The sequence below is a fragment of the Strongylocentrotus purpuratus genome, unplaced genomic scaffold (genome assembly GCF_000002235.5).
Source record: "Strongylocentrotus purpuratus isolate Spur 01 unplaced genomic scaffold, Spur_5.0 spur5_scaffold_11, whole genome shotgun sequence".
NCBI lineage: Eukaryota > Metazoa > Echinodermata > Echinoidea > Camarodonta > Strongylocentrotidae > Strongylocentrotus > Strongylocentrotus purpuratus.
This window is the reverse complement of record NW_022145596.1, coordinates 107708-240490: the sequence shown is the minus strand read 5'-3', so window position 1 is coordinate 240490 and position 132783 is coordinate 107708. Positions and strand designations below refer to the sequence as shown.

The 132783-nt window shown below is 37.8% G+C and overlaps 5 protein-coding genes and 1 long non-coding RNA gene across 10 annotated transcripts in view; 3 read left to right on the top strand and 3 right to left on the bottom strand.

The window, feature by feature from the left end:
• Positions 1-12504: 12504 nt before the first annotated feature.
• LOC587840 (alpha-N-acetylgalactosaminidase) lies at positions 12505-36209 on the bottom strand. 5 transcript variants are annotated; one of them, XM_030980246.1, is made up of 8 exons: positions 36106-36209; positions 31125-31282; positions 30338-30512; positions 28412-28586; positions 27393-27487; positions 26689-26850; positions 25134-25331; positions 12505-12961 (listed from the first exon to the last, which is right to left on the bottom strand). In XM_030980246.1, exons 2-8 carry the CDS (start codon positions 31274-31276, stop codon positions 12698-12700), a joined length of 1221 nt encoding a protein of 406 aa, XP_030836106.1. In that variant the 5' UTR covers positions 31277-31282; positions 36106-36209; the 3' UTR covers positions 12505-12697. The 5 variants fall into 5 exon arrangements, with proteins under 5 accessions (XP_030836106.1, XP_030836105.1, XP_030836107.1 ...); XM_030980245.1 differs by lacking the exon at positions 12505-12961 and adding an exon at positions 13560-15108; XM_030980247.1 differs by lacking the exon at positions 12505-12961 and adding an exon at positions 15115-16676.
• Positions 36210-39761: 3552 nt separating this feature from the next.
• Positions 39762-49151, top strand: LOC115922137 (integrin alpha-5-like). Its single transcript, XM_030980243.1, has 8 exons — positions 39762-40105; positions 42178-42542; positions 43082-43176; positions 45104-45239; positions 46408-46466; positions 46850-46892; positions 48598-48684; positions 48973-49151. Exons 1-8 carry the CDS (start codon positions 39891-39893, stop codon positions 49104-49106), a joined length of 1134 nt encoding a protein of 377 aa, XP_030836103.1. The 5' UTR covers positions 39762-39890; the 3' UTR covers positions 49107-49151.
• A 5656-nt stretch (positions 49152-54807) lies between these two features.
• LOC100891086 (integrin alpha-V) lies at positions 54808-73186 on the top strand. The gene is made up of 22 exons (XM_030980242.1): positions 54808-54825; positions 55637-55743; positions 56304-56409; positions 56996-57098; positions 57482-57582; positions 58120-58210; positions 58555-58600; positions 59059-59166; positions 59696-59751; positions 60578-60723; positions 63466-63597; positions 64180-64244; positions 64816-64963; positions 65258-65344; positions 66279-66358; positions 67526-67609; positions 68368-68467; positions 68819-68965; positions 69908-70285; positions 70476-70580; positions 71008-71172; positions 72641-73186. The coding sequence occupies exons 3-22, from the start codon at positions 56332-56334 to the stop codon at positions 72746-72748; spliced, it is 2328 nt and encodes a 775-aa protein (XP_030836102.1). The 5' UTR covers positions 54808-54825; positions 55637-55743; positions 56304-56331; the 3' UTR covers positions 72749-73186.
• Positions 73187-79094: 5908 nt separating this feature from the next.
• LOC100891154 lies at positions 79095-97173 on the top strand. The gene is made up of 10 exons (XM_003724851.3): positions 79095-79282; positions 81846-82137; positions 86975-87181; positions 87530-87827; positions 88666-88695; positions 90384-90449; positions 90948-91135; positions 93247-93421; positions 94136-94228; positions 94933-97173. The coding sequence occupies exons 2-10, from the start codon at positions 81913-81915 to the stop codon at positions 95148-95150; spliced, it is 1500 nt and encodes a 499-aa protein (XP_003724899.2). The 5' UTR covers positions 79095-79282; positions 81846-81912; the 3' UTR covers positions 95151-97173.
• A 27482-nt stretch (positions 97174-124655) lies between these two features.
• LOC115922341 lies at positions 124656-125541 on the bottom strand. The gene is made up of 2 exons (XM_030981222.1): positions 125248-125541; positions 124656-124960 (listed from the first exon to the last, which is right to left on the bottom strand). Exons 1-2 carry the CDS (start codon positions 125351-125353, stop codon positions 124656-124658), a joined length of 411 nt encoding a protein of 136 aa, XP_030837082.1. The 5' UTR covers positions 125354-125541.
• Positions 125542-131909: 6368 nt separating this feature from the next.
• LOC115922136 overlaps positions 131910-132783 on the bottom strand; it is an 882-nt gene continuing 8 nt past the window's right edge. The window contains exons 1-2 of the long non-coding RNA XR_004063328.1: positions 132590-132783; positions 131910-132000 (exon numbers count right to left, since the gene is read on the bottom strand). The exon at positions 132590-132783 is cut by the window's right edge and continues 8 nt beyond it. This is a non-coding gene — a long non-coding RNA (uncharacterized LOC115922136). The remainder of the gene's footprint in view (positions 132001-132589) is intronic.

Here is a 132783-nt window from a genome sequence, read left to right as displayed (position 1 = left end):
TGAGAATAAATTATATTTCTCGTAATACTTTATTCAATTTATTTCCCCCTTTTCTTTCAAATAAAAGGAAGAAAACACAATACAAATATAAATATAACGTGATAGTAAGACAATATACATATATATATCTTTTATGATTACCAAAATTAGATCATCCCGACAGCTCGACCCAATTCCTATACCAAACTCGTGGGAGACAGTGAACATGGGAATAAATAATGCCTTTTGCAGTTACTTCATTACATCGCAATTAATAATAATAGATAGTAAATGCATGCACTTGACCACAACATCCGATAACTGTCTCGCATCTCATACACGAGATAACCGAATACGTATTTCAGTTGTACATTGATGATGAACAATATTTGTGAAAGCATCATTTCTTTTTTGCTCGCTAGCTTAATTTGTAAACTGGAAAGTGTATATTTGAGCAAGAGGCATATACCCCTAGTCCTGTGTCATCAAAAATAAGAACAACGACAGACTTACCGTTTCTTGCTCCTCAGGCAGGATGATTCTCATGGAAAGCATAAAAACAAAGAAATTGGATAGGCGCCTCGATGCGTCTAATATCAGCAACGGTTGGAGACGGTAGTGATAGTAACGGAACAGCAATAAGTATACTGCAACGACTTAATGATAAAAACTAGCTGATAATGCGATTAAATATTTAGCTTTAATTATTTACAGGTTGGGGCAGCGTGCACTTTTTGGAGTTGGTCTATATTATTATATAGTTTGCAGGTACATGTATATATCTGCCCATGTCAGTAGTTTTGTGTATTAAACAGCATATGCGCCGTAAGACCGTACTATGCTGATCGACTGCATACTGTACTTGAAAGGGGAAGTCCACCATAATATTAAGCTGGTTGTAACAGAAAAAATAAAAATGAGAGAAACAGATCAGTAAAAATGTAGGCAAAATCCGATTAAAAATAAGATTGCATGGAATTTTTGAAGTTGCGATCATCCAAACACAAATTGGAAACTCTGCGACGTATCTCGCAAGATTCTTTCCTATTCGCTTTGTACTAACACATCAAAAATGTCTGTTTTCCCTTAAACAAAATCTTCAATAATACGTGCTCCCAAAATATAATAAAAATACGATAAAAATCAGGCCACTATAAAAGGGGTATAAGTCACTATAAAAAGAGAAATAAATCATCCATGTACAAGACATAGTGATCTACAGTTCGGTTTTTAAGAGGGACTTTCTACAACTATATGAGTACGATGGTGAAAGAGACTATTTCATATTTTGTTCATGGTAAGAGCAATGTTTATGGTCTTGTTTTAGATGCTAGTAAAGCCTTTGATAGAGTGAATTCCGTAAATTTTTTCGAAATAATGTGTTCCATTTACAACCGGCAACAAATTCTGTAGAACTTTACAGGAATTATGAATATGTCACATAATGTCTTATCTGTGAATTGTAAACGTTAGCAGCGTCCTAGTATTCAATTTATGCAAGGAAATCCGTTTACTTTCTAGACTTCACTGTCAAACACTATTGAGTGACTGGCTGGCTTCATTTTTCCTTTGGTAATAACATATATAAAATGAGCTGTAAATGGTACATGAGCATTTGTCTACATCAATAACACACTTCTTGTAATGTCCAAAATTAAACCGATTGAATCTTTATGCAGCACAAAACGTAAACCATTCGGTACAAGGGTCTAAAAATCAGACAATTTACTAAAAAGATTGCATTCCCTAAAGTCGATTCGACAACTAACGGTCATTTTTCCCACAAAAAGACATTTTCAAGCCCTTTCATTTTGAGGGAAGCTCTATATTCGTATTGTCCTTCAAATGCCGGTGGAATTTAACCTTTTCATTTGTTGGGCCTGCAAATGGGACTTAAAGTACAATCATAAAGTACAATGATGGTCTCCTTCACCAATTGAAGGCACTTGGAAAAGGATGTTTAATGGGTAAAACCTTTGCAGGTGCTTTTTCATATGATGATTTCATAACTGTTTCATCCTTTAATGGTAATACAAAGTTTTGGGAACTTTCGAAAATTGGGTGCATGGTGATTCTTAACAATTTTGATATATTTGGATGCCCCTGTGGATGTATTATGAGAACAAGAAAATTTAGCCCCTAAAACACTTCTGTTTTCGATAAAAATCTTTGTCTGCCTTAGATTGGCAGATATGGAATATTGTCAGGGAGAGGGTAATTAAAATATATAATTGTTAGGGAGTGCTACTTTTTATGGTTTCTGTTTTTCTAAATAGTTAAGATTTAATTTACTTTCGTATAGACAGTTCAGGGGATATAGGTGTCAGTTACCAGTGCCACAGCGCATAGCCATTTATGAGTATAATGAAATGTGTTTATGTGGGCTTTTGTGCGCATGCGAACTTGTATCTGTACATGTGTGTGTGTGCGTGTGTATGTGCGTGTGTGCGTGCGTGCGTGTTGTGTGTGTGTGTCTGTGTGTGGGTGTGTGGGTGTTCTTGTAATGGGTGTAAATCGGGGACAATTGTGCGTAAGACACCTTCCAATCGGGGATTAGCCCGATTTCCAAATCGTTGGAAATGCTTTAGAAACGCTTAAAAATCATTAAAAAATATCCCCATCTCTTGTTCTGGTCTTTTTGAGAAATTCCCCCATTTCTATTTCTGAAACGCATTGTCATTACATTTTTCTGTAAGGGGGTACCTTTGCTAAAAAATAACACATATATTTGATATCCCGATTAAGTGGTAAAGTTCTCGCACATGTTTGATATCCCCGATTTCACGGTAAAGTTCTCGCACATAATATTGATATCCCCATTTCCACCGTAAAATCTTCGCACAATATTTTGATATCCCCTATTGTACGAGGAAATACTCGGTAATTTAAGGTTCATGTTGCATCACCAGGGTGGCACTACAGGGTAGGGGAGTGTAGGGCGCGACCGCCCCTTATATAAGAAAATAATGCTTACAAAAAAGGAAGTTTGCTTCATTTGATCACGGTTATAATAAATTGTTCCCCATGCCAATTATCTGTCATCAATGGTACTAAAAACAAGAGCATTTTTTATCTGCCGGTAGGTTAGAAATTATACACGGTAATGGAAGGGTTATCATGTATGGCTTACGGGCACATTTTGGCCTTTTGCGCGAAAAGCAACTTTTCATTTTTTTTAATTTGACCGAGCGAAGCATTTAAAAAAAAATACTATTAATATCAAGAAACACTACTTTTAGTGTAATTCAACTCTGGAGCGTTTAGCCCAATTGAAGAAATTTAATAGTTAATGGAATTTTGCTTGGGGGAAGTTATAGCATAAGACTAACTTATCCATTATAATAATGAAAATTGGTATATGCAATGGCCTTGCGAGGGGCGAGAACAAAACGAAGATTCTCTATTCCCTTTACAGTTGAAACTCCAAGCCCACTGGTATTTTATTGAAATGGTTTCCTCTTTTGCAGACTAAAGCACCTGCTCCGTCACATCGCGCTTTTTAAAGTCTATAAGAAGCGTTTTTGTAGCGAAATAAAATGTGGAAGCCTGAATGTACTTTGTAGCAAAGTTGCACAAATCTAGTTGGTCCCCTCAATGAGGCTCCCTTGTAAGACAATAAGAATTATTGTTTTATTTAAAATGACGACCCTTCCTTTGCTATAAAGAACATTCTGTATAAAGTACCCAGCCTCCCCGCCCCCTTCCAGCCTCTATGGACCCACCTGTAAAGAGATGGATGATTAGCTTGGCCTAATTAGTTTAACTTTTTGTAAAGAGAATAGATATCAAACACTACAGAGAAAAAAAATGTCATTAGTTCCTTAAATTCAAGAATTTTATTGCTATTTGTATCAACACAGTGTATTCTATTTCGATAATTACCAACAGTTTTGAAACGAGTTCAAGTGTTTCATTTTTTTCTTCACTTAATTTAAATGCAAAGAGATTGTTTTCATTTACGAAATTATAGCGTCTGTTAATTGGAGTACTATGGCGATGAAAATACGATAATGAAGAGGCTAACTTTGCTGTATTCTCATTGTGTACAGATAAATATAGTCTTGTGTTAATTACGTTACTGTTTTCAGAAATGTTGTTGACAATTATTGAAATATATGTTAATTTGCTACAATTTCAAAGATTTTAATAATATTGAATTGTTATCATATCACATATTAACGAAAGCTGCATCACATGCCTAAGTTTAACTATTGTTTATGCCCAACAAAGGAGAGCCATTATTGTCAAATTCAATCCAGGATGAATGTATACAAAGGCAGAACTCCTTTTGTTTTGATATCTTTGTGTCAGAAACTATATGTACAACATTCCTAGGTAATTTAAAAGGAAACAGAATGCATGTAAAAACAATACTTTGAGTACGGATTTGAATTCTGGAACAAGTTACAATAAAAAAATTAAGGTCAATTTTAGCTGATTGTTGTTAGACAACTGATTTAAACAGGTTAAACCAGGGAGCTTTTGAAAATAAGCCCATGGTGTTTTGTTCATTAAATTGATTACCGTTGTACATATTGGGGTTGTCTTCCAAGAGAGAAGAATTGTTTCAATGTCAGTCTTAAGTTAGGATTATTTCAGAAAAAAAGATAGTTGTTTTTCTTGAGAGATAGATAAACACGTATCTCTGTCATTGACTTTAAGGACATCAATTATGTATTGAATGTTTCATATTATTGACTATGCACCTTACTCTGTTACTATGAACTTGAAATGAACAAACCATCCAATGTTAAACCATTCTTTGTATAAAAAAAAAAAACTTTAAACAGAGAAGTTTGCAATACAGAGGAGCAAAACAATGGAATGAATTACCGAATGATGTAAAAGCTTTGAGCTTTTACAGATTCAAATTAGACAGTAGAGTGAGTGGGTATTTGCCCTTTTTCTCCATCTCTCTCCTTCCCCCTCTCTCTCTTCTTTTCTCTCTCCCTCACATCTCTCTCTCTCTCTCTTTATCTCTGTTATGCCTCTTGTTCGCAAACTGCAATATGCTGTGCAATCACACCAGCTGCCTATTCAATCTAGTTATAATCAATGTTTGCCAGTTTGCTAATGCGCATGTTTTTCTCGATCTATTGCATCATGAGGTATATTCTTTTTAATATTTCAATTTCTTAATTGTTTAATTTTCAATTTCTGATTTTAAATAAACATTTACTTTATTTCATCTCATATTTATATTCATCAATAATCATATTATGTTATTTATCACGCTCGTTATATTTATTTGCATTGTTTAATTTGTATTGCGTCTTGTTCTGTATTGCTTATATTTTGTATGGGATTTTATGTATGTACGGACTTGCAGAAGAACAGCCTTTGGCTAAAGCAAGTGATCCGTGAAATGAAATGAAATGAAATGACTATGCTTATCATTTCATGGGCCTGTCTGTTAACGAAAGCTGCCTCACAAATAGTTTAAACCATTATTTACATGTAAGCAGTCAAACTACGGATATCCATTAAATTGTAAACATACATCTCAGGATGAGTGCGATGCAAAGGCTAAACTCTTGTGGTTTGATATATTTTTGTAAGAAACTGCATGTACATAATTCCTAGGCAATATAAAAGGAAACAGAATGCATGTAAAAACAATACTTTAAGTACGGATTTGAGTTATGGAACAAGTTACAGGCAAAAGTATAAGGTTTATGAAAAATAGCTGTTTCTTGTTAGACAACTGTAAAGCAAGGAGCTTTCGAGAATAAGCCCATGGCGTTTTGTGCATCAAATTGTTACTTGTTGTACATATTGTAGTTGTCTTCCCAGGGAGAAGAATTGTTCAATGCTAATGTTAAAGGTAAAGACCAGTTTTGGAAACGCCCCCTCTCAAAAAATGCAATGGAGACTCATTCACACATTAACTTTTGCTGCAGCAGTATTTTGAAGTGATTTACCAGTACTTCAAGCTTATCTCTAGCGACAATCGCCCCGAGCTTTATTTCATGGTAAGAGTGCCATCTTGTATCTTGGATGTTTAATATTTTGGTATTGAGATGAGGAGCAGGAAAGGTAGCGACCCCTTACGAACTGCGAATCTGCTTTATATCTGCTTTTCTACGCCTTTTTAACGCTTTTCAAGTCATTTCGTGTATCACTATAATGTAGCTTGTGACCAGCTCCTTCAACTCACCGGAAATCGTGCCTCATATCTTATCGGAAATGTAGACGTTTGTATCGGGATATCTTCATGTTTCTAGGATTCATTCTGTGTCTACTAGGATAGTCCCACTTCATCATTTTCCTGCTGTGTTTACCCGTCGAACGCTGTCGCTACGAGCTTGACCAAAAATTTGTGAGTGCCGGCCCATCCCATTTTTCTATTGTTATATTACGTAATCATTCTCAACATGTCAAAGCCAAACCTAAGATCGAGGGGCCGCTTGCACTCAGCTGATCCGAGTACCCCACCCTCTGCTCCATCGTTGGCTAAGTCGACACAAAGCCCAGTGTACCTAGATCGCATTGATACTGTCGTACAAAGAGCGGTTGCCGTGGCAATGGAACGCGAAAGACAAAAACTCAATAATGACATGGAGAAGCGTGAAAATAAATTGTGTGAATTACTTGATGAAAAGCTCGCTAGTCTCCAGAATTTGGAAATTTCTATTGATAGCAAACTGCAGAAACTTCGTGACATCGAGAAATCAGTTTCTGATAATAAAACTGAAGTCAATGCTTTGTCAAATAGGCTTGACCACATCGAACAATACTCCCGCCGAAACAATATTCGCATTCTGGGAGTAAAGACTACTCCAGATGAAGACACAAACGAGATTGTTTGCAACGTAGCCCAACAGATTGGTATTACTCTCACCCCTTGTGACATCGATAGATCACATCGTCTTCGCAGACCAAACACCAACCCTCACGATGTCCAATCTCAAGGATCGTACGCCGGCGCAGCTCGAAACGTCAAGTTATCAACCCCGCCTATCATAGTAAAGTTCACTTCTTACGGGCCTAAACTAAAGATGATGAAAAATCGAAGAAAATTGAAAGGCACAAACTTCTTATAATTTTGATGGTTCCAGAACCTTGCAGGACACACCAATTCTGATATGCTAGATGATCAACCTTTTCTGGTCGATTACACAACGTTTCTTTCACAATACAATCGCATGACCAGAACTGGACTTTACCTTTAAGTTAGAAGTGTTACAGAAAAAATAGTTGTTTTCTTGAGAAAGAGATATATCTCTTTCATTAACTTTAGGGATTTCAGTTATTTTTGTTTTTAATATGCCTTCAGATTTTCTTCAGACTGTCCGTCCTTCCATACCTTCGTCCATCTGTCTAACAACTGACCTGTAACACGCTATCTTACAAACTGATGGAAGAATTCCATTAAACCTCCCTGAATAAATATATTAGCTTACAAGTCATGTAGATGTAGTATGTAGAGTCATGCATGTATATCTAGAATATATGTATATGTATATCTACAAAAAAAAAATATTCTGTGTACCCATGCCTTGAGCCATACATGGCCGTACAGAGGATTTGTTTATGTTGGGGACCGGGGTAAAATGCAATGAATTGCTGATAATTTATTGCATTTTCTTTGTTTTTTTATTTGTGGGAACTGCCCCTACCCTAGCCCCCGCTGTGTACAGTCATGGGCCAGTGGCAAAGCAGTGGCCTCGTAACTGTGAGGCCCAGGATCAAAACCGTGTCGATGTGCTATACTAGTGCCCTTTAGTGCATTAATCCTCATGACTGTCATTTATGACTTAAGGGCGTAGGTCCTCTAGTTGATAAGCATAGTACCATACACATGCTTTAGCAGTCAAGCAAAATAAACACTGGCAAATTAATATTCAATAAAATCTGATAATGTATACTATCATCTAGATCTATTAGGAATAAATCATTGTCAAAATAATCCCGTAAATTGGGGTAAAAATATTCCAACTTTTTATGCAACAGTGTAGAAAGTTTGCAGAAGTAAATGCAATAATCTTTCGTCCTTGGGGGGGGGGGGGGATGTTCAAGACTGAAGGGTTACTTTGTAATAGTTTGTCTCCTTATCAGACCATGGTAGCACCAGGAAAAGTGGTGAACTGGTCAGCTGAGTTCAAATGATATGTTTAATGAGTTGAAATGTGAAATTCTCTCCTAATCCATATATCATTTCCTAAAACGTTCACATGACTGACGCACCTGTGTATTCCCCAGTTGGTATAGTCTCTCCCAGTCCAAAATTTTTCTTTATTTAATCATAGGGACTTTTAGATTCGCACGAAGACAATGTGGATTGCTACGGTCGACGTCTCTTTAATGCACTGCCTTGAATGGACGTCACACGTATCAGTCCACGCAAATATAAAAGTCCCTAATAAAACGATAACGCAACCAACATGCTATGCCCAGGGGTTTAAACTCTCATCTCCTTGCTATGCCTGCGTATTTATGTGATCCCCAGTTCGAATGTGAAATTGTCTCCTAGTCCATGCATACACATTTCCTCTATTTATCAATGAAACGTTCACACGACCGACACACCTGCGTATTCTTTTGGGCCTCAATTGGAATGTGAAGTACTCTCTTCGAAATAAATCTCTTTATCAAACTTTCGGTTCACTTTATGAATTGAGGCAATAAATGAAAAATAAATAAAAACGACTAAACATTGTCAGGGCGTTTATTATAATGTTCCCACGTTACGGTATAAAAAACCTGTCCCCGATTCCACCCAATGTAAGTATGTGTGTGTGTGTGTGTGTGTGTGTATGTGTTTGAAGTAGTTTTCATTTGAATTTGAGTCAATTTTAGTTTTGAAATCTCAATTCTCAATGATTCTCCACATGGGTGCCTTCCTTGCATTCTTTGTCACAAGCCAAATGCATTCTAATTCAGCATTGCTTTGTATATGCATTTACCTCCATACGGTGTTCACGTTCTCTACAGGACGATTCGAGTTTGTCCTTGGCTAAAGCTAGCTTCCTTATCCAGACGTGAACTAAAGATGATACCGGTGGGGAAATCTCTTGGAAGTTGGAGACCATGATCATTATGCTTCAGTTATGCAGAAGTTGAGTGGTCCGAATTGTAGAGCGCTTTGTTCGGGAAACCATTTGGCCATCGAATACCAATTAGTTGCTGTTATTGCTTTCGATGAAAAATTCCAGTTCGTCAAGTTGTTTTGGGCCGAGACACAATCTTGTTGAGCCTATCAAATGGAGTTCTTTACTAATGTATTTATGATTCAGGCACAGGGTCCTCATCTGATGAAACACTACTTGCTATTTAATTCCAGCCCTTTTCATTTGAAAATACAATTGAAATCCAGCTTAGCTGGCTGACATTTTGAACTTGACCAAAATGGCGGCCTTAGTGGGTGCCCTTCTGGGCGCCCGTAAAAAAGTATGGTATGGTCGACATTTGGGCAAAACTTGATGCTTTTAATATAATCTGAACCAAAATATACCACACATCCCCCTTTGATATAGGCAGCCTCTAGAATTGTGTTCCTTATGTGATCTCAAAGTACAGGGTGGTGAATTGCATTATGTCCTCGTGGCCAGCCTTTGATTTTTTAATTCAAATTGTATTTAAAAAGTCTTGATTTGTAACTGTTATTACGTACACATGTAGGTAATGAGAGACCTTTGGTGATGGCGTCATTAACCATTGTTATCTCATTAATCAGTTACATCATGACCACAATTTTGTTACCAAATAAAGAGAAGAAGTTACTGAACAGAATACAAATCTTTCTGTATGTGTAACATTTTTCATGTTTATGTAAATTATGCAAAAGTGCTTAAGGGTCTCCAATTCCCCACACCAACCCCAACATCTTGTATAGAGTTTCACTTATTTTTTCTTTTTAAATCTTGCCTCCAATTTACTGTGTGTTGTTTACTGCCAAAGGGCCTTTCTTTTGTAGGATATTCTTATGTTACTGTCTTTTTTATAAAGTATCTTTGTAACATCTGTATCCCTTCCTTCCATGTCCCAGGTGGGGCCATTTAAGTAATGAAACAAACCTTTCAAACTTTAAAGAAGAAAACAAAAGGAAAAAAGTCGTAAACCACTCGAGAGCGGGGCCTAGTTCGGGACCGGGTCCTGCATTGCCTGGAACCCAGTTAAAGGTATAGACCAGTTCTTGTCAAACGATAGCATTGTGAAAGAAACGTTGAGGAATCCATCAGAAAAGGTTGATCATCTAGCACAAGTATTGGTGTGTACTGCAAGGTTCTGGAATCATCAAAATGATAAGAAATATGGCCCAGTCTTGGTAAAGTAACAAGCACTGTACACAGAAAGATGTATATGGGACTAATCTATATCTATCTAGGACGGATAGAAATGATAATTTACCAAATATATCAATTAGTAGGAAGTTTCCCGGCATAATTTTTATCATCATGTATTAGTCAAAACATATATTTTTCACATGATTGGTAATAAGAGCTTCCATTTCATTTTTTTGAGAGGGGAGCGTTTCCAAAACTGGTCTATACCTTTACCGCACGGAAGTTTTTTTTACGTCGTCAGGCTATCTACGTTTTCATTCCAGAATTCTTTTCAATGTTCAATAAAAGTTCAGTCAATATATCAATACATTAATGATTGATTAATCTATTTGTTGAAATATCAATTTATTCCTTCATTTATACTTTCCATCTGGTTACCCTTTTTTTTTTTGTTCTAGGACATTTACACCCAGGACAATCAACCCCGGCCAATTACCAGCTGGACAATTACCCCCCAGAAAATTAACCTCCGGAAAATTACTCCCTGAGGACAATTACTCCCCGGAAAATTACCCGCCCCGAAAAAAGTTCTGTTTTAATTAAAACCAACTTATTTTCAGTGTGGACTTCCCCTTTAATAAACAGGGGGTAATTTCCGGGGGGAGGGGTTATTGTCCTAGGGAGTAATTTTCCTGGGTGGGGGGAAATTGTCCAAGGGGGTATTTTTCCTGGGGTGAATGAACTCGGGGGGACGGGGGGGGGGGGGGGAGGGGTGGTTGTCCTCGGGGGGGGGGGGGGGGGGAGCGGTACTTTCCTTATACGCCTTTTTTGTTTTTCTCTCAATAAAGGATACCATGCGAACATACAGAAGATTCCAGCGCAGCGCTGCGATAAAGCCGAAAGTCGAGTGGTAAGAGAAGTCAGAGACGCAGAATCTACTACGGAGGTACAATTAAACAATGCCAAATTCCACCAAAGTCCTCAAGATAATTTGAGATGCCTTGAACAAGGATACTAAAGACAGCATTTGGTTACAGCATATCAAAATAAGACCAACATGTATCTCTTCTGCACTTTCATGAAAGATTCCCCCCATGATAAAAGATTTTATGAAAGTAATAACTCATAAACACGCTTTTCACTATCAGTTAATTAAATTCGCTTCATTTATTATTCCTTTTGTCATAACGGCGAACGGAAAAAGAATACATAGAAAAAAGAATGTACACTGTTTTGTGACTGCATTTCAGAAAAGGAAATAGAAGTAGAAACCTGTGGTTATACTAACAACAAGAAATTCATTTTCTGATAAATCTTAACTAAAACGGATTCAATAGGTTACGATAAGTGCCATGGGAATAATGCATTACAAGTACCGCGTGCTATAAGGTAAAAAAAGAGAAAAGAATGGCAGGAACATTTTTTTATTTTTCGGAAATGGGTAAAGAAATTAAACTGGATATTAAATTTACGTTTAAAGTTTTTTTAATGAACATGAAGAAATGTATTAGCCAAAAAGCATTTCTCCTTGGTCATGTGATAAGTTTTTATGAGGAATGGTAAACACCCCATCCATCAATATATGCATATAACGAATCTATGGCAATTACCCCTAAAGAATTACCCCCGTGGACAATGAAAGTACAGTTAAACCTGAATCTACCGACGCAACCGAAACAGAAATGACTCCCTCCCCCGGCCAGTTACCAGCGGGACAGTTACCCCCTGAAGAATTACCCCCGTGGACAATTACTCCCTCCCCCGGCCAGTTACCAGCGGGACAGTTACCCCCTGAAGAATTACCCCCGTGGACAATTACTCCCTCCCCCGGCCAGTTACCAGCGGGACAGTTACCCCCTGAAGAATTACCCCCGTGGACAATCACTCCCTCCCCCGGACAGTTACCAGCGGGACAGTTACCCCCTAGGAGAATTCCCCCCGTGGACAATTACTCCCTCCCCTCGCCAGTTACTAGCGGGACAGTTACCCCCTAGGAGAATTACCCTCGTGGACAATTATTGCCTCCAAAAAACTGTTTTTATTAAAACCGACTTATTATCGACGTGCACTTCCCCTTTAATGAACGGGGGGGGGGTTCAGGGTGTGTGTGTGTTTGTGTGTTTGTGTGTGTGTTTGTGTGTGTGTGTGTGGGGGGGGGGGGTGATTGTCCAGGGTTTATAGTCCTGATACGACATGTAGCCCATCAGATGGCCCTGTATGCAATGTACTTGATTCTTTTAAATGTAAGGGAAATTCGTATGGACAATGTTATCAATGATCCGATGATGGTAACGGAACCTCCCCTTTGAAAACCAAACCTATTTCCTCTGTTATACAAAACGTTTTATCATGGCTTCCAAAGCGAGACAAAAATCCAAAGGAAGTACAAAATATCATGACCCCCTTCAAGTGATACCCTTTTTTGAAGAATTGTCTATTAATTTCCCTAATGAGTTTGAATCTATCTACACCCATAATTAGGTTACGCTTATTTATTCTGCTTGACCAATCCTAACGAGTACAACCCCTGTGGGTGGTACACTATAGGTGTATGAAGAGTCTGGAGTCAAGTAGCCTGAGTATGCACCAGTAAACAGGTCAAACACGTCAAAACCTTCTACACCATGAACAGGTAATCCTAGAGACTTGAATGAGACTGTGATGTTTACTGCGTTACCATGGTCACCACGATTGAGGAAAGCGGCTACCCAACAGGTGTCCATGTTCCTTACATAAGCTTCAATGTTTGACTCCACCTACAGATCAAATAAGCATTTAATGCAACTTCATTATCATCCATGCTTGTAAAATTCAATTATGAAATTCATGTGTTTTCTTTCGATGGGGAAGTTTTGAGGATGAAAATGACAGGCGATATAAATAAAATAGCATTATGTGTCATTTCTAACCATCATTATATATTCCATTTTTTTAATGGAATGTATTAAGTTGATCGATATTTGACAAATGGAAGGAAGAGAGAGAGAGATTGTGTGGATATGTGTGCGTGTGTGTGTGTGTGTGAGAGAGAGAGAGAGAGAAGAGAGAGAGAGAGAGAGAGAGAGAGAGAGAGAGAGAGAATTGGCGTGTGGGCATGTTTGTGAGAAAGAGAGAGAAAGAGAGAGAGAGAGATTGCGTGGATATTTTGTGTGTGTTTGAGAGAGAGAGAGAGAGAGAGAGAGAGAGAGAAAGAGTGTGTGGGTGTGTGTGTGGGTATGAGAGAGAGAGAGATAGAGGGGGAGGGGAGAGAAAGAGTGAGAGAGAGAGAGAGATTGCGTGCATGATACACAGACTCGATGATGTATGTATGGACAATATCATACAATGTTTAACAGAGGAACAGGCACGGGGAAGTACACAAATATATCCATGAAATTTTTAATGTATGAATAACAATTGAAAAATTGAGAAAATATAACAAACCGACAATAATAAAAATTAAACCAACATTGTCATCATCATCACCATCATCATCGTCGTCGATATCATCACCATAACAGCTACAGAATATAGGCAGAAATTTACAAGACAATAGACGACTTGTATTGAATTACGCTATTCATTATAAACCGTCACTCCATTCGATTCATTCAACAATAAAGGATATAAATTCAATACAATATTTTAACAATTTTGATACTATTGACAAATTTAGCTAAACAACAAAAATGTGACAACTGGTTTTCAAAAGATTTCAGTCTCTATATTTAGAAAATTTACAGAAACAACGGCGCTTGCTGATACTTTTTGAAATACGAAATTATATTCTTCGTATAAAAAATAAAGGATAGAAGTATTAGAATGGCATAAACATTTACATGAAATTGTATTTTCTTTGAATGAACAACAGGTTTTGAGTTGTATTGGTGATGTACTTTTTAGGAGATTTTGAACATAATTATGGCGGTGTTCCTTCCTAATGAGAATGGGGGACATTATATTTAATAGAGTTGCGATTGAATCACACGTGAAGCCATTATACAGACTTAAAACAAATATCAATTTTCTAAGAAAAAAGATGAAATTATGGCATTTTATACGTGCCAAGAAATATTGTGGTGAGGGCGAAATAGTGCACGATTTGCAGCATACTCATGAAAAGTTAAAAACACTTTTGGAGCCACATGTCGTTAATTCGACAGACTGACGAGGCAGTCATAAAAACATGCAATTCACATATCAGTGGAAAATATGTAAAAAAAATAATGATTTTTTTGTTTGTTCGTTGTTTTGTTTGAGTTTGAGTTGGAGTTTGAGTTACGTCAATGAAGTCTAAAAAAAAACAATTCGTCCTTGTTTTCACGAAGTGACGGTAGTGAGGAAAATCGTCACGCAAAGTGAATGCAATTTTTTTTTCTCACTACCGTCACTTCGTGAAAACGGCGACGAATTCTAGTTGTGATCTACATCAATTTGGAATTTCCTATATCCATATATCACACTGTAATCATACTGCCAGGACTGGCGCTGGGAAAATGACTAAAATAAATGGGATTATTTCCAAAATATCGATCATAATGCATTTTCTGATTTTATTTCTTTTTAAACAACATTGATAAGCTAAAATGTAGAAGAGCTGAGAGATGTGAACCATGCCAAGGCATATCATTTAACTGCGGTATCTCGATTATGGCTCTTATTCTGCGGTTCCTATTTTGACAAAGGTAACCCCCGATGGTGGTACACGGTAACTATATGAAGCATCGGGAGGTAGGTATCCAGAGTATGCCCCTGTAAACAGGTCAAGAACATCGAAGCCCTGGACATTGTGCACAGGGAGACCAAGATCCGAGAAAGAAACGGTTATATTGACCGGATATCCTCCTGCACCGCGGTTGAGAAAAACAGTTGGCCAAGTGAAACCGTCCATCTCACGAACATAGGCATCAATACTTGACGTCACCTATACAGCGTGCACAATTAATGCAAAAATCGCATGAATGTTATAATTGAATAGTAATTGTCATGTGAAGGGCAAAACAAAAATATTTTAAAATAACCCTTATACTTTCAAAGTACTCACACCTAAGACGATCGTTTTACCCATTTACTGACTTAGATTTCGCCTCGTTTCGGATTCTGTCATTTAGAAATGTTAAGTAGGCAGATTTTAGTTGAAAAGAAGTATATACAAAACTGTAAGTTTAATTGAAAGCTTGATGGACGGTTTAATTAATGAATGCTTGCATTCAGAGGAAAAGACATTCAAGGCGATCTCAAAGACTCATAGAATTAAAAAAAAAGCAACTTTAGATCAATTTCCATACCCTTTCATTTAACCTGAAGAAATTTTGTTTCCTTTTATATGGAATGTGTCATTGTCATGTTTACATACAATGTATTTCAAAAAGTTACACACACGGCTTGAAATGGTCTTAGATTGATCTCTTGATAGTGTTTGCGATCCTGCAAGTCATAACAATAATAATCTGAATCTGAATAATTTGCAAGAGCAGATGACAGTTATCTATTTGCTTTTTGTATTTTCGAGTGGCAGAAAGTGAACAAGTTAACATGGTTAGCGCTATGTTATTATATTACATTTTTGCAGAAGCAGTGATTTTTGTTAAAAACATTCACTTAGGTATTTACAAGTCTGAGATTAAGATGAACAAAACAAAAGCATACTTTGTCATCGTATGTTTTTGGTCTATTAGTCCATTTTGCATAGTGATCGATAACATTAATTTAAAACAGAGACCACCGCGAGAATGTATTCAAATTAAAGTTCACAACTTTATCGTTGATAAAAAAAACATAATCGGAGTAAACCTGTCATCATGCAAAGCGGCTGCATTTCGGCAAGCACTATGATTAATTAGAAATGAGTCGTTAAGCATAATATCATGACTTACAAGAAATGAAATGAGTAGTAGAGGTAAGTGAGTTAGGAGGAAATTCAGACATGTCAGAAGAAAAAACAAAACACGGAAGATATTAGAACTTTTATTTGTACAGTTCATGATAACAAAAGGAAAACCAGATTTTTAGTAAAATTATCGTGGTGAATCTAATTAATATCGGATGCGGGTTCACATGTTCTTATTTGAAAGATTAAAAATCAATCTCCAGGGGAATGCACGTAGAATTAAATGTTCTACAAATAAAGCATTTGTTTTAAACCTCATAACATTCGAAAGAATAATACATAATCAAAGCAACATACGCATAATGTTTACTAATGCGTATTACTTTCTAGACGTAGCATTTATTTTATCATTCACTTGGATATGCGTAGGTTAGCAAAACTCCTTTTGCAGGTACTTGGTAGTCATATGGAAATAATATCTCTCGATGACCGATATCCCGATGGTTAAAGACATCATGAAGCATGTATCCAAGCATATACGTAAAACCAATTTGATCCAGTTGGAGAGAAACGGTCTTGTTATATGGACTTGGGTTGAAGAATAGAACGCTGTACTCATCCCAGTTTGTTAGATTCTTTCTCCAGATATCAACTCCATTGATCTAAAAGAAGATCGATAAGATGAAGGGTGACGGAGGTGGTGGTGGCAGAGGTGGGATAGGAGGGACCCGTTTATTAATTGAAGTGATCTAAAACGAGTGTACTACCCAAAACGTGGGAACGTCTAAGGTCTAGTTTGAAAGAATTCAACTACTTTAATGGTTCCTCAACTTGAGAAAGTTATTTGAATGTCGGGTGGCACATGAATGAAGCTTAGAGGAGCATAGGATTATTGATTAGTCTTGATGAAATAAGCTGAAACTGAAGACAGACAAAATGTAATTATGTTCCCCTAAGAGTTTTAATGTGCTACCGCATGTGTGACACCTCTTTACAACCAAATACACGTAAAAACTCCGACAAAGTGAAAGTTGTACAGCATTATGCGTGATATTTTATAGTAAAATACACGGATGAAAAATGAATTTATTTTAAAATTGTCTTAATACATGCAACATACAATGGATCAATCATGTACATGTATTTCGTAATCGTTCAAATGCCACCATTGCACACATTTTAAAGTTTTTGAAAAGTAATATTTTTTGTGAGTTGAATGGTTATTAATGCACATAATGAGCAAGAATAGGTGATCTTGAAATATGAGAAGTTGGTATGATCGAGTGTCCATTTTATTCAATCGAGAAGTAAGAAATGAAATTTCTTGCTCAGGAAAAACACATTCGAGCGTTTATTTGTACATTACATTTATTGCATTTTGGTTTCCATAGGGAATATTTGGAAAACGATATTTGATGACAGACGTTTCTGGTTGGTTATGAACATGGATACGAGTACAACAGTACGGCACTTGAAGGATTAACCAAAACGGAAAACTCCATATCGCTGTCGAACTGGCCAACTCTCTTATCTTCAAATACATCTACAACCATGTAGATCCAAGTGTGGAAGCCTAGCTTCGCGCCTGTAGTAGTAACATTTCTTGGAGAACCATCGGTGCCTCGATTCAAGATGACGGTCGCGTATGATCCTAAGGTAATGTTCCGAGTCCATGCTTCAATATTACCGTCCTGCAAGGATATGGCCGAATGAATTATGGATGTCAATAGACATATGAAGCGAAACAAGGAAAGATTGATCATAGGAAAGGTTTCATGAATAAAAGCTCAATAAAGATAAGAATACAGAAACGGGACCTGGAAATGTAAGGACCAATCTCATTGATAGCTTGTATTGGGCAAGAGAATACAATACAATGAACACTGAACATTTATCAACAAGCAATAAGCATAAGGGCAAAATGTCGGCTGGAAACTGACGTAATTTTTTTCATTTGCATTACCGCCAATTTTTCATTTGAAGAACGCAAGATGTAAAAATTGACTAAAATACCACATCACTCTTCATTGGTCAACTTTGAATTACGGGGGGGGGGGGGGGGGGAGGAGTCTCGCACAGAAAGAGGGCTTCACATACGATATGAGGATACACTGACCAAAGTACTCGCAATGAAATTAATCACATTAAAAATGAATTATTTCCAGATAAAAAAGAAAGAAACGAAATCATCGGCTTCCCGCAAGAAGGTTTTTTGCCAATGGCAGTAACGTCCTTGCGGGAAGCCGAATGTATAGAATATATAGAGCAGGTCCTTAGGGCAAGATAATAGGAAATTAGTGTTCTGGTAAATGTGCTAATAGATAAAGAGGGAAGGGGTATTGGGGCGATAAGAGACAGGTACGAGGTTTTAGATGACTTATAATGCGAAAATATTATGATCACGCCAGCACGAAACACCTGAATGAAAATATTCAATGCCCTCTAAATTGTGATTAAAATAATTCATCTCCATCTAGATCGTCCATTGTTTCTCGCCGACTCCAACTAATTGAGGTGCGATCGGTTAGCTTCATGCATGATCGAGATCGATTTTGGAGTGGCATGTTGGTTCATCATTCTGTCTCCGATAAGAGCATAATTATTAAAATCAATCTTTAACTGATGTCTTCTGCTAGGTCTATCATGTGAGACTCGCTAGGAATGGCGTTCAGCAGTACAGCACCAGACGGATTGACTATGATAGAAAAATCCATGTCCGTATCAAAATCCCCGTAATCATCTCCTGTTATCAAGTTCTCAATGTCGTAGATACCGGGAGAGTAGCCAAAGTTCTTCACACTAGTCGTGTAGTTCCTCGGAATACTTGTATCACGATTGAGTATGACCGTTGCGTATTCACCTACGAAACTCAGGTTTCGAGTCCATATTTCTATTTTTCCTTCCTGATTTTACCAGGGAATGTGTTCACATCGGAAAGATTAATACATTCGTGACAAGTGAAAGGGGAGAAAAGGAGGAGAAAGGAGGAAAAAGAGAGAATGCAAAATATATTGAAATTTACATGACTTTGTACATCTATATTCAAATTCTAATAAGGTCATTCTGGGATTCTTGCATGCTCATACATATTTCGTCCACGTTTGGTTTGAATTGCATCAATGTTTTTTTTATCATGCTTGTTATCACAGTAACTATATTTTGTGTGGTATTTTTTAACACTTTTATGACTCTTTGGCATTTCAACTTCGACCTCTTTCACCAAAAATGTAATCATTTTCATGCTCATACAAACATCATCCAACGGTAAAGAGGTATTTTCAGGTAGTATTTAAAGGTATAGACCACTTCTGGTCATGGCGATTGCATTATGAAAGAAACGTTGTGGAATCGATCAGAAAAGGTTGATCATCTAGCATATAAGTATTTTTGTGTACTGCAAGGTTCTGGAATCATCAAAATGATAAGAAATTTGGCCCAGTCTTGGTAAAGTTACAAGCACTGTACACAGAAAGATGTATATGGGAAAGATATAATAATGTACCAAATATATCAATTAGTAGGCAGTTTCCCGGCAAAATTGGTATCATCACGTATTAGTCGAAACATATTATTTCGCATGATTGGTAATAAGAGCTTCCATTTCATTTTTTGAGAGGGGGGGGGGGGCGTTTCCAAAACTGGTCTATATCTTTAACACTTATAAATAAGACTATGAAACCTTTGACCTCTTACACCCAAAACCGAATCAGTTCACCCCTGCATGCTCACACATACTTAAAATACTTTAAATCCGGGACAGACGAATGGACGGACAGCCCGAAAAACATCATATCTCCAGCATCACCTTCGGTGGCGGAGGCATAAAAATAAGATTGCCAACAGAATTAGGAAGAGAGAAGAAAAAAGCGAAAAGAAAAGAAACGAGGTTGAGATATCGGAGTTCATAATGGGAACCAAGAGTACAAAGAAGAAAATAAAAAGAAAGTTGGAAAGTTTGACATTTCTTGAATGTCAACACTACAAGTTTTACTTTTCTACAATAAATAGTGATAATAATCAAGATTTATAATGTATATAGCGCTTGATACAGAATACCGTCTCGAAGCGCTTCACAGATATTATTAGCCCGGTCATCGTATTCATTCACGCATAATGTGCCACATCTCCACTCCCATTATTCCTGCCATATGGTCATCGTGACTGCATAGACAATTACTAACACAAATGCTCTCGTAATCCTACCCGGTCCCAATGTCTCTCTCGGTAATTGAGTGTCAAATGTAGATTAAAGCCTTGCCAAAGGAAATTAATGCTGTATTGGGGATCAAACACACGACCCTTGAATTACAAGTTTAGTGCTTAACCCACTCGACCTCGACACTTCTATTTTCAAATATGATTCATGTTTGCTAACCCCCCATCTTCATTTCCATGCTTATTACCATCATCACCATCATTATCAATATCACCATCATAATCACCAATGACATCATCTTTATGAATGATCACTAAACAAGCTCTTTCAATAAACACAATCCCTTCTCGTACTTGTACGCATAATCAAATGAATGTATTTAATGTAGTTTAAACTGTATCTAAAAAATCCAATAGGAAAAACAAATTGGAATGAAAGAGACACATGATTAAATGACGAGACAAAATAGAATGTAACATTACTCACATGAATTGAAAATGTATTGCTTATATGGTATGGAGATGATTTGAATTCGAAAGAGCTCCTTTTCAGGTTTTTTGCAGATTTGATCAGGGGATTTTTTTTTTCAAGAGAGATCTTTTTGAGAAACTGATTAATTTTTGTTCAAGGTTAAGTAAAAAGAGACCACTTTTTCTCAACATGGTGCAAAGAATATACCAAATATAATAAACCTTGAGTTCAGGTAATGAAATTGATGTTGACAGAAAATGAGTGTTTGGACCCGTAAAATGTAAAGAAACTAAGACAAGTGAATGAAAAACATGGTCTTGCAGTGCATGATGTATGACTGGGAAAACTAGCTCAACTTTCTTTATTTCTATCAAATTTGTTTGGCAGATAAAATTCATTTGTAAAAGTAATCATTATTTCAACAATAAAAAAATTTAGTCTGAATGATACCTACTACTACTACTACTACTACTTCTACTACTACTACTACTACTACTACTACTACTACTACTACTACTACTACTACTACTACTACTACTACTACTACTACTACTACTACTAGTCATACTACTATACAACTACTACTAAAACTCATAAAAATGAAATAAACAAAAAGACAATCAGTAGATAATAACCAAATCTTGTCAAGCACCCTTGAAATGAGGTCTTAATATTGGCTAAACATGTAAGCTTCAGGAAAAGAAAAATGTTACTAACAAAGTTTTGAATTGGCTAACAAAATCAGCTTGGCTTATAATTGTATATAATTGCTGGTGTTGCAGTTTAAAAATGTTTTTATAACTGTTTGCTTTCACTTTAGTTATAATTCAAATATCATTTGTACTAACCTCAAACTTCTCAAAGATTAGTGCTAAATAGAAAACATTTAATTGATTAAGTATATGTATATTTCTTTAAATCTGAAAACTTTTTAGACTTGCCCAATATATTAAATCATACTCATTTTTTAAATGCAACTTTTACTTCTTCACATTACACAAACAAAATACATTATTTTCATGGTCTCTTAACTACTAAGATTTCTATCTTTCTACAAAATACTTTCAATGAACAAATAAAAAACACATTTAATAATTTTACTGTACTTCTTTGATTTTTTTCATTGCAGGATATCCAATATTCTTAATAAAAATACATACAATTTTGTGCTTGGCACACGATTTTCATGAATACATACTGTACATACATTTTTTCTGATGAAGCTAGATATTTATATTTTATTCTTCATTCCATGTTTCCAAGTTCCAACTGGTATAGGTTAAAAAAGAAAGCCTCTTTATAAAGACAAGGAAAAATGTCAGCAGATATTTCACTAGTATTTCCTTTCCTTTGACTATTTCAATAATAACATTGCACATTAATGCTAAAATAATTTGACAAAGTTCTCTCCGTAAGAACGTCAAAACTACAAGGCACTCAGGTATTGAAGTAATTAGGCCCACAAATCAAATGTATCGATGAAATAAATGTTACTCTTAACATAAGCCTTTTGACACTTTCATAATAATGATTAAAATTTGCAATGCAGTTAAATAACAACATATACATATATATCAGTAATAAGACCACATCTTTCTATAATAGATATGTCTTTTATTTTACTATACACAATGACTGAATAAAAATATACATTTCTTCAATGTCTGATCATATATTTAAACAAATCCAAAGACTGTTATTATGACTGATAGCAAGAAAACACATTTGAGTTTTGTTCATTTACCATGATGCTATGCTTTCCCAATCCTTATTCAATGTACTAATAAACATCTTCCAATAAACTAGAGTGATTGAATTGTCCATTTTGAATGTAAACAAATCCTTTTGGGCATATGCCTGTATATACCTGTAAATTATTCTTTATTTTTTAGACAGAAAATTTTCATATGGTGCTTGCTATTTGTGTTTATCCTTAGTTCAAGACACTATGGATTTCTTTTTCATCATATGCCTTCGACTGTTGAATATCATCTCTCCTATACTACCAAGGCACAATTGATCTACTTGGCTATGGAAATGGAATGGCCTTCATAACAGCTACTCCACTCGGATTAACTTTCTGTTGAAGTCTATCTTTCATCTGTAAATGCTGCATGATATTACTTCCTAAAGCCCTTATACCACTAACAATATATCCAGTATCCCTGGTAGGTAGTTGAAGATCAGCTAGAGTGGTGTTCACATTGAGTGGTAGTTTGATGTATCGGCTCATGATGGCTATCAGATACTCATCATTCTGTAGCTGTCTCGTCCAAATCTCAACGTCAATCTTTGGGTCCTGGATGGGGGTTGTTTGGTTGAACATAGCACTAAGTAACTCTCATTCATAATATTCCCTTAAAGTGATGTATATTCATTAATTATTTTTCTTACACCATTGGACATCATATCATGTAAGTGCATGAAAATACTTGCATTCCTTACTTACATGTATAAATACAATATTTACAAAGCTCTTGAATATTGCATCCTGAAAATAGTATTATTCTATATTTGTTAAAATTTGTTCCAGGAGATTAATATTCCTTAAAAGTGATACATGTAATTACATATAAAATACAAATAACAGATTAACTTCAGTACAACTCTTGTTTTAAGAAGAAGAACAACAACAAAAATTGACATTATATTGAACCAAGTGTAGCAGTGTCAGTTTATTTAGTTAAAATGCCTCTAAGTTACTTATTTTATAACAAGATTAATTTCCCATTAAAAAACCCGTCTTTATCACCTAGCAGCAGTATGTTAATAGAGTACTCAATACTAGCTTTAAAAAGATCACCTTGATTGTTCTGACACAAAAAGCCAATGTGCAAAGCTATAGGAAATTTATCTATTATAAATATGTGCAACAGTAAATAGGTTTTAGATACAAAATATGTGCAAGCGCAGATTGAATCAGAACACATAACAAAGATAAACACCAATCTACCGGTATCTTTATATATTGTACTCTGATCGTGTTTACTAGGACCTTGAGTAATTAGGGTTTTATCAAAGCTTGGTTTTGAATTTAAAATCATCCTTTGCCAAGGATTGATTTTTTAAATTGTAATGCTGAATTTGCATACATAGAGACACAGAGCACGATCCATGAGTGAAATTGTGAGAGGAAAAATATGTCATAGGTCATACTGGCCTCTTTGTGAACTCAGTGTAAAATGGATTAAATATTGAGCAGAAGAACACTAAGTGTGCATGATCATATAGTGAACATGAGCCAGACAGGTGAAGCGTGAGTATTACAGGCAACATAACAAGGAGCTTGCTATATATGGTACGGGATGTGTACAGTGTAGGGCAGATTAGAAGGCAACCTTATGCTAGGAAATGAGAACTTTAGAGATTATGGTTGCTAATTCTTAATGAGCATGAAGCGACAATCTTTTAGTTCCTCTTGAATCATTGATGATATTTTTTAATGACAGCAAGATGAATGTCTACCCCTGATTAGGAATCTAGATGACATAAGATATACTACTTAGTCTCTAAGTGATTTGTAGTTCTCATCATAACATAATTTATTTATTTCCTTTTCATATCTAAAACCATTTATCATTAATGATGTAGGAATTACAAAAAAAAATCTAGTGCAGGTAAAATGATAAAATTGTGTGAAAAAGGGGAAAGTTTCTAATATATTATTTTTGCTTTGTATAAACTGTTCCTATTTTAACCCTTTCCCCTTCCTATTTAGTATATGTGCAAATAAGAAAAAATGTCATTACCATAAATTCAATAATTGCGTAATGTATAATAGGTTAATATATGTAATCTAAATGCTGTTCTTTTTGCTTTGCTTGCTGCTTTTACACTTTGGAATTATCTGTGCAACATTCAAAAGTTCTTTGTACTCTTGATTAATATTTTCAAATGTATGCATTACATAGGGCTGTACAACAATTGCTCATGTGACGATCGCCTCCAAGTAATTTCCTCCAACCCTGGACCCAACAATAAACCTAATCCTAACCTTAAACTTAAAGGTAAAGACCAGTATTGGAAACACCCCAATTTCAAAAAATGAAATGGAAGCTCTCATTACCAATCATGTGAAAGAATATGTTTTGACTAATACATGATGATAAAAAATTTGCCGGGAAACCGCCTACTAATTCATATATTTGGTAAATTTGTTTCTCTCATGGTCTGTGAGAGATATAGGGTAGTCCCATATACATCTTTCTGTGTATAGTGCTTGTAACTTTACGAAGAATGGGCCAAATTTCTTATCATTTTGATGATTCCAGAACCTTGCAGATGCTAGATGCTAGATGATCAACCTTTTCTGATCGATTCCACAACGTTTCTTTCACAATGCAATCGCGTGACCATAACTGGTCTTTACCTTTAACCCCAAATCAAGTACCGACCCGATACCACACCTATACTTTTAACAAAATAAAGCCCGGAGCAATTGTCACTGGAGCAAATGTTGTAGCACATAGAGTTTGAATAATCAAAGACTGACCTGTAAGACACGCTTGCCAAAGTGTCCTGATGGGTCTTGGTTGATAGCAATAACTTCTTTGTTAAGAAGAAGCTCTCTGAACTCTGGTCTGATAGTTCGTAGATCATTAGACATCAACATAGGAGCAGCAAAGATGGTCCACATAGCAATCTGAGCCTTGGCCTGCTCATAGCTTAGTCCAAAGTCTCCCACAATGATCTGAAAGTATTGTAAAAGGTATAGTAGAGTACAAGGAGAAAAATATTTTTCAAATACCATCATTTAAAATGTGAAATATTGGAATCAAGTTTGCTTGATATGGATCAGAGATAGTTTTTTGATCTGGTGGTAAACAAGAAATTGAACAAATCTTGTTAAATATACCATGATAATTGAAGTTTGAAGTTTTTAAAGTTTTATTCATTCCACATTTTACATAGAAAAACAGTTTATATTCTTTTCTTTTTATACAGGTGTATATTATTATAAGAATAGATTTCACACAAGAAAAAAAAAAGAAAAAATTAGAGATTTCAAATCAAATATAATGTACGGAAAATAAGTACGAAATTTTGAAATATGTATATATCACAGGCTGGGTAGAACAATGAAAATGTGGGGAGCCTAAATAAAAAGCATAGCTTGTATGTGAATAGGCTCCCGTACTGAGTAACACAATATAGTAGGTCTGGATTTAATAGGTATTAAAGGAGGCGAAAATGGAGTAGTATAGTATGAGATTCTAGAGACGTACAAGGAGAGTGAATTTGAGAAGAAACGAAAAATAGAAATAAAGAGTAAAGAGAATAATATAATAGTGATAAGTAGGAGAAGGTGAAGAAGGGAAGAAAGAGGAAGAAGAGGAAGATGAAAAAGAAGTGGAAGAAGAAGAAGAATATTACTCTCCTCATTGACAAAAATACATGTGCCATCATTTCTAGTGAACTTTTAGTGCAAGTGTAAACATAAGTAGGGCACATCAAATCAAGGCTACCATACATCCACTGAATGTTAAGAAGTGCAGGGCACACTTCCCAGAAAATGATGGATAATTTATCCCATTTTTACATCTGGCTATTGCATGGGAAAGTTTCATGCTGGGTAAGAGTCGGATGTAAATTATTTTACAACTCTTATTTGTTTAGTATTTCACATGAGGAGATAAAAATCACAAGATCTCAGGATTGCTAGCTGCTTATGAACTATTAGATTAAGGGAATCAGAAAATGTCCTGACATCGTTTAACTGGAATTTCATTTTCAATCATTGCTTTGATTTGGAGTTTAATATAAAAAAAAAAGTGAATAAGATTTCGCTAGATGCAAGAAGATAGAAAATACATATACAGAATAAGAGAAAGAGAGAGTTAGAAAGGAGGAAAAGCGAGAGACGAGAGAGAGAGAGAGAGAGAGAGAGAAGGAGGGAAAGAGAGACAGAAAGAAAGAGACAGAGAAAAAGAGAGAAAAAGAGAGAGAAAAAGAGATAGAGAGAGAGATAGAGAGAGAGATAGAGAGAGAGAGAGAGAGAGAGAGAGAGAGAGGTAATATGATAGAATGTGATGTACTAGATTTCATACCATGTCTGGATCATTGAAGCTTCCTGGTCCTTGTACTGGGGCTAGTGTATCTTGTTCCTTAGCATAGTAATCAATGATTCCTAGTACACTATCCCAAGAATCCTGAATGTCATCATAGTTACGCCACATGTTACAATTCTCTGCAATAAGTTTGTAATTAACCTGCACATGATAAACATAGATCATAGAATTACCACAGCTGTCCCTGAAATGGAGAAATGTTGTAATGCAATACAAATCCCCTGTAACAAAAACCAAAAACTCAATTTGAAAAAAGGTACTCTTCCTCATTTTATTTGCCATAATTTCCAGGTTTAAAAATATGCATACCAGTAATGGAAATTAGAATTACACAACTAGTCATACCTTGACGAAATTCACACAAGCTTTTAACTGCTCAAAAATATTCTATAGCAATTGATTATTTTTCTCCTTTATAATAACGATGGCAGCCATCATAACTGTATAAGACAGAGACTTCTCCATGAATCTTAATTCTTCATGGGTTTTGATTCCATGAGATTCTCACACATAAAGCCCACAGACAAAGTATTGATTTGTTCCCAATATTTATTGGATGAGTGGTTATTTAGAGAAACATGTGTTGGTTTGGGGGCACTGGGGTAACTATTTCATGATAATTGTTGAATGTTTAGTTGTCTGGATGCCATTTCAATGGAATGTTGTTGTATCTTAATTCTTACGTCTATGCCGCTTGCACGTTGATAATCTGGCCAGCTACATGAGAAGAGGATTGGTCTACCGGTCTGATTGAGGTATTTTGTCATCTGGGGGTAACCTGCAAGGGAAACAGTTGTCATGAAAGGAGAGTTAAGCCTTCATTAAAAGTTGGTCTGAGTGCAAGTAAATAGATCATGAAAACAAATTGGTGCAAGTTTGAGAAAAATCCAATAAAAAATGAAGATGACTGTTACGAAACTCAGAGACATTATTGTAGTATTGAGTGCTTTATAAACCCATGATATTATTATCATTATTGAGAAATAAGTAAATCTTTGAAAGTAGAGATCATTAATGAATGACAATTCTGTTATGGTATATGTATATGATGTCACATAGCAATAATTCTTAAAGGTACTATGTCCCTTTTGCAGCCAACCTCAAATTCTGTAGAACTTTGCAGGAATTATGAATATGTCATATACTGTATGTCCTATCAGTGAAATTTAAACGTTAGCAGTGTCCTCATATTCAAATTATGCAAGGAAACCCGTTTACTTGCTAGACTTCACTGTCAGACACTATTGAGTGACTGACTGGCTTTTTTTCTTCTTTGGTAATAACATACATGAAAAGAGTTGTAAAGGGTACATGAGCATTTGTCTACATCAATAACCCACTTCTTGTGATGGCCAAGATTAAACTGATTGAATCTTTGCGCAGCATAAAACGTATGACCATTCGGTACAATTGTCTGATAATCAAGACTATTACTTTTGGGCTCTATAGCCCTAAAGTCAATTTGACAACTAATAGTCGTTATTTTCCCACTTGAAGACATTTTCAAGCCCCACCTTTTTTAGGGAAGTTCTAAATTAGTATTATCTTTCAAAGGCAGTTGGAATTTAACTTTTTCATTTTTTGGGCCTGCAAATGGGACATAGTACCCTTAAAACATCCCTTTCCGTATTATTCAATAATTGAACCCCAAAAAAGAAGCTCAAGATAATAATTGTATAGCCCTTAATAACAGTATGTATACCTTTGTCCATGGTTTTAGGATCAGCATAACATCCATCCATCTTGAACATGTCAATACCCCAATCAGCAAAGGTCTGTGCATCAATTTCAAGATGACCTAAGCTTCCAGGGTAACCACCGCAGGTCAGGTTGCCATAGTCACCATATGTACCTAGCTTCAGACCTCTCTTGTGAACCTGTTATGAACACAACAAGTATAAGCTAAGAAAGATAACCAACAGTCCTTTTCAGGACTACAAACCCTCAAGAAAGATTACCGAGAGTCCTTTTCAGGACTCCTCAATCCTCCCTCTCTCTCTCACATGGTGCACCCGCAAGCCTACTGTATAACAAGTATTGAGTATAGCATTTATTATCCATATAAAAGTACATTAATTTAGAATTGCTAAAATAAAAATCTCAACATAGCAATTATTTATTACAATGTACCTTACAAATGGGAACCAGTCCAGGGCATCGTTGCACCGATATCCCATTGAAATGCGTGTTAAACTTAACCCTGTAACCGATAATCGGATCAGGGGCTGATTGTAGCCCAATTTACATAATCGGATGACAAATTCCTATCGCCGATCAATGAAAAATTATAGGAAGAAGAAAAAAAGAGAACAAAAAAGGGGCTGAAATGTTCAAGTTTTGGGCAATCAAATACTAAAAAAACATGCAGAGCTGGGATTATTTTGTCATTTGGAGTTGAAATTAATAAAATGGCTGCTTGCACGTATTCCCTCTTCTTTAAGACTAATCTTTATTAATTTTAAAGTGATGAAAAGGCACTTACTGCAATATCCACGGACATGGTCTACAACAACTCCAAATTACAAAACAATCTCAGCTGTGCCTATTCATGTTTTTTTAGTATTTGATAGCTCTCAACTTGAAGAAAAAAATTAGCCCTATTTTTTTCTTCCAATCCTTTTTCAATTCGACTTTAACGGCATGAAAATAGCTTTAAACATGGACTAAAAAACTTAAAATGAGAGGATTATCCAAGGTATGAGTGATTTTAGGTCTTAAAGTGCTTACAATTGTCAAATTTTTGCAATTTTTTGGAGGTAGTTGCTAAACAAATATTGATCAGATGTCCCTCCCGATTCTGCTGATATCGGGAGCCAAAACACCGATTCAATCATGTGATTCGACATAGTACTAACTTACAGGGTTAGTCAAACTTAATACCAATGTTTTTATGGGATGTCGGTGAACTTGTACATATGACAGTTTCATGAAACGCTGCCAAGACCACATTGTGTTATATTGTTCACTTTATCTCAAAGCTCAAGTTCCAACTTGTAATCTATTTGTTATGTACAAAAAAGACTGATCAGCTGATTACTGTTATAACGCAATTAGGAAGGGGGAGTTGCCCAAGTAATAATCCAAACAATAAATAGTGAGAAATGTCTCAAACTGATACAAACAAGTTAGAGAAAATTTGGGTCATATACATTGTATATGGAGCAGTGCTAAAAGGTAAAGACAGTGATAAAGCCAATGCATCAAAGCATTTTTTTCTTCTTTTGTCTTGTTTTGCAGATAATTTGTTTTTGAAAAATGTCACATGATGTTCAATGTTCATGTTGACTAACCTGCAAGACAGGAATAATTTGTTCTCTTTAAAAAGACTATGAAGTGCACTTAAGCTGCTAAATCGATTCATCTATCACAAATTTTTAGGACAGCTGAGTGTCAGAGCTGCTAGCAATATGCATTTAAAAACACACAAACAATCAACAAATCAGAAAAAACACCTTGGCCCCGTCTTAAAAAGAGTTGATATTAATCGCAACTCAGTTGCGATTGATATTAACTGCAATTATGTACATAAGAGATATAAGACTGCAAACTTGTGATTGATTTGGATCAATCAAAACTCCTTTTAAGACGTGGCCCAGATATATATGATTATTGTCAGAGTATTACTCACATAGTCAGCAAGTGCTTTGATCCCATTGGGGAATCTATCCGGATCAGCTTGAAGTCTACCCTGAGCATCACGTTGCTTAGAACTCCAACAGTCATCTATGTTAACGTATTCATATCCAGCGTCACGGTAACCGTCTTCCACCATTCGGTCTGCCATATCCATGAACAGCTGCTCACTTTAATACAGTAGGATAAATTAAATAAATATAGATGTAAATACATTATCCTTCATGCAATTAGGCTGTTAGGCCTAACAAAAAAAGATGATGAATTGCCCATTAGGTAGCAAAACAGGGGTCGGTCAGTCGGAAATCTTTTTTTTTAAATAACTTTTTTCCCTTTTTTTCTACCCCTCTTTGGGCTGATATTTCTCAGTTTGGAATGCTTTGATATTTTTTCTCTCTAAAAAACGGTAAAAAAAAAAAAAAAAATTGTAAAAAGTTGACCGTAGATTTCAAGATTTGAGGGTCGGTCGCAAAGGGCAATACAACATCTTTTTTACTAAGGCCTTATGTTGACTCTTAAAGTATTGACAGCAATTTTGTGGAACCTTACGACCGAGCTAAGCTGCGTAGTGATGTGATTGCAGGACTCTGAGGGATAACAGTGTGAGACTTCACTGACTATTAATCTATGATACCTAACATTCAAACAGATCTCAATACTGTGACAGTTGAAGTTGGGATATTGAATGGAACTTTCAATGATGTTGATACATTTTTAACCATAGACGTCCATGCTGTAATTTATTATCCCATTAAAGAATTACCGTCATTATTGTTATTTACCTGATGCAGTTTTTTGGATCATTTTTGCAGTCAATGTTACATCTGAATCTCTCCCAGGCCATCCATCCCATCGGTGGGGTTCTAGCTAACCCATTATCCAGAGCATAGATGCATCCACATAGGGCACCAAATATCAATATCACTCTCAACATTATCACCTGGATAGAAAGAAGAAAAAAAACTTCATATGTAAATTATTTGAGGAAGATTAGGCTTGTGCTAAATGAGGTATCCTACAGAAACAATAATAATAACAATGATAATAATAATTATAAAGTATTTTAATGTGCACTTTTTGATAAGGTACTACTCAAGGGGCTACAATGTCATATTATTATAATAATAATAATAATAGTGGCTACTTGTATAGCGCACAGTTCTACCTTTCGGTGCTCATGGCGCTTAGAGAAAAGTACATGTACATTTAACAGACATAAGAAAGAAAAAACAGTAAACCAAAAAACAAAATTTGCAATTCTCCTAGACATAGTAAATCAAAATATTGCAATAATTACAACGAAATAAGTTTTCAGTTGTAATTTGAATGTTTCTGTTGACAACAGTACAGTCCATACCAGAGAGATAGCATTACCTGGAGGGGCAAATAAGTTTATCTTTACGCTTCAACATCAAAGTAAGTAAAGTACTTGTAGAGGGGGCTTATTCCAGAGTTTTGGACCCATGGCTGAGAAAGCCTGTTCGCCCCAAACATGTTCACTAAAAAACATCAACAACAATTTCTGACATGAGTGAGAAAAACTTAAATTGGTACACAATGTGTGTAGTCCTTACAAGGACTGGGTATTCTTTCTTAGAGAAATGTGTTAGTTCATAAAAGAACTGTCGTGTAATTCTTTCCTGGATATAATTCATAATTCTCACAAGATCTTTCAAAGAAAGAGATGGTCTTGACGTTTTGGACAGTGTGCTTCAATTGTAGTCAGGAGAATGGACTGAGTTCTTGTCAAATTTCTAAAGGAAGCCCTGAAAGATGCTAAAGACATAGCCTGTCTTTGTTCTGTTTTGAGCTTGTTCCTTTACCAGGGAAGTCCCAGCTCCATGTGCGGGCATATGCACACTCAACTAATTACTATTTTTGTATATTCGGCAACAAATTGGCAAAGCCAAATCAGCCATTCTCGTGTACTCCGCAGTTACCGGCAGAACCAACATAGAAACACTCTCATGAGCGGTCAGCGTTTTTGTCAAACCTGTCAAAATCTACTTAACGACCTATAGAAAGCCATTTATGTAACTTCGGCAGACTTACAGTGCCGACGATCTCCGACCTGAGCGGAGGAAGGATACCAGAGAGAGAGAGAGTGAGAGAGAGAGAGATAACGTAAAATATGATATTGACATCACCAAGCCTTAACTGGCGCCCATAGACCTGTGCGGAGAGGCAGGTAAACAAACTCTAAAATGCGTCCGAAATTACCCCTTCCCACACACTTCCAACCCAAGTACTAAGTAGCTGGCTTTAACGTTTGCTATATACCGCTCCTTCTCCCAATGATGCACTACAATTAAAAATCAGAGGTAAAAACAACCTAAAATTAGCATTAGCGTCACCAACACATGTCAGAGGTAAATATTGGAATGCAGATCGTAAAGTCATCTGTTACATGTGGAAAGGAAGCAAGGTGTATTGCTCTAGATCTAGTAAAATATTTGCAAATTTTAGGTTATTTTTACCACTAATTTTCAATTGTAGTGCATCAATATCTTATAACATTGAGCGATTGGCAGCTAGCCATAGCAAATAAGAAGGGCCCTTGTAGGCCCCAATTTCGGAAAATGGGGCTGCAATTACTAATTAGCCGAGAGATTGGATGAACATTATATTATGAGCATGCGCTAAAAGTAAATGTAAGCTGAATTTCTACGTACATGTACATGTAGCCCTGGCCTTAACTGGTGTGGGTAAACTTGTTCAAAATGTCCGCGCTCATGGAATGCTGATTCTGAATGCACTGTGTATACTGCAGTGTATTGTAACGAACATACTCGATCGGGCCTATCAGGGTACCTGGCGCACAGGCCAGGGTGCTTAATTTTTTTCCCACTTGAGCTCAGGACCCCCAGTATGAATTCATTTGCATACAGCCAATTAGAGCTCACCTTGTCATTAACAAGCATTACGCATGCTAAAGATGCGCGGCAAAATTCAAAACTGTGCAAAGCTCTAGGCTTCACACACGTACACACAGCGCCTTACCTATATCAGCATGCATGGTGTGCGTGCATAGGCATAGGCTTGCAAATGTTTCATTTCAGCTCTAACATCTCTACCTTTAGCAAATTTATCTACAAATATCAGCTTATCAAATTGCTGTGAAAAACTGTTATTTAGCACTAAGTTACAATTATTCTATCAATCAAGGATAGGCCTTTCTCGTCATCGAAGCCACTATATTCACACAGCGCCTTGCCTATATCAGCATGCATAGGCCTGCAAATTTTTATTTCAGCTCTAACATCTCTACCTTTAGCAAATTTATCTACAAATATCAGCATATCAAATTGATGTGAAAAACTGTTATTTAGCACTAAGTTACAATTACTCTATCAACCAAGGATAGGCCTTTCTCGTCATCGAAGCCACTATATACACACAGCGCCTTGCCTATATCAGCATGCATGGTGTGTGTGCATAGGCATAGGCTTGCAAATGTTTCATTTTGGCTCTAACAACTCTACCTTTAGCAAATTTATCTACAAATATCAGTAGGGTGTCTGATCGCGCACCCGATATTGTGTGCTAAAATGCTCCCCATAGAGATTGCACGCATCCCTATGTGGTCTACGTGCATTGCGCGACCATGCAAAATTGGTCAATGATTTTATGAAAATATTTGAAATTCAAACCTCTATGCCTCGTGATCGTGAAGGTGAAACTCAATAAATGAGGTGTCATATGAAAGAGCAGGTTTTTCTCCATATTCCCCATAGGGGGCCACCCCCGGAATTCTAAAAATATCTTGGTGAAAACAGTGATTGAAATGTTGTTTGGATCCTAGCTCCAAAATTTGCCACTTTCCTAAGCCGCGCCCCAAGCCGCGCCCCCGCGGCTTAAGTGGGGCTAGACGTAAGGATAATATCCAGGTGCTTTTTTTTCGCTAGACCCAAGGGATCATTTGGCACAACGGTTTGAAAATACCCTTCCCACATATTTTGAATCAGCTAATTAGGGAGGCGTGAGCTCCACTCAGTCCAAACCATGGTTACATCGCGTAACATTTGCGCGTATTGTGAATGAAAGAATGGATAGCCGTTCGCACAAAAGTACCCGGAAGTGATTGCCCGCTAGTATAGTCAACGTGTACGTTGTCTCCGCGATTTTGCCATTGACTATAACGTGTAATCACTTCCGGGTACTATTGTGCGAACGGCTAGCCATACTAGTCAATGGCAAATATCGCTGAGACAACGTGGCTCAAGCTGCAAGTTGCGCATAACATGCGTACGCTATGCATACGTTTGCATATTGCGTGATACAGCTGTTTGGCTAAATTTAGCAAACAACATAACTCTGCGTGTACGTCTTTTTCGTCGATTCTGATCAAAATGCTACAAATATATCAGCGTTTCGAAGGGCTGAATCTTTTGATAGAAACATCGGTGAGACTTGAAATTTAAAAAGTATTATTCTGATTACATTTTTAATTCAAATATCAAACAAAAATGGTGAAAAACGATCCCAAATTGAAAATTGAAAAATCGTTCAGAATCCCTCTATAGAATAGATCTAGATCTAGACCTATCAGCTTATCAAATTGCTGAAGCCCAGAGCTTCGCACAGTTTTGAATTTCGCCGCGCATCTTTAGCATGCATAAAGCTAGACAGCAATAACCATCTGATTTGGGTCATTTCTTTAATAAAACTGACATTTGTTGTCATTCCCCAATACAGATGGCAACCCAGAGATCTCGTACCGTGGGGGTAGCTATAGCCAACAATGGCAGCTTTTTATGTCAAAACATTTTCTCCCCGATTTTCTTTATTTAGATCTAATTTTCTGATTTCTAAATCAGATGTAAATTAGGTCGGTATGTCATTTGTCCTAATTACAGTTATCAAAATTTGATAACTTAATATTAAATGTATAATTTACGGACTTACTTATATGAATTATCCAATTTGTATTTCCGAACTGTGAAACGGTACGTTCATGCATTCGAAATATTACCCGGCGGCCGATATATTTCCGGGTCCACCTACCAAAACATAGCCAAATGGCCAATCAGAGCACTCGTTTCTTGGGAGTTCGTTGGTCAAGCTGGGCCGACTCGTACGTAGCTACGGTAGCTATTGGACGTTCGAAAAGAAAAAATTAATATTCATCAACTAAAACCAAGACGGATAATGTTGACGACGAGACTTTCTCGGATTAATCATTAATTTAGGATCTAAATGAGCAAGCTATCGTAAGTCAAATAAGCTATATATATGTTATTTTTAATTTTTATTATAATTGCAGCAGTTATGAGGATGTAAAGAGTGAAAATTTCGTTGCATATCTCATTCATCGCGGTCCGGTCGAACCGAACCATTTGTTCTGTACAGTCCCTCACAGTAAGAGGTCCCCATCCTTCAGTCTCTAGACCTATAATCGGAGGTCTAGTGGAGCCAGACGTAGTCTCAGTGGAACAACCGACGATTAGAGAGACTGAAGCTTTCGGTCTAGCATAAAGCTTGTTATTGACAAGATGAGGTCTGATTGGCTCTATGCAAATGAGTTCATACTGGGGCTTAAGTGGGAAAAAAAATTACGCGGCCCGGGTCTGGCCTGATGAGTCGGCGAGCGCGAGCTCTGCCTCAGCCCCAGGTTCAGAGTAGCCGAGTAGTACGGCCGACTACACCTCCCCAAAAAGGCCAAGCTTGCACACTAGCAGTGCAGTAGCAGCCACGACATATTATGCATACACCCACAATAATCAACATATAGAATGAATAACAGTTAAAATTAACAATACATACTCTCGTGGTGAAGTTGCAAATTCTTTGTAAAATATATAGAACAAATGACGGCCAGACGTATAATCAGACAAGCTCAACAGTCAACTTGTACTGTACTGATCACTGCATTGCATATTTGGACCTTTTGCCTGCAAACATAGTATATGAAGCGCGCAAGATTGAATTATTATTAATTTCCTTGAATATTAAACGAACAAAGTTATTTCTTGATGATACAAAAGAATAAATGCAATAATTAATTACTAAGTTTTTCATAAATTTTATGGTAAAATATTGTAGATTATTGTTTTTTTGAAGGCTTATTTCAAGAAATTTTGAACGAGTATTCATATTGACTATTGGTGTGTCATACTTTATCAAGTCATATGACTAGAGTCACATGACCCATGTCTGACCAGGTACCGCCTGACCACGCCTCTCGAGATCCACTGGCACACTAACATGCCTCTTCAAGTATTAGTTGTCCTATCTACCGGCAATATACGAGCTAGAAACCACCATTATCCTCATCAATTGAAAATAGAAGTAAATGTATATCATTTCCTATTTAGCATGACTTAGCCAACATGACTTATTAGCAGTCATTTCTAAATAATGAATGAATTAACGTCTTGAAAGCAGAATGGTACAAATTCAATATTGTAATAGAATATAATATTGAATAGAAATGGTTCATTAAAAAGATCATCGCAGCCAATTGCTGAATTGCGATCCATTTGACAAAGATACAATACAATTGCAATTCAAATTCAAATAACACAAAATATAACATAAATACAAAATCAAACAAATAGACATTTGATAAAAATTCATTGATCAAATTCAAATTTTTGTTAACAAGGAAAGAGAAAAGTGTAGGAAAGGGAGAGAGAAAGAGAGAAAGAAAGAGGGAAGAAGAGAGAGAGAGAGAGAGAGAGAGAGAGAGAGAAGGGGGACGAAAGAAAGAGAGACCCAGAGAGAGAGAGAAGGGGGATGAAAGAGAGTAAGAGAGAGTTAGATGAAGGGGGGGGGGGGGGAGACAGACAAAGGGGTTCTTATCATTACAGATGAGGGGGGAGATGGCAAGAAACATTCAGAAATGATTGAAAATCGAGATCACAAGTCATTCACATAGTGCAATTCTAAAAATACAATTTATATTAATATTAGATTCAGATTCAGATTCAGATTTTATTTCCGTTTCAAAACAAACAAAATATAAACAGACATAATATAATACAGTCAAATATAATATAAACAAAGTAAATTCAGTATTATGTAGAACAAAATTTAGTTGATAAGAAATATTGGGAAAAAACAGTACTGAACAATAGGAAAAAAAAATGACCTTGATGAAGATTTATAAAGAATGGAATGGAGCTGCACTGGAAGCGTTTTGTTTAATGCAGTGGTATTGTTTAAAATTTGATTGAGATCTTAGAGAATAAGTGCTTTGTTGTCTAAGAGGCAGTGGTGGATCCGGGGGGGGGGGGCAGGGGGCCTAGGCCCCCACCCCTGGGAAAATCAGGTAAAAACAGATTGATGTTACCTTTATTTTATTTGGAGACGGGCCCCCTCCCCTGGTGCTCAGTGGGGAAGGGGGGGGGGGTGCGAATTTTTAAATTTTCGAAGGAAAACAAAAAGTAGTGCTCACTACCCCCCTCCCCTCCCCTCCCCCCTCCCCCTCCCCTTCCCCTCCTCTCTTCTCGTTTCTTCCTTCCCCCCCCCCTTTCCTCTCTTCCTACATAGTGTTAGTCTGGCTTTATTAATTTGTGTCAGAATAATACTATGTACACACGCGTGACCACATGTTTTACAACCCCCTAAACAAGTATTACTCATTGGTCAAATTCACACCCTTAGCGAATTTTTACGCGTTTTTTCTTGAAATTTTACCCCTTGCAAGTTTGCCCCATGCACCCCCCTCGAACATATCCCCTAATGAAGGTCTTAAAATGATAACCCCTAAAATGTATATGCGAAAAGTAAATTTTGTTTATATTGACAGCTGCAATCATACAGTGTATGAAAACACAAAGTTCAGGCCCTAATGGTACCCTACTGTATAACAAACTCAAGAAACATACTTATTTTCTTGATGTTTTGCCTATTTGACACCATAAACTTTTCTTATAAGTCACTCACGTCACTTGTCTTAACCAGCAAAATCCACAATTTTCAAGCCCCGTAATAAAATATTACATCCTTACCCGATGATTGGACATTCTTTGATCAGTTACAATCACTATGATATCAAATGTTATTTCCTGTTGATGTTTTAAATTTGCAAGAACGGAAATGCTTGTATATAGGTGTAGTGTTAGCAGCATATGGCAAGAGATGATTGCATATACTTTACAGGAAACACGGTCTACATACTAGTAACAAATCTGACTTCCCTTGATGCTAGTCGCTCCTGTTTCTATTCTGTGCTAACTTATAATTATATCGAGCTATAGGATCTAATACCTCAGTCACGCCAATGCAACCGACACCAGACCGACAACATAAATAACAAACAATTACATTACCGGGAATGACCAAAATGTGGTCGGTTGGGTTTCGGTGTTTGGTCGGTTCTGCGTTGTGACTGAAGTATCACAATAGCAAAATAAATTAATTGGATACATAGCAATGTTTTATTATTATCTCGCCTGAAATTTATTCAAGATAGGCCAATAATATGTTGTGATAGATGTGTTATTTTTTTTTTTTTGGGGGGGGGGGGGGGCGTAAAGAAAAAGAAAAAGAAGCCTGTTACAAAAGCATAAACAATGCCCACACGGATGTGCTCCTATGATCTTCTTCTTATCGAGTCAGTACACAAGTCCCGTCCAGTGATATGCGTTATATTTTTGTTTTGTAATCACTCTCATGTATGTACATGAATTCGTTTTTTTATACTATATCAGATTTCTTCCGAGTTTGTTTCTTCATAAGAAAATACACGTTGCACGGACATCCCAGTTTAGCTGTATGGTAGCTGCCATCGGGATTATCTCTACAAGTAACAAATAACACGTTGAAGCGAAAAGGTCTACTTCATATTTTTGCCAGCGTGCTCGATGGGGCCACAATAAACACATTGAAACGCAGAAATATAAAAGCCTGTTAAGGAAACAACACAAACACAACCGATATTACTTTTGAACAATGAATAATATTGTGTGTGAGTGGTTTCATCAAAGAGGTTAAAAGGCGACAGAACTAAGACCACATGCAAACAAAATGTTAATTTATATTGAGTAGAGGGAAATAGTGAAAGAAAAGGAGGATGCAAAAGAAGACATGTAAAGAGGAGGCCAACGGAAAGAACAATTAACAAGGAAGTAAACAAGTTCATTGTGAAGTTATGTACAGGGGTAACAGAAGGAAAAGTGAAGAACAAGGGACAGATAATTAATACAATAATTTAAAGAAAGTAGCAACCAAAACGAGTGCCGAATAACAGCTTTCAGTTATTTGTTGAGATGATATCGAAATATTCGGTAGCCCAAATATCGGATGTTATGACAGAACTTACGAAAGTGGAAGGCACACGGGGGGGGGGGGGGGGGGTCAATCTCCTTACTTCCCGACAACGACCTGCGTGCATAATTTATATTAGTTCTAGAACTTCCAGGTCAGATAATGTTCAGAAATTTCTTGCAGTTAGCATAATGATCATGATGACAGCACATGCACTCTAAGGCATGCACTGTCTCAATGAACAGTGAATGAGATGAACTCTGCTATACAGATACATTTCAGTGAATAAAATTTAAATATTGGAACATATTCTATGATCAGTTATTCGGGTGAAAAAAATGCGTCTCTTCCCAGATCCTGCTTGTGTTCAACCGTGGACACGACGTCCATCCAACCTGTTTCATCTCGTCATTCAGCTAGTCTTGATGATGATGTCCTTTGCCTGCAATCATGCTTTCAACATCGATGTTTCATCTCCGCGCATCTACCGAGGAACACCAGGAAGCTATTTTGGCTATGCCGTAGAACTACATCGAGAGGGGGACGAAAACATGTAAGTTGGGCAAAACAGTTGATTCCTAAACAACTAGCAATTAAACCTCCAGTAACGAAATTTTTAGATGTATATTTTAGCATATTTTACTTTCACTTATTTAAGTTAGATAAATATGTCTACAAATACCTCATGATGGTCAAAATGAAGTAATTAAGGTCAAAAAGTTTGACTTATACTTTATTTGTAAACAAATGTTCCTTGAGTTCATAGGCGATTGGCTTATTCATTTAAAAACGGTATTTTATCAAAAGCAGTATCATGTATGATAATTTTGTTTACAAACATAAAATATTCAACAAATCAAAACAAACAAAACCAAATTTTTTTTTTTTTATCGATACATCTTCCACGCAAGAAGAGACAATGCTTCAAAATATGTGCATTTCGCAGCAGTCATACCTGTATCTATTCTTTGTCTTCAAATTTACACCCATAGCTCTTTCCTCTGAAAAAAAAAAAATTGGTCCGTATGCTAAGGAATATCACCCAATTTGTGGAGGGGTCAACTCTTACGGTGGAATAGGATGACTATTTCGGGACAGGCCTTTAGTATTTTAAACAATATTATTGTTTACCTAATTGGCCCCCTTAATACAACTGTTTGTAATTAATATCAAATTTGAAAAAAACTTTCGGATTGGTTAACTGTTGTAGCCTTTTGCCATGATGATACTGATTGGCCATTGCCATTTTGCGATTGATTGAAAGTTTTTATGTTACGGGGCCATGGCCTGGCCTTGCACTTTCCACATCATGGGGCGGGGGTTGTCGCTGCGGGGTTCATCCAAACAAATGCAGAATTCACTGTCGGCCAGTGGCGGATCCTTGAGGGGTGCCCTCCCCTGAAAAAAAGATAAAACACGTTAATTTTACCTTTATTTGAAGACGGGCCCCTTGCTTCTTACCCCCCCCCCCCTCTCCCGCTTTTCACTGACTGGCTGTTTCGCCGCTCAATATTTATTCACGAATTGGGCCCCCTCCCCTGCCGCCGGCTGGATCCGCCCCTGCTGTCGACAACCAGGTGATAACATGCATTTTGCAACCTTTCTTTTTGGCGTGGCCCCTTATTCAGATAAACAGCATATTTCAATAATCATTACAAATGAGGCATAATTGTAAAAAGAAACTAAGCTATAATAATGATATCATCTCTCAAACGTGAATCGACCATTTTCAAAATGTATTTCAATGTATACACCTTTATCTTTCGACGAGCTATTAGATTAATCTGGTAAATATTATTATCGTATTTCAAGGAATGCAATGTGTACCTAGGCCTATTTGCTGTTGGCAGGTCGGATAAACATTATAGCTTGTCCTACATAACATCACGTATGTATGCAAATAGGCCATTTTCGTAATGTTATCAAATTTAATGCATAAGTCTTTGTGAAGTGTCTCTATACAAATTATTTCATTCACCTGACAAGAATAATAGTATTTCAATAGACAGAATCCGAACTGTATACATTAGTTGCTGCCGGGCTGGACAAACATTATGGCTTGACCTAACTGGCAACACTTAATAGATGCAGTTTGTATTCTGAATATTGAAATACTATTATTCTTATCAGGTGATTTAAATAATTTGTGTTGAGGCACTTCACAAAGACTTATTACGAAAATAGCCTATTGCATCCCGCCTATTAAGATACAATTATTCGTAACAATGGGCCCTAATGTTTCATATGCAATGAATTCATTTCTTTACGAAAATGGCCCTGCCATTTGCAATACTTCTCTTTTAGTTTGTTAAATGTTTCCATAATACCCACATTTCAAATGATGTGAAATAGTGTATATGCAGATAACGATTAATCCCGCATCATATGATTTTGGATGAATGGATGTACTATTTCGTATTGAGGCACGTCACAAAGACGTAATATGCCCTAATGTTTAATACATTATAAAAAAAATGGCGTAAAATTCATTTTGGTTCAATTCAATTCAGTAGTTTATTGACGTTAGCAGGTATTTGTGGAGCGTGGGAGCGGGCAGTAAATGTTTTTCTGAGTTTGGTTAAAATCTGTATGAATACATATTTGTATTTGTATTTTATTTACAAGGGTATTGGTGGGAGCACCTCGTGCCCAGACGGAACAACCAGGGGTCTATAGGGGTGGGGAGGTCTACAGATGTCCAGTCAATATCCACCAGGAACCACCATTACCATCGCCACTATCACCACCACCACTATCACCACCACCACCACCTCCATCATCATCGTCATCATCATCAACATCGTCATCATTTAGGTCATCAGATTGGTTGCTATCGACAAGACCAACATCTTCTTCCTCGGATTCACCCCTCTTCTCAGAGATGGTCTCCTCATCGACACCGCGTTCTCCGATACCTACGACATCACCCGATACAACAACATCTTCATCATCCCCATCTCCCTGTGATACAATAGTCTTTGATACGTCAGGTAAATAAAGGAGAAAGAAAATAAATGTCGATCTAATCTATTTTCACCCATCACGGTTTCGCTAAAGTAATTTGCTTTTCACCGGACTTTATTCTGTATGTTAAGTGGGGTATCCAGTCTAGAATGCAATCCCCATACACCCCTTGTTTAACGGGAGGGACACAACTCTTACACGACGAATGTAATGCGAATCAACAAGGCTATATTCAGGGGGGGGGGAGGTGTTAGATAGGGTCGAGTAATTTTATTAATGCTCCGTTTTTTCCATTTCCCTTTTCTCTTTCTTGTTTCGCCGTTTTCGTCATTCATTAAAGGTGGGGCTACCGCCCTTGACAGCCAAACATTAATTATTCTATCTCCTCCTTGTTCTCCAAATGGGCTTTAGTCCCTGGATACCTCACTGCTAGCTTTTGGGCGGCTTTTAGTTTGAAATTTCAAATCGTATCTGCTAAAATGGAATTGACATTGTGCATAAAGAAGAGTTGATTTCTTTAAGGAGAATATAATAGACCTTAATATCAGATCTTACAATCTGACAGGAAACGAGTTTATTGAAGGAGACCAGATAACCAACAAGTCCGGTCAGATGCTTGGTGCAACCATAACAAGCTCTGGACCTGATGGGACAGTGCTAGTAAGTAATATTTGTTTTCTTTCGTTTATTTTAAAAGTTCTTTTCTTGAATCTTCTCTTTCTTCTTCTTTTTTCAAAGCAACCTGTGTTAAACCCAACTCTTCATCAATTACGTAAAATTTATTGTCAAAATATGCCCCTTGTTCTTACTGTTTAAATCCCATCTTTTAAAAAATTAAAAATGGATACTACTAATGTTAACGTTAATGTATATGGCGACGAGTTAGTAATCAACATATATTTAATTGGCAATCCGTCTATACAATGATACAGTCAATTCTTTGAAATATTTGTGTTGATGTGTACATGCATGTGTGGGCGTGAGTTTACTCGATCAAAATTTTACTTGAATTTTAAGTCTGGAAGTGAATTCAATTTTTAATTATCCGATAAGATGAAAAGTAACTATACTCTGTTTTACTCCCACGACAATTTTATGGGGCAAGGTTTGAAAAAAATGTAAATGTGGGCTTTTTCGGGGGCCTTATTAGTGAGTGTTATTTCTTCTTGTGATGTAACACCATGCTCTCTACGAGGTATGATTGAGAGGAAATTTATCTGATTTATTTTGTGTACAATCGCACTCTTTCATTCTGCTGGAGTTTAGCGGATGGGCTTTAAATAGAAAAATCGACCTTAATTTCAGGATCGTTTGACAACCCTTGCCTGTCGATAAGTTTTTTTTTCGTCATTTTGTTGTGTTTCGCAATATAAATCAGTGCTATATTTTTGGTATTATACCATTGACAAAGTCTGTCCATGGGTTGAATGAGGATGACTTCGCCGACTTGGGGTCTTCTTCGTTGTCTCTAGGGGCTACATCCGATCGATATACGCAAAGGCTGAACAGGATTCACGTTACAAAAAAGCGGGAGTAATTGATTTCTTCCTTCCTGTAGCCAAGTTTGTATCCGGATATATATTACAATACTCCTGTATACTGTCTTATTGCCAAGTATACAGTAATGATGATGGTTATCAATGAAGTGGGCCAACATTCTTTTCAACCGGGGTGCCGCAAGAAATCTTTAGGGGTACCGCGACAGAAATTGAGTCGTGATATATATATTTTGGAATATTTTTAATTTAGTGAAAAACAAATCATAAGTCGCCATGCATTTTCACGAAGGAATAGTCTCTCTCACACTATTTGGAAACGGGATGATTTTGAGGCAGCGGAGTGTCTCAATACCTTTATGATTATGTAGGTAACGAGTTGCCCGAATAATCTTTTATTTGACAACGAGGCGCCGAAATATATAATGTATGTTTATAATCGAATATAATTGTTCACCTTGCTCGTTTGTTTCTCTCGCTTGAAACATTTAGAAAACAGGATAATTATGGGCAACTAGATACCGAGTATCCTCATATTCGTATGTTGCGGTGACCATATAGACCTACATGATTTTTGTATTCATGTATTTGGTAGCGAAATGGCCGCATACATATTAGTTTATATCTTTAAGATCTTTTTCTAGGTGTTTTATAAAATAATACTTTTAACATAATGTAATATTTAGAACCAGATGTGGCTCGAACATGACTGTGTACATAGAACATGATGAGTGCCAGAGTGACGCAAAACGAATCTTGGTCAGGGGGGTTAAAGTTAGGAAATCGACGAATGTCGCAGTGGAGCAAAATGAATATAATCAAAGCTCTCCATGGCATGTGTCCAGACTACATCTCAAAATTGTTCATATCTTACGTCACACCAAGACGTCTATACGGGTCATCCTCACAGCACGTTCTCACCAAGCTCAATGACAGACGTCGAAGATTTTAAGAAAACACTAAAAAATTATCTTTTTGAGAATATTTTTTTTTACTTGTAAATCGTAAAGTGCATTAAGAGGGCCTTCGGTCCTGGTATACGCTATAGAAGAACGATATATCGTTATTCTATTTTCCTCCATAATAAACAGGTTTGTCGGCCTTTATACACATGGTTTTACTATGTAGACAGCAGCCCAAATACAGGACGATTCCTCATTGGAGGTTGTTACCTTGCCAGTCAGAACTTCACTGACATCAAACCTTTCAATCCATGTAAATCATTAGGTAAGTAATCTTCATTTCCCTGTTACTTAGATCAATTTGTATGTTGCGTTATGCCCCATCTACTGGTGAAAAGGAGAAGAAAGCAAGAGAGAGAGAGAGAGAGTGAAAAAGAGAGTGGAAGAGAGAGAGAGAGAGAGAGAGTGAGATATTTCATTAGAGAGAGAATTAAAGTACGTGTGTGTGTGTGTGTGTGTGTGTGTGAGAGAGAGAGAGAGAGAGAGAGAGAGAGAGAGAGAGGATAGACAAACAAATAAAATAAGAGAGACAAAAATAAAGAGAGAGCAAGAGAACGGGATAGAGAAAGTGAGAGGGAGAGAGATTTTAAGGGGAGAGGAATGATAAGGAAAAATAAGGAAAAATAAGAAAGGAAAAATATCTGAAAAAGAGGATGAGACGTACCTCTCTTTGACCTTGCCTATAGCTCCATTGTATTTCTTTAAGTAGCATGCTAATGATTATTAAAGAGTCATAACGTCGTTCAGAAATATAAAGAATGGTTGAAAGGAAAATATTGAGAAAGTATTACGAGGTGGTCTAGGCCTATAGTGGATAAGTCACCAGACTGTGGATCACATGGTTCGCGGTTTGAGTCCCGCTGCGGCACTAATATGGACTTTTAGATTTGCACAACGACAACGTGGATTGCTACGATCGACGTCCTTTTAATGCACTGCCTTGAATGGACGTCACGTGTATCAGTCCACGCAAATCTAAAAGTCCCTAATGTCCGTTGGTAAGAAATTAATCTATATTTGCCACACTTGATCCAGGTGAGGTAAATGGGTTCCAGGTAGAAATTACTTCCTTGAAATGCTAGAGCGCCATTATGGCAGCAATGCAGCGCCAGGAGTGTCAAGTTTGACAGATATAAGCGATATTACAAGAACCCACTATTATTAGTTAAAATGTGGTATCATTAATTTGAAAGTTGTATTAAATGTCTATAATAGTCTTTTTCGGAATTGAATGTGCTCGGAATATGTCAGTCCGTTACGCTTGTAATAACCCAAATGTAAATTGTCCCGCCACCTTATAACGATGTTGCGATTAATAAAACGAAATCATGAATAGAGACATTACGAACAAATGATATTATTCGGGTCTTTTGAAATGCAACATTTGGAGACTTTGATTCACTGTTTTGTATGATTCTCTCGTTTGTATACAGAACCTTCAATGATCAACTATCTACCGTGTGAGGCAGGATTCAGTGCCACCATCTCTGAGGTATATTAAACTCATCTTATCATCCATTCTGATAATAATAACTTCATCAGTATACATACATGTATAATTTGATCAAGGAGGTACCTGGAAATATGAGGGAAGAAAAGTTTCACCATGATTTTTATCGAGTGGAAAAGCACCCAACAGAAAGTGTAGACTTCAGGGTATCCGCCAGTTATTACGTTTTATTTACATGACTTGTATAATTATTATCTCCGGGTATTTTATCTCCGGGAGGGTGAGAAGTGGATGTCAGCAATAAGTACAACAAAGAAGTATATAGAATTACAATGGATTATGGAATATTCAATGAGAGCCTCATCATGGCGTCACTATATTTAAAAAAGGATAATGATATTTTATGATTTGTTTCCATTTATCAGACGGAATGGATAATTGGATCGGTTGGAGCTTTCTTTGGCCAGGGTAAGTGTATGGATATTGCATATATTTACATCACAGAATTGGACAATGAAACGAAATCAGTAAATCAGTAAACCCTGATATTAAGTTGGTTTTAATAGAAGCAGAAAAATGAGAGAAACCGGTCAGTGAAAGTTTGAGCTTTTCATATAACGTTGCACTTCATAATATGAATAGAATATTCATCAGGGTTAACATTGGTCCACCATCGATGCTCGGTTGTCCCCTCCCGGAGACACTAACGAGGGCGGACCCGGAGTCCCGCTGGACGCCTTGACTTTCGGGTTTCAAGGAAAATTTCCTATTGATTTGCGTGTTGTAGGGGCAAAAATGGACGGGGGTTCTCGTGCCCCTTAAGTATATATAAGGGAGGGGACTCTTTCGAAGATCCCCGTTCACTGAGCCACCATCGGCGCCTTCCCCAGCCAGGGACACGGCCGAGGTCGGACCTGGAGTCCGGCTGGATTGGTTATCCTCGGAGGATCACTGGTCCACCATCGATTATCGGCTGTCCTATGCGGGGGGTGCGGCCGAAGGGGGACCTGGAGTCCCACTGGATTGGTCATCCACGGCAGAACACTGGTTCACCATCGATTCTCGGCTGTCCCCTCCCTGAGACACGGTCGAAGGGGGACTCGGAGTCCCGCTGGACGCCTTGACTTTCGGGTTATAAGGAAAATTTCCAATTGACTTGCGTGTTGTAGGGGCAAAAATGGAAGGGGGTTTTCGTACTCGTGAAGTATGTAGGGCAGGGGACTCGTTCGAAGGTCCATGTGCATTGAGCCACCATCGGCACCTTCCCCTGCCAGGGAAACGGCCGAGGTCGGAATGGAGTCCGGCTGGATTGGTTATCCTCGGGGGATCACTGGTCCACCATTGATTCTCGTCTGTCCCCTGCCAGAGGCACGGCTGAGGTCGGACCCGGGGTCCCGCTTGATTGGTTATCCATGGAAGAATATTGTTCAATCGTCGGCTCCCGGCCGTCTCCTGCCAGAGGCACGGCCGAGGTCGGACCCGGGGTCCCGCTCGATTGGTTATCCATGGAAGAAGATTGTTCCATCGTCGGTTCCCGGCCTTAGACACGGCCGAGGTCGGACCTGGAATCCGGCTGGATTGGTTATCCTCGGGGGATCACTGGTCCACCATTGATTCTCGTCTGTCCCCTGCCAGAGGCACGGCTGAGGTCGGACCCGGGGTCCCGCTCGATTGGTTATCCATGGAAGAATATTGTTCAATCGTCGGTTCCCGGCCGTCTCCTGCCAGAGGCACGGCCGAGGTCGCACCCGGTGTCCCGCTCGATTGGTTATCCATGGAAGAAGATTGTTCCATCGTCGGTTCCCGGCCTTCGCCTGCCCGAGACACGGCCGAGGTCGGACCTGGAATCCGGCTGGATTGGTTATCCTCGGAGTCCCATTGACTTGCGTGTTGTAGGGGCAAACATGGAAGGGGGTTCTCGTGCCCGTGAAGTATAAGGGAGGGGACTCTTTCGAAGATCCCCGTTCACTGAGCCACCATCGGCGCCTCGCCTACAGCACACAATCCTTAAGCACCTGTCGTATTGAATCGTGATTCAAATACCATTACAAACGAGAATAAGATTTTGGGAAAGGATAACCAACTTGGTAGACACTATACCATTAGCTTTATTGCAAAGCGATCTCAAATTCTTAACAAAGATATATTTCTTTTTTTTAAATACATTTTTCAGGAGATTTACTTGTTGGGAACCTAACAAGTAATACTTACAGAAGGACAGAAGTTGTCGATGATCTTGCTTTTGACAACAATTACAGAGGTATTGTCTAAATTTAATGATGTTATGGAACTAAAAGTTTTAAAAATCACGATGGATATTTAAAATGGATATTTAAAATGTATATTTGGAGCCCCACATCATTCACATAATATGACTTTGGGAAAGAGTACACATATCGTATCCCCTAGTGCATCACTGTATATAATATTTACAAAAAAATTAACCGAGTCAATAATTGACAGCATCTGGGAAAACGATGTGGTCTACATTGTCCTAATCCATCCATTAATACCTTATATGTTATTTGTTCAAATTGTATTTCTACAGGTCATTCGGTTTCATTCGGAGATTTCTTTGGAGATGGTGAAGTAGAGTATGTGACGGGGATACCACGTGGTACAGTCAATCATCGTGGATTGGTTAGTAGAGTATGTGACGGGGATACCACGTGGTACAGTTAATCATCGTGGATTGGTTAGTAGAGTATGTGACGGGGATACCACGTGGTACAGCAGGCGCGGATCCAGGATTTTCCAATAGGGGGGGCCGGAAATTTGAAAATTGCGCCGACCGTTTTTCAACTCAACATACCAATACTGATAAGGTCATATTAGAAGCACCATACCGGTATTTTGTTTTGACATTTTCATCGGGGGGGGGGGGGGGGGAGGCTGAAGCCTCTTGCCCGAAAAAGTAATTTTCTGGTTTCACAATTCGGCTAGGGAGCGAAGCGAGCGAGCAAAAATTTGAGGATAATATGTATTTTGTGAAAGTGTTATTTATCACCAAAATATACGAGAAAAGATTTAACAAATTCATATTCTGGCAGCTCGCTGTCCCCCCCCCCCCCATTACGCGCGAAGCGCAGAAGCTTTAATGTTTCATGAAATTATTAGAGAAAGAAGAGGATTCGTTGTACCATTCTCGACTCCTAATCCTTGTCTGAATTTAGTTCCTCCCCCCCCCCCTGCTCCCCCTCCCGCTTTTTGACCTTTCATTAATTGATATTAGAGAAAGAAGACAATTTGTTGTACCATTCTCGACTCTTATTCCTTGTCTGAATTCAGTTTTCCCCCTCCCGCGCGAAGCGCTGAAGCATTGACCTTTCATAGTTTAATGAAATTATTAGAGAAAGCAGATAATTCGTTGTTCCATTCTCGACCCTCAATCCTTCTCTGAATTCAGATTCCCCCCTCCAGTGCAAAGCGCAGAAGCTTAACGTTTCATTAAATTATTAGAGAAAGAGTACCGTTCTCGATTCGTAATCCTTGTCTGAATTGAGTCCCCCCCCCTCCCTCTCCCGCGCGAAGCGCGGAAGCTTTGACGTTTCATTAAATTATTAGAGAAAGAAGACGATTCGTTGTACCGTTCTCGATTCTTAATCATTGTCTGAATTCAGTTTCAAATTTCCATACCCCCTCACGCGCGAAGCGCGGAAGCTTTGACGTTTCATTAAATTATTAGAGAAAGAAGACGGTTCGTTGTACCGTTCTCGATTCTTAATCATTGTCTGAATTGAGTTCCCCCACCCCCCCCCTCTCCCGCGCGAAGCGCGGAAGCTTTGACGTTTCATTAAATTATTAGAGAAAGAAGACGATTCGTTGTACCGTTCTCGTTTCTTAATCCTTGTCTGAATTGAGTCCACCCTTCCCTCTCCCGCGCGAAGCGCGGAAGCTTTGACGTTTCATTAAATTATTAGAGAAAGAAGACGATTCGTTGTTCCGTTCTCGGTTCTTAATCATTGTCTGAATTCAGTTCCCCCCTCCGCGCAAAGCGCAGATGCTTAACGTTTCATTAGAGAAAGAGTACCGTTCTCGACTCTTAATCCTTGTCTGAATTGAGTCCCCCCCCCCTTCCCTCTCCCGCGCGAAGCGCGGAAGCTTTGGCGTTTCATTAAATTATTAGAGAAAGAAGACGATTAGTTGTACCGTTCTCGATTCTTAATCATTGTCTAAATTTAGTTTCCATACCCCCTCCCGCGCGAAGCGAGGAAGCTTCGACGTTTCATTAAATCATTAGAGAAAAAGTATCGTTCTCGACTCTTAATCCTTGTCTGAATTGAGTCCCCCTTCCCTCTCCCGCGCGAAGCGCGGAAGCTTTGACGTTTCATTAAATTATTAGAGAAAGAAGACGATTCGTTGTACCGTTCTCGATTCTTAATCATTGTCTGAATTCAGTTTCCATACCCCCTCCCGCGCGAAGCGCGGAAGCTATGACTTTTCATTAAATGATTAGAGAAAGAGTACCGTTCTCGACTCTTAATCCTTGTCTGAATTGAGTTCCTCCCCTCCTCTCCCGCGCGAAGCGCGGAAGCTTTGATGTTTCATTAAATTATTAGAGAAAGAAGACGATTCGTTGTACCGTTCTCGATTCTTAATCATTGTCTGAATTCAGTTTCCATACCCCCTCCCGCGCGAAGCGCGGAAGCTATGACGTTTCATTAAATCATTAGAGAAAGAGTACCGTTCTCGACTCTTAATCCTTGCCTGAATTGAGTCCACCCTTCCCTCTCCCGCGCGAAGCGCGGAAGCTTTGACGTTTCATTAAATTATTAGAGAAAGAAGACGATTCGTTGTTCCGTTCTCGGTTCTTAATCATTGTCTGAATTCAGTTCCCCCCTCCGCGCAAAGCGCAGATGCTTAACGTTTCATTAGAGAAAGAGTACCGTTCTCGACTCTTAATCCTTGTCTGAATTGAGTCCCCCCCCCCCTTCCCTCTCCCGCGCGAAGCGCGGAAGCTTTGGCGTTTCATTAAATTATTAGAGAAAGAAGACGATTCGTTGTACCGTTCTCGATTCTTAATCATTGTCTAAATTTAGTTTCCATACCCCCTCCCGCGCGAAGCGAGGAAGCTTCGACGTTTCATTAAATCATTAGAGAAAAAGTATCGTTCTCGACTCTTAATCCTTGTCTGAATTGAGTCCCCCTTCCCTCTCCCGCGCGAAGCGCGGAAGCTTTGACGTTTCATTAAATTATTAGAGAAAGAAGACGATTCGTTGTACCGTTCTCGTTTCTTAATCCTTGTCTGAATTGAGTCCACCCTTCCCTCTCCCGCGCGAAGCGCGGAAGCTTTGACGTTTCATTAAATTATTAGAGAAAGAAGACGATTCGTTGTTCCGTTCTCGGTTCTTAATCATTGTCTGAATTCAGTTCCCCCCTCCGCGCAAAGCGCAGATGCTTAACGTTTCATTAGAGAAAGAGTACCGTTCTCGACTCTTAATCCTTGTCTGAATTGAGTCCCCCCCCCTTCCCTCTCCCGCGCGAAGCGCGGAAGCTTTGGCGTTTCATTAAATTATTAGAGAAAGAAGACGATTAGTTGTACCGTTCTCGATTCTTAATCATTGTCTAAATTTAGTTTCCATACCCCCTCCCGCGCGAAGCGAGGAAGCTTCGACGTTTCATTAAATCATTAGAGAAAAAGTATCGTTCTCGACTCTTAATCCTTGTCTGAATTGAGTCCCCCTTCCCTCTCCCGCGCGAAGCGCGGAAGCTTTGACGTTTCATTAAATTATTAGAGAAAGAAGACGATTCGTTGTACCGTTCTCGATTCTTAATCATTGTCTGAATTCAGTTTCCATACCCCCTCCCGCGCGAAGCGCGGAAGCTATGACTTTTCATTAAATGATTAGAGAAAGAGTACCGTTCTCGACTCTTAATCCTTGTCTGAATTGAGTTCCTCCCCTCCTCTCCCGCGCGAAGCGCGGAAGCTTTGATGTTTCATTAAATTATTAGAGAAAGAAGACGATTCGTTGTACCGTTCTCGATTCTTAATCATTGTCTGAATTCAGTTTCCATACCCCCTCCCGCGCGAAGCGCGGAAGCTATGACGTTTCATTAAATCATTAGAGAAAGAGTACCGTTCTCGACTCTTAATCCTTGCCTGAATTGAGTCCACCCTTCCCTCTCCCGCGCGAAGCGCGGAAGCTTTGACGTTTCATTAAATTATTAGAGAAAGAAGACGATTCGTTGTTCCGTTCTCGGTTCTTAATCATTGTCTGAATTCAGTTCCCCCTCCGCGCAAAGCGCAGATGCTTAACGTTTCATTAGAGAAAGAGTACCGTTCTCGACTCTTAATCCTTGTCTGAATTGAGTCCCCCCCCCCTTTCCCTCTCCCGCGCGAAGCGCGGAAGCTTTGGCGTTTCATTAAATTATTAGAGAAAGAAGACGATTCGTTGTACCGTTCTCGATTCTTAATCATTGTCTAAATTTAGTTTCCATACCCCCTCCCGCGCGAAGCGAGGAAGCTTCGACGTTTCATTAAATCATTAGAGAAAAAGTATCGTTCTCGACTCTTAATCCTTGTCTGAATTGAGTCCCCCTTCCCTCTCCCGCGCGAAGCGCGGAAGCTTTGACGTTTCATTAAATTATTAGAGAAAGAAGACGATTCGTTGTACCGTTCTCGATTCTTAATCATTGTCTGAATTCAGTTTCCATACCCCCTCCCGCGCGAAGCGCGGAAGCTATGACGTTTCATTAAATGATTAGAGAAAGAGTACCGTTCTCGACTCTTAATCCTTGTCTGAATTGAGTTCCTCCCCTCCTCTCCCGCGCGAAGCGCGGAAGCTTTGATGTTTCATTAAATTATTAGAGAAAGAAGACGATTCGTTGTACCGTTCTCGATTCTTAATCATTGTCTGAATTCAGTTTCCATACCCCCTTCCGCGCGAAGCGCGGAAGCTATGACGTTTCATTAAATCATTAGAGAAAGAGTACCGTTCTCGACTCTTAATCCTTGCCTGAATTGAGTCCACCCTTCCCTCTCCCGCGCGAAGCGCGGAAGCTTTGACGTTTCATTAAATTATTAGAGAAAGAAGACGATTCGTTGTACCGTTCTCGATTCTTAATCATTGTCTGAATTGAGTTCCCCCCCCCTCTCCCGCGCGAAGCGCGGTAGGTTTGACGTTTCATTAAATGATTAGAGAAAGAGTACCGTTCTCGACTCTTAATCCTTGTCTGAATTGAGTCCACCCTTCCCTCTCCCGCGTGAAGCGCGGAAGTTTTGACGTTTCATTAAATTATTAGAGAAAGAAGATGATTTAAAGGGAAAATGAAACAATCATGATTTTGATAGCATACAATTAGGTCAATAGAAATGAAAGGGGAAAAAAGATCTATTTATACACCAACCATGAAATAATCGCGACCGGGAGCGTCATATCTTAGTTTTGTGTTATCGGGCGAGGGCCGGGGCGTAGCGACCAAGCGAGATTTTGCAATGTAGAATGCTGTAATTATGCATTCTAGAAAATCCTTTAGTCCAACATGTACGTTCTTTCCGCTACATGTATATTTCTTTCTAGCTAAATATCTAAATTTCCGGGGGGACGTGTCTCTCTATCGGGCCCAGGATCGCCGCCGCTGTCCATTATCACTACCAACATGAGTTCAAATATAAGCACAAGCGAGTTGGTATGAGCTGAATCCAAATGAAGGGCAAAATAAGAGTTGTGAAGCGGCCCTACCGTTAATTCAAAATTTGACTGTTTAGTATATGAAAGACATCCCAAATATTGTGCCCTTTTCAATTTTTTTCAAAAAGCAGGGGCTGTTTGTAACGTTTAACTTTGAATCCCTGGCTCGAGATTTTATGCGGCCGGCCCAGCCCCGTCTATTCAATAACGTTTCCCAAGCCTTCTGGAATGACCCCAAATCTCCCGATTACAGTTTTTCCCTTATTCGTCGTTACTGTCACTTAGCGCCATTTCCTTGTCTTTCCCCCTTTCTCACCCGACTTTTCTCTTCCCCTTCCCACGGTCCCACCCCCCCCCCACCCACTCAGTGTTATCTAGGGTACGCGCATGTATGTTCCCTCTCTTAGTTTGAAAGCACCCCTTTATCTTCGGTGTGTGTAAAGTCAGTGCGGGCCGGATTTGTGTGTATTACGGCCGGACTTTGTTGCGTGAAAAGTAACCCTTTATCGGAAATTTTGGGAACACAAAATCGGTCCCTCCGACCCCGGAGTGGGAGTGAGGTGGGGGGGGGGGGTTCTCTCTCTCTCTCTTCTTTCTTTTCTCTTCTCTTTTCTTTTCTCTTCTCCTTTCTTTTCTCTTCTCCTTTTTTTCTTCTCTTCTCCTTTCTTTTTTTTTCCTCTTTTTTTGCGCCGCCAATAGGGGGGGGGGGGCCGCGGCCGTTTCGGCCCCCCCCTGGATCCGCCACTGGTACAGTCAATCATCGTGGATTGGTTAGTAGAGTATGTGACGGGGATACCACGTGGTACAGTTAATCATCGTGGATTGGTTAGTAGAGTATGTGACGGGGATACCACGTGGTACAGTCAATCATCGTGGATTGGTTAGTAGAGTATGTGACGGGGATACCACGTGGTACAGTTAATCATCGTGGATTGGTTAGTAGAGTATGTGACGGGGATACCACGTGGTACAGTCAATCATCGTGGATTGGTTAGTAGAGTATGTGACGGGGATACCACGTGGTACAGTTAATCATCGTGGATTGGTTAGTAGAGTATGTGACGGGGATACCACGTGGTACAGTCAATCATCGTGGATTGGTTAGTAGAGTATGTGACGGGGATACCACGTGGTACAGTTAATCATCGTGGATTGGTTGGTTTCCTTCATTTCGACTCATCTCAACTAGATTAATTGCATTATCAGTGAAAAGAAAATATCACTCATTTTATGGTTCACGTCCAGGTATGATTTCCGGGAGTAATTACTTGCGGTTAGGCACTGTAACACTATGTCGAGGGAAAAACACGTTAAAAATGTAAATGGATAATCCGTTATCTCCTTGATCTCCGGCGACATTTGCCCCGGCTTCATTTCGTGAAAAGGATCTGGGATAAAGTCTTGGTCGCGATGGGTGTAAAACATAAGTTAAGGGTGAGAAATATAGGGTATTCGGTATCGGGTTTTGTCAGGGGGTTACAGTTTGGAAATCGACGAATGCCAATAACTGATCATGAAGCAATTAATTGTCACTGGGGTATAATGTTATACAATTAAAATGTCAGAGTTGTTCTTTCTAAGGTTGAGTTTTACGACAGAACCCTAAATCGCTACCTAACTATTAATGGACATCAAATCGGCTCATACTTCGGACATTCCTTGGTCGTTGCGGACTTCAACGGCGACGGGTATGTCATCACATGAAATTTATTTTATTTGTTGATCTTCATCACATACGTTAAGAAATTATTTGGTGTTATCAAACCACTCTTTCCGAATAAACGGTGGGGGGGGGGGGGGGGGGGGGACTGGGTACACATAATTTGATGAGTATGATTAGATTTTTATTAACTTTTGGTAATTTTTTTCTTCAGTATATGTTATTAGATGTTCAAATGTGCTGTTCTACATTGTATATCTGTTCGTCAATGTTATTGTGTTAATTTCACTTCCTTTTTAAAATGTGCACAGACTCGCTGAAAAGCCGTTTGTTTTGACTGATTTTACCGTAAATTGTATACATTAATCTTCACTTCGTAAAGGTGCTGCATGTCAACATCCACAGCAGAAAAAAAAAACCGCATGCAGGTGGAAACACTTGAGCCATATGCAGTGTTAATCATATTAGTTTATTATTAGTTTCAAGATCAAAATCGATATATTTTAGAAATGGATAGTGTGTGTTGTATACCCTCTTAAAGTGCATAAAACATTTTTCATTTTTAAAATCGCCTAATTGATCTGAAAGGTTCGATGACATAGTTATCTCTGCCCCGATGTACACTGCTTATAACATGCCAATCTCTGACGGCTGGGAGGTGGGAAGGATTCACATCTATTATAATGATGGACAGGTACAGATATGTTTATGTCGATATGAATTATATCAATAAGAGAAAACATATACCATTGATTCTTAGCTTGGTATCCTACATGTTTGGTAAAAATGTAATAATACATTATTATCATATTATAAATAATTTGATGGTCTGGCGCTACAGAATAAATGTAATAATCATAAATTATAACAATACCGTTATCTTGCTTTTTTCAATTGACTGTTAGATATAAATACACAAGAAATACGTTGAAAACGCAATGTTCATAATGTTGACGGTTTCAAACCACATGTTTAACGTTAATGCGAATAAAAGAAAGGTGTTTTGGTCTAGTGGCTAAAACAATAAGGTACGGGGTTCGAGTGCCTGCCGCAACTCTAATGTTGTTTGGCTCGGCATTAATCTGCATTTGCAACATTCGACCCGGGGTAGTCATGTCATATATTATTATTTTTGTTATATCTATAATAATATTCATTTCGTATACTCAATATATCATAATGATATTGATTTTAATGAAAGACAAGATGAGTTTGACGTAATTATTTTATTGCTCTGTTTTGTCCACTGATCTTTTCCATACTACTCATTTTTTGCTCAGGGTCAGTTTCCAGTATCTCATACGATCAGTGGGGAGTGGCCTGGTGGAAGATTCGGGTTTGCCATGACAACCGTTGATGATATCAACAGAGATGGCTATACAGGTAGGCCTATTCATCTCTTTTAATTGCATCTAATTTTAACAAAGAACATGTATTCAGATTTTATGTTCTCCATCAAGACAGTGTTATTTATTTTAAGAATAAGTAACAATATGAACTCACAAATACATCGTATGAGGATGAAATTAGAGCAAATTTACCTCAAATAAGTTTGACTGAAAATAGAATCGGCATACAAAATAATTAATGAAAATGAACGTGATGAAAATAATATGTTTAATAGTTATATTAGACTGCACATACATCTTAAAAGCTTATTACCATATTTGACGTTCTTTCACCATGTCACATTATGGTTTTTCGTTTCAGCACATCTCATAACCTAAGCACCATTATCATGATTATTCCGCTCTTCCCTCCAACAGATCTAGCAGTCTCGGCACCATATTTCGGAGAAGAAAAACAGGGTCGAGTCAGTATCTTCTTAAGTACTGGGTCACGTGGTCTATCACCAACTCCTTCTCAGGTTTGTTCTTTCATTGTAAAGCGTAGGCTAATCTACGATTGATGTTGCTTTGTAGGCGCACCTCATGAAACGTTTTGAATAAGGAGAGGGTTTAAATTAAAATTGACGTCAAGTTTGCAGATCATTTTCCATAGTCCCCACCCCTCCCCAATATGTATTTGTTTTCTTTTGACAACGATTATGGATTCGCAGACTCTTTTTTTTTTGGGGGGGGGGGGGGGTGGGGTCTAGGAAAGGGTCACTATCATTTTGTGTTTGTCATGCGTGTACACAAAATAATGGATGATAAAAAAAAATACTTAATTGAATTGAGTGTAATTTAGTTTGGCCAATTCGGTTTCATTTAGATAAATTGTACAGTATTACGTATATTCAATTGTTCGGCAAGAACACCAACAAAAAAGAAAGAGAGAGAAAAAATACTGATTTTCTATAACACTTTTGCAGCTACATAGAGGTGCCGCTCAAAAGATGTGTTTTTAGCAATCATCTTCATTACAGTTTCACTTTGAAGTGTCTTTGTAACCGATCTTATAGCATATCACCCCATCTGAGTTTGGTATGAGGATGACGTCATTTGGATTCTCTCTTGCTGGTGGTCTAGACGTGGATAATAATACATATCCAGGTAAATCATACCAACTATTCAATTTCTTCATTCGACGAATGTTTGCATCAAGTGAAATTAGATTTCTTCAGCCTGGTGAAATTCATTGTCTTTACGTCTATTTCATTGAAAGATAAATATTCATTTCATTGGAAAGTAGTCTAAAACACAGGAATGACACTGAAACTCCGTTTTAAATCTATTCTTAATATTCTATTTCAGTTGTCAGTGTTTTACAGTATACCATTCATTTAAATCCAAGAGGTTTCACACGAAACCAAGTTAAAGAACATTTAATAAGAAATTTCTTTAAAAACTTACACTTTTAAGCGAGACTTCTTATTGTTTTCTTTTCTGTCTATCAGATCTGGTGGTAGGCTCGTATTTATCATCTACAGTGGTGCTTTTCAGGTAAATATTGACCTTTAATATTATCTGTACATGTTTGATTATTAAAACAAGGTCTGCCAGAGAGCATTGACTCACTTTTTCTGCAAAAATCAAGCTCTAGATTGTTTGCACAAAGAAAAAAAAGGTGTCTGTAATCATAAAAGCCTTGATTTTCAGGAATAGTGGAAATCAACAAGATATGCATCACTCCAACTATATTGTTCTAATCAGGAAAAGAAACTACATCATACTTAAGACCTACTGGACTACTGGTAACCGGAGGGTGGGGGGGGGGGGGGGGCTCCCCGTGGGTTATGTCTCTATGATTATGCATTGTCCACCCATCGTTGCTTGCACGATTTAAAAAAACAAGTCATTCTGTGAAGCCTGTGATTTTTATAAATAAATATTTTGTAGAACAAAAATTGCGAACCTACTTAGTTGTATGTTAATTTTTTTAATGAATTTTTCCATACAAGGTCTCGTCCTGTAGTTGATCTCAATGTCACTTTGACCTTGAATGAAAGTGAGGGCATCGACGTAGATGAGCACAATCTTCTTCTAGCAGACGGGTCAAAAGTCGCGAGGTAAGCTTATGGTAATTCTGAATCAGTAAAAAGAGACCAATTGTCATTCCCAATATTATGATATAAGTATAATTCTGAAATAACTATATTGGCATGGTAATCGGCAATTCCTTAATACAATAGACTCACGCTGCTCATCAATATGCGATCAAAGATGACCGAACACTGGCCATTTACATAAAACAAATCAAGATTTGACCCAGTTTGTGATGAATAGGGGTCAGGAGTTACATTCATCATCTCATCATGATAGTGTTAGTGTGTGTAATTGGAAAGGAGAGCCCTCAACCAAACCTTCGGTTGACCATTCCTTTCATACATATACGTGCGCAGGGACAAATTTGGCATGAACGTGGAAAAGCTACTAGCATTCAGTTGTTAATGGGCAGATATTATTGATTAAGATGTCATTGTACATGTTGTATTAAATTTGAAGAGCAGCTTTTGACAACAAACATTGATAACAATATCGATTTCATTCTATTTGAATTGTCAACACTTTTGATTTCATTTTATATTTTGATTGTAGCTTCCGTTTATCTCTCTGCATGCTGTTCACTGGAGTGGCCTTACCTGAACACCTGAGTAAGTTTATAATAACGACAATAGCTGCTTCTTCTACGACTACTACTACTACTACTACTACTACTACTACTACTACTACTACTATTACTACCACTACTACTACTTCTATTACTAATACTAAAACTAATACTACTACTACTATTACTATTACTATTATTATTATTCCATGAACCAATAGCAGGGGTTGATTGTCCGAATCGTCCATTTCCTCTCTCCTCTGTTTGAGCCGCTGTCAGATTTAGTTCACTTCTATTTTTTTCAATGTAATCCTTCCATCGAGTTTTCGGCCTTCCCCTTCTGCTTCATTCCACTGTTCGCGTCATAATATCCTTTGCTGGTTTCCCCTCTTCAGCCTTCTCTGAATGCCCAAACCATCTCAATGTCATCTCCATAACCTTCTTCAAGATGTATAGTTACCTAACTTACCTTCAGTTTATTTATTTCCTTGTTTCTTCTCCTTTCTCTTACTATTACTCCTAGTATCCTTCGTAACATCATATCAACACAATTCCTTTCTGAATTAATAATTCTTAAACCCTTCAACAAGGCTAGCATTCTATTCCGTCCGTCCGTCCCCACTATCTCCCTCCCCCCTCTCTCTCTCTCTTTCTCTCTCTCTCTCTCCCCCTCTCTCTCCCTCTCTTTTCCCCTTTCTGCTTCTATGACATATTCTTCACCTTTCATGATTATTATCACTCCTTTGTTTTCTCTAATATATATTGTAATAGAACCCTTCTTATTCGACCAAGAACACCGACTCAAACATCTTTTCTTGAACATTTTAATGTTAAATATGTTCCTGTCTCTTTGTCTTTATTCCCTTTAGATGTATCATATACGCTCTCATCTATCACACAGACTCTGCCAAGATCTTTATTCTTATTACCAGACGGGAATGCAGACTCTCTCAGCCAAATATTGAAACTTTCAAAGGATACCACTCTCTGTACTCACCACACTGGTTACATAAGGGTAAGTAATAGGGAGTGATACTATTCTTCCCCGTACTCGCCTTAAAAGAGTAAGTATTGTGAAGTCACCGAAGTGATAGTACTCTTCCCGGTAAAATTACAAAATGGAACGGTCTACATCCTAGTAACCAATCCTAGTCTTATATTTACTGAATTCAAGACATTTTAAATTACTTTTTCGTTTTATAATTATATTTTATAAGAAAACAAAATGTTCTCTTCCTCACATCACGTCCTCCAGAATACTCTTGCAAAGTTTTAAAAAAAATGAAAAAAATAAAAGACATTAATCTAAATAATACAATATGCCTTTTCGGTTTGGAGCGTGGCGTTTTTATTTTAGCGTTAATATTAACATTATTAAGCATGATAGTTTTGCTTTCGAACCTGATACGAATGTGACCATGCTAATTTTAAAATGCAAAATTATGTTAACTTAAATAATCACAATCGGCAACATGAAGGAGTCAGTATACAGTGATATACTAAGACAATTATGTTAACTGATGCAGTGATAAAGCATTTGAAATGTTTCGATCATATTTGACGGGTGGAGTTCAGACCATCGCTTCTCGGTTGTCCCATGCGGCGGACACGGGCGAAGGGGGACGCCTTGACTTTCGGGTTTCAAGGAAAATTTCCTATAGTCTTGCGTGTTGTAGGGGCAAAAATCGAAGGGGGTTGTAAGGGAGGGGACTCGTTCGAAGGTTCCTGTGCATTGAGCCTCCAGCAGTTCTCGGTTGTCCCCTGCCAGAGACACGGGCGAGGTCGGACCGGGGTCTTGATGGCCTGGTTAGCTCGGAAGAATACTGGTGCACCATAGATTCTCGGCTGTCCCCTACGAGAGACACGGCCGAGGTGGGACCCGGAGTCCTGGTGGATTGGTTATCCTCGGAAAAATACTGGTCCACCATCGATTCTCGGCTGTCCCCTGTCAGAGACCCGGCCGAAGAGGGACCCCGAGTCCCGCTGGACTGGTTATCCTCGGAAGAATTCCACCAGCGGTTCCCGGTTGTCCCTTGCCAGAGACACGGCCGAAGAGGGACCCGGTGTCCCGCTGGATTGGTTATCCTCGGAAGAATACTGGTCCACCATCGATTCTCGGCTGTCCCTGCCCGAGACACGGCCGAGAATCGATGGTGGACCAGTGTTCCTCCGAGGATAACCAGGCCACCAAGATCCCGGTCCGACCTCGCCCGTGTCTCGGGCAGGGAACAACCGAGAACCGCTGGTGGCTCAATGCACGGGCACCTTCGAACGAGTCCCCTCCCTTACATATACTTCACGGGCACGAAAACCCCTTTCGATTTTTGCCCCTACAACACGCAAGTCCATGGGAAATTTTCAAATGCAAAAATTTATGTTAACTTAAATAATCACAATCGGCAAAATGAAGGAGACAGTATACGAAGACAAACTGATGCAGTGACAAAGCATTTGAAATGTTTTGGTCAATATTTGAGATAAGTAATTGACGGGTGGAGTTCAGACCGTTCCAGGGATCCGGTAACTTTGTCTCAGATTCTGAAATAAAATTCTTGATTTAGCTCATGATGCAATGATAATTATAAACCTTTAGGTCAGTCAGGAACCCCATGACTTTTACAAGCTGAGCGCCTGTCTGATTATCAAGATATTTATGATTGGAATTACAAATTTTGAAAACCGTTCGTCTGATGGTTTTCATAACACTACAGTCTATTGGGGAAACCGAGTATGGTAAAACCGGTCACTCAAAGATTTTTTTAAACTTTTTTGAGGCACTTCTTGATCATTTTGAAGCGCAATTTTTTTAGGGCTTCAATATTACACCGTATCACAGACACTGATAACACGTAGGGCCGTATATCTCAGATTTAACATTGTTAAATGATCCCTTCCTGTACCACCTCACTTTGACCATATCTGTTACTTGACTTGTGTGGAGATGTTCTTTCACTTGACTCTCAATCTGATTTAGATAGTTTTATATCCAAACATGAACAAAATGCTTATATAAAATTGATATCAAATGACATTTACAACGTAGCATAGAAAATGAAACCAAATTGTGATTACACAATATTAAATTTCGATAAGTAATAGAGGCATTTTCAGATAGGTATGAGCATAATATTTTTGTAAATTATGTCGAATTTTAAAGGAAATTGAGTAATCCACTAAAAAACAATGCTTGTATTTGTGCGGATTACTCGAGAAAGAAGAGAGGAAAGGATGAAAGAAAGAAAGAAAAAGGAAAAAAAAGATGAATTACACATGCACTGCTCCGGAATTATGAGCTTTCATATGAATGAGAAAGAACACATTCGAGCAGTGGTTGTGTGCCTATGCTCCAGCACCCACGAGAGGTTGAGGGTTGAGGGTCCGAATCCAAATCCGACACTAAGGTCATTTGGCTTGACATTAATCCACATTTGCGACTCTCTCCACCCATGTGTAAATTGATACATGGCAACTGCTGGGTGGATAATAATTACAGGCCCTCGGGTCGAAGCGGCATTGATGCTCATGAGGTTTCTCTGGAAGTGGGTGCATTAAATGTTTACAATTTTATTACTTTTATAAAATTTTATCCACATAGCCATAGCCCTTGCTCTCTTTCTCTCTTTTCTCTTCCCCTCCTTTTCTCACTCTCCCGCTCTCCCCTCTCCGTGTATATGGTGTAGATCTATGGATAGACTATCTCTCCCCTCTATCGTCATATACCATCCCACTAACTATTGCGATATTTTGTCTCCCACAGAACTCTATCCGTGACAAGCTAACACCGATTACGTTCATAGTTGAATATGAGATTGTTAGCGACCAGGACAGTCATGATGATGAACTTGCGCCTGTTCTGGACTCTGAGATTGAGCCACGTAAAGAACTGTCAGTAAGTAACATCTAGGTTGTTCTCAGCAGATGTGGACCAAAGATTATTTTAAAAATGATAACAAGAGAATGATTCGACACTGAAGAGGGTTGGATAACTGTTCATCAAGACCATCGAGTGATGATCATTACAATGTGATACAATCTCATTATACTACGAATAGTAAGCCCCATCCGCCACACAATTCACTGATTCTATCTCTTTCCACAAATTGTTCAGAACATCTACACTTGTTCTTTGGGGTGAGGTTTCGGGCTGGATAAAACAATGTTACAATAATGTTAGTGAAAAAGAGCTCTGCTTTGCATATTAGTGCTCTATCTTGCCTAAGACGAAAACAAAGATAGAGTAGTACATGTAGCTCGGATATCAGCGCTTCTTTTTTGTTCATTTTAACATTCATTGGTTCGTTTTCTTTTAGATGTGTTCTTCCTCGCCATTGTAATGGAATTTATACAATTTGCTATAACCCTAATGTCAGTGTCATAACGCAGAGTCTAGATGGATGCCCCATCATTTTCGTAGTTAATAAACAGCAACAAACAAACCATAAAATGATTACATGATATCAATCTCTACTAGATTCCTTTCCTGTATGACTGCAACAGTGTAATATGTGTACCAGACCTCGCTATCTTGGCATCATCGTAAGTTTTTAAAGTTCCTTGTTTTGTCAATCTTAATTTTGAAAAATATTGTTAAACAATTGTACATTAACTTTTCATTAAAGGATTACAATATGTCTTAGTTGTCAAGGGCAACCCCTGGGCCTTGTAAAACTAGTTCTAAGGCCCAGGTTAATAAGAACCATTGGTCTCACGGGCTATCGGTATAATATATACTCGGGTGTCTTGAAATTTATTCGCTTTGATGAAGAACATAGTGAATGCACAATCTTCACACATGCAATTTTGTTTCTTTTCATTAGTTTGAAAGTGAAGTGATAAGCTAATATTATAATGTTTACATAACATACGAGTGCCATTTAAACTAGCTTTGAGTGATATAGATGAGATCTTTACACCTATAAAGTACATCTCAACTAAATGGCCTTTCAAGATTTTTAAAATGTATTCCTTCCTTTTAATGCTTGCCATTGTTATCCATAACATCTTTTAAAATTCCTTATCCTAAGCCAATCTAGTTTTAAGCTACCAACATTTTTGATATTGTGTAGTCGTTTATAATATGGGATTTCCACTATTATTAATTGTTAAGAGATACGTCTGAGATGGTGGTAGGATCATCAGCAGTGATTCGTCTCCTCGTTTCTATATCTAATAATGGAGAAGATGCTTACGAGAGTGTACTGAATTTCACACAACCAGACACCTTTCATTTCGTGCAGGTCATTCAATTAACAAAGGTAAGAATAGCGTTTCGTGAGAGAAACCGGGAAGAGAAACAGTCGTTCCATATTTCCATTTCCAAGGAAACATGTATGTTAGAGCCAGCTACTACATATATTTCTAAATTGATACGTCAAGCACAGTCGACCAAAAGTTGTGGATAATTGAGAATCAAATAACAGTCGAGATAAACATTAATTATACTCATAGTATCAAAATTACATGCAGTGATCCATAATCCATATTTGAATGTTCTAGTGAATGGCAACCGTACATTGGCTCAATGAGTCCTCATATCATTCATATTATAGAACAAGCACCTCATCACGTGTGACAAGAAGACTGGTAAAAAGGATTTAGTTTGTGATCTTGGAAATCCGATGCTAGCCTATGAACAGGTACGTGAGATTATGAGATCATAGAAAGATAGGTAACTATCTATGATTGTTGTATCTAGGTAAGACTATGATAACACAGAAAGATTGGTGACTATATATGCTTGTTTTGTTTATGAATGAGATTGCGAGAACACAGACAAATTGGTAAGTCATAATTCTGAGCAGTGCATGTATTTATTTTCTTTTACCTTAAATTTGTTTCTTCCTTCCTTCTTTCCATTTATCTTTCTAGATTAATTCACACAAATACAAGCACTGCTTTATAATGGATTTCTCAATTTCCATTAAAATTCGACTTAATTTATAAAAATATTATGCTCATCAATATATTTTGTATTCTTATATAAATGAGTTTTTCACTTATGGACATTTAATATTGTATAATTACAAATAAGTGTCATTTTCTATATAATGTTGCGAATGTCATTTGATATTAATTTTATGTAATCATTTTTCATGTTTTGATTGAATTTTGGAAATAACATTATTTGAATTGGATTTTATTGAACTATATGTGCTTACATTTTATGCCAACTTGAAGCTCATGTAGAACGTTCAGGATTTTCGGGTTTTCCGCGCTTATTTCCCCTTGCCAAACCTCACATATTTCAAAACCAATTTCATAATGAGAGATACTGTGATTCATACAGGACCATTTTAGAAATGAGTCTTAAATATAGTAATTGCAATTTTCATCTTTCTTCTTCAGAACTCTTGCCGATGCGTCTCTGAAAAATGAAAAACGAGTATGAGATAGGATGGGTGGATTGAGAGCTGTTTTTTTTTTTTTTTAGTCTGTGTGATCATATAAGTATGACTTCTAAGGGAATTTCTCATTACTGTAACAGACATTTGTAATACGAATATGATACAGTTCTTTCATCAAAATATTTTAATAATCTTCTCATTGTCTTTGTTTTTGTTCATGATTAAGATCGTCATGCAACTCGTGTTTGCAACCGATGACGTCAAAGGTGATTTCAGCAACGTGTCATTCATATTGGAGGCTTCAAGGTATTGTTTATTTTTTTTTTTTTTTTTTTACTTGAATTCAGTATAGGAGATAAATTCCATTCAAATAATTATAATTCTCTCTTTGCAAAACATGTAGCAGAAGAAGGCACAGAAGTAAATTATCAAAACGCATTTTAACTATACATGTAATTTCAAAATCATTGTGGAGACATTCTAGTGACTCGTTTTTTTAAAACATATCTCGACACAGTGGCGGATCCAGGGGGAGAGGGGGGGGGGGGATGCGATATTTCAAATTTTCGAGGGCTCCCAACAAAATTATGCTCACTACCCCCCCCCCCCGACTCAGCGAAATATTGGCCGGCACGATTTTCAAATTTTAGCACCGTACTAAATTTCAAATTGATTTCAAATTTTGGCCCCCCTAAGAAATCCTGGATCCGCGCCTGTCTCGACACAACGATTATTTTGCCCTGCATTCATGGAAGTGTTAATATGGAGGAATTTAGATTCTATGTTTTATTCCACACCCTGAATTATGTAAAAATTTCCTTTAAGTGGCTAAATTACTTCGTTCCATCTAGTCTTCGCTTTGGGTCGGGTTGTCGCGATACACCTTTCATGAAATCATACAACCATACATATTCACTGAATGTAATTAAACACATTTTTCAAAGATGGTCCTTGAGATAAAGTTAATCTTATATAATACATGAACATTTGTGAAAACATGCCCATACAATCAGACAATGGTAAAATATTGATCGCTTGCCTTTTTACGATCTCTAGTGAATATTTTTCTCGTATAAAAAAGTGTCGGGTCAAGACTCGAGGTTTCGTAAATTTGTTATGAGTTTTTCAGAAAGTGTGGGGTAAAAACTGGACCCGACACCTTGGCGATAAGAATGGTGTATTTAACAAATTTACACCCGGCCCTTCGGGAATTAGGCCTTGTTTATTCATGAAACTTCGTGCAACCTGAAAACACGAATATCCAACGATCGTACCACGGACGAAGTACCTTAATTATAAGTTGAAATATCTTATCCATCGAAATTAAATACGTGAGAAGCATGATCTCTTTTAATATAATAATACTGACAATGATAATGATAGCAATAATAATAATGATTATAATAAACATCATCAGTTATAACATTTCATTTTGCTTTTGTATATTTCATTAATATTGTTATCTTCATATAGCGCACACAATGATAGTAATGCAAGCGACAACAAGGTTTCTGTAAACGTGAATATCACCATTCACTCCGATCTCAGCTTCGAAGGGTAAGCAAAACCTCACAAATCAGTGTATACCATTCATTAGGTCTCACCATGGTGATAGTTCTAAACAGGACTGTTGTGTTTGAAAGGGGATAGAAAGTGAAGACAGAGTGAGGGGAAGATTCTTTCGCCTTGCGTTGTCCTGTAGAGGACTACTTGAGATTGGAAGGGAGGAAGAGCAAAGTAGGAGAGAGGGGTATATTCTTTCGTGCGTAGAACCATGGACCTACTACATGGTAGGACAGTCAATATGGTCAACCTGTTCGAAACGTCGAGCCACCCTGTCTCTGTCTGTCTCTGTTTTTTTGTCTGTCTCTCTTTTTCTCTCTCTCTGCATTCATAATTTGGTTTACCAGTCCTGTTGAGTACTCCCCACCCGAAAGAATATCCCTCTCTCCTAAGTCTTTCTACCTCTCTCACAACAATTTCAAGCAACTCAACAGGAAGAAACCGAAAGAAAGTCTTCTCCCTCACTACATTTTTACTTTCCACCCCTTTAAACTCAACAATCCTTTTCAAGACTACCATGGTGAAACCGTCAACGTAGTGACACAAATATTTAATTAAAAGAAACGACCCCCTCCCAAATAATAGACCCATTGCATCAAGTGGTAAAAAGTGATATGATAATGACAATTTTCGTAAGAAAAATACCCTAAACATATGATTGTCTTTATTTGTAAAGTGTGATAAATTATCACGAACAGATCATTCTCAAAAGTATGAATTTAAAACCAAATGTTGACATTTCTTTTCTCCAGGGCCTCTGAAAGTGAATATCTGCTATATGACTTGCAGGACTACCAAGAAGATAATGCAACAGTACTAGATGACGAACCCAACATCTTTCATCGATTTGTTGTATGTTAACATTCTAGACGCTCATATAATTATAATTCGGCAAAGTACAAGAAAAATGGGAAAAATATTCAAAGGGTCATAATCGTGATTATGCTAATGTCCTGCAAAGTACTCAATGCATGATCGGCAAATGTGATTTTGTTGTAATTTAATAAAATTGGACCTTTGGATTAAAAAAAAAAAAAGATTACTTAAAAATCATAATTGAATGTACATCAATATAAATAGAGTAACAGTTATGAGGGCATATTGCATATTCATCTTCCCATGGTCAAATTACTTTAAGAGAAGTTTAAATATGTGTCATTTGTTCCATTCATGCACCTTTAAAACAATTGTCATTTGTAATAGCTCAGTAATAGAGGACCGAGTAACATCGGACGAACAGCCGTGTTGATTCATTTTCCACATTCAATCTCGGACTCGACCAGCGATCGTAACGTCATAGAACTGATCGACGCGGAGGTTGAGGGTGGAGATAAATGTGAAATGGACAAGGTAATAACAAGCAACTAGATGGAATATAAATCAAAATAGGAACTGGACAAGGTATATAAATCCACCTTTTCTATCCATTCTGTATGAATGTATATGTGATCGAAGTAAAATAGTCTGATTTGAATGCAATAATTTCTATTATATTAGATTATATTATTATATTCTGACAAGGTTTTTCAAACACGTCAAATATTGTATAAGTATTGAGTGTTTGCTATGACTTAGATTTTTCTCTCTTCAAACTCAAAATAAATAGATATATACACAAGTGTTTAACACATTGTACATGACCAAAACACTTAATCGTATATACAAAATATCCAAACACATACTACAAAAAATAGTAGTCTATATGTATTTTTGAACGAGATCGGGGTACTTTTTTTCATAATGAACAATAACGCTATAATAAAGTAGAATTGTGTCCAGTCTCTTTGCTCCTATGCTATTCTTCATATCGAGTCCCTTACACAAGACCAGTCAAGTGTAGAACGCAGGATCTGGCCTCGGCGTTGGAACCCTCTATCTAGGTCTTTTTTATTGGGGGGTGGGGGGGGGGGGTACAGGGTTCAGGGAGGAGGGGCAGACTAAAATGTGTCTCATCTTCTAATCATCCCCACAGTCGCACATAGTCCCTCCATATTTACTGTAGCCCTATGTATGCACGAGGGCTTTCCATCTTCGTGTTCCACTCTGAAGGCGATTTAGACAGGACCAAGCGGGCAATGCCTCACTTGAACCGGATGGCAGATATTCGCTTGGTCCACGGGAAGGCTTGTCCTAGGCCATCTTTCGATTGTTGGCGGAGTCATCAGAAACTGTGACTTAATTTGAGTCTTTTTTCTGGTTCATGGTTATAACGTATGTAATGTTTAAGTGTTATTTAAGCGAATTAAATTATACCAATTGCGTTGGTTTTTTCTTTCTTCCATTTCCTTACAGTTGTTTTCGACTCCTGCTTCTATTGATGATGTCAATATTCAGTCACCAGTCTCCCCTTCATCTCCATACGAGCACCCATTATCTACATCGTCTTCAACACAAGGTCCTTCTCAGCCATCGTTCGGTCGAGCACCAGCACGACGTCGGAAGCGACGTACCGACATCGGTGTCACGAACAACCCGACTCTAAACGATTACGATTACATAGCTTTTGACGGAGATCTTCCCGCCATAGATTGTCAAAGCGGAAATGGTTGCTATGAGATAACATGCCACCTCGATACAGTGGGAACAAGAAAAACTTCCTTCCGGGATAGTGCAGCAATCGTTGTGACGTCACGTTTTCATATTGATCAATTTCTCAAACTGAGTGCTGAGGTAGGGATATAGCAAATGTTTAACTGAATGTTATCAGTGTAATTCAACGCTAATTAATAAATTCTCCTGTAACCATGGTAACAACATTTATCGTATGATTTTGTTTTAATTTAGGCTTTGGTGTCTTTTCTATATGATAATTTTGCACCATTTGTTTTCTTCTGTGACTCTCTGTTATTTATATTTTCAGTTAAACATCACCGCAAGTGTCGCCCTCGTTTCTAATGCAGAAGTCATAGTGCATGGCAGCGACTACCATGTTCAACTGCCAGAGAATATCACATTAACAGCTACGGTAATACCAAGAACGTTTTTTTTAAAAGTTTTTTCCTTCTCATTGTCAAATTACATAAGTGAGTTATGAATTCATTATGTTATATTCGTTAAGGTATAACTTTTTTCTGTAAGAACTCGGTGTCTCTATTTGTATGTATTGGAAATATCCGAACGAACAAGCATAACACTAATAAATGTCGGTATTTGAATTATTTATCTTGATTTATGTCAAACGTAGACATAAGCCCCTCTTGTCACATGTATATGTGTAACAATGGAAACAAAATTTTAAGTGGAAAGGATGACGGGGAAGTCATTCGATATTGGTGTTCAATTCACAGGGGATTAGCATTAAGGCTCCTATAACAGTGGACATGCGCGTGTACATGTTCTGGATATTACTATTCTTGATAAATATACCCGTTAATATGTTTTCATTGTTGTAGGCAACTACTAAGATTGTTGCTTTGCAGCAAGTACTGGTGGAAGATGGTACCGATTTGAACCCCTACCAGCCCACTACAATCCCCCAGAGGAGTATCTGGATGATCATCGGGGCATGTTTGATGGGCGTGGTAATTCTAGCTGGTGCTAATGCTATACTCTATAAAGTACGTGTCCCCCTCTCTTTGAATTATCTCATGAATGATATAAGTTATCCAGGCGATTTGTGCAGCTCCCGGGGGGAAGCTCTGATTTTTTTTGGGGGGACGGGGTGTGTCGCTCAAGCCCCGAAACCCTTACCCACTATTAGGGGTCATTCTGTGGCATTTTTCTCGAAAAAGACACATTATTCTAATTTTCGGTGTTTTCGGGTGTTTTTCCTTTATTTGAAGTTTCGAAAAAAGGACCCATTTTTAATGGTATTTTTGTTAAAAGTGGGACCCATGTTTAGGGATTTTTGTGAAAAAGTTACCCATTAGTACGGCACACCCCCGTATGTCTTAATATGTGAGTACCCCCCCCCCGGAGGGTGCAGCTCTTCCCTGCCACTCAAAATGATTATTTTTATACAGTCGGGGGATAATGCTTTCGTTTGTATATCGGAATGGTTAAAGGGCAATCCAACCTTTAAACTTAATCCATCTTTATAAAAGCAATAAAATAAGTGAAACACAATGTCGAAAGTTTGATATAAATCGGACCTTAAATAATAGAGCTATGGGCACTACTCAAAATATGCTATGAATAGCATGTTGTATAAACAGGTTCTCTACAAAGGAAAGACCTTTCTGTGACATACAGTTTGAAGAAGAAAAAAAGACACTTTTATATTTGATTGTTGTTGGAGCAAATTCGGAATGCATTACACAATGACATCACCGATTCAGCCAATTTGAAGTTCCTATCCTTCAAATACTATAGTGGTCATAAATATTTTTCTTATTTTATTGACCAATTATGTTTAAAGATAAAGTTGATTTCTGGTCGTGCAATTGCATTGTAAAAGAAAAGTAATGGAATCGATCAGATAAGGTTGATCATCTAGCATATAAGTATTGATGTGTACCGCAAGGTTCTGGAATCATCAAAATGTTAAGACATTTGGCCCAGTCTTGGTGAAGTTACAAGCACTGTACACAGAAAATGTATATGGGACTACACGAACATATGACATAAAAATCCGTTCCGATTTTTATGATTTGACATGCCCTATTTAGAATATTAAGGCATTTGAAAAGCCATTCTTTTCAGGGAAGATTTTTTATCTGATGTTCTTCCACACTTGCACAATACAATGATAACGCTCACAAATTATTTTTCATCTCTTTCCAGAACTCAACCTTCTCTTTAAGCTTTCACCACCCTGCTTGTCTGATTTTTCCGCTTTCTTAAAGAGTAGTTTGCCCGTTAAAAAAAAGTAATAGTATCCCCCCCAATTTTAAATCTATTGAGAAGAATGAACATTAAAAAGATATAACGCTTCAGGTATCACAGTGTAAATGAACCTATTAAAACAATCTTTGGTGATGATTTGTAGCCTTGAAAAGAGATGGTTAGTATTTAGAGATGGTGTATTCTATCTCTCTATCTCCAGCTTTTTCAATTCGTTTCTCGCTTTCATTATCCCTCTTTTAGATGGGATTCTTTAAGCGACAGCAGATTGGACTCGAAAAGAAAGTCTCCCTCCGAAAGAAACCAGACAGAATGAGTCTCAGACAGCGAAGTGTTATATTTGAAGACTAAGAAGTATACCCAATAGAAAGCTAACACACCCGCTGTCATTAAGAGCATTGCAGTACAAAACAATGTCTTGAAGTAAGAGCATTGTTGTGTTAAACAGTCGGAGTAAGAATATTGTAGTTTTGTTAAACCGACAGTATGAGCATAAAAACATGTATATATTATATAAGTATAAAGATAACCGAATTACGATACAGTGTACCAGTAGTTATTCTTCACCACACATTAGACCTGATTTATAATTTTATGCATATTTTTTTTTTAAAGAAAAGTTCCCTACGGACTTAATAGGCTTGCCAGAGGCTTTCCAGACATAACAACCGATAATGTTTGCAGAGTGGATTCCAACTAGGCCTATATTATAGAGATGCAATGATTATTATTTTGTATTTAAATCATTTCTTTTAAATCAAACAATTTCATCGTCTTATCACATTCATATTAAAGTATTATTATTATTGATTTTATTTTATTTTGTTGTACATTTGCAATCTTGCAAAATGTTCAACAAAATAAAATAAAATAAGATAAGAGCATTGTAGTACAAAACAGTTGAAGTAACAGCATTGTAGTACAACAGAGATGCCACTATGACTAGGCGGTGAATCAAATAGTTAATAACTAAGTGTTCAGGGGGAAACATGCCTAAATTTGAATACATTGTTAAATAGTTCTAATTTAAAGTCACAATAGGTATGGGCTCTTCAAATTGGCTGAAACGGTAATGTCCACGTGATGTAGTGGCGGACAAGTTTCCCATTTGTTCCAACACAAAGAAATTTATCAAAATGTCAATTTTTTTCTCAAACTGTATGACTTTGAATGGTCTTTTCATTTTAGAGGACCTATAATAATATTATTAATACTTGGGATAGAAACAGAAATTAGTGATATTTTTGTACACGACAAACGGGAGAGATATCCGACACCACGTCACAATCCACTAACAAAATTGCCAATTTGAGATTGGCATATATAGCTATGTAGTGATCTCATATTTCAAACATTAATAAGTGTTGTTATTATTGTTCCGATTTATTTCAAACTTTTGCCAATACTATGTTTCTTTGATTTCCCGCCTCCATTACAAATCATTACAAGAGTTGGATTGGCTTATAACTCGGAAATCTTTCAATATGATCTGCATGCTAGCGTGTAGCTTTTCTGCAGAGGGCATCTCTATGAGGAAAAAAAATAATCAAAAAATCAATAACTGTTTGCCATGAGTCAGAGGGCGTCAACTGATATAATTTGTCTAAGAATTATGCCTTTTGCACGGCTCTCAACAAACTCTATCCAAAGTTCATTGAAAAGAGCAATCTCAATTAAATAAAAAACAAACTAACATTAAGAGAATAATAAATCCCAAGTGCACAGAATAAAGTGTCTTTTACTGCTCTAGCACTTCTTGTAAATATGTTCACACTCTCACCTAATCACTGAGGTGGGAGGGTGTGTGTGGGGGGGGGGGGGGAGAGGGAGGGGGTCTTATTTATTATTGAATGCATATAAGATTAACCCGTCGCCGAGTGAGATGTGTCAGTATAACAAATAGAATAAATAAACTATAACAACCTCTCTTCATTAAAAACCTGATTAATTTGGAGTATTATTCATTTCAAGTGTGTGAAGGAAAATCAATCCGAATGTAATGGAAAAGGTGAGAAGTCTTATTATAGAGAAGGTAAGGAATATAAATATATATTGGAGGAAAGAGAGAGAGAGAGAGAGAGAGAGAGAGGGAGAGAAAGAGAGAGAAAGAGAAAGAGAGACAGTGGGAAAGAAGGAGAGAGAAAGAGAGAGAGAGAGAGAGAGAGAGAGAGAGAGAGAGAGACGGAGGTTGAGAAAAGGAGAGGGAGAGAGATAGGGTGACTGATGAGAGCGGGAAAACTGATGAATGAGATCTCTCTCTCTCTCTCTCTCTAGCTCTATATAGAGAGAGAGATATATATAGAAAGATATAAAGAGAGAGGAGAGAGAGAGAGAGAGAGAGAGAGAGAGAGAGAGAGAGAGAGAGAGAGGCTCTGCTTCCATTTAGTTCCTCCTTTCTCGTGCCATTAATTATATATTTGTCTTGTTTCATTGTATATTATTTGTATTTACTTACTCATTGTATTATGTTTTGCATGAGAAATACAATAATTTGAATTGATTTCATATATCGACGTCATCCTTATTCTTGGCTTTCATCAAAAGGGTGCGGTGAGGTGCGGCGCGGTGTGGTGTGCTCAACGCACCCATTCGATAAAGAGGGGGGGGGGGGGGCTTTTCTCGAAAGGGTGCGTTGAGAGCGGAGTACCGTTTTAACACACCCTTTCGATAAAAGCGGGGGGGGGGGGGGGGCTTTTCTCGAAAGGGTGCGTCGACTAGTCTTTCGCATCAGTCGTTTAAAATGAGGATCTGGGACAGAAGGTAATAGTTGCCAATTTAAGTATATCGAAAATGTATTAAATAAAATAGAATGGTTGTTGTTGTTGTTTTAGTTTTAAGGGCGTGTGTCATTCAATTATGAATATTACGCCTTCTCGATTACAGAGTGGTCTCTTTCGTTATTACTGTGTTGATGGGGGAGACAGAGAGAAGGAAAAAGGGAAAGGGAAAGGGAAGATAAAAGGAAAGAAAGAAGAATAAGAAGAAAAGAGGGAAACGGGGGGGGGGGGGGCGAAGGGCTCTTGCCTCCCCCTCCCGCCAAAAAAATAAATAAGAGAGGGAGAGGGAAGGAGAGGGAAAGAAAATATAAAAGGAAAGAAAGAAGAGAAAAAAGAATAAGAAAAGAGGGAAACGGGGGCGAAGGGCTCTTGCCTCTTCCCTCCCCCCCGCCAAAAAATAAATAAGAGAGAGAAGGGAAAGGGAAAGAGAAGATAAAAGGAAAGAAAGAAGAGGAAGTAGAAGGAAACGGGGGCGAAGGGCTCTTGCCCCCCCCCCGCCAAAAAAATAAATAAGAGAGAGAGAGAGAGAGAGAAGGGAAAGGGAAAGAGAAGATAAAAGGAAAGAAAGAAGAGGAAGAAGAAGAAAAGAGGGAAACGGGGGCGAAGGGCTCTTGCCCTCCCCGCCAAAATATAAATAGAGAGAGAGAGAGAGAGAGAGAGAAGGGAAAGGGAAAGGGAAAGAGAATATAAAAGGAAAGAAAGAAGAGGAAGAAGAATAAGAAGAGAAGAGGGAAACGGGGGCGAAGGGCTCTTGACCTCCCCCCGCCAAAAATATAAATAAGAGAGAGAGAGAGAAGGGAAAGGGAAAGGGAAAGAGAATATAAAAGGAAAGAAAGAAGAGGAAGAAGAATAAGAAGAAAAGAGGGAAACGGGGGCGAAGGGCTGTTGCCTCCTCCCCCCCCCCGCCAAAAATAAATAAGAGAGAGAGAGAGAAGGAAAGGGAAAGAGAAGATAAAAGGAAAGAAAGAAGAGGAAGAAGAAGAAAAGAGGGAAACGGGGGCAAAGGGCTCTTGCCTCCCCTTCCTATTCTCCCTCTTTTTCGTTTTTCTCTTTCTTTCTTTTTCTTTTTCCTTTCCCTCTCTTTTTTCCCCTCCACCTTTTCTCTTTTTCCCGACGGCAGCGCAATTTTACCGACAATATCCTGACAGGTGGGGGGGGGGGGGGGGTGTCGCACCCCCACACCCCCCCTTTGGAGACGCCCCTACCTACGCCACTGTTGGTGACCACAAGGCTATCAATACAAATTAAGACATATTAATGAAGATTCTTTTTTAATGTTGCAGAGAGATAAGTATTTTCTCCATGAACTTGTTCAATGGAAGGATAATAAATAATATTAAAAACATGAATACTGTAGCGGTATAATGATGATAGAGATGATTTAAGTCATTCTTTTTTTCAATGTGATTGGAGTAGACTTGAGGGTGGGGGGGGGGGTCCCCCCTAAGATCTCGGCCGTTTCACAGCCGATCGCCGCGAAAATGTGCATGCATGTCAAGTGAAGTGTATAAAAAACTATGGTAATTTCAATTTTTTGAAAAATTCACTCATTTGCATATTTATGGTAATTTATGCAAACAAATCATATATAATTCATATTCAAGCGTTCTTTTTCACTACATAATATTCGTTAGAATAATAATACGACAACAAAGTTGGAAGAGCCAGTTTATCCCTATGTTATCTCTTGTTTTGATAATTTGTATTTATGTATTATATTGTTTTGTTGTTTTATTTCATTTCTAACCACAATTCAACTATTTTGACCCCAAAACAATCACATTAACTTGAAAACAAAACCAAATAACCAATGTTTTCTCTTTTTTAAAAGAATAAATGGTATTTCCATATGTTTAGTAAATAAATTACAAAATAAGCGATTTTAGGGCTGACATGCAAAAACAAAAGGTCACGTGACTCCGCAACTATACGTCCAATTTTCAACAAAAAAATGATTCAAAAGATGCGTAAGACTCGAAAGAAAAAAGTCATGAAAGAAAAACTTTATATCTGCCGCGGTTCCGGAGTAGTCGCGAAATTACTAGAGAGCACTAATCTTTTTTGGGGCCCTCAAACATTTGAAAATTGTACCCCCCCCCCTTGAACGCCAGGGAGGGGGGGGGGGCCTATCTCCCCCAAAACGGTAAAATTAACGTGTTTTTTTACACGTTTTTTTCACAGGGCGGAGCCCTCAGAAGCTCAGGGGTATTAAACATCAAAATTAATGTCGGATGAGCATAATTTTATACCTTATTTGTGACAGGGGCAGGACACAATTTGGTGTTGGGTCCAGGGGGCGGAGCCCCAGAAGCTCAGGAGTTTTGTACATTAAATTATTATTATTTTATACCTCATTTGTGACACAGGGGTCACGAATTGGCGTGGGGTCAAGGGGGTGGAGCCCCGGAAGCTCAGGGGTTTTGGGCAATAAATAACAATCAGATGAGCATATTTTTATATCTATTTGTGACACTGGCAGGACACAAACTGGTGTTGGATCCAAGGGGCGGAGCCCCAAGAAGGTGAGGGGTTTTATACATCAAATTATCGTCAGATGAGCATATTTTTTATATCTATTTGTGACACTGGCAGGACACAAATTCTTCTTCCTCTTCTTTCTTTCCTTTTTCTTCTCTTTCCCTTTTCCTTCTCTCTCTCTCTCTCTCTTATTTATTTTTTGGCGGGGGGGGGGGGGAGGGAGGAGGCAAGAGCCCTTCGCCCCCGTTTCCCTCTTTTCTTATTCTTTTTCCTCTTCTTTCTTTCCGTTTAGATTTTCTTACCCTCTCCCTTCTCTCTCTCTCTCTCTTATTTATTTTTTTGGCGGGAGGGGGGTGGGGAGGGAGGAGGCAAGAGCCCTTCGCCCTTCCCACGTTTCTTTCTTTCCTTCTTATTCCTCTTCTTTCTTTCCTTTTATATTTTCTTTCCCTTTCCCTTCTCTCTCTCTCTCTCTGATTTATTTTTTTGGCGGGAGGTGGGGGGGGGGGGGGGGGGGAGGCAAGAGTCCTCCGCCCTTCCCCGTTTCCATCTTTTCTTCTTCTTCCTCTTCTTTCTTTCCTTTTATATTTTCTTTCCCTCTCCCTTCTCTCTCTCTCTCTCTCTCTCTCTCTCTCTCTCTCTCTCTCTCTCTCTCTTATTTATTTTTGGCGGGGGGGGGGGGGGGGGGGGGGGGGGGAGGGCAAGAGCCCTTCGCCCCCGTTTCCATCTTTTCTTCTTTCCTTTTTCCTCTTCTTTCTTTCCTTTTATCTTCTCTTTCCTTTCGCTTCCAATCTCTCTCTCTCTTATTTTTTTTTTGGCGGGGGGGGGGGGGGGGGGGGAGGAGGAGGCAAGAGCCCTTCGCCCCCGTTTCCCTCCCTTTTCTTATTCTTTTTTTCTCTTCTTTCTTTCCTTTTATATTTTCTTTCCCTCTCCCTTCCCTCTCCCTCTCTTATTTATTTTTTGGCGGGAGGGGGAGGCAAGAGCCCTTCGCCCCCCCCCCGTTTCCTCTTTTCTTCTTATTCTTCTTTCTTTCCTTTTATCTTCCCTTTCCCTTTCCCTTTTTTCCTTCTCTCTGTCTCCCCCATCAACACAGTAATAACGAAAGAGACCACTCTGTAATCGAGAAGGCGTAAATATTCATAATTGAATGACACACGCCCTTAAAACTAAAACAACAACAACAACCATTCTATTTTATTTAATACATTTTCGATATACTTAAATTGGCAACTATTACCTTCTGTCCCAGATCCTCATTTTAAACGACTGATGCGAAAGACTAGTCGACGCACCCTTTCGAGAAAACCCCGCTTTTATCGAAAGGGTGTGTTAAAACGGTACTCCGCTCTCAACGCACCTTTCGAGAAAAGCCCCCCCCCCCCCCCTCTTTTATCGAATGGGTGCGTTGAGCACACCACACCGCGCCGCGCCGCACCCTTATTCTTGATGTGGAAAAGTAGGGGATTTCCCGATCCCGTGCCGCCATTCTAGTGCGTGAGCACGCTTCCGGGTTACTCGGCGCTAGCGGAGCGGCCACAGCTGCAGCATGCACAACACAGCTGTTAGCATTCAATCCAATCACTGAGTATAAATCGACAGATGAGCTGCACTGAGGAGATCTTTTTTTCGTGTTGTAAGTATTCATTTCTTGTTGCCTGTTAATGTTGTGTTGGTAAAACATCTTTGTTTCAAACCCGATCAGGGCCGGGTCACTGAATGACTGACTGAAGTTGAAAAAGATGGAGTTTGTAAATCAATGATAACAATGTATGCAAACATCTATGAGTATACTATGAACTAGATCTAGTAGATCTACTAAGTTAGTAGTACCACTACCTAGTAGATTATACAGGATGCAGGATGTCGAATTCAATTATTATGAACTGCCTTCTTTCGTTGAGGGAAGTTTTACTTATCGGATATGTCTTGATCGACCTGTGTTATTTACACAATTTCAGATGCAGATTCAGATTTGATGACGCCAAACTAAATGGACATATTTTCGCCATTTCTTTAGCAGTTTAGGTCTTTAAATCTTGACTTGAGTCTTCTTCTTCTTTGCTAACTACAGGCCAGCATAGGAATGTATTCTCATACTGATGTAGGTGCTGCGCAGGTGTATTCATTACTGTCTCATTAAAAGGCATAATTTACTAAGTATCAGTATTACAACTGACAAGGAAGTATGTGCAGATAATTATAAAAAGACATCCAACGCTTAACAGTGCATAGCGTGGGGTCCAGGGGCAAAGACCCGGCAGGCGTCAATGGTCAGGGCCCTCGGAAGCTCAGGGGTTGAGGTATTTAACGGTCAGATAAGCATATTTTGAGACCTTATTTGTGACACTGGAGGCAAGTAATTGGCCTGGAAGCTCATGGGTTAGGCCAGACACCTTAGAGCCCTCGGTGGGGTCCAGGGGGCAGAGCCCCAGGAAGCTAAGGGTTTTAGGCATTTAATTACGGTCAGATGAGCATATTTTGATGCTCATCTGTGACACTGGCAGGTCACTATTTTTTCTATCTATCTATTTCTCTTAGTTTAAGCTACCTTTCCCAAAAAGTAAGGTGGGGGGGCCAGATTCCAGCCTTTCCGCAGGCCCTGATATGTAGGCTTAAAAATAAGCATATTTTTTGCCTGACTGTAAATTTAGGAATTTGTCATTTCCAACAAATGCATAAAAAAGTATAATTTACACAAAAGTGAAAAAAATTCTGCAAGAACATGTCATTTCAGCAACATTTGTAAATCACTGGTACTGAATTAGAAATAAACCACATTTTAATTTTATTGAGGGGTGGGGGTGGGGGACTGTCCCCATGCCTCCCCTTCAATCAGTATGCCAATGATTGCAGTTGGTGGCTTCTTTGAACTGCTTAATGTGTGCAGTTCGATGACATTTGTAGGAAGCTCATCCCAGTCTTTCATGGTGCAAGGAAAGAAGCTGTACTGTAAAATGAACATTACCATCTTTTTTATAAACCTATTTGGGGGGGCCAGGGGAAGGGGCCCGTGCCCCTGGGCTCCCCCTGCATCCGCCCCTGCTTCTTCGCTTTGAATGGCTGCCACTTTTCCGTTCATTTGTGCAAATTTTGATGGTCTTTCTACAGACCCTCGGCATCCTCATCTTTGTTGATCTTTCTAAATGGGAGGCAATCATCGGCAAAGAGCTTGATGATTGAGCTAATGTTCTCTCCAATTTCATTGATGTAGTAGGAATATCTGTGTCCCTTAAATAGTCCCCTTTGGCCCCCCTGATTCAACATTTATGTTTTCCAATCTTGATAACATTCAAGAATCATACTTGCAAGGGGGGCATACAAAACTACACTGCTGCTCTGTAATCTATAGCAATATAACACTAAAATACTATTCAATAAAGGATTAGAATTAGAATCGCAATAAATTTAGGCCGGTTTCCAAGATTAAAACGCAGAAGGGTCTAGATCACTCGTAGAACCATCAGTATGTAGAGCTGTGTCAATTTCAGTGGTGGTTGACCTTTTTTTCACCTGTACGTTGAAGCTAGAGCTAGAGACATCACAATAAGTCTGCAAAATCTGCATGCATTTTACAAAGTAGGGTTATGGAATATCTCATTTCATATTTCAATTCCTCAGTAGAATCTCTCGCCTATTTTCAGTCAATTTGTAGGCCAGCGATCTTGCTCTTGAAATTCTCTCATATGAGACCTAGAAAGCACACTTGCCTACAATAGGCAATCCACCAGTACCCCTTTTTTGTGTGAACTAGGCTTAGGCCTAAACAAAAAGATGTTGTAATGCCGTTTAGGTGCCAAAACATGGGTCGGTCGGTCAGAAATCTTTATTTCTTAAATACTTCTTTTTTTGCTCCCTCTTCGGACTGGTATTTCTCAGTTTTGAATGCTTTAATAATTTTTTTCCCTAAAAAACAGTAATTAAAAAAAAAATTAAAGCCGACCGTAAATTTCAGATTTTTGGGGCGGTCGGCCGGGGGTCGGTCCAAGGGCAATACAACATCTTATTTTTAGGCCTTATGTTAAAATTCTCACATGAGATCTAGAATGCATGCTTGCTACTTTACACATACATGTACCACAAAAGCCAATCATTATTTTCCAGCGTACTCTTACCCATCCCTTTAGTATAAAAATTATACAAATATCTCAACTATGAAAACTATCATCTACATTTATTTTTCTGACACCATTGATCAGGTAGTGAACTGAAATCCTGAAAAGAAATGGCCTCCCCCTGCCAGGTGCACTGTTAGCACCAGACGTAATGAGAGATGCAGGCATGACCAACCCAGGAACAAGTGCATGCTTCCAAGGCATAGGAGCTCTCTGTCAAATGTTTGACAATCACATAGCACAGCTAGGTAAGCTGAAGGAGACAGCCTTGAGAACTGAGCATGAGCTAAGGTCAAAGATCACTAGCATGGAACAGGAGAAGAGAGAATATGATGAGAAGATCAGAAGATTAGAGCAAGAAGTTTGTGTCTTGAAGGTGAGATAATATAGTAATAGAGGACTCTTGCAAAGCGTTCATGCCGGGCACATTGCCAATCCTGACGCTCCATTATCATTACCCCAGGTTTAGTACGGCTGCCGTTACATTTACAGAACCCAAGCATTTTAAGGGATTAAATCCTGCCGGATACCCATTTACCTCACGTGGGGGGGGGGGGGGGGGGGGGGGGGGGGGGGAGTTTGGCAGATTAATATTGGGGTGGTTTATGCAGCTAAGGCATGGCTCTAACTTGCAGAGAACAAGAAACACATCTTCACTCCATATGCTTGGCTGTGGGGAACTGCCTAAGATTATGCGTGCTTGCAACCTCCGGGGTTTATTTTGCATCTACCGGTACATGTATTAACATGTTCGGATTGAATTGGGAGAGGGAGTCTGTTAGACATGGTGCTTGCTTTATACGTGAATGATCTTTTTTTGAATGGGGTATGGGATGTCAAGAAGAGAATTCAATGAATAGCGGGTAGGCCTACAGTAGTTGAAGGTGCGATAATTAATAAGTGATTTTAAATAAGGCCTAAAAAAAAAATGTTGTATTGCCCTTTGCGACTGACCCAAAAATCTTGAAATATATGGTCGGCTTTTAAAAAAAGTTTCAAAACTGAGAAATATCAGCCCAAAGAGGGAGTAGAAAAGAAAAAGTTTTCCCGACCCGACCGACCCATGTTTTTGCACATAAAGGGCAAGTTGGGGCCATGACATTTATAATTTTAAAAACTAACAAAAAGTAGTGATATTTTTGTTGTTGTTGACCAATTGCCAATTTAAAGTTGTAAGAAGCATACACTGTGGTGTGTCGTAATCTTTTTTCAAAATCAATCTTGCAAATCTATTTTATGACGTTTGCAGCTTCGATAAATTTGTCTTTGAGCATTTTCCCCAAGCAGTACAACAATTAATAGTCGATATGTGGTAAAATTAGAGGTTTACAAGAATTTTATGGGGTATTAGGTGTTTTATATGATGAATACATTATAAATCTAGAACAAGATATTTTAGATTTTATATGTTTTATATGTAGGCCTACAGACCACGTCAGTTGTGAGTCAAGTAAAACTCCTGCGTAGCAAAAAGCGAGACATACGGTAGGCCCCGCTTTTCCGGTGGCGGCGATCATGTGAGGAGAATTTCAGGTCACAAAGTCAAGGTCAAAGGTCATTTCCGGTCAACAAATTTAGACTTTGTAATAGTAAATAATTCTTGTAATGATTCTTAGTCAATATTCACTTCAAAATGCTGATTATATTCAGAGGATTTCATTTTGGGTGGCCTGTTAATGGGCCATCCTGCCCAGAAATAATGTCCCAACCTCAATTTTTCATCATATCGAATTGTGTGATGCAGGCAACCGCCGAGAGCGTTCCCTTGTTTATTGTTTTGACACCCTGTATTACCATTTAATTTAAATGAGAGACGATTGTTTATCCAACTTATTTTTGATGCAAATGACATCATCATGGTTTTCTGAGGGTGTATATATATACAGCTTATTTATATGAAACCATTTACAAAAGGAAATTGTGAAGTTTTTAATAATTGATTACATAATATAGTGAGTGATTTTGCAATGATATCTGCAGAGAATTTGAGTAACTTGGGATGTAGACCCTCTTAACAAATTCTGATTTTATTTCTTGAAATTCGAAAGAGCAATCCGTTTGAAATAACGTTTGTAAGGAATTGAAATCCCCATCTACAATCAGGCGCGTACGCAGGGGGGTGTTTGGGGGTTAAACCCCCCCCCCCCCTTTGGTATTTTTATGTGTGTAAACCCCCTAAAAAAAAACTAAAACCCCCCCCTTTGGATATATTTTTTTTTTTTAATTATTAAAAAAAAAAAAAAAAAAAAAAAAAAAGTTTTACCCTCATGGCTGACCTAAAGAAGGTGAGCTTACCCCCCCCCCAAGGGAGCAAAATGTCAAATTTTCAAATTTCGAGACCAAAAAAAAAAAAAAAGTGTCCTCTTACCCCCCCCCCCCCCCCCCCCCCCCCCACTGAGCGACTTTTTGGCCAGCGCGATTTTCAAATTTTGCTGAGTCGTTGCGAAATTTTGGACCCGATTTTAAAACCCCCCCCCTTCAAAAAATCCTGCGTACGCCACTGTCTACAATGCTAGGGCATGTTCCAGTTTGTAGATTTAAACTCACATTAATAACAGTTTCATTCAATAAACTTGCCACCTTTACTTTACCAGTTATTATTTCATCATCAATTAAGATTGTGTTGTTTACCTCCTTTTGCCTTCGGTAATACTCTTTTTAAAGATTTTTGTTTAGGTCATTTGCTTTGTTTCTATATTACTTGAACTTTACCCAGCAACAAACACACTTCGTTTTTTTTATACCTTTTCTTATAGTAATCATGGTTACGTGCCAAAGTAATAATCCGTAATCCAATGCAAACCATGTCGTTTTCTTCTGACAGAAATTAAAGGTGCATGTTAATCACTTGAAGGTAAAGACCAGTTTTTGGAAACGCCCCCCTTTCAAAAAAAATGAAATGGAAGCTCTTATTACCAATCATGTGAAAGAATATGTTTTGACTACTACGTGATCATACAAATTTTGCCGAGAAACCGCCTACTAATTGGTATATTTGGTAAATAACTATATCTATTTGGTCCTGATAAATATAACGCACGTGTCGCGCACGTGTGCGGTGCCCCATATACATTTTCTTCATTGGAGTCAGCCCAATTGTGAATTCTCAAGTCCTCTTGCAATTGCTTTCGTTAAAGTTTCATAAAGATCTAAATTTACATATTGAATAAAGCAATCGATTTTTGCCTTTAACGACTAGAAATATTAAACAATGGTCTTGATATATGCATGCTACTGTCTACATGATCTACTTTTTCTGATCGCTTCCACACCTTTTCTTTTGCAATGCAACCGCATGGCCAGAACTCAACTTTATCTTTAAGTTGGGGAGAGTGAACATAGCATGAGAGCAGGTAGAGGGAAATTTGATGGTAATTTAATATGTTAGAAAGAGTAAAATGGACCTAGATGGTAGAAGGGATACAAATAGACAGATCGTTCATTTGTGTCTCCTTAGATCAAGATTAGTTTCTTGATCTTCTTTTTTTTGTCCATAATTTTCGGTTTCTACTCATACTATATTTGCCATCACTTTGTATTATGATAATCATATATTTGAAATACATGTGTTTCATTTTAATTTGTATTATGTATGAGAAGTTTTGACAGAATAAAACAAAAAAACTTAAAACAAATAAATAATTGATCTTCGGAGTAGTTGTTACAACCGGCCGTGTCAGACACGTTGCCCTGGGGTGCGAGATAGGACTCTTGACAGATGGGAAGATAGGATGCTTTCATACATGCTTACTGTACAATGTCCTGTTCAAAATATCGCTTTACAATCTCTTGCCAAAGGACAATGGTGCTACGAGAGGAATTCAAACTCTGTTCATTGTGGTTCAAAGTCCTTAGACTTATGCACTTGATGACAACACATTTATAGTGGTATTCATGAACCACAGTTACACCACCAAACTAACTCCACATTGACTCTAAAAACCCAATTCTTTGCCATTTGGGTAAATGTAATGTTTTTTTGGTCTGTTGTTGGTCTGTTGTCGGTCTAGTGTTGATCTGTTGTCAGTCTTGTGTTGGTCTGTTGTCGGTCTGGTGTTGATCTGTTGTCGGTCCAGTGTTGATCCGTTTTTGGTGTGGTGTTGATCTGTTATCTGTCTGGTGTCGGTCTGTTGTCGGTCTGTTGTCGGTCTGGTGTCGGTCTGTTGTCGGTCTGGTGTCGATCTGTTGACGGTCTGGTGTTGATCTGTTGTCGGTCTGGTGATGATCTGTTGTCAGTCTAGAGTTGATCTGTTGTTGGTCTGGTGCTGATCTGTTGTCAGTCTAGAATTGATCTGTTGTTGATCTGGTGTTGATCTGTTGCCAGTCTATTGTTGATCTGTTGTTGGTCTGGCGTTGGTCTGGTGTTTATCCAGCGCTCAAAATACACAGGGGCGGTGGGCGATTTGCCCCTGTGAGCTCCATAATCGCCCCCGTCAGGTTGCTCACGGGGGTGATTGCAAAATTAAAATCGCCCCCGTAGAATTATAAAATAAACATTATCTTTTCTGATATAACTTTAACACAATATTGAGTATCAATTTTCAAACCTTAAACAAATGAAATGGAACTTAAATGGCGCTAATTGCTCTTTCATCTCTATGAGTGTTACTGATACAAACAACGGAAGCTCGCCGTGCAGCCGCCAGCAGAGAATATACTGCGCCGGTTAGTACCGATGTGCACGCTGACGCCCAATATCTGCTGGAGCTGGAGACGATCGCGCAAGGACTGAAACATGGAGAAGTTTTTCGTTGTGAAAAGTTTGAATCCTCTGAAATCTGGTTATTCTAAAAGACCAGCAAATAATGTAACTCGACCTGTAAATCAATATTGAGAAGGAGATCACCAAAGATGTTGCAGGGGCGGATCTAGGCGGTTTAGGAGGTTTAACCCCCCCTCCCCCCTTGGGCTGCCAAGTGAAAATGTGATGTGCATAGAAAAATGCTATCATGTGTCCAGACCTACACAGTATGTCGATCTGTTGTCGGTCTGGCGTTGGTCTGGTGTTGATCTGTTGTCGGTCTGGTGTTGATCTGTTGTCTGTCTGATCTTGAGTCATATTGAAGCCAGTGGCAGATGAAGGGGAGGTGGTGGGGAGGAAAGGGGTATAAATGCATGCCAGATATAATGAGGGCTATTGAAATAGTTTGAGGTTATTCATTTAAAAAGTCATCATCAGCAGAAAATGTTGTTCTATCATATTTTTTTTATAGGGAAATGGTGTAGTGTTGGAAGGAGGATTAAGTCAGCCACAAAGAACTGTGCCAGATGAAGGTGAGGACTGGAAACGGAAATATGAGGAGATGAGGAAGGAATGCAATACGCTACAGGAACTTCATTCTAAAAGGAACCTATGCAGCAATTGTAAAACTGGACCAGGAAGTGAGTTACCGGTATCTTCAGAGAAGATCTCCACTGAGGTATGTTATTCTCACTAATTAATTTGAGTGGATCACAGCTTGTTGATAAAACAATTTAGGATTAAAGGTAATATTTTTAAGAAAAAAGAATTTTATCAAGAAAATTTATTGAATTCATTTTAATGTCAGATTATATGTAGCGTGTAGCTAAATTTCAATATTTTTAACATATATGATTGAATGAATTAAGTGCTTTCCATTTCAATGTAAAATATGAAATTGTCTTCACCTGAAATATTTTTCTCTTCACCATACGGCCCATCTGGCAATATATATTTCTTAGTAATTCAGAAGCCATCATAGTTTCATGTATTTTTTTCATTATCATGGTATTGTTTTTATTGACAGGAGGATCTACCAGTCACCATGGAACACAAGCTTTACTTGTCTGATAAAGTCTCAGGAAATAATATCAAACATGTTCTGCGACATTTAAGTGTACCTGACACTGATGTGGAAAACATCTATTATGCACACCATGATCCCAAGGAATGCTGCATACAGGGACTGAAAAAATGGATGGAAAACAAGGGGCAGAAAGCAACAGTTGGGGCACTTATTAAAGGATTGTTGAAATGTAATCTTCGAAATGTTGCTGAAGATTTTTGTGTGTCTCACAATCTGCATCAACTGCTCCAACAAATTGGTATGATTTTATTTTGTTTTAGTTGCTTCATACATCTGAGGCCAGTTTCTCAATTCTCAAAACCATCATAACTTTATGTTCATGGAATCGGACATCCAAAAAATATGTGTGTTAAGTGTTAACACATGATTCTACTGAATAACCAAGACTTAAGACTTACGATGGTTTCATGAATTGGCCCCAGGTTCCTAAGCCCCACTTTTGGACTAAGTTTATGAACATTTACTACATTAATTTTCAGTGTTCCAATTTTGAGTTTTCATTCCATGCTTTATAGTCGGTTAGGCAAAAACATCTTCATTGGAAACAAACTCAATGTACTTCACAATTTTTATTATTGAATATTCAGTAATTTTACATTCAATATACAACAATTTTATTTGTATGAAGGTGAAGGATCTTTTGCTCACCAGTAAATTGGTATATCTTACACTTTGCACAAAAGTAGGTGGATGATCATGTGATATTTTCTATCATCTCATAGTTTGGAGGAAAGGAATCAAAAGTGAATACACATTTAAATATGCAACGGATAAGACAATTATGCGCATAACCATTGCAGAATGTAAGGATAAGGCCAAATTGTGTTTTTATCTCTGTGTTCAAATGTGCACTTTCATACAAAAGCATATGGATTTAATAGTGAATATTGAGTTACTAAAGTAGGCTTAAAACAATTAATAATAATTTTCTCTTAGAAACACTACTTACCTGTGAATTTGCTGTTGTTTTGTAATTGGTGTGTTCAAACACTCATAATCTTTCAAATACTATGATTAACTTCCACATCCCATTCAATTACGTTCAAACATTTTGATCCTTTTTTGTGTGTGTGAAGGTCAACTTGACGATCCAGTGCCTCCACCAGGTAAGATACTCATTTTAGTCTCCATATCAATAACTTCCCATAACTCCTGGTCCCCATTCCTTATTTTATGGGTACATCTGAATCTTCAGAAACACATTTTCTGATTGAAATCAATGTTACCATAAAACCACCTAAATATATCATATATTTATATTTATAAGGTTCAGGATTGAATTTCTTCAAAATTTATTGCAAGTGCAACTTTAAACAAATAATATGTACAGATACAACAGCAAATCATATACCATAGTGTTTTTTGGTTGTATTGTTTGACAACCTGATATAGGCAATATATATTTTCTTATTCTCTATGTCAATGAAATTGTAATCTCTTTGAGTATTGATGATTAATCTGTGAAGGTATTTTAGTCAACAAGTACATTCAAACATAGAAGCAAATTTGGTGTACATCTGTACAGGGGAACTTCTGTTTCTCTAATAAAGTGTTATGGAAAGCCAGATCCAATTTCAACTGAAAAATTTCACCCTATTGAACAAAACATTTTTTGTCTCACCTGCGTAGCAAATAGCGAGACATAGGCGCCGCTTTTTTTACTGGCGGCGGCATCAAACATTAAAAAGTTTTTGAATTTTTAATATAATTTTTAATGTACAAGTTCTTATTTAATGAAACTTGGACTATAGGGTTATCAAGTATCCCCAATCATGTGAGGAGAATTTCAGGTCACAAAGTAAAGGTCATTTAAGGTCAACAAACTTAGACTTTGTTGTGGAATCATCATCCAAAACTTAACCTGAGGCTAAGTTTTGGAATTTTTAATATAATCTTGAAAGTATAATCTATTATTCAATGAAACTTAGACTAAAGGGTTATCAATTATCCCATGTGAGCAGAATTTCAGGTCACTAAGTCAAGGTCAAAGGTCATTTCCGGTCATCAAACTTAGACTATGTTGTGGCATCGGGTTAAGATTTTGAATTTTTATCCTAATTTTGAAAGTATACATTCCTATTCCGTAAAACTTGTACCCAAGGGTTATCAAGTATCACGAATCATATGACACAAATCTTAGGTCACAAAGTCAAGGTCAAACATCATTTTAGGTCAGTAGACTAGGATTATATTTTTCACAACTTAATATGAGAATTGATCAATCAATTTTTGTTATTTGTTCATATTTCATGAAAGTTATCAATCTTGGTACAAACAATAGTAAATAATTCTTCTGATGATTCTTAGTCAATATTCACTTCAAAATGCTGATTAAATTTGGAGGATTTCTTTTTTTAGGGGCCTGCTAATGGGCCACCCTGCCTATAAATAATGTCCCTACCTCAATTTTTCATCATATTGAATTGCGTAATGCAGGCGAGACCGCCGAGATCGTTTCCCTTGTTTTGTTCATATATTTGTATGTTTGTAGTGTTTTAACAGGCCAAATGGAAAACTAGGTACAACTGAACAAATTACCCTGCACTTTTTTGTGTGAAACTAATAAATGAATTATAGAAATAACATGCATACTTGAATGATGATAGTTTGAGGAAGTAGTGAGGAAGGAGTTAGGAAGGATCCATGTGCAAGTGAATTTGTATCTCGCAAGGATTCACAATAACTTTATACACAAATTGATAAACATTTCACTGATATCTTTCACTTTATTAAAAAATAATATATATTTTGTTCTCTATGTTTATCTGGGTGTTTGATTTTTCACCTCCTCTAGTATCACCTTTGTCTCCAAGAAGTCCAGAAGTAGTTCACTTTGATGCTGCTGATGCACCTTCCAGCCGTAAGTATGTGTTTGTAAGATGAATACAGCCTAACATTTCTAAATTCTTACAATGTTTTGATAGATCAAAGTTATTTGGTGGAAAGGGAATAGATTGGGAATTAGTAATTGATGCTTATGAGCTAAACAATTTCCACGAGACCAACAGCTAGTGAGAGACATAATTCAACACAACTTTTCAGAATAACACGTTGAAAAACCTTGACCGGTACATGTAACATTTATAACACATGTCTGACGGGTGATTAAAGTCATGTCTTTTTTTTCTTCCAAAAAAAGTCTTATTTAAAATATTTTTTTTTAATGTGATCTATGTTAATAGATGAATTTGAATTTGAATACCAATACACATAGCCAGGTGAGACATAATTTGTTTTATGCAGGGTCCATGTAAACTTTGACAACCCAATTTTATAGTTAAAGTTATAGTTATTGCTATCTGTGTGATATGAGACTAACCTGTACAAGTTTTGTTTTAATCTCTTTTGATCTTGATAGCTCCAGCTTGCCCTTCTAGTGCATCACCCCTTCATGTCATACTATGGCCTCATCTGAGACACCCGACATGTCTAGAAGACTTAGACCAGGAGCTCATTGAATGTGACGATTTTACCAGTGACCAACTACAAAAAATCACAAGGAGAAAAATCTTTCAGAATGAGTCTCAGAGAGAAGAATTCTTGAAGGTAAAGACTATTATTTTGAGTTATATGAATGATGTTGGTGTAAATCACGGGTGGCCAACCTTTTAAAGCTCGCGGGCCACATCTAACGATTGTCAAAACTTGGCGGGCCGTAGGCCAGGCGGGGGGTGGGGGGGGGGGGGGGGGGTTAATCACATATTGAGACATACGGGGTGTGCCGCTCTAATGGGTAACCTTTTTTACAAAAAGAATCCCTAAACTTGGGTCCCATTTTTAACAGAAATGTCCTAAATATGGGTCCGTGTTTTCAAAAAATTTATTTAAAAAAAATTCAGGGTTTTAGCCATGCAAACACCCGAAATTTTTATAAAATGGGCTTTACTTTCAACAAAAATCTGCCAAAACAAGGCAACCCTTAAAAATGGGTAGAGGTTACGAGGCTTCAGCGGCACACCCCGTCAAAACCAAATATGAAATCCCCCCCCCCCCCCACAGACACACACACTCATGTACACACCTGCAATTTTGCAAACAACAAAATCAGTCGAACAAAATCAGGCTTACTTTTTTAGTGTGATTTCTGGCTGACAAAATATGAGGCAAAGTTGTTTACCTTTCTCTTCTATGAAGAAATACTTCAGAGATCAATCCTATTTAAAGTTTCTGTCTTCATCAGAAACTTTCCTTTTCTTCGCACGTCTCGAAATCGATGCCATGTTGGTTGTTATTTCAAACAAAATCAATGACACAGCAGAAAGAATATAAGGGGACTATCCACGATTAAGATTAATGAAAAAATTAAACGGCGGGAGAAAAGGGTTGTAAGTTTTAAGACAAGTATGGCATTTCAAACATATTTCTTGATTCACGATCGATTGGGCAAAAGAATTTTCATTTTCGGTTTAACTTAATAAAATTTGGAGTGGATTTTAAAAGATTATTATTATTGTTATTATTTGTATATTTACAAAGGTTACTGCATGTGGAAATAACAAACTGAAATTAACACGGCGAGTGATGTTAATGTCGTTAATGTAAAGTAATGAGAGGGAATTTAATTTAAGGAGTTTTGTATAAGCCACGTAACGAATCAATATGTTGTGATTGATGAAAACAAATTATGGAAATAGAGATAGCTGTGTGTAAATGTTTTACTCTATTTCATCGCTGTTATGCGGGCCGCATTTCATTCATTAACTATTTTTATAATTACTTTTTCAATGCTCCGCGGGCCGCACAAGAAGAGCTCGTGGGCCGCATGTGGCCCGCGGGCCGCAGGTTGGCCACCCGTGTGTAAATGATGATTGTGATTGATTAAGTTATATTCAATGTACTGGTTAGTAAATGATAATAAGGATCATAAACATTTATCAAATAATTCCACAAGGAAATACATGATTAGAAAATAATACTGTAAGATTCGCAGTATAGACAATATTCATATTGCCACCATTTTGCTGGTATCTTGGGTTTCATGATTTCATTTTTTTTAAAAGCAGAGCAAGCTATACTAGAGGGTGTATTCTTAAAGAAACATGAGTAATTTTTTTTCTTCACTAATAAGACTACCTAGACAATGCCTTTCAAGTTGCTTTATAAATTCTAATCTTTCATTGAGTTCCAGACTTAAACCCTCAGAAGTCCTTCAAAAGAATTTGGTTGAAGATACATATATACTAGAACAAAGTTTATTGTATCACCAATATAGGCAAGAGGGGCAGGGATGTTCCTTAAGAATGGATATTACTCTTTCATTGTGTTCGACATGTGTGGCAGGCAACAGTAGCGTACACAGGATTTTTTTGAGGGGGGGGGGGGTTTAAAATTCGAAAATCGCACTGAAATTTTCCTAACGACTCAGCCAGCCGCTGATTAAGCACTTTTTTTTTTTTTTTTTTACCAGTTTTTGAGGAAAAATTTCGCAACGACTCAACCAGCCTGTGAGTAAAAGCACATATTTAAATTTTTTTTCACAGAAAATTATGCCAACCGTTATTTCGTTCAGTAGGGGGGGGGGGGGGCTCCTCGATAACACAAACATAGAAAGAAATTGAGGGGGGAGTTCAACCCCAACCCCCCCCCCCCCCTGCGTACGTGTCTGGCAGGCAATACAATGTACTTATTGAATTGGTATTACTCTTTCCTTATGGCAGGCATGCAGGGCAGGGAACGTAATACCTGTTCTCAATGAATTGGTGAGAAGATTATCAGCAACACAGAGCATGGACCAATCCCCAATTATGATGATACTTGGCAAGATGCTGTGCAAATTGAATAGGAAAGATATTCGCAAAGTTCTCATATCCTACCTGCACAGTGGAGCGATAGGTGAGTAAATAATGTTTCGTTTCCCTACGACTATTCTGAATAATTAAAATCTCAAAATTTTATATAAGATAAAAGCTAAACCTCAAACTTTTAATTACACCTTTTAGAAGAAAGTAAGGAAATGGCATAAGATATTTGCGATCAAAATCACAATATTCCCAGACAGACTGGAAGAGAGAACCCATTTCACAATCGTTCTCCCTGTAAGTAGTATTCTGCCCTAAAATCTTGGTTAAATGTGAGCAGCTTAATCTTTTGATAGGGTCCATTCAATCCAAAATCATTTAGGATTGATTATTAATGTGTTCATGCTAGGACATTGTATGAAGAACGTCAACTTAAATTATTTCTTCTTTCAAGCTATATATGATAAAATATGTGTTATATATTATAGTTAAAGTTTTAACTTTACATATAATTTTTGACGGGGACCCTCCTCAACATGCCCACCGTAGGCCTGTAGCAGTGTATTATCCTGGTGTATATCTGTGTGAGGTGTAATTCATTACACTATGTAGGCCTAGTATGTACATGTTATTGGGTCAGATATACAAAAATTTCTGTGAAGTAACCCACATTACCCTTCATGAATTTGTTCAAGAAAACTCGTTGAATCGTCTTAATAAAGTGATTTTAATCATTTTACTACATGCAAATAATAATACCACATTCCATTTCTCTTTTCTCTTAAACCATGGATGCCTTTTTTTGTAGGCCCCAGCATGGATAGGAAGATATACATTCGTGATCTAAACTACAGAACTCAAAGTAACATTGGAAAAGAACTGTCCAAGTCCCAACCAAATGGTAGGTAGTTCCTTTATGATGAAACATCTGGGTAATTTATAAATGAATAGTTATTAAACTCTGTTCACAAGGTTTTATCTGCCTACAAAGTCAGCTCATAACAATATGTCAAAGATATTTTACATTTAGGTTTTGCATAAATTTTGTGCTTGAAGATGTAGATGAAATGAGGATAGGAAAGAGACTTGATTCCATTACATGACAAGAGTTTTTGTTTACATCTTGGAGTATCGTAGTGATTTTCAAAATTCACAGTGTCTCATAGAGTAAAATGAAGATCTCAGTATTGTAGATTTTACTTGGGAGCCCTGGATAGCATCTGTGCTTGTATAGATACACTTGGTGATTGGCTCCTTTTGATTCTTCCTGTCATAGAACAAAAAGCAAAACAAAAACAAAAAATATGAACGCTTGCAGATTTAGAAGCTGAGATTACTATTATTTGATTATCATATGAATATGATACAGTATGTTAGATTTGAATTAAGTTGATGTTGACAGAGATGTAAAATTTCAAAGAAAGCATCTTCTGATTCTAGGGGAGGAGCCTCGCAGTGCAGTGAAAGTTAATTCCAATGAATAATGCACTAAAGTGACCATGCAGATACTGACCATAAACAAAGTTTCAGTGAGACACTGCATACTGCATCTGTCATCCTGTAGTTACTATTCATCATTGATATAATATTATCTTTTATTGATAGATTTGCATGACTGGCAAGGCTTGGCAAGTGATATTGGGTGCTCTGAGTCAATAGAACTCTTTGCAAAGAAGGATCTCCCAGGTATGGCGGTGTTACAGACATGGCGAACACGCAATGAAGCAACAGTAGGCAAGCTATATGAATGGGCAGCCAAAGGACAGCGATGGGACATTGTGAGGATCATGGAAAAAGATATGTCCAATGATATGGGAGCTTGAAGGCAGTATACTGATAGACTCTAGATTTCTTTACTTTAGATCTATCTGTCAGTCTCTACTTTCTCTTTTAAATGTGGTCTCTTCATGTCATTTTTTCTGAATGTATCTATTCAGATTAATTATTTGTACATGTATTTATTATGCACAAACATGCTTTTATTCTCTCACATATTTTTCTTGAAATGAATGAAATTAAAAATTTGATGATTTTTTAAATATATTTCTTTCATTTCAATTAAATTTGTTAATATCATGAACTGATTTTATGATTCAACAAGATTAGACATGGACTGTGTTATTTGTAAGTCTCTGAAGTTTTATTTGCCCTGATGTCCCATTTGTGATTTGGGGATTTTAGTTCAGTTGAAAATTGGCTTGGTTCAAAAGTGCAATAATACATTTGTGAGCAATATTAGAAGGTCCAAGGCTTTTATGTTGGCATTCCTTTGGTTTTACCCATCTTCTGGGGCTATAATTGATTTTTTTTTAATGAATAAACCACAAGATTGTACATGGAAATAAATTTTGCTCATTCTTGTTTGAAGATAGAAAGCTTATTTTATTGCATAAGAACTGAGGGAGAGTAAGATTTGCATGAAAGTGTTGAAAATGACAAATTCCTATAGGTTGATCTTGAACCAGATCTATTAACCATATATTGAACTTGGAAACAGTGGCTATCAAGCAGATGGTTACCAAGAAACATCTGTACTGAAAAGAATCAAAACATAGGTCAATGGCCTCTTTAAAACTTCTGAGTGTTCCTTATATTACTGGACATCCCCCCAGTGCCATTGTTATCACTAATGACATCATTATAAGTTAATGAGTATCCTAGTCACGCATAAAAACGGCTTTAACTTGATAGCATTTATAGAAATACTCATGGGAAGATGGTCTAGAAATTCCTTTGACTGTATTAAATACATAATGACAATTTCTAACTCAGATACCCACCTTCCCATACTAAACCTATATTATGGGCAGTTTGGGCACCATAGTAAAGAAAATAAAATATAATGATAAACGAGTAATTAGAGCTATGTTTTCAGTTGTCTAAATGGTAGACTGTGTTTTATGTGGCACTTCATTATTGATTTCTAACGGCTACAACGTGGTTAGAAGTAAGTAGCAAAGTTGTTTCTTCTTGCAAAGAAACATTCTGTCTCTCCTATTTCTGGCTTCCTTAAAAAAAAATGCATCACTCAAAAATTCTTTACAATTTTCTACACACGTCTCCACAAGACTGCTCTCAATTAATGCTCTGGACTCAGACACATAAAAGAGACAATCCTTCTCCTCTATAGCACGGCATGTATGGAACAATATATCCCAGTACATACGGATTCACCATTGTCCCCTGCATTTCAATAGTCCCTGTAGGAAAGTTCTCATTTTTATGTTCATAATTACATGTAATTTATATAAAGATACTATATTTGTAATATGTTTGTTACATGCTATGACTTGTAAGAGCACTATGTAAGTGCCAATATTTATTGCATTTCTTGTCCAAGTGAATACATCTTTTTGTGTCAGGCCAATGTTATGTATAGGTGAAGTATATTTACATGTCAAGATATAACATATTTTGTGTATTAACGCTCCATCGAATCTGGTGTCTTCCCCAAAGGAAACACATACAAAGTAAGGAGGGCAATAACACGGTTATCAATGTGAGTTTTAAAGTATGATTCAGTTAAATGTTTGTTATCATAGGGAGGTCAGGCACCCTACTCCTTTGTAGTAAATATGAATATATTTCAAAATTGAATGAAATTGTGAAGTACACTTCAACATTGGTTTGTCCATCTTAAAAACTGATGCTACTAAGTTCATTTTGCAATAGATTTAACATAAATGACATTTAATACATACAAATGTATTCAGTATTTGTATATTAGTCCAACATATATAAATTATACTGTGTATTGTGCATTCAAGGTGATTTTTTTATACCATATCGTCCTTATTGTTGCAATTTGAATGATATTTGAAAGAAAATGAGATAAAATCCATTAAATTTTTTTAAATTATTTATGAGATATCATGTAGACTTAATCATGAAATTATTATTAATCTAACCCACTTACGGTCAAGTCCTTAATGCCTGTATCTGATTCGAGGGGGGGGGGGGGGTATAATTTGTTAGTGCCCCTAGCAACAAAGATTTGTGATATTTTCATGGTATTGTTACATAAATAGACAATTATCATGTATTCATACAAAGAAATAAATTCATTATAGATCAGCTTATTTTAAGTTTAAAACCATGTCTTGCCTAACCAATAATGTGTTCAACTTATTTCTTGAATTCATAAAGTTGAAATTTTTAGCATGATATTATCATTATTCCCCATAATTGGAAAAATAATATCCCTCAAGGTTCAGAGGCAGACCTAACAGCTCAAGAGGAAATGATTAAAAATATAATGAAGATAGCGAAGATATGTCGCTATATTCATAATTTAAGTGTTCAACAGGTTTTTAGTCCCCCTAAATCAATAGATAAATGGAATTCTCTGTTTAATATCCCAAACATAGACTGGGGTAAAATTTTCTTAGTTCCCGTTAGGTCATGTTTATCTACACGGATCTGTTATTTTCAGTTTAAGATAATACATCATATAGTTGGTGTTAATAAATATCTTAAATGATTAAATATTTCGCAGTCAGACCTATGTTCATTTTGTTATAGCTCCGTGGAATCTATAGAACATCTATTTTGGGATTGCCCAATCATTAGAATGTTTATTGCGGATGTCCAACATTTCATTTTAGAGGATAAAGTTACTTTGAATACAATTAATTTCATATTTGGGTTTTATGGAAACGTTGGAGTTTTAATTTAATTTTGTTATTTTATATGACAAATACTATATATTTTCCAACAAATGCAAAAATAGCGTACTCTCACTAAATTCTTTTAAATGCATGTTAAGGTATTATCGTTCTCTTGAACAATACATTTATGTTAAAAATAACAAATTTGTATCATTTGATAATAGGTGGAAAAACATTGTGTTGCTTTAAAAAAAAAATTAAAAAAAAAAAATTATCTTGTATAATCAGCTATATTCTTGTTGTTGATTCTATTGGTTATATTATGTATGTATATTCATATATGTTTTTTAATGTTTTTTAAAGTCGAAAGCAATATTGAATAAAGATGATTTTATTAAAGAAAAAAACAATGATTGTATCAATTTTTTTTCTTTTATGAAATCATTGATGGTTGCAAAAATAATTGTCCTTCAATTTCATGAATAAAGCTTACAATAACAATTTTTACACAGTGACTATTTCAAGAGCCTGTTTATAATCTAAAATAATATTTTCCAAAGGGTGTCACTTTCTCGTTGAAAAAATACTACATTCTTAACAAATTGAATAGAAAAAACAATTAGACAAGAAGGGGGGGGGGGGGGGAGGCAATGAAAATCTTTTGCAGTTGTACGACACATGCTCTGGGGGCACATTTTCCGCATACAATTTCATACACATTAAATCAAATTCCTAACATTGACCCCGGATCAAATACCATACCTTACCCTGAATCTTGCTTGCCGTAGACCCAACATAAACCTATTTTCAACTCTAAACCCTGTATCTTTGACGAAAAAGCAGCCAAGAGCAAATGTCGGATCACCGACTTTGCGCTAGTGGCAGATTCGCCACCCTACTCCAATTGACTTCGTACAAGAAATGTAATGCATTTTGTAGATAAAACTATCGTTTATTTTTGGTCGTTATTTCAATATTTTGTGCATCTTATCAAGTCTTAGAGGGACTAGAAAACAAAAATTATGGTCCCTTTTATTATACATTTTGTAATGAATGTTTTTCTTTGTTATAAATAATATGCTGAAAATTATCAAAGCATAAATTCCTTTCCCTTTTTACACACAATTGAATTGTCGATATATTTTTATATTCGTTTATTTATTTGAAGCAACCAAAGGGTTGATTTGATATAATACATACCTTTTCAATTGTGTACAATGAAATTGATAAATTATGAGTATAAATCCATGTAAATCTTTAATACAAAGAATATTACAAATTTGATTTGATTTGATTTGATTTATTGGTTGCTGCATCTTTTTTTTTTTTTTTGTCATACGTATTCATAAACATAATATGGTTTGATACAATATTTTAAGTGTATATAATTTTATACAGATAATAAACGAAATTAAACAAATATATTGAATTCATAATTAACATACATTAGATGCAGGAGGGCTACAGAAATGAGCAAAGTAACTTGACGTGCCCGCAGCCCTCAACTTAGATACAAAAATAAAAAAGAAAAGAAAAAAGAGTGACTTGCAGAGAAGAAAAGGAAAGGGAGAGAAGGAGCGTTGGTAATAATACAATAAATCTCATACATCTGCTGATTGAATGCAGGTTCATTCATGAATGGATAAACGATGCTATATCATATTACAAGTAAATAATTACAAGAAAAAAGGAAACAACATAAACTTTAATAGAGAAGAAAAGAGAGCAAGAGAGGGAAAAAGAAAAGAAAGTAAGGAAGTGAAAAAAGCTTCAATGATCAATCAATTAAACCCTACATCCAAATATAAAAATAGATAATATAATTATAAAGAACGTCACCGTATGGGTATAAACAAATAACTACATGTACTGTATAATTATTCCAAATTACTCTGCAACAAAGATAACATATAATTAAAAATTAGCTGCATGTGTCGGGGTACAAGTTCAAAAGAATATGGAATGGTTGAAAATGTATATTGCACTAATCACCTGCTTATTGTAAACTATACATACACACACCAAGGGATAAAACTATTCTTAAATCGGTTTGTTTTACACCTGGGCAGACTCGCTTGTTTACTTCTCCTCAGGTTATATTTTGTCTCTCGTTTTGGTGGGAGAAGGTAATTTAGTTTGTCTTCTGGTTTCTGTATTTGGTTGAATAATAATTACAAGCACATATTATTTCTACGATCACCTAGGGAATCAATGTTCAGCACATTCAAAGTGTCGATATAAGGTAGGTTTGGGGTGATTATTCTCAGGGCACGTTTTTGTATTGATTCCAATAAATTAGATTGCTGTTTGGTTAGGCCCTTGTAAAAGACTTGACATGCATATTCCAATACAGGCATTATGCAAGCTTTGTAGTACCCAGGCACGGATCCAGGGGGGGGGGCGGACCTTGCCCCCCCCCCCCCGTAAAAAGAGAGAGAGAGAGAGGAAACGAAAAAAAGGGGAAGGGAAAGATAAGAGAAAGGAAAAGAAAAAAGAGAAAGAAGAAAAGAAAGGGGGAAGAAGGAGATCGGGGAGGGGGGGGGGGGAAAGGGCCTTGCCTCCCGGCTTTTACCCCCCCCCCCCCATCAAAAAATAAGAGAGAAGGAAGGAAAGTGAAAAAAAAGGAAAAAAGGAAATAAAGAGAAGAAAAAAGAGGAAGAAGAAAAGAAAAGAAGGGGGATACCCCCTGCAATTTTCCCGCCAAAAGGCCCTTGGCTCCCCCACCACCCCCCAAGGGGGAAAGGAAGGGAAAGGGAAAGAGGAGAGCTTAAAAGGAACAAAAAAGAGGAAGAAGAAAAGAAGGGGAGAACAGTTGCGATTAATCCCGCCAACAATGTGTGAATCGGGGGCCGAAAGGCCTGTGCCTCCCCCCAGTGGCGGATCCAGGGGGCAGGGGGGGGGGGCAGGGGTGGGAGACCTGCCCCACCCCTGGCAGGGAAACAAAAGGTAAAAAAGAAGGGGAAAGCGACTGAACGAAATATCTGACGATGTAATTTCCGGCCCCCCCCCCCCCCAAAAAAAAAAAAAAAAAAAAAAAAACCTGAGCTCCCGGGGCTCTGCCCCCTGGATTTCACCTAGGGCCCAAAGTCAGGCACCTGGATGCTCATCTGACAGTAATTTAATGCCTAAAACCCCTGAGCTCTTTGGGGCTCCGCCCCCTGGACCCCACACCAATTAGTAACCTACAAGTGCCTCAAATAAGGTATCAAAATATGCTTATCTGACCGCAATTAAATGCCTAAGACCCCTTGACTTGAGGTGGCCCTGCCCCCTGGACCCCACCCAGGGCCCTAAAGCGGACGGATGGATGCTAACCTGAAAGTAATTTAATGCTTATAACCCCTGTGCTTCTGGGGTCTCGGCCCCCTGGACCTCACGCCAATTAATGACCTGCCAGTGTCACAAATAAGCTCATCTATATGCTCATCTGATGTAATTAAATGCCAAGCCCAAGCTTCCGGGGCTCTGCCCCCCCCCCCACCCCGAACCCAACCAATGGCCCTAAGGCGGGCCCCTGGATGCTCATCTGACCTAACACTATTGCCTAACTCCTCTGAGCCTCCGGGGGCTCCGCCTCCTGGACCCAACACGAATTTGTGTCCTGCCAGCGTCACAAATAAGGTATAACATATGTTCATCTGACAATAATTTAATGTATAAAACCCCTGAGCTCCTGGGGGCTCCGCCCCCTGGACCCAACGCCAATGTGTGTCCTGCCAGTGTCACAAAAAGGTATAAAAATATGCTCATCTGACCGTAATTTATTGCCCCAGACCCCTGAGCTTCCGGGGGCTCCGCCCCTTAGACCCCACGCCAATTCGGGACCTGCCAGGGTCACAGATAAGGTATAAAATATATCCTGCCATTGTCACAAATAAGGTATAAAAATAAGCTCATCTGATCTTAATTTATTGCCTTAAGCCCCTGAGCTTCCGGGGGCTCCGCCCCCCTGTACCCCCACCAATTCGTGACCTGCGAGTGTCACCAATAAAGTATCAAAATATGCTCATCTGACGATAATTAAATGTATAAAAACCCCTGGGGTTCTGGGGGCTTCGCCCCGTGGACCCCACGCAAAAGTGGGGTGATGTGGATTTGTTTGCCTGCCCCCCCAAAGGTTTTTGCTCTTTTTGCCACTTCCGATGTCACCATTACGTACCAATATTTGGCTCGCATAATTTCAAATTTGGGCCGCCCTCCTAAGAAATCCTGGATCAGCGCCTGGTAGTACCTACACAAATCGTCTTGAACAAGACCGGCTCTACGTGATTGGACCAAGAGAAACAACGACTTACAGTATTTGCATAAGGATTGTTTTACAATCAGGGTACACAGCAGAAAAAGTCACTTTGATGGTCGTTGAAACAAAAACAATGAACAGCCAAGGAAAATTCTCCTTGGTCAACTATTTGGCACCATCAGATCAACCTACAACATCGAAGACATTTTTTGAAACAAGCAACTACTTTTCAAAATATGTAATTATATGCCATTTTTTCGCATTTTCACTGTCTCATTTCATTTTTTGCAAAGTTTGAAAATGTGCAGATCCGACATTATGTACCCAATAAACATTATCAACTATCAGAATGAACTCTTCAAATGGGTCTATGTAAGATCTGAATTGAGTGTAAGATTTTGGCAAATCAACAAATTTCGACTGTGCAACAAAAATGAGGTGCAAAATGGATCAAAAACATGTCCTCTCCGAAACCAGCGTAATAAGTTTAAGTAAGACTGCACTCAATGAATTATATTTTCCTACTTGAAAAGAGTCACTAATATCCTACACAATTATAATATAAACTTTTCCCACACGTACTCAGTTTTTAGTAAATGCGTGTTTCAAAATTGTTTGTCGGGGGTGTGTCAAAAAAGTCCTCTCCGAAAAAGTGACATTTTTTATCAGCACTCCTCCAAGAAGAGCCACATTTTAAAACCAACTTATGTTATTAGTAGACCAAACATTGTTTTATCATGTGCAATAGATAATTTTTCTTTAGTATAATATTCACACTGATTTTGTAGGAGTCAAAACAAGATGTCCTCTCCGACACAAAATCAGTGGAAGAATAAATGACTGTAATAACAGTCTACAAGTGCATGGATTTACATAAACTAGCCTGATTTTAATTCATCATGAGGTGGGTATTACAATCTAACATCTTCCTAATATTTAATGGAAAGTTTTTGAATTCTATCTATTAACAGCCTACATTCACCCCCTATCGTTCCATGATGTAATGTATATCTTGAAGTATATGATGCATATATTTTCATACCTAGAAAGAGTGTATGATCTCTGTCTATCCAAACTATGTAATTGCAGATCATTTCATATTATGTTAAGGACGGCACAAATTGAAAGGGGGGACCCTTACCAATTGTGTCGTCCTTAACATCTCATGAAATGATCTCTTTTCATCTGTAGAAAGAGTGTATAATCTCTGTCTATCCAAAGTATATAATTGTAGGTCATTTCATGAAATGTTAAGAACGGGACAAATTGAAAGGGGGGACCCTTGCCATTTGTGTCGTCCTTAACATCTCATGAAATGATCTCTTTTCATCTCTAGAAAGAGTGTATGATCTCTGTCTATCCAAACTATATAATTGTAGGTCATTTCATGAAATGTTAAGAACGGGACGAATTGAAAGGGCGGACCCCTGCCATTTGTGTCGTCCTTAACATCTCATGAAATGGTAAGGGTCCCCCTTTGCAATTTGTCAGTTTTTAACATCTCATGAATTGATCTACAATTACATAGTTTGGATAGACAGAGATCATACACTCTTTCTAGAGATGAAAAGAGATCTTTTGATGAGATGTTAAGGACGACACAAATGGCAAGGGTCCCCCCTTGCGATTTGACCCATTCTTAACATCTCATGAAATGATCTCTTTTCATATCTAGAAAGAGTGTATGATCTCTGTCTATCCAAACTATGTTATTGCAGATCATTTCATGAAATGTTAAGAACGGTACAAATTGCAAAGGGGGACCCTTGTCCTTTGTGTCGTCCTTAACATTTCATAAAATTATCTCTTTTCATCTCTGGAAATAGTGCATGATCTCTGTCTATCCAAACTATGTACTTGCAGATCATTTCATGAGGAATTAAGAATAGGACAAATTGCAAGGGGGGACCCTTGCCTTTTGTGTCGTCCTTAACATCTCATGAAATTATCTCTTTTCATCTCTAGAAAGAGTGTATGATCTCTGTCTATCCAAACTATATAATTGTAGGTCATTTCATGAAATGTTAAGAACGGGACAAATTGAAAGGGCGGACCCCTGCCATTTGTGTCGTCCTTAACATCTCATGAAATGGTAAGGGTCCCCCTTTGCAATTTGTCAGTTTTTAACATCTCATGAATTGATCTACAATTACATAGTTTGGATAGACAGAGATCATACACTCTTTCTAGAGATGAAACAGTTCATTTCATCAAATGTATAGGACGACACAAATGGCAAGGGTCCCCCTTGCAATTTGTCCTATTCTTAATTCCTCATGAAATGATCTGCAAGTACATAGTTTGGATAGACAGAGATCATGCACTATTTCTAGAGATGAAAAGAGATAATTTTATGAAATGTTAAGGACGACACAAAGGACAAGGGTCCCCCTTTGCAATTTGTCCCGTTCTTAACATTTCATGAAATGATCTGCAATAACATAGTTTGGATAGACAGAGATCATACACTCTTTCTAGATATGAAAAGAGATCATTTCATGAGATGTTAAGAATGGGTCAAATCGCAAGGGGGGGGGGGGGACCCTTGCCATTTGTGTCGTCCTTAACATCTCATCAAAAGATCTCTTTTCATCTCTTGAAACACTGTATGATATCTGTCTATCGAAACTATGTATTTGCAGATCATTTCATGAGATGTTAAGAACGGGACAAATTGCAAGGGGGGACCCTTGCCATTTGTGTCGTCCTTAACATCTCATGAAATGATCTCTTTTAATATCTAGAAAGAGTGTACGATCTCTGTCTATTTAAACTATTTAATTGCAGATCATTTCATGAGGAATTAAGAACGGGACGAATTGCAAGGGGGGACCCTTGCTATTTGTGTCGTCCTTAACATCTCATGAAATGATCTCTTTTCATCTCTAGAAAGAGTGTATGATCTCTGTCTATCCAAACTATGTAATTGCAGATCATTTCATGAGGAAATAAGAACGGGACAAATTGAAAGGGGGGACCCTTGCCATTTGTGTCGTCCTTAACATCTCATGAAATGGTAAGGGTCCCCCTTTGCAATTTGTCAGTTTTTAACATCTCATGAATTGATCTACAATTACATAGTTTGGATAGACAGAGATCATACACTCTTTCTAGAGATGAAAAGAGATCTTTTGATGAGATGTTAAGGACGACACAAATGGCAAGGGTCCCCCCTTGCGATTTGACCCATTCTTAACATCTCATGAAATGATCTCTTTTCATATCTAGAAAGAGTGTATGATCTCTGTCTATCCATACTATGTTATTGCAGATCATTTCATGAAATGTTAAGAACGGGACAAATTGCAAAGGGGGACCCTTGTCCTTTGTGTCGTCCTTAACATTTCATAAAATTATCTCTTTTCATCTCTAGAAATAGTGCATGATCTCTGTCTATCCAAACTATGTACTTGCAGATCATTTCATGAGGAATTAAGAATAGGACAAATTGCAAGGGGGGACCCTTGCCTTTTGTGTCGTCCTTAACATCTCATGAAATGATCTCTTTTCATCTCTAGAAAGAGTGTATGATCTCTGTCTATCCAAACTATATAATTGTAGGTCATTTCATGAAATGTTAAGAACGGGACAAATAGAAAGGGCGGACCCCTGCCATTTGTGTCGTCCTTAACATCTCATGAAATGGTAAGGGTCCCCCTTTGCAATTTGTCAGTTTTTAACATCTCATGAATTGATCTACAATTACCTAGTTTGGATAGACAGAGATCATACACTCTTTCTAGAGATGAAACAGTTCATTTCATCAAATGTATAGGACGACACAAAAGGCAAGGGTCCCCCCTTGCAATTTGTCCTATTCTTAATTCCTCATGAAATGATCTGCAAGTACATAGTTTGGATAGACAGAGATCATGCACTATTTCTAGAGATGAAAAGAGATAATTTTATGAAATGTTAAGGACGACACAAAGGACAAGGGTCCCCCTTTGCAATTTGTCCCGTTCTTAACATTTCATGAAATGATCTGCAATAACATAGTTTGGATAGACAGAGATCATACACTCTTTCTAGATATGAAAAGAGATCATTTCATGAGATATTAAGAATGGGTCAAATCGCAAGGGGGGGGGACCCTTGCCATTTGTGTCGTCCTTAACATCTCATCAAAAGATCTCTTTTCATCTCTAGAAATAGTGCATGATCTCTGTCTATCCAAACTATGTACTTGCAGATCATTTCATGAGGAATTAAGAATAAGACAAATTGCAAGGGGGGACCCTTGCCTTTTGTGTCGTCCTTAACATCTCATGAAATGATCTCTTTTCATCTCTAGAAAGAGTGTATGATCTCTGTCTATCCAAACTATATAATTGTAGGTCATTTCATGAAATGTTAAGAACGGGACAAATTGAAAGGGCGGACCCCTGCCATTTGTGTCGTCCTTAACATCTCATGAAATAGTAAGGGTCCCCCTTTGCAATTTGTCAGTTTTTAACATCTCATGAATTGATCTACAATTACATAGTTTGGATAGACATAGATCATACACTCTTTCTAGAGATGAAACAGTTCATTTCATCAAATGTATAGGACGACACAAAAGGCAAGGGTCCCCCCTTGCAATTTGTCCTATTCTTAATTCCTCATGAAATGATCTGCAAGTACATAGTTTGGATAGACAGAGATCATACACTCTTTCTAGATATGAAAAGAGATCATTTCATGAGATGTTAAGAATGGGTCAAATCGCAAGGGGGGGGGGGACCCTTGCCATTTGTGTCGTCCTTAACATCTCATCAAAAGATCTCTTTTCATCTCTTGAAACACTGTATGATATCTGTCTATCGAAACTATGTATTTGCAGATCATTTCATGAGATGTTAAGAACGGGACAAATTGCAAGGGGGGACCCTTGCCATTTGTGTCGTCCTTAACATCTCATCAAAAGATCTCTTTTCATCTCTTGAAACACTGTATGATATCTGTCTATCGAAACTATGTATTTGCAGATCATTTCATGAGATGTTAAGAACGGGACAAATTGCAAGGGGGGACCCTTGCCATTTGTGTCGTCCTTAACATCTCATGAAATGATCTCTTTTAATATCTAGAAAGAGTGTACGATCTCTGTCTATTTAAACTATTTAATTGCAGATCATTTCATGAGATGTTAAGAACGGGACGAATTGCAAGGGGGGACCCTTGCCATTTGTGTCGTCCTTAACATCTCATGAAATGATCTCTTATCATCTCTAGAAAGAGTGTATGATCTCTGTCTATCGAAACTATGTAATTGTAGAACATTTCATTAGATGATAAGAACAGGACAAATTGAAAGGGGGGACCCTTGCTATTTGTGTCGTCCTTAACATCTCATGAAATGATCTCTTTTCATCTCTAGAAAGAGTGTATGATCTCTGTCTATCCAAACTATGTAATTGCAGATCATTTCATGAGGAATTAAGAACGGGACGAATTGCAAGGGGGACCCTTGCTATTTGTGTCGTCCTTAACATCTCATGAAATGATCTCTTTTCATCTCTAGAAAGAGTGTATGATCTCTGTCTATCCAAACTATGTAATTGCAGATCATTTCATGAGGAAATAAGAACGGGACAAATTGAAAGGGGGGACCCTTGCCATTTGTGTCGTCCTTAACATCTCATGAAATGGTAAGGGTCCCCCTTTGCAATTTGTCAGTTTTTAACATCTCATGAATTGATCTACAATTACATAGTTTGGATAGACAGAGATCATACACTCTTTCTAGAGATGAAAAGAGATCTTTTGATGAGATGTTAAGGACGACACAAATGGCAAGGGTCCCCCCTTGCGATTTGACCCATTCTTAACATCTCATGAAATGATCTCTTTTCATATCTAGAAAGAGTGTATGATCTCTGTCTATCCAAACTATGTTATTGCAGATCATTTCATGAAATGTTAAGAACGGGACAAATTGCAAAGGGGGACCCTTGTCCTTTGTGTCGTCCTTAACATTTCATAAAATTATCTCTTTTCATCTCTAGAAATAGTGCATGATCTCTGTCTATCCAAACTATGTACTTGCAGATCATTTCATGAGGAATTAAGAATAGGACAAATTGCAAGGGGGGACCCTTGCCTTTTGTGTCGTCCTTAACATCTCATGAAATGATCTCTTTTCATCTCTAGAAAGAGTGTATGATCTCTGTCTATCCAAACTATATAATTGTAGGTCATTTCATGAAATGTTAAGAACGGGACAAATAGAAAGGGCGGACCCCTGCCATTTGTGTCGTCCTTAACATCTCATGAAATGGTAAGGGTCCCCCTTTGCAATTTGTCAGTTTTTAACATCTCATGAATTGATCTACAATTACCTAGTTTGGATAGACAGAGATCATACACTCTTTCTAGAGATGAAACAGTTCATTTCATCAAATGTATAGGACGACACAAAAGGCAAGGGTCCCCCCTTGCAATTTGTCCTATTCTTAATTCCTCATGAAATGATCTGCAAGTACATAGTTTGGATAGACAGAGATCATGCACTATTTCTAGAGATGAAAAGAGATAATTTTATGAAATGTTAAGGACGACACAAAGGACAAGGGTCCCCCTTTGCAATTTGTCCCGTTCTTAACATTTCATGAAATGATCTGCAATAACATAGTTTGGATAGACAGAGATCATACACTCTTTCTAGATATGAAAAGAGATCATTTCATGAGATATTAAGAATGGGTCAAATCGCAAGGGGGGGGGGGACCCTTGCCATTTGTGTCGTCCTTAACATCTCATCAAAAGATCTCTTTTCATCTCTTGAAACACTGTATGATATCTGTCTATCGAAACTATGTATTTGCAGATCATTTCATGAGATGTTAAGAACGGGACAAATTGCAAGGGGGACCCTTGCCATTTGTGTCGTCCTTAACATCTCATGAAATGATCTCTTTTCATATCTAGAAAGAGTGTACGATCTCTGTCTATTTAAACTATTTAATTGCAGATCATTTCATGAGATGTTAAGAACGGGACGAATTGCAAGGGGGGACCCTTGCCATTTGTGTCGTCCTTAACATCTCATGAAATGATCTCTTATCATCTCTAGAAAGAGTGTATGATCTCTGTCTATCGAAACTATGTAATTGTAGAACATTTCATTAGATGATAAGAACAGGACAAATTGAAAGGGGGGACCCTTGCTATTTGTGTCGTCCTTAACATCTCATGAAATGATCTCTTTTCATCTCTAGAAAGAGTGTATGATCTCTGTCTATCCAAACTATGTAATTGCAGATCATTTCATGAGGAATTAAGAACGGGACAAATTGAAAGGGGGGACCCTTGCCATTTGTGTCGTCCTTAACATCTCATGAAATGGTAAGGGTCCCCCTTTGCAATTTGTCAGTTTTTAACATCTCATGAATTGATCTACAATTACATAGTTTGGATAGACAGAGATCATACACTCTTTCTAGAGATGAAAAGAGATCTTTTGATGAGATGTTAAGGACGACACAAATGGCAAGGGTCCCCCCTTTGCGATTTGACCCATTCTTAACATCTCATGAAATGATCTCTTTTCATATCTAGAAAGAGTATATGATCTCTGTCTATCCAAACTATGTTATTGCAGATCATTTCATGAAATGTTAAGAACGGGACAAATTGCAAAGGGGGACCCTTGTCCTTTGTGTCGTCCTTAACATTTCATAAAATTATCTCTTTTCATCTCTAGAAATAGTGCATGATCTCTGTCTATCCAAACTATGTACTTGCAGATCATTTCATGAGGAATTAAGAATAGGACAAATTGCAAGGGGGGACCCTTGCCTTTTGTGTCGTCCTTAACATCTCATGAAATGATCTCTTTTCATCTCTAGAAAGAGTGTATGATCTCTGTCTATCCAAACTATATAATTGTAGGTCATTTCATGAAATGTTAAGAACGGGACAAATTGAAAGGGCGGACCCCTGCCATTTGTGTCGTCCTTAACATCTCATGAAATAGTAAGGGTCCCCCTTTGCAATTTGTCAGTTTTTAACATCTCATGAATTGATCTACAATTACATAGTTTGGATAGACATAGATCATACACTCTTTCTAGAGATGAAACAGTTCATTTCATCAAATGTATAGGACGACACAAAAGGCAAGGGTCCCCCCTTGCAATTTGTCCTATTCTTAATTCCTCATGAAATGATCTGCAAGTACATAGTTTGGATAGACAGAGATCATGCACTATTTCTAGAGATGAAAAGAGATAATTTTATGAAATGTTAAGGACGACACAAAGGACAAGGGTCCCCCTTTGCAATTTGTCCCGTTCTTAACATTTCATGAAATGATCTGCAATAACATAGTTTGGATAGACAGAGATCATACACTCTTTCTAGATATGAAAAGAGATCATTTCATGAGATATTAAGAATGGGTCAAATCGCAAGGGGGGGGGGGGACCCTTGCCATTTGTGTCGTCCTTAACATCTCATCAAAAGATCTCTTTTCATCTCTTGAAACACTGTATGATATCTGTCTATCGAAACTATGTATTTGCAGATCATTTCATGAGATGTTAAGAACGGGACAAATTGCAAGGGGGGACCCTTGCCATTTGTGTCGTCCTTAACATCTCATGAAATGATCTCTTTTCATATCTAGAAAGAGTGTACGATCTCTGTCTATTTAAACTATTTAATTGCAGATCATTTCATGAGATGTTAAGAACGGGACGAATTGCAAGGGGGGACCCTTGCCATTTGTGTCGTCCTTAACATCTCATGAAATGATCTCTTATCATCTCTAGAAAGAGTGTATGATCTCTGTCTATCGAAACTATGTAATTGTAGAACATTTCATTAGATGATAAGAACAGGACAAATTGAAAGGGGGGACCCTTGCTATTTGTGTCGTCCTTAACATCTCATGAAATGATCTCTTTTCATCTCTAGAAAGAGTGTATGATCTCTGTCTATCCAAACTATGTAATTGCAGATCATTTCATGAGGAATTAAGAACGGGACGAATTGCAAGGGGGGACCCTTGCCATTTGTGTCGTCCTTAACATCTCATGAAATGATCTCTTTTCATCTCTAGAAAGAGTGTATAATCTCTGTCTATCCAAAGTATATAATTGTAGGTCATTTCATGAAATGTTAAGAACGGGACAAATTGAAAGGGGGGACCCTTGCCATTTGTGTCGTCCTTAACATCTCATGAAATGATCTCTTTTCATCTCTAGAAAGAGTGTATGATCTCTGTCTATCCAAACTATATAATTGTAGGTCATTTCATGAAATGTTAAGAACGGGACGAATTGAAAGGGCGGACCCCTGCCATTTGTGTCGTCCTTAACATCTCATGAAATGGTAAGGGTCCCCCTTTGCAATTTGTCAGTTTTTAACATCTCATGAATTGATCTACAATTACATAGTTTGGATAGACAGAGATCATACACTCTTTCTAGAGATGAAAAGAGATCTTTTGATGAGATGTTAAGGACGACACAAATGGCAAGGGTCCCCCTTGCGATTTGACCCATTCTTAACATCTCATGAAATGATCTCTTTTCATATCTAGAAAGAGTGTATGATCTCTGTCTATCCAAACTATGTTATTGCAGATCATTTCATGAAATGTTAAGAACGGTACAAATTACAAAGGGGGACCCTTGTCCTTTGTGTCGTCCTTAACATTTCATAAAATTATCTCTTTTCATCTCTGGAAATAGTGCATGATCTCTGTCTATCCAAACTATGTACTTGCAGATCATTTCATGAGGAATTAAGAATAGGACAAATTGCAAGGGGGGACCCTTGCCTTTTGTGTCGTCCTTAACATCTCATGAAATTATCTCTTTTCATCTCTAGAAAGAGTGTATGATCTCTGTCTATCCAAACTATATAATTGTAGGTCATTTCATGAAATGTTAAGAACGGGACAAATTGAAAGGGCGGACCCCTGCCATTTGTGTCGTCCTTAACATCTCATGAAATGGTAAGGGTCCCCCTTTGCAATTTGTCAGTTTTTAACATCTCATGAATTGATCTACAATTACATAGTTTGGATAGACAGAGATCATACACTCTTTCTAGAGATGAAACAGTTCATTTCATCAAATGTATAGGACGACACAAAAGGCAAGGGTCCCCCCTTGCAATTTGTCCTATTCTTAATTCCTCATGAAATGATCTGCAAGTACATAGTTTGGATAGACAGAGATCATGCACTATTTCTAGAGATGAAAAGAGATAATTTTATGAAATGTTAAGGACGACACAAAGGACAAGGGTCCCCCTTTGCAATTTGTCCCGTTCTTAACATTTCATGAAATGATCTGCAATAACATAGTTTGGATAGACAGAGATCATACACTCTTTCTTGATATGAAAAGAGATCATTTCATGAGATGTTAAGAATGGGTCAAATCGCAAGGGGGGGGGGGGACCCTTGCCATTTGTGTCGTCCTTAACATCTCATCAAAAGATCTCTTTTCATCTCTTGAAACACTGTATGATATCTGTCTATCGAAACTATGTATTTGCAGATCATTTCATGAGATGTTAAGAACGGGACAAATTGCAAGGGGGGACCCTTGCCATTTGTGTCGTCCTTAACATCTCATGAAATGATCTCTTTTAATATCTAGAAAGAGTGTACGATCTCTGTCTATTTAAACTATTTAATTGCAGATCATTTCATGAGATGTTAAGAACGGGACGAATTGCAAGGGGGGACCCTTGCCATTTGTGTCGTCCTTAACATCTCATGAAATGATCTCTTATCATCTCTAGAAAGAGTGTATGATCTCTGTCTATCGAAACTATGTAATTGTAGAACATTTCATTAGATGATAAGAACAGGACAAATTGAAAGGGGGGACCCTTGCTATTTGTGTCGTCCTTAACATCTCATGAAATGATCTCTTTTCATCTCTAGAAAGAGTGTATGATCTCTGTCTATCAAAACTATGTAATTGCAGATCATTTCATGAGGAATTAAGAACGGGACGAATTGCAAGGGGGGACCCTTGCTATTTGTGTCGTCCTTAACATCTCATGAAATGATCTCTTTTCATCTCTAGAAAGAGTGTATGATCTCTGTCTATCCAAACTATGTAATTGCAGATCATTTCATGAGGAAATAAGAACGGGACAAATTGAAAGGGGGGACCCTTGCCATTTGTGTCGTCCTTAACATCTCATGAAATGGTAAGGGTCCCCCTTTGCAATTTGTCAGTTTTTAACATCTCATGAATTGATCTACAATTACATAGTTTGGATAGACAGAGATCATACACTCTTTCTAGAGATGAAAAGAGATCTTTTGATGAGATGTTAAGGACGACACAAATGGCAAGGGTCCCCCCTTGCGATTTGACCCATTCTTAACATCTCATGAAATGATCTCTTTTCATATCTAGAAAGAGTGTATGATCTCTGTCTATCCAAACTATGTTATTGCAGATCATTTCATGAAATGTTAAGAACGGGACAAATTGCAAAGGGGGACCCTTGTCCTTTGTGTCGTCCTTAACATTTCATAAAATTATCTCTTTTCATCTCTAGAAATAGTGCATGATCTCTGTCTATCCAAACTATGTACTTGCAGATCATTTCATGAGGAATTAAGAATAGGACAAATTGCAAGGGGGGACCCTTGCCTTTTGTGTCGTCCTTAACATCTCATGAAATGATCTCTTTTCATCTCTAGAAAGAGTGTATGATCTCTGTCTATCCAAACTATATAATTGTAGGTCATTTCATGAAATGTTAAGAACGGGACAAATAGAAAGGGCGGACCCCTGCCATTTGTGTCGTCCTTAACATCTCATGAAATGGTAAGGGTCCCCCTTTGCAATTTGTCAGTTTTTAACATCTCATGAATTGATCTACAATTACCTAGTTTGGATAGACAGAGATCATACACTCTTTCTAGAGATGAAACAGTTCATTTCATCAAATGTATAGGACGAAACAAAAGGCAAGGGTCCCCCCTTGCAATTTGTCCTATTCTTAATTCCTCATGAAATGATCTGCAAGTACATAGTTTGGATAGACAGAGATCATGCACTATTTCTAGAGATGAAAAGAGATAATTTTATGAAATGTTAAGGACGACACAAAGGACAAGGGTCCCCCTTTGCAATTTGTCCCGTTCTTAACATTTCATGAAATGATCTGCAATAACATAGTTTGGATAGACAGAGATCATACACTCTTTCTAGATATGAAAAGAGATCATTTCATGAGATATTAAGAATGGGTCAAATCGCAAGGGGGGGGGGGGGGACCCTTGCCATTTGTGTCGTCCTTAACATCTCATCAAAAGATCTCTTTTCATCTCTTGAAACACTGTATGATATCTGTCTATCGAAACTATGTATTTGCAGATCATTTCATGAGATGTTAAGAACGGGACAAATTGCAAGGGGGGACCCTTGCCATTTGTGTCGTCCTTAACATCTCATGAAATGATCTCTTTTCATATCTAGAAAGAGTGTACGATCTCTGTCTATCCAAACTATGTAATTGCAGATCATTTCATGAGGAATTAAGAACGGGACGAATTGCAAGGGGGGACCCTTGCCATTTGTGTCGTCCTTAACATCTCATGAAATGATCTCTTTTCATCTCTAGAAAGAGTGTATGATCTCTGTCTATCCAAACTATGTAATTGCAGATCATTTCATGAGGAATTAAGAACGGGACAAATTGAAAGGGGGGACCCTTGCCATTTGTGTCGTCCTTAACATCTCATGAAATGGTAAGGGTCCCCCTTTGCAATTTGTCAGTTTTTAACATCTCATGAATTGATCTACAATTACATAGTTTGGATAGACAGAGATCATACACTCTTTCTAGAGATGAAAAGAGATCTTTTGATGAGATGTTAAGGACGACACAAATGGCAAGGGTCCCCCCTTTGCGATTTGACCCATTCTTAACATCTCATGAAATGATCTCTTTTCATATCTAGAAAGAGTGTATGATCTCTGTCTATCCAAACTATGTTATTGCAGATCATTTCATGAAATGTTAAGAACGGGACAAATTGCAAAGGGGGACCCTTGTCCTTTGTGTCGTCCTTAACATTTCATAAAATTATCTCTTTTCATCTCTAGAAATAGTGCATGATCTCTGTCTATCCAAACTATGTACTTGCAGATCATTTCATGAGGAATTAAGAATAGGACAAATTGCAAGGGGGGACCCTTGCCTTTTGTGTCGTCCTTAACATCTCATGAAATGATCTCTTTTCATCTCTAGAAAGAGTGTATGATCTCTGTCTATCCAAACTATATAATTGTAGGTCATTTCATGAAATGTTAAGAACGGGACAAATTGAAAGGGCGGACCCCTGCCATTTGTGTCGTCCTTAACATCTCATGAAATGGTAAGGGTCCCCCTTTGCAATTTGTCAGTTTTTAACATCTCATGAATTGATCTACAATTACCTAGTTTGGATAGACATAGATCATACACTCTTTCTAGAGATGAAACAGTTCATTTCATCAAATGTATAGGACGACACAAAAGGCAAGGGTCCCCCCTTGCAATTTGTCCTATTCTTAATTCCTCATGAAATGATCTGCAAGTACATAGTTTGGATAGACAGAGATCATGCACTATTTCTAGAGAAGAAAAGAGATAATTTTATGAAATGTTAAGGACGACACAAAGGACAAGGGTCCCCCTTTGCAATTTGTCCCGTTCTTAACATTTCATGAAATGATCTGCAATAACATAGTTTGGATAGACAGAGATCATACACTCTTTCTAGATATGAAAAGAGATCATTTCATGAGATATTAAGAATGGGTCAAATCGCAAGGGGGGGGGGGGACCCTTGCCATTTGTGTCGTCCTTAACATCTCATCAAAAGATCTCTTTTCATCTCTTGAAACACTGTATGATATCTGTCTATCGAAACTATGTATTTGCAGATCATTTCATGAGATGTTAAGAACGGGACAAATTGCAAGGGGGGACCCTTGCCATTTGTGTCGTCCTTAACATCTCATGAAATGATCTCTTTTCATATCTAGAAAGAGTGTACGATCTCTGTCTATTTAAACTATTTAATTGCAGATCATTTCATGAGATGTTAAGAACGGGACGAATTGCAAGGGGGGACTCTTGCCATTTGTGTCGTCCTTAACATCTCATGAAATGATCTCTTATCATCTCTAGAAAGAGTGTATGATCTCTGTCTATCGAAACTATGTAATTGTAGAACATTTCATTAGATGATAAGAACAGGACAAATTGAAAGGGGGGACCCTTGCCATTTGTGTCGTCCTTAACATCTCATGAAATGATCTCTTTTCATCTCTAGAAAGAGTGTATGATCTCTGTCTATCCAAACTATGTAATTGCAGATCATTTCATGAGGAATTAAGAACGGGACAAATTGAAAGGGGGGACCCTTGCCATTTGTGTCGTCCTTAACATCTCATGAAATGGTAAGGGTCCCCCTTTGCAATTTGTCAGTTTTTAACATCTCATGAATTGATCTACAATTACATAGTTTGGATAGACAGAGATCATACACTCTTTCTAGAGATGAAAAGAGATCTTTTGATGAGATGTTAAGGACGACACAAATGGCAAGGGTCCCCCCTTTGCGATTTGACCCATTCTTAACATCTCATGAAATGATCTCTTTTCATATCTAGAAAGAGTATATGATCTCTGTCTATCCAAACTATGTTATTGCAGATCATTTCATGAAATGTTAAGAACGGGACAAATTGCAAAGGGGGACCCTTGTCCTTTGTGTCGTCCTTAACATTTCATAAAATTATCTCTTTTCATCTCTAGAAATAGTGCATGATCTCTGTCTATCCAAACTATGTACTTGCAGATCATTTCATGAGGAATTAAGAATAGGACAAATTGCAAGGGGGGACCCTTGCCTTTTGTGTCGTCCTTAACATCTCATGAAATGATCTCTTTTCATCTCTAGAAAGAGTGTATGATCTCTGTCTATCCAAACTATATAATTGTAGGTCATTTCATGAAATGTTAAGAACGGGACAAATTGAAAGGGCGGACCCCTGCCATTTGTGTCGTCCTTAACATCTCATGAAATAGTAAGGGTCCCCCTTTGCAATTTGTCAGTTTTTAACATCTCATGAATTGATCTACAATTACATAGTTTGGATAGACATAGATCATACACTCTTTCTAGAGATGAAACAGTTCATTTCATCAAATGTATAGGACGACACAAAAGGCAAGGGTCCCCCCTTGCAATTTGTCCTATTCTTAATTCCTCATGAAATGATCTGCAAGTACATAGTTTGGATAGACAGAGATCATGCACTATTTCTAGAGATGAAAAGAGATAATTTTATGAAATGTTAAGGACGACACAAAGGACAAGGGTCCCCCTTTGCAATTTGTCCCGTTCTTAACATTTCATGAAATGATCTGCAATAACATAGTTTGGATAGACAGAGATCATACACTCTTTCTAGATATGAAAAGAGATCATTTCATGAGATGTTAAGAATGGGTCAAATCGCAAGGGGGGGGGGGGACCCTTGCCATTTGTGTCGTCCTTAACATCTCATCAAAAGATCTCTTTTCATCTCTTGAAACACTGTATGATATCTGTCTATCGAAACTATGTATTTGCAGATCATTTCATGAGATGTTAAGAACGGGACAAATTGCAAGGGGGGACCCTTGCCATTTGTGTCGTCCTTAACATCTCATCAAAAGATCTCTTTTCATCTCTTGAAACACTGTATGATATCTGTCTATCGAAACTATGTATTTGCAGATCATTTCATGAGATGTTAAGAACGGGACAAATTGCAAGGGGGGACCCTTGCCATTTGTGTCGTCCTTAACATCTCATGAAATGATCTCTTTTCATATCTAGAAAGAGTGTACGATCTCTGTCTATTTAAACTATTTAATTGCAGATCATTTCATGAGATGTTAAGAACGGGACGAATTGCAAGGGGGGACTCTTGCCATTTGTGTCGTCCTTAACATCTCATGAAATGATCTCTTATCATCTCTAGAAAGAGTGTATGATCTCTGTCTATCGAAACTATGTAATTGTAGAACATTTCATTAGATGATAAGAACAGGACAAATTGAAAGGGGGGACCCTTGCCATTTGTGTCGTCCTTAACATCTCATGAAATGATCTCTTTTCATCTCTAGAAAGAGTGTATGATCTCTGTCTATCCAAACTATGTAATTGCAGATCATTTCATGAGGAATTAAGAACGGGACAAATTGAAAGGGGGGACCCTTGCCATTTGTGTCGTCCTTAACATCTCATGAAATGGTAAGGGTCCCCCTTTGCAATTTGTCAGTTTTTAACATCTCATGAATTGATCTACAATTACATAGTTTGGATAGACAGAGATCACACACTCTTTCTAGAGATGAAACAGATCATTTCATAAGATGTAAAGGACGACACAAAAGGCAAGGGTCCCCCCTTGCAATTTGTCCTATTCTTAATTCCTCATGAAATGATCTGCAAGTACATAGTTTGGATAGACAGAGATCATGCACTATTTCTAGAGATGAAAAGAGATAATTTTATGAAATGTTAAGGACGACACAAAGAACAAGGGTCCCCCCTTGCAGTTTGTCCCGTTCTTAACATTTCATGAAATGATCTGCAATAACACAGTTTGGATAGACAGAGATCATACACTCTTTCTAGATATGAAAAGAGATCATTTCAGGAGATGTTAAGAATGGGTCAAATCGCAAGGGGGGGGGGACCCTTGCCATTTGTGTCGTCCTTAACATCTCATGAAATGATCTCTTTTCATATCTAGAAAGAGTGTACGATCTCTGTCTATTTAAACTATTTAATTGCAGATCATTTCATGAGATGTTAAGAACGGGACGAATTGCAAGGGGGGACCCTTGCCATTTGTGTCGTCCTTAACATCTCATGAAATGATCTCTTATCATCTCTAGAAAGAGTGTATGATCTCTGTCTATCCAAACTATGTAATTGCAGATCATTTCATGAGATGTTAAGAACGGGACAAATTGCAAAGGGGGACCCTTACTATTTCATGAGATGTTAAGGACGACACAAATGGCAAGGGTCCCCCCTTGCAATTTGCCCCATTCTTAACATTTCATGAAATGATCTGCAATTACATAGTTTGAATAGACAGAGATCATACACTCTTTCTACAGATGAAAAGAGATCATTTCATGAGATGTTAAGGACGACACAAATGGCAAGGGTCCCCCTTTCAATTTGTCCCATTCTTAACATCTCGTGAAACGATGTGCAATTATATAGTTGGGATAGACAGATAGACAGATAGACATAGACTCAAACGAAAATGGTACCTAAATATACTGGAAGGATAACTCTATCAAGACATATCATGAAACCCATGATTAAATATTCATACTTCAAACAATATAACTTTTAAAAAGTGGGACATTTTTTCTGACTCACTGTGTAGAGAAGACGTACATTATTAAAATGGTTGTATTGAATGTTTTTCTTTGTTATAAAAAATATGCTGACAAATTATCAAAGTTTACAGTACCTTTCCATTTATACAAAATTGTATTGTCGATATGAACAAAAATTTTCTATATTTTTCATCAGTTTTCTATTATGTTGTTTTCGTCGGAATAGAAGGGACGGATCAGGGGTATCTATATTTGAAGTTAAATCAATATTAAGGGGTGATGGTCGCTGAGTAGTATGTAGTAGCGTACCAGGGGGGGGGGGGGGGGTTAACATTTTTAAATCGGGCCGAAAATTTCGCAACGACTCAGCCAGCCGCTGAATAAGCGGGGGGGGGGGGGGGGGGAGGGGGGGGGGGGGATTAAGATACATATACCGGTATACTTAGATTTGGTCTATTCCTCCGGTATATATATAATTTTTTTTTTTGGTCCCCCAAAAATCGCAAAAAAGCCATTGAATAAGCGGGAGGGGGTGGGGGGGGGGGGTAAGAGCATATATATATATATATATATATTTTTGGGGGGTCTCGGAATTTGAAAATTTGACCGATCGACATTTTGTTCCGTCGGGTGGGGGGGGGGGGGGGTGGTACGGTTACCTTTTTTAGGTCATCCGTTAGCATAATTTTGTATTACAAAAAAAACAAAAAAACAACACAAAAGGGGGGGGGGGGGTTAACCCCCAAACACTGCCCCCCCCCCTCTGCGTACGCGTCTGGTAGTATGCACAAAGAAAATGAATAATTACTTGCCGACTTTATGTGTGTAGAGGGCTAACCCGGGCATGAATCCTCTAATGTGATCAAGTGTTCCAAATATTGCACAATTTCCTTCCAAGGTTTATTCCACAAAATCACAACAGATAATAAGACAAAACTACTGAGTGCAGGGGCGGATCCAGTCGGCGGAAGGGGAGGGGGCCAGAGAGGGGGCCCAATTCGTGAGAAAATATTTAGCAGCGAAATAGCCAGCCGGTAAATAAGCGAGGGGGGGGGGGGGGGGGGGTAAGGAGCACTATTTTTTTTTGGGGGGGGGGCCCTCGGAAATTTGAAATATTGCACCCCCCCCCCCCTCCTTTGAGCGCCAGGGGGGAGAGCCCATCTCCAAAAAAGGGTAAAATTAACCTGTTTTTAACTGTATTTTTTTCTCACGGGAGGTGGTCCGGGCCCCCTTCCTGGATCTGCCACTGGCTTTCCATATTGTAATCATTTTCTACCACGATGTGTTTGTTGGCATCCACACTCTTTAGTGGATTATTGTCAGATGATACAGCACAGATATGCAACTAGGAGAAAAGAAAGTGGCTTACTTTATCAACCAAAATGTAAGACAACGCGGGGGCAATTTTGTATTTCGTATGTAGGAACAAAGCTGTGGAATGATCTGCCAGATGAAATTAGATTTAAAGCATCAAGGTTATCTTTTCGGAGACATCTTTCCACCTACCTTCAATGTAAATGACGTGGGCTCAATCCCATCCCCTTCCTAATTTCTTTTTATATTACTTGTCTTCCTTTTATATATGTATACACTTCCTTGTTAACGATTATAGCGGCCTTAAGCTTTTACAGGATTTGTGCATGTACGTACATGTGTATGATTATTTTTATTAGTACATCCTTTTCATTTTTATGAACACATTGATGATTTTATTTTTTCAAAGATTTGTCTTCTTTCAATATAATGCTTTAACGCTTAAGCTTTTTTATTGTTATTTTTTCATTTTAGTAAAGAAAAAAAGTTACATGATATTGTATTATTTTGTTGTATATATGTAAATACAAAACAAACAAGTTTTACATTCATATGTAAAAACAAATTAACAGAAAAAATCTTGCCAAAGAATGGAACTAGGCTCGACTAGCACTTGTGCTAACTTCTAGTTCCCATTAACAACTTCACCTAAACACAGTAATATACATATTTACGTATATATCTTTTGTACATTTAATAGTATGCAGATGTATGTCTAAAAAATATCGTTTTCAAACCATTACTGTTCAATCGACATTACTCTTATGTTATGTATACATGTATCAGTATTATTTTTTGCATTGTATGATTTTTCATATGTACTGTCATTATTGTGATATGTTGTTGTTAATAAATTCAAATTCAAAAATGTCAAAAATAGATTTGACTTATCTACAATGATATACTGTAGGTCAGCATTGAAGAAACAAATGTCTACAACCATACCATGCTGAACATACCGGTTCTCGTCCGATCTCCGAAGTCAAGCAGCATAGGGCCCGGTCAGTACTAAGATGGGAGACCCCTTGGAAATGGCGAACGACCCCTGGGAGGTCCTCTGCTCGGGTCGATCACTAGTGATCGCGGTACGTCGAAAAGCGCCTCCAAGGACCTTTTCGTGGTGAACGTCCTCTTCGATTACCGCGGCGAAGCCTGCCAATTGCGGCCAAAAATTGCTTGCACTATGGTTACTTGACCAACTGAGACAAAAACCAGGTTCTTCTCTTGCTTTAAAGAAACAATTCACCCATTTACACAATTTTAATAATTAATTAATAAATTTGCTCTTTTTTACATCCTTTTTCTGATACTTTTCAAATCAAAATTAGCCAACCTTACTTAAGTTCTAATGTCATTTTGGTGTTGTTCATGCTTTCCTTTATTATTTTGTTAATATATATTTTGTAAATGAAAACTATTTCCCCTTTTTTTCTCAATCTATATCTGTCTTTTTACATTTCTCTCTATCTTTCCTTTTCTTTCTTTCTCTTTAACTTTCTTTTTCTTCCTTTCTCTCTCTCTCTCTCTCTCTCTTGTTCTTTTTCTTTCTCTCTCTCTCTCTCTCTTTCTTTTTCTTTCTCTCTCTTTTTTTTCTTTCTTTCTCTCTCTTTGTAACGCTTCAGCTATCTGTTTATACATACTCTTTCCTCTCCTTTTTTTTCTTCTCTCCATCTTTCTTTCATTCTGTCTATCTCCTTTTCTTTTCCTCTCTCGTTCTTTTTCTTTCTTTCTCTCTCTCTCTTTCTAAATGTTCAGCTATCTGTTTATAATACTCTTGCCTCTGCTTTTTCTTTCTTCTCTCCAACTTTCTCTCTATCTCTTTTTCTTTCTTTCTCTCTTTCTATATTTCAATTCTCTCCATCTCTCTTTCATTCTATCTCTCTTTCTCCATTTCAATTTACTCTCTCTATCAATTGCATACATTGGAAACAAATATAATATACAAAATACAAGGTAAATATTAGGTTGTGTGTTCTTTATATTGGACACATCAATCATGGCAAGTTATTGATCTGATCAGATACACACAAGTGCTTAATAGTTTACAGACATTTTAAAGTGATGCTTCAAAACATTATGTTTCATGAAAACAGAGTCACATAATTGAGCTAAAAAGATAATTATACCAATGTATTTCATTATACTTTACCTCCTAACAAGAGCCATGACAAGAATACAGTATCATATCAAGGCACTTTATTATAAATCAGTGCATAAAAAGAACTATAGCAAGAATACAGTCATATCATGGCATTATATATCAAGTCACTAATACAAAGAGCCATTGCAAGAATAAAGAGTTGCATCAATACTGTACTGATGCTTACGCTGTATCACTCCTATATCATATTAAAAATGAGTAACATTATCCTATGTATTGTCTTATTCTATACAGAATGAGTATCATGTATTGTACTTGAAATGTAAATTATATCACACTGATGGACATCATGTTTGTTTAAAATATGATATAGAAATCACTGAATAAAGCAATACTCCATCAACAAACGAATGATTTGACAAATTGATTAAAAAACAGTCAATACTACATCCCTAAAAAGTGACATTTTTATATTTAGAATCATGTCTTTAAAAATGAAGTTCAAGCAATATAGACCTGAAATACAAGGTGGCATAATGATATTAGTAATCATGTCAATCAAAGTTCAAGGACTACATCCCTGAAATACAAGGTATTATAATCATGTCATAATTCAGCATGATCTAGTAACGTCATTGGGACCTTCTGCCTGAAAACCAACATGTAAAAAACTCATTTTTCAAATGCACCCCTCCTTCTCTCCAACTCTTCATCAACATTCCTTTTAAAAGCCTCGTAACTTTCATACTCATTGTCAAAGCCCAGAGTTGTTGACCTTTTTGATTTTCCGCAGATGGTGAATATTTTTTGCTTGCTCCCAAGTGTATTTGGCTTTGATGGACCGTTTTCTCAGTCCTCCACATTTTGGCACTTTGCAAGCCGCACATGGTTTATGGGATGGATCTCTAAGGGGATACCACTTGTGGAAGGTAATGAAATCGAACGTGCTGTGGGTTGTGAGGGTAAAACAACAAGAATTGGTATACCTGCTACCTTGGGGGTAATAATGGGTAACTTAGGTTTTGGTTCGTCACCAGCAGGAGATGTAGGCACTGTAGATGTGCAAGGTGCTGTGACATGCCTTGTAGATGAAGAAGTCCCTGGTTCATCGATGAGTGAGTGCCTCTTCTCACCCTGACGCTTGCCAGACTCATGAGGTACGACACTGTACTTAACCTGTGCATACCCTGGGTTCGGCTACATCTCTGGAAGCTCGACAGGTGCCGGAAGGGGATCAAAAGAAAGGACTTTGCTATGTGGGAGGAGTTTGGGTTGAGTGGTTGCAAGGAAATTGATCGCTTCTCTTGCTTGCCGATGAAATTCGTAATTGATTTGGAGTTGATGTTTGGAAGGGGGAGATTTAGTGTGGCGAGGACTGGGTCATCACAAATATGCCTGTCACAGATCCTCTTGTACCTTGTCCTGATGTTAGTGGCGGTCTTGGTTGGAGACAAGCCCTAAATAGACGGCAGATTCTTAAGCAGCTGGATGACCAGGTACCCTTGACTCCTCCGTGATTTGGGCTGCCTGCCCATACACCCAAATTTGGTCTTTTGGGCGGCGCTTGAGTGTGATGATTCTGGCCTGAGGCAACATCCAAACAAAGTGTAGCCCCACTTGCTCTCGTACTTTTTAACAAAGTTGCAAACAGATCGATCATGCGTTGCTAGCTCACTTTTAGCTTTGTAAATTTGCTCTCTTATCTCTGCTGGGATAAGATGCTGCTCCCTTCTGTCAGCTTAACCAGATGCAAGGCGAGGGCTTCAATTTGCTCGAAACCAGGCAAGTGTAAGTGGCGGTTGCTCATCAGGACATCCTGCATAACGGGGCTGATCTCCTCTCTGACTTGCTCTTCCTTCGTCAGGACGGTGTGGTGAGCGCTGACGGCATCCATGTGGCTAGATGCTGAAATTACAGGAGCATCATTGGCTGCATCGTCTTCAATGCCTTCGTCTTCGTCCTTCTTGTCAACCTCTTCGTCTTCAGCCTTATGCTCCTCTTCGGCTGTAGGAAAAACAGATCAAAGAAAGAAAAACAAACAATAAGGTATCATGGTAAAACATTAGAATTCAGGCATGAATCTACCTCTGCTTCATTTCAGTCCTCCTCTCCAACTGTAGGGAAATCAGATATAGAACATGACATGAAATCATCATCAAATCAATTAAAACGACATTGATGATATCAGGCTCAGAGTAAATACGGTTTTAAAACATGGGGCATTGGGGATGTGATACCAACACCAGTTTGAAAATTTCCACACATACACAACCTGTGAAAGTATTTTTCACCTTTTTCCATGTAATATGCCTTTGATGAAAAGGACTTTGAAGACTGGGAGAAAGCAAACTCGACGCCGAGTAGCTCCTCCTCTTCAGCTTCGGTAGGTGGCTGCATGGGGGCGACAAAGTTTGGCTAAAAGAGATGATCCTTGCCAAACAGGATCTCAGCGTGGTCATTCATGCACTGTATTTGGCGTGGGACGGTGGTTGTTGTCGTTTTGCCCTTTTTCTCCGCCACTTTTAGCCTTTCCATCCTGCTATTCCACTGGACAGCAAAGGAAAGGAGGTAAACCTGCAAAATAAAGAAAAAACAAAAAACAAATATTGCTTAGAATGTAGATCACTTATAATGTTACTTATAATGTAAATGTATTGCTAGAGTATACACAGAAAAGAAAGTATCATACAAAAACAATCGTCAAAGGTTGATGTGATAAAGTTTTTACAAAAAAGGGATTAGCTCAGGCACTCAGCTTAAAATTATTGATACTGATTTGAGTGTTGGTAAGTTTTAGGATGTAATTATGCTTAAATATTCATCTGAAAGGGCCTGATGCCGCAACGATGTGATGGGACGGCATGGAGCAGGTGAGAGTGGAGACCCTCACGCGCGGTGTTACTGGCCCCACTCGTTCAGTATGCTGGTGAGGTACTGCATGGTACCCTGACCGTCACCATGTATTTGTTTCAGAATCTCCACAGCAAACAAAAGGAAAACAAATTAGAAAAATTAATTAATCTAATGACAAAGATGTATTACAATCATCATGCAAGTATAACATTGCTTTTAAAGATAAACTTGAGTACTGGTAATGCGATTGCGTTGTGAAAGAAAAGGTGTCGAATGGATCAGAAAAGTTGATGATAGAGCATGTAAGTAATGGTGTGTAATGCAAGGTTCTAGACTCATCAAAATCATCATAAATTTGGCAGAGTCTTGGTAAAGTAACAATCACTTACACAGATAGACGTATATGGGACAACACACATGGTGTCGGGGCTAGTACTACCCTGATTTCCTTATCTTTCTATGCTCATTTCTATGTCACTATACTATATTCCAAATATGAGCTCAAAATATTACCTCTATAAAGAGATATTGCAAGTTTAAATACACTCTCAATCAACATAAATGCGACTTGTGATTAAACTACTCGACCCCAAGTCCGACTTGGGTTCCATGTACTCTACCGAAATACTGGTTAAAATGTTTTTTTTGGTTGATTTGAAATATTCTAGTGGTACATGAATTATTCTTTAAGGTGATTGCTACATTTTATAAAAAGAAGTAAGATCAAGATCCATGTGTTTTAAGACTAAGGCCCCCCCCCCCCCCCCCCCCCCCGCAAAAAAAAAAATCATTTGGTTGTTCTCAACCCCCCGCTCGTCATTTTCGGGCTGCTCGATTTGCCAATTTCAGTGTTTTAAAACTCACAAACCGGCACGTTGCCACTAACAATGTATACAGACATATAAACTGGCACATTGCCATTTTCAATGTAAAGAGACTTATCAACAGAAACGTTGCCAATTTCAGTGCTTAAATACTTAGGAAAAGGCACGTTGCCATTTACAATGTATGAAGACATATCAACCGGCACGTTGCCAATTTTCAATGTAAAGAGACATAACAACCGGCATGTTGCCGTTTTCAATGTAAAGAGACATAACAACCGGCATGTTGCCGTTTTCAATGTAAAGAGACATAACAACCGGCATGTTCCCGTTTTCAATGTAAAGAGACATATCAACAGCAGCTTGCTATTTTCAATGTATGAAGACATGTCAATTGGCGCGTTGGCAATTTTTAATGCAAAAGACATATCAACCGGCATGTTGCCATTTTCAATGCAAAGAGAAATAACAACCAACATGTTACCATTTTTAATGTACAGAGACATATCAACAGCCACGTTGCCATTTTTCAATGTATAAAGACATCTCAACTTGCACGTTGCCATGGCAGGTTGCCTATTTTCAATGTAAAGAGACATATTAACTGGCACATTGCCAATTTCAGTGTTTTAAGGCTAATGAACCAGCATGTTGCCATAAACAATGTATATAAACATATAAAAAGGCACATTGACATTTTCAATGTATAAAGACATCTCAACCGGCACGTTGCCATTACCAATGTAGGAAGACATATCGAACAGCACCTTGCCAATTTCAGTGTTTTAAAACTCATAAACCGGCACGTTGCCACTTTAAGGCTAATAAATACTTAGGAAAAGGCACGTTGCCATTAACAACGTACGAAGACATATCAACCGGCACGTTGCCAATTTTCAATGTAAAGAGACATAACAACCGGCATGTTGCCGTTTTCAACGTAAAGGGCCATATTAACCGGCACATTGCCAATTTCAGTGTTTTAAGGCTTATGAACCAGCATGTTGCCATTAACAATGTACACAAACATATAAAAAGGCACATTGACATTTTCAATGTATAAAGACATCTCAACCGGCACGTTGCCATTACCAATGTAGGAAGACATATCAACCGGCACCTTGCCATTTTCAATGTATGAAGTCATATCAACTTGCACGTTGCCAATTTCAAATGCAAAAGACATATCGAACAGCACCTTGCCAATTTCAGTGTTTTAAAACTCATAAACCGGCACGTTGCCGCTTACAATGTATACAGACATATAAACCGGCACATTGCAAATTTCAACTAAAGAGACTTATCAACAGGCACGTTGCCAATTTCAGTGTTTAAATACTTAGGAAAAGGCACGTTGCCACTAACAATGTATACAGACATATCAACCGGCACATTGCCAATTTTCAATGTAAAGAGACATATTAACCGAGATATTGCCAATTTCAATGTATGAAGTCATATCAACTTGCACGTTGCCAATTTCAAATGCAAAAGACATATCGAACAGCACCTTGCCAATTTCAGTGTTTTAAAACTCACAAACCGGCATGTTGCCACTAACAATGTATACAGACATATAAACTGGCACATTGCCATTTTCAATGTAAAGAGACTTATCAACAGGCACGTTGCCAATTTCAGTGTTTAAATACTTACGAAAAGGCACGTTGCCATTAACAATGTACGAAGACATATCAACCGGCACGTTGCCAATTTTCAATGTAAAGAGACATAACAACCGGCATGTTGCCGTTTTCAACGTAAAGGGCCATATTAACCGGCACATTGCCAATTTCAGTGCTTTAAGGCTAATGAACCAGCATGTTACCATTAACAATGTATACAGACATATAAACGGCACATTGCCATTTTCAATGTAAAGAGACATAACAACCAGCATGTTGCCATTTTTCAATGTATAAAGACATATCAACCAGCACGTTGCCACTTTTCAATGTAAAGAGACATATTAACCGGCACATTGCCAATTTCAGTGTTTTAAGGCTTATGAACCAGCATGTTGCCATTAACAATGTACACAAACATATAAAAAGGCACATTGACATTTTCAATGTATAAAGACATCTCAACCGGCACGTTGCCATTACCAATGTAGGAAGACATATCAACCGGCACCTTGCCATTTTCAATGTATGAAGTCATATCAACTTGCACGTTGCCAATTTCAAATGCAAAAGACATATCGAACAGCACCTTGCCAATTTCAGTGTTTTAAAACTCATAAACCGGCACGTTGCCACTAACAATGTATACAGACATATAAACCGGCACATTGCAATTTTCAACTAAAGAGACTTATCAACAGGCACGTTGCCAATTTCAGTGTTTAAATACTTAGGAAAAGGCACGTTGCCACTAACAATGTATACAGACATATCAACCGGCACATTGCCAATTTTCAATGTAAAGAGACATATTAACCGAGATATTGCCAATTTCAATGTATGAAGTCATATCAACTTGCACGTTGCCAATTTCAAATGCAAAAGACATATCGAACAGCACCTTGCCAATTTCAGTGTTTTAAAACTCACAAACAGGCACGTTGCCACTAACAATGTATACAGACATATAAACTGGCACATTGCCATTTTCAATGTAAAGAGACTTATCAACAGGCACGTTGCCAATTTCAGTGTTCAAATACTTAGGAAAAGGCACGTTGCCATTAATAATGTACGAAGACATATCAACCAGCACGTTGCCAATTTTCAATGTAAAGAGACATAATCGGCATGTTGCCGTTTTCAATGTAAAGAGCCATATTAACCGGCACATTGCCAATTTCAGTGTTTTAAGGCTAAAGAACCAGCATGTTGCCATTAACAATGTATACAGACATATAAAAAGGCACATTGACATTTTCAATGTATAAAGACATCTCAACCGGCACGTTGCCATTACCAATGTAGGAAGACATATCAACCGGCACCTTGCCATTTTCAATGTAAAGAGACATAACAACCGGTATGTTGCCATTTTCAATGTAAAGAGACATATCAACAGCCATGTTGCTAATTTCAATGTGTAAAGACATTTCAATTGGCACATTGGCAATTTGTAATGCAAAAGACATATCAACCGGCACGTTGCCATTTTCAGTGTATGAAGACATATCAACCGACACCTGCCAATTTCAGAGTTTTAATACTAATGAAAAGGTCCGTTGCCACTAACAATGTATGAACACATTTTAACCGGCGCATTGTAAATTTTTAATTTAAAGGACATATTAACCAGCACGTTGCCTATTTTCAATGTAAAGAGACATATTAACCGGCACATTGCCAATTTCAGTGTTTTAAGGCTAAAGAACCAGCATGTTGCCATTAACAATGTATACAAACATATAAAAAGGCACATTGACATTTTCAATGTATAAAGACATCTCAACCGGCACGTTGCCATTACCAATGTAGGAAGACATATCAACCGGCACCTTGCCATTTTCAATGTATGAAGTCATATCAACTTGCACATTGCCAATTTCAAATGCAAAAGACATATCGAACAGCACCTTGCCAATTTCAGTGTTTTAAAACTCATAAACCGGCACGTTGACACTAACAATGTATACAGACATATAAACCGGCACATTGCCATTTTTAATGTAAAGAGACTGATCAACAGGCAAGTTGCCATTTTCAATGTATAAAGACATCTCAACCGGCACGTTGCCAATTTCAGTGTTTAAATACTTAGGAAAAAACACGTTGCCATTAACAATGTACGAAGACATAACAACCGACATGTTGCCGTTTTCAACGTAAAGAGACATAACAACCGGCATGTTGCCGTTTTCAACGTAAAGGGCCATATTAACCGGCACATTGCCAATTTCAGTGCTTTAAGGCTAATGAACCAGCATGTTGCCATTAACAATGTATACAGACATATAAACGGCACATTGCCATTTTCAATGTAAAGAGACATAACAACAGGCATGTTGCCATTTTTCAATGTATAAAGACATATCAACCGGCACGTTACCATTTTTTTAATGTAAAAGACATATCAACCAGCACGTTGCCAATTTTCAATGTAAAGAGACATATTAACCGGCCCATTGCCAATTTCAGTGCTTTAAGGCTAATGAACCAGCATGTTGCCATTAACAATGTATTCAGACATATAAACGGCACATTGCCATTTTCAATGTAAAGAGACATAACAGGCATGTTGCCATTTTTCAATGTATAAAGACATATCAACCGGCACGTTACCATTTTTTAATGTAAAAGACATATCAACCAGCACGTTGCCAATTTTCAATGTAAAGAGACATAACAACCGGCATGTTGCCGTTTTCAATGTAAAGAGCCATATTAACCGGCACATTGCCAATTTCAGTGTTTTAAGGCTAAAGAACCAGCATGTTGCCATTAACAATGTATACAGACATATAAAAAGGCACATTGACATTTTCAATGTATAAAAACATCTCAACCGGCACGTTGCCATTACCAATGTAGGAAGACATATCAACCGGCACCTTGCCATTTTCAATGTATGAAGTCATATCAACTTGCACGTTGCCAATTTCAAATGCAAAAGACATATCGAACAGCACCTTGCCAATTTCAGTGTTTTAAAACTCATAAACCGGCACGTTGCCACTAACAATGTATACAGACATATAAACCAGCACATTGCCATTTTCAATGTAAAGAGACATTTTATTGGCACGTTGCCAATTTTCAATGTAAAGAGACATAACAACCGGCATGTTGCCGTTTTCAGTGTAAAGAGACATAACAACCGGCATGTTGCCGTTTTCAATGTAAAGAGACATAGCAACAGCAGCATTGCTATTTTCAATGTATGAAGACATGTCAATTGGCGCATTGGCAATTTTTAATGCAAAAGACATATCAACCGGCACGTTGCCATTTTCAGTGTATGAAGACATATCAACCGACACCTTGCCAATTTCAGTGTTTTAATACTAACGAAAAGGCACATGCCATTAACAATGTATGAAGACATATCAACCGACACCTTGCCAATTTCAGAGTTTTAATACTAATGAAAAGGTCCCTTGCCACTAACAATGTATAAACACATTTTAACCGGCGCATTGTCAATTTTAATTTAAAGGACATATTAACCAGCACGTTGCCTATTTTCAATGTAAAGAGACATATTAACCGGCACATTGCCAATTTCAGTGTTTTAAGGCTAATGAACCAGCATGTTGCCATTAACAATGTATACAAACATATAAAAAGGCACATTGACATTTTCAATGTATAAAGACTGAAGAAACAGTCAATGAAAAGTCGTAGTAGGGTTGACTTGCTAATTTATTCTATGTCAACTAATTCCATCACACTTGCTCCGTGAAAACTGTATGAACAAAACATGATAAAGAAAAAGAACAGATTATAAGTAATTGTTCATACAGGCATTTTCGAATACATGTGTATAAATAATATCATCAGTTCGCCTATTAAATGCAGTGATTAATAACAAATGAATTTCTTCTCTTTGTCTCTAATCATTTGTGTATATGCAATTATCTATAAACAATACCTTCACTCAAGTCACGTGACCAATATTCGTGGTAGATAGTTTGAATCACAAAGACTTATTAGCATAACGCATATCAATGACTGCGTCCTTCTTATAGCGGACACGTCATTCGTATCGTTAATATCGTATACCTATTTACGTGCATACAATTAACATTGCCTTACGTAGCACCCTAGCTTACACTCTATATCGTATATATCGTATACCTGTTTTACGTGCATCTAATTTGCATATATATAACGTCCACTACAGCCGTATACGGTATCATACGTGTCCGTGCATACACTAATACTACACACACCATTCATTATCACTTAAGCATATTAGATTACATTCATATCATCATTTCTCATTATTTATACTATTTATACTCGTTATACATTAATATATCGAATTAACGAACCTTCTTGCCTCCTTATTGTTGCAAACGGGTTGGCTTCGTATCAATAACAGGTGTAATTTAGGACAAGATTTCGGAGCGAACATCCAATTCGTTGCTACTGCTATGTCGGAATTAGGAAAGCGTAGATGGCACTATTTCAGCCCATGACGTAAGTCAGAATACTCCTTTTTGTCAGATAAACTAACTCTCATAAA

Coding starts and splice junctions, on each gene's coding strand:
- LOC115922341 (XM_030981222.1), bottom strand. CDS start 125,353: ATGCAGCCACCTACCGAAGCTGAAGAGGAGGAGCTACTCGGCGTCGAG. Junction 124,961..125,247: donor GGCATATTACATGGAAAAAG/GTGAAAAATACT, acceptor TTTTTCCTACAG/CCGAAGAGGAGCATAAGGCT.
- LOC587840 (XM_030980244.1), bottom strand. CDS start 31,276: ATGTTGAGAGTGATATTGATATTTGGTGCCCTATGTGGATGCATCTAT. Junction 30,513..31,124: donor GATCCAAAAAACTGCATCAG/GTAAATAACAAT, acceptor ACTGTATTAAAG/TGAGCAGCTGTTCATGGATA. Junction 27,488..28,411: donor TCCTAAAACCATGGACAAAG/GTATACATACTG, acceptor TTTCCCTTGCAG/GTTACCCCCAGATGACAAAA.
- LOC115922137 (XM_030980243.1), top strand. CDS start 39,891: ATGCGTCTCTTCCCAGATCCTGCTTGTGTTCAACCGTGGACACGACGT. Junction 46,467..46,849: donor TCAGTGCCACCATCTCTGAG/GTATATTAAACT, acceptor TCCATTTATCAG/ACGGAATGGATAATTGGATC. Junction 48,685..48,972: donor TTTTGACAACAATTACAGAG/GTATTGTCTAAA, acceptor GTATTTCTACAG/GTCATTCGGTTTCATTCGGA.
- LOC100891086 (XM_030980242.1), top strand. CDS start 56,332: ATGTACACTGCTTATAACATGCCAATCTCTGACGGCTGGGAGGTGGGA. Junction 59,752..60,577: donor GGCCTTACCTGAACACCTGA/GTAAGTTTATAA, acceptor TATTCCCTTTAG/ATGTATCATATACGCTCTCA. Junction 71,173..72,640: donor CTAATGCTATACTCTATAAA/GTACGTGTCCCC, acceptor TCCCTCTTTTAG/ATGGGATTCTTTAAGCGACA.
- LOC100891154 (XM_003724851.3), top strand. CDS start 81,913: ATGAGAGATGCAGGCATGACCAACCCAGGAACAAGTGCATGCTTCCAA. Junction 87,182..87,529: donor CAGAGAAGATCTCCACTGAG/GTATGTTATTCT, acceptor TTTTATTGACAG/GAGGATCTACCAGTCACCAT. Junction 87,828..88,665: donor TCAACTGCTCCAACAAATTG/GTATGATTTTAT, acceptor GTGTGTGTGAAG/GTCAACTTGACGATCCAGTG.